The sequence below is a fragment of the Brienomyrus brachyistius genome, chromosome 1 (assembly GCF_023856365.1).
Source record: "Brienomyrus brachyistius isolate T26 chromosome 1, BBRACH_0.4, whole genome shotgun sequence".
NCBI classification, from domain to species: Eukaryota; Metazoa; Chordata; class Actinopteri; order Osteoglossiformes; family Mormyridae; genus Brienomyrus; species Brienomyrus brachyistius.
Window position 1 is genome coordinate 34399860 of NC_064533.1, and position 144179 is coordinate 34544038.

Below are 144179 nucleotides of genomic sequence, written 5' to 3' on the forward strand. Positions count from 1 at the left end.
TAACTTGGACTCCCAAATAACACATTATATGGCATTTACTTTCGAACTCTAGGGTAATGTTTGCACAGGCTTCCCCCCACACTCCAAAGACAAGTGGTTTTGGTAGATTGGTGTCTCTAAAATGTCCAGTGTAAATTTGTGCATATGCGTAGGTTACTCCATTGGTACATAGTATGAACAGTAATGTTATATATTGACAGATATCAACACTTTTGGTAATTCGATATCCAACACAAACGAATCAAATTCCAAATCCATACTGCACATCTTAATCCTAGGTCAGGTCATGAGGTGCCATCGGTTTTCTAGAGCAGTGGTTTCAATTAAACATTTGTATGTTACAATTTGTGGTTAACATGGGACTGTTACCATTGTTTGATATTTCAAACATCACATGAATTCATTCCTTTGATGTAAGAGGTGAATTCTCAGGAGAGGGGGAGACATCGCCAAATAGTGTTAAACAAAAAGGCACTCTTTTTCTACACATCGGTTTAATAAAATTCATGCCATTAACTAACACAAATGGTTATGTTTCTTTGAATGTTTCCTAAGTTCTGTATGCTACACATACATTCATTAACCTGCAGGAGATAGAAAAGATAAAAAAGAAAATCCGTAAGATATATTTTTAAGAAAATGAAAGACTACTTATGTCATGACCTGTGCGTCCAGTCCTCATGTGTGCCACGCCCACCTCATTACTCACGTGTGAATGTACCAGCTGTCTTGCATTTGTTCTGATGTTATGTCCTGTATTTAGTCCGCGTCCAAGTCTACTTCCCCAGGTCTCTCATTAACGCGTGTCCCCTGTTGCTCCCCGTTTCACAAATAAAACCCCGTTTTGCTATTTCCATCTGGTGGATTTGGTCCCTGTTCGCTCGACCGACGTGTGATCATCACAGAATGACAGACCTCACGAACAAAGCACCTGCCGTGACCGAGGAGTGTTACCTCGGTCTCGTTGATGAGGTGCTTCACTGGATTGCTCAGCCCGATGTCCGAGAAGATCCCCAGGCACATGATCTCGGAGATGTGACAGATGGAGGAGGAGCTCGACAGCGGAACTGACGATCTCCTTAGGAGCCGTCTCCCTCTCCAGCATTTCGCTCCCCACAGGGGATTGGAGGGAACCCCTTCCTATCCTGCATCCGGCGGTCTTTTCCCCTTGTCCAACCACCGCCTCTACACAGAAACAGCCTGATGCCCGCTTTGCCGCTCCTTTCCAGCCCTCACCGGCAACCTGCTCCTTCCCTGTAACACACCTGGCCCTTAAAGGGGCCAGGTCAGTTTGGGACATGATCCCACAGGTCCCACGAATCCTTAAAGTCCCTGTTCCTGACCTGCCTGTTCCAGCCCAGCCAGTTCCTGAAATCCCGGACCGGCTTCCACAGGCGCCCACCGTGACGTCCCTAGCTGGGATGTACTTCAACCTCCAGAGTCTCTTCTGGGGGATGATGGAGGACCCGACGGCATGCGAGGCCCCAGAAGCTCCAGGGAGTCTTCGCAGCATTCACTCCAACATCATCTCCATACAAGTTGGACAAGATCGCCATGTCCCTAAGGAAGCTGCTCCTGTTGAGTACAAAGCAGACCCCCTCGACACTAACTCCTGGGGTGCCTGATCCTCCAGTCCCTGCAGCGCCCCCCACAGTTCCCACACTTGAGGTGCCTGATTTGCCTGCCCTGCCGACGCCTGATCTGCTTGATCAGCTTGTCCTGCCTGCGCTCCCTGTACTGCCTGCAGCTTCGCCACCCGTGGTTCCTGAGTCTCCTGTGGCGCCCCCCTGGTGGCCCAGAGTCGGTGTTTCCTGTTCTGCCTGAGGTGCCTTCCATGGCCCTGCCTCCAGTTACTGCTCTGCACCCTGCACCGCCCGAGCTCCCTGCTGCGGCTGCTGCACAGCCCGAGATCCCTGCTACAGTTGCAGCTATGCCCATGCCAGAGGTCACGGTTACACCTGCGGTCCCTGCCACACCTCTGCCCATGGTGCCGCCTCCGCCTGCTACACCTCTGCCTGAGGCACCGCCTCCGCCTGCTACAACTCCACTCAAGGCCCCTCTGCCTCCGCCTGTCCCTGTTCCGCCCAAGGCCCCTCTGCCTCTGTCTGTCCCTGATCTGCCCACTCCTAATGAGCCGGCTCCACCCAAAGAGAATTCGGCTCCAGCTCCAGTCCTCGAAGAGGTCCCAGACTGTCAGATCATCGCTCCTCCTCCCTTGATGGAGGGAGTGGAGGAGCTTGAGTGGGACCCCTCGGGGACCTCCCTAATGGCCCCAAAGGACTCTTTCAGGAGGAGGACTCCTCCGCCTTCGTCCCAGAAGAGTCGATCCCAGCCAGAACCCCGCTTGTCAGTGTCCCGTAAAGGGAGAGGACATAGGTGCAAGGATCAAGTCCCACCCGTCCTCGCCCCCCCGGCTTGCCTGCGTTCCCCCGGGCTCCTGCTCAGCTGTTGCCTGCGGGTCCCCCGCGGTCACCTTGTCGACTGCCTGCAGTCCCGCCTCCGATGCCTCATCGGCTGCCCGGCGGGTTCCCCCACTCTGACTCGTCACTCACCGGTGGGTCCCTCTGCTTCAGCTCGTTGGTGAATGGCGCTTCCGCCTGCTGTGGTTGCTCCATCACCTGATATGGCTTCCCCTCCCTCCTTGCCTTTGCGGTGGTCCCGTTCTGCTCCCTCCTCACCTTCCCTGGTGCCCCCTTCATCTTCCTCCTTGCCCCCTCTGTTGGTTCCTTTGGCTTCCTCCTTGGCCCCTTCGTGGTCCGCTCCAGCTCCTACCATGTGGCTGACAGGTGTCCCTCCCACTTCGGCCTTTTGGTTGCCTGCGGCCCTTCCTGCTGCCGCCCATTGCCCGCTGTGGCTCCCTCGGGCTCCCCTTTGTCCCCCATCCTGTCCTGTTTGGCCTCCTGACTCTGCTCCTCGTCCCTGTCTCCCACCTGTCTCTGCTCCTCGTCCCTTTGTCCCTCCTGTCTTGGCTCCTTGTCCCTCTGTGGTCCCTCCGTTCATTCCTGGCCCTTTCATCCCGCCTGTTGGTGTTCCCCCTCTGTCTCCCTTCCTGGTCTGCCTGTCTGTGTTTCCTGTTTTGTGTCAGGTTTCGTCCTGGCTTCTGCCCTTGTGATTATTCTGTGTTTCAGCTCTGTTCCCTGTTCCCCAGTGATGCTTTCATCTTGTTTTTCAGGTCCTGTTTTCCCGGTCTCCTCCTGTCTGCCGCTCTCCTTGGGGCCCGCCTGGAATGTGTGAATGTGTGAATTCCCAACGTATCAGCTGTCTTGCATTTGTTCTGATGTCATGTCCTGTATTTAGTCCGCGTTGAAGTCTGCTTCCCCAGGTCTCTCATTAATGTGACATCACAATTAATGTGTTGCTCCCCATTTCACAAATAAAACGCCGTTTTGCTATTTCCGTCTGGTGGATTTGCTTCCCTGCTCGCTCGCCCGACACGTGATCATCACAACTTAAAGGAACATACCTACATATTATATCAAGATATTTACACGGATACATTTTAAACATTTAAATGACATATATAATGACATATGGGATGGTCTTGGCTGTGTGTGTGTGTGTGTGTGTGTGTGTGTGTGTGTGTATGTGTGTGTGATCCTACAACACTATTCAATAACCAGAAGTGCAACATTCAGGGACTCTAAAGAGGCATCAGGTTAGTAGTACAATTCATTAAACAGATGAGTTTTAGGCGTTTTTTGAAGTTATAGTGGGAGTTTGATGATTGGATTCCACCATCAGGGAACCACACAAGAGAACCATTGGGAGTGACACTTCTCACATGGTGGAGGGAGCTCCAAATGGCATTGAGTTGCTGACTGAAAGGAGCAAGATGGGACATAAACTCTGTGGAAAAAAAGTATTGGGACTGAAGAGCTCAATGGATTCAAACATGATACTGTCATAGGATGCCACCTATGCAATAAGTCAGTTTGTGAAATTTCCTACCTGCTAGATGTTCCACAAAGTGTCAGACCACATAAATTAACAGAGTGGGGTAGCCAAGTGCTGAGGCACATAGTGCGTATAAGTCACCAACACTCTGTTGACTCAATAACTCCGAACGTCCTCTGTTATTAACCACAGCATGGAAAACTGTATGTGGAGCTTCAATGAATGGGCTTCCATGGCTGAGCAGCTGTATACAAGTCTCACATAACCAAGAGCCACATCATGTGTCAGATGGACTGGTACAAAGCATGCTGCCACTGGAGCAGTGGAAACGTGTACTGTGGAATGATAAATCATGCTCCTCTGTCAGGAAGTCTGACAAATGAGTCTGGGTCATGCTGATGCCAAGAGAATGTTGCCTGCCTGAAAGCATTGTGCCAGCTGTGAAGTTTGGTGGAGGAGGGATAATGGTATGAGATAGTTTTGCTGGAGTGCTAGATGTCTCAGTTCCACTGAAGGAACTCTTAATCCTTCAGTATACCAAGACATCTTCTCATGTTCTATGCTTCCAACTGTGTGGAAACAGTTTGGGGAGGGCCTTTTTCTGTTCCAGCAGCACTGTGCCTCAGTGAACAAAGCAAGGTCCATAAAGACATGAATGGGTGAGTCTGGTCTGGAAAAACTTGACTGGCCAACAGAGAGCCCTGACCTCAGCCAAGTCGAACACCTATGAGATGGAGTAGAATGGAGACTGTGAGCCAGGCCTTCATGTCCAACATAAATGCCTGACTTCAAAAATGATCCTCTGAATGAATGGGCAAAAATTCCAACAGACACTCCAAAATCTTATTGAAAGTCTTCCCAGAAGAGTGGCAGCTGTTGTGGCTGCAAGGGGAGAATCAACTCTATAATGATGCCTATGGATTTAAAATGGGATTTCAAAGTTCCTGCAGGTGTAATGGCCAGGTGTCCCAATACTTTAGTCCATATAGTTTAGGTCTTGAGTAACCTTTTGATGAGTATGGGTGCCTGTCCATTGATGAATCTGTAAGCCAGCATGAAGGACTTGAACTTGATGTGAGCATCAACAGTGAGCCAGTGAAGATAGACAAAGAGTGGTTTCTTGTACTTTGTTGGGTAAGTCATTAAAATGAGTCTGCCAATTAACCATAAACTATACCATAAATGGTTCATTTGAACAAAAAAAAAATCTCTTGCATTGAAACCTTATCTAATGGGATATATAGTTTACTTTTTCATATGTATGAAGGTTTTTATACATGGTTTTTTATTACCATGGAACAAGACTAAGATACTTGTTTTTGTTCATAAAAGCATTTGCACACTATGACAAACTCAGTACATTTCAGTGTGGGAAAACATTCACCTGGGCACCCTAAAGTTCCCTTTACCAAGCTTCGATTCTGACTAAACTCGAAAGCGTGTCAGTGCCAGGGAGCAAACGGCTGCAGCCTGCCAGATCTCACAATGTTTATAGTAAATCATGAAACTCACCACAGTATGCAAAAGAGTCTGGAAGGAAATGGTTAAGCTTGCTGGTTTGAATTTTAAAAATGGCAGCACAGCAGTCATGTTCCAGGAAGACCATTTTGGTGTCTTGTTCTGGTATATAAAACATTCTCTGAACACAAACATCTTTTAATTTGCTTACAGTCTTTTTGGGTAACATTGATAATTGTAATAATTCTGTACTTTTTTAAATAAATGCTGAACATTTCCTGAAGAAAGACAGGTTTGTTATTTTGTACAGCTTTGGGACCCTTCAAGGATATTCAAAGTGTTACGTTGTTTTTACCAGCTTTGTTCTTTAATCATTTCACCATCATTGTATGCTGTTTGGTTACATCGTCTTGTAAGGTTATTACCCAGTAATTAAGGGATAGCCAGAGGATCCAATACGTCCCTTTTTGGGAACGGCCTTAGAACAATCCTGTTACTGTGAAACATAAACAAATACAGTGGTACCTCAGTTATCGAACTGATTAGAACTCGAATTTCTTAAAAGTTGAACCACCCAGTTAAAAAAAAACAAAAAAAAAAAAAACAAAGAAAAACAAAAACAAAATGACCTAGAACGCGATCTGAATCTCAGAAGTCGAACCGTGAACGCCGACCTAAGATAACTTGTACGTGTGGGGAAATGAGTCACGCGGCACATGTATCAGCGGAAACAGAGGGTAACGCTTCAGTCTCAGCCTCGCTTTCGCTGTGATAGCATCGTTTATTGGTGATAGTGCTTTTTTTATTGAAAATTCTGTATCAGATAATACACTGTACTATATATATATATATATATATATATATATATATATATATATATATATATATATATATATATATATAGGCAATATTCCAGTATAACATACCATTCAGCTTATATACAGTATCATGCTTTTGAGAGTGTGTATTGGTTTGTTCCAATCAATACTCTGGAACTGCACATTTCTGCAAGGTCTTTATTTATTTAAATAAATAAAATATTTATATTAAAGCAGGTCTTTATCTCTCTTAATGAAGTAACTATAAGCAGATTTGACTTAATTCAGTCTCCATGGATAGTAGATCCATTTGTTGTCTAACGTTTGCTCAACACGTATGTGTCATGCCCGGCTCGTACGATCCTCGTGTGTGCCACGCTCCCCTGATTATCCACGTGTGCTTCCCTGATCGTACCCAGCTGTGTCCGATTATTTTCAGTCAGTCCTGTCTATTTGAGTCCATGTCTTGCCCTGGTTCCTTGTCTGTCATTGATGTTGGTGAGCGTCGTTTCTAGTGTTCCGTCTTGCCTGTCCTGTTACAGAATAAATCCCCGTTTTTTTTCCCCGGTTCTGCCTGCCTGCTTCCTACGAGCTCGCCTGCAAGCCCGATCGCCCGTTTTATCCGCGATCGTGACAGTATGATTTTTACGTTTTTTAATTTTTTTCAAGGGCTGTACAGGAAAAACAAGGATCACTGTGTGATAGAACTTCCCCTCACAGATGGATCAGTGCGAGCTGTGGTGTTAAGCGTTATCCTATACTTGAGGCAAAAATAAAACTAAAGTTGTTTACATATGAAAAGTCTGTAATTTATTTAGAAAATGTTGACATCAAGTTATTCTATTGGATAGACATCTGTTTATTCATTCATTTATTCGTTTAATATGGATGGCTCTTTACCACCACCTGGTGTATCAACTTGGAATGCAATGGAAATGCATTAGTGCATTGCTGTTTTTACCATAGGAGGTACATCCATAATAAGTACCTAATAAGTTCTATTTCATAGAACCGTTTTTGGTGTTCTGCAGGAACAGAGGCACACAAGCAAGCAAGGGATTGGAGTCTCACCCCAGGAAAGCAACATTTATTAGAATATCACAGTACAGGGTGGAGTGAAAGTGGGAATTGCAGAAGGCTGGCATGGTCTGGCAGGCTTGAGTCGACAGTTGCAATATTGTTGACCGTGGTCATAATCTTCAGTCCCCTGTCTTTCGGTAGCCAGGGTAGAGGTAGTTTTTGGGTTCTGGAGGTCTATCTCATGACACTTTATAGCTTGATCTCCTGATATATGGTATGACTGGTTTAAGTACTTGCTTGCTGTTTAGTCTCTTCATACTGTAAGTACATATTCTTCACATTTTAATTATTGAATACTTTCTGTCCAAGATATATAATTGTTGGATGTTTGTGATCCTTAGTCCGATACATTTATGGAGTCCCATGTGTTTTAAAGAATCTGTCTGAAATCTACCTAATGGAGTCCTTAGAAATTATGAGTTGTGATTGAAATGTGGGGCGGCATGCTGGTGCAGTGGCACTGTTGCCTCTGGGACCCGGGTTCGAGTCTCCGCCTGGGTCACATGTGTGCGGAGTTTGCATGTTCTCCACATGTCGTCGTGGGGTTTCCTCCGGGTACTCCGGTTTCCCCCCACAGTCAAAAAACATGCTGAGGCTAATTGGAGTTGCTAAATTGCCCGTAGGTGTGCATGTGTGAGTGAATGGTGTGTGTGTGCCCTGCGATGGGCTGGCCCCCCATCCTGGGTTGTTCCCTGCCTCGTGCCCATTGCCTCCGGGATAGGCTCCGGACCCCCCGCGACCCAGTAGGATAAGCGGTTTGGAAAATGGATGGATGGATGGATGATTGAAATGTATCTGCCAGTTGATAGGTTGATTCTGAACAAGTGAATTAATATTATTCAGTGACATTTCTCATTAGAGTTCTTTAAATGAATTTCTTTAATGAGCTTATACTATCAACAAGATGCTTACAGTGTAACTGCAAAATTCATGAAAAGTGTATGTTTTCCAAATATTTTCATCATATAATTAACAATTTATATTTTAAAAATACCCCTTGCAACTGGTTACAACTATGTAGGTGTTCAGTCATTAGTCTTACATTATTGTAGTGACAACTAATTTCCATGTGTGGATTGTGACATTAAATCAATAGTGCTGTTTTTACATAAAATTCCAATGTGTCTAAATTAAAATACAATAAAACACCATAGATGATTTGTAAAACATAAATAACATGATTGCTTTAAAGAAATCATGAATTTCATAGATGCCTTGTTCTGTAATGTGTGAAGGTAATGATAACTTAGTGGACAGGTACAAAAAAAGTGAACAGGTATTTCCTCTCTAATTCTCGAGATCTTCTGTGGAGTCCAGGCTGTCAGCATCTGACCCTTCACTGTGGATAGGAATTGATTCCATGCCCACCTTTCCCAGAGCAAAATTTATGAAGACCTAGAGAGAGAATGACATCACCAGAAAAAAAACGAATGAAACCCAATATCTGTGAGGTACTTTCACGCTCATCTATGTTCAGGATAATAAAAAGCAAAATAGTCATTAGTGGCAGCCCTACTCCCTGTGTTGTGACCGATAACAGGAATTCTTTAATATTTTTTAACTTAGACTAATAGCTTCATTTTATTTTATAAATAACATTTATTTTTGTGTAGCACAGACAAAAACTAACAAAATAAAAAATGCAACATACAGTAAAACCTCGGATTGCGAGTAACTTCGTTTGTGAGTGTTTTGCAAGACGAGCAGAAATTTTTAATAAATTTTAACTTGATAAATGAGCGAGGTCTTGCAATACAAGTATTACATATACGCTTTGTCTGCTTAGCGTGACATAATCACAACTGAGCCGATGGTTCTTCTCTCTCTCTCGCTGTGGGATTGTGAGTAATCGTTTCCCATTCTCGGTCTCAGTCGGTGTGCCTCACTCATATAGTCAAAATTTAGCAGAAAAGCACTACCAGAATAAAGGCGTTTAACGAGAATGCGATGTCCAGATTTCCGTGAAATTGAAAAGGAGGCAAAGGCAGCTGTCATTGGATAGGTTCCTTGTTAAAGTCACACAAAAAGAAAAAGATTCCAGTGAGCTAACAGATAGCAGTGATTTCATTAGTTATAGTGAAAATCGTCCTACAAAATAATCCTCTTCTTCTCTCTCTCGTCTCCCTCACACAATACATGATTCTTTTCAAAGGTAAAGTGCAAGTTAATTTGTTTTATGTATTTTTACTTTATATTTTGTATTAGTAATTTTTATATAAATATTTTTGGGTTGTGGAATGAATAATCTGAGTTTCCATTATTTCCAATGGGAAAATTCACTTTGATATATGAGTGCTTTGGATTACGAGCACGTTTCCGGAATGAATTATGCTCGCAGTCCGAGGTATTACTGTATAAACAATTAAATAAGCAAGCCCATGAAGTCCTCTAGCATCATTTTATAATATGTTGGTAATTGAATCTTAATACTAATCTGAGATTAGTTTTATGATGAGATGTACTGTTGACTTTTCTCACCTCATCCAGAGTGGTCTGACTGACAGAGAAGTGCTTGATTTGTAGGGCGATCTTGTTGGACTCCAACTGGTCAAAAATGTAAGCCACACCTCCAGGGGCAACTGGCACATGGTACTCCACCATGGCAGAGTGCTGATCCTTTTTGGGGAGAGCGTAGACACGCGATGGATGATGACACACTCATAGACTACATTGTTAGCTGTATAAGCTCCACAGAATGTACAGACCTTTTTTGGACACACTAAATATTTATATAGCTTGAAATCCTATAATTACTGCTCTAACCTTCAGATATGTGCTGGGGAAATGGAGCTGCATGAAGTTGGTGATGAATTCCACATTGTTGGAGGCCAGTGCCAGGTACATTTTAACTGTGAATCCACTGCCAAATCTGACTCATAAAGAAAAAAAAGACTTTTATTAGCCCTTGATACCTTATTATTTATATTATTGCTTGAAGTAGTTCTGCATAGCGCTTACCTGTGTTTTATGTGCTGCAAGGAGCCCAGGCATCTGAATTGTCCATTAACCATTATTGCCAGTCGTGTGCACAGAGCCTCACACTCCTCCATACTGCAAAGTAAAAATGTGGGTCAGTTTCATGTTATTGGCTTCAGAAATCTAATACCGTATAGATAGAAATACAATCAACACTCAGATGTATCATTCTGTATTCACCAGCCATAGATTCCACCGGCTAACATCTATACAGTAATTAAAAAACTATTGTGTGCGTGTAATGAATACATGCACATATAACACATTTATCTGAAATATATACCCACACATGCAGTAATACACAGTAATCCAAAAATATAAATATCCATTTACAACAATATTTATATTAGGAAATTAAGAATTATACAAGACAATGGCAGCTCACTATTAGTAGCAACAATACAGGGTGAATTTAAACTAGAGCTAGCACGATTAGTCGACGTAGTCGATGATGTCGACTGAAATTGTGCTGGCATGAATATTTTAAATTGATACATTGTTTTTTAATTATTTAAATAACATTACCATTATGATTTCTAAAAGGCTTAAGATTATAAAAGTGATAGAGTTAGGCATCATAGTATGCATCTCATTCATATTTTTGGGCATACTACACATCTGCTTATCGAATTGTGGGTGAAAATAATGTTCATATAGTGCACACAAATGTTTCAAAATTCATGTACATAATATTGTCACAAAAATAGGTGACAAGAAAATAGGGTACCTGTGTGAGGTAAGTACCACGGCACATTTGCCCTTCACCTCCTCCGAGATGACCTTCCAGAGGTGGCGTTTGGAGCGAGGATCCATTCCTGAGCTGGGTTCATCCTGGAGTTGTGGAAAAATGGTAAGTGACAGCAGTCACCCTGAGAGTGACAGCCCTGTACCTACTGTACACAAGACATTTAGCATCATTGTTTTACTGTTTAAATAGATTGCAAGGCTACTGCACAAACTGATTGAAGGTGGTCATCCTCACCAGAAGCAGGATCTGAGGGTGACCAATGAGGGCTATAGCGGTGGACAGCTTCCTACGGGTACCGCAGCTGTAGCTGCCACTGGTCTTTTTCTTGTGGTAGTTAAGCTCCAGCCTTCTCAGTAGGTGGTTCACCTCCTAGAAAGAACAGGAACAGAACTTACATCACATGTATAGAACCAACGGGATCCTGGCATATACAGCACAAGTACACTACAGTGTATTTGACATTTAATTCATTTATCTGACACTTTTATTCAAAGCAACTTGCAGTATGAAGAAAGGTTACAATTATGTGAACTCCTTAGTATTTGTTATTGTAATGCTGTACTTGTTGGGCAACTCAAAAAGACAGTTACAGCTATCAGTAATTTGTTATCCTCAGCACATTTCTTTGTGCTTTACTGTCACAAATCCGTAAGTCCATTACCAAAGCTGAACTGGGGGAAGATCAGAAAAACTAATCATAATATTTACAACATTTTGACAGTTACCATTGACCTGAAATCATTCACTTTAAAAGTTGGACAGCTGGAAACGTGAAACATGGTATACAGATGAGATTTACAATGTGTATTGCAGAGTATAGTCAAATCCCCTCATATATTTCCCCCCCTTGTTCCTAAACAACCTTTTCTACTACAGTATGCCTACTTGCCTGTCAAAAATATGCTCGGTAAAAACAGACGTTAAAGACTTCAGCTGCTCCATGTGAAAGCCACCACTGAACAAGGAACTGTAATTATTCTGCCAGATATGCAAAATGTCTAGGTGTTTTTATGATGGAATTTCATTCACATTACAACCCATCAGCTTCTGCAAATGGTCTGTATGGTGTGCAGTTGTAGGCAATAAAATGTTTAGGAGTTAGTTCCATGTTAAAATGAAAAGGTGAAAGGCTAGCTGGCTATATATCCATACAAAAAAATCCACAGTAAACAAGAACCTACTTGGTCCATCTCCCTCCTGGCGATGCCACGGATGCAGGCATAGAAGTACAAATGCTCCTCAGCTGTCAGTAGGTCATCCAGTGCATCTACTTGAGGACAGTAGCCGATTTGGATTCCTCTTCTGTAGCAGTCTATCATGTCCACCATACTCCTTGAGGTCACATGGGGAAAATAAGATAGATAGGTTGAATAGTTAACGTTTAATATTGTTATACAATTGCCATCCCATGTTTTCTACAAAAACAGAGCGACTTGAATAACAATTCAAAAATAGTATAAAGCGGTAGCTGGCAGAATATTATAAATATATCATCGATCTACCAGTATCTTATATTATGAGGTAGTAACTGAGAGGATAAAACAATAAAATAAAGTACAATAAGATACCAAGAGGCACAAATGTCCACATGTTTCAGTGCCTGCCTAATGGTTTTTATGCATTTACACTATATGATGGAAGGTATTGGGACACCTGGCCATACCTACAGAAACCTTTATGACATCTCATTCTCGGCCCCCCTCTTTGCACCCATAACAGTTGCCACTCTTCTGGGAAGGCTTTCCACAAGATTTCAGAGTGTCTGTGGGATTTTTGCTTAGAGTATTCATCAGAAGAGCACTTACAGTATGAGGTCAGGCACTGATGACGTACGTGAAGGCCTGGCTTACAATTTCCGTTTTACTTCAACCTTAAGATGTTTTATGGGGCTCAGTTCGGGGTTCTGTGTGGGCCAGTCAAGTTCTTTCAGACAAAATGCATCCAACCATGTCTTTATGGACCTTGCTTTTTACACTGAGGCACAATCTTCCTAGAACAGAAAGGGGCCTTCCCCGAACTGTTTCCGCAAAGTTGGAATCATAGAACTGTCCAAAATGTCTTGGCATGCTGAAGCATTAAGAGTTCCTTTCACTGGAACTAAGGGGCCGAGCCCAACCCCTGAAAAACAACCCCATACCATTATCCCTCCTCCACCAAACTTCGCGGTTGGCACAGTGCTGTCAGATAGGTAACATTCTCCTGGCATCCGCCAAACCCAGACTCATTCCTCAGGCTGTCAGACAGAGAAGCGTGAATCATCACTTCACAGACACATTTCAACTTCTCCAAAGTACAGTAACGGCATGCTTTAGACCACTTTATCCAATGCCTGGCAGTGCACTTGGTGATGTGATGCTCACATCCAGCTGCTCTAGAGTGGATCTACATGGAGAGCAAGGGAGGGCAGCTGCCCCCTCTACTGTAGGGTTTGCTCCCCAAGCTGCCCCCCCAATATCTCAGTTAGAAAGCTGATTGGCCTGCTGCAATGCTGCATGTAGAAACCTTATGGATAGGCTGAGTGATCTAATAAGAGTGCTAGATGAAATTTCAGATGATACCAATCCACAGACAGCTGTAGAGGCAAGAGGATTGCAGTCTCAAATTGACTTTTGTAGGGCTCCTTGTAGTGTTCAGAAAGGTGCTCGGTCAAACAAACTTTTTGTCAAACATGCTCCAGTCACCTAAACTTGATCTTACCAAAGCAGCCGACCTTACTGAAACCCTCCGACAGACCATTGAAGAATATCACAAAGAGGACAGCTTTAATGAGCTGCGGAGTACAGTGATGAAATGTGCACTGATTGCCACATTTCTACCACTGTCAAACCAAAGAGAACCAAACACACCTCAAGCAGACCACATGGTAAGTCTTGTCACATGTTAACAGCAAAGATGCCTTCAGAAAAGGAATATTTATTCCCATCACAGAGCCACTTCGTGGCTGAGTTTCTGTTGTTCCTAAACGCTTACACTTTGCAATAATACTACTTCCAGTTGACCGTGAAATATCTTGCATCATATGACAGTCCATCCACATTTGAATTCATTGAGCTCTTCAACATGACCTATTCTTTCACAAACGTTTGTAAACCTGAGTGCAAGGCTAAGGGCTTGATTTTATACATCTGTGGCAATCGGTCACAATAAAACACCTGAATTCAGCGATTAAGTTAAGATGTGTCTCAATACTTTTGTCTATATAGCATATACAGTATAGTCCCGGTGCTTCATATGCATCCAGTAATGTTAATAGCCTCAACCAATTACATTAACATTGGGATTAAGGGCCAAACAGCGATCTAATTACATTGCCAGCCACAGGATGCAAACCTGCACAAGCCACAAGCACACAAGGCCTAACTTTCTGAGCTGCACATCATCCATGGTGGAAGCTTTTTGTATATATGGATATTATGTTAATAAAGCTTGCTTAAAGGGGTAAAATTGCTTTAATTTTACTTAAGATATTCCAAAATATGTATTTATTTCTTCATGTCTTTTTATGATTGCGTAATGGGAGTAGATTGCTTACCCATCCCAGTTACGGATCTGTGCCGTCCCATCTGTTGGGTTGAGGTCACCGGTCAACATCTTAAAGGTGGTCGTCTTCCCTGCTCCATTCACCCCCAGTAGCCCAAAGCACTAAAAACAGTCATGTTTAGCGTTACATTTCTCCTCCTTAGAAGCAAAACCTCACGTACCATGTTTTGCAGGAGAAGCATTCAGAAACATTTAACATATGCAATCTAACAAGAGGATTTAACAGACTGAAGCAGATACCCATTAGCTGCAGTATTCTAAGTCTAGGCTGTTCAGGCATTCTGTCTCAAATTCCTCCCTGATAGATGGTGGAAGAGGATGCCAAACTGACCTCCCCAGCAGGAATGCCCACAGAGAGCCTCTTCACTGCATGCACTTTCTTGCGCATGTGCTGGTAGACCTTGCTCAGGTGGTTTATCTGCAGCAAGTCATTACTTGCTGCTCCACTGGTTACACGTTCAGACTCAGCCACGACATCATCATCCTCATTCAAGCTAGTGTCTGGCACAGACTTCTTAGTAGATATGAGTCCTCTATGGGGGATGAGATTGAGAAGGTTGATATTCTTCTGAACTGCTTAATCTCCTCAAAATCTTCAATGTCATGTTTTAGCATATTGATATAGGGACATAGGAAAAACAGCTATTGTTATTATTATTATTATTGTTAAACTACGTTTGTGCTTACCTAATATGACGTAAGAAAGAAGTATTGAGCAGCAAGCGAAGGGTAAAGAAAATACTGCCTTGCAGGAATAGGGAGATGAAGTTCCAGCCAAGTTTATCCATGCGTAAGGGGCTTTGGTAGGCGTCCACACCAAAGGCACTCAGGATTTGCACCTGCATATCCATCCGTGCCAGATCCATAAGCCCATTACCAAAGCTGAATTGGGGGAAGATGAGGAAGACGTAGCTGAGGATCTGATACACTGCATAGACACTCTGTAGGAGAAAAAACAGTTTGGGGAAAAGGAGTCATGGATTTATAAATCATCCAAATAAAATAATTCGTATTAAATTATTTTTTATGAGAATCGGCAGTCAGAAAATAATATAAACTAAGCTAGCTATTTAAGATTTTTTTTTTTTATTGTAAATGTATGTAGACATATGTACTGTATGAAGTAATAATAATTATAATTGTAATTATTAAAAGGTAATATGTGCAAACCATTATACAGAAGGTACACAATTAAGTAATTCTTAATGACTCTCTCTCACCGGATCGGCTTGGTTGTTCATACTCCACAGGAAATATACTACAGAGGAGGAAATGATGGTATTGATGCTGATAAAGAGGTTGATGCAAATGTAAGTGATGAGAGCCATTTCTGCATCTTTCAATATCCCTGACAGCAGATACATCCAAGGGAAAGTCGCAAAGCTGAAGGATAACGAAGGTGAGAAGGTGAAGGTCATGAAAGAGGCTGTTCTGCATTCATTCATTTTTGGTTTAAAATTGATGAAACAGACTTAAATACCAAGATGGTCTCTAGCAATCCAATTTCTTTGGGTGAACCCTCATTTAAAATACACATAACATGTAATAATGCCCAGAATGTCAATATTAAAGCATAGACATCAAAATTTTGTTTAGAAATATTGACATACAGGCATTCCCCAAATTACAAATGAGATCTGTTCCCTAAGTCTCTCTGTCATTTGTTAAATTTGTAAGTCAGAGAAATAATAATACAATATATAACAATAATAATTATACAATAATAATAAAAGTATGCATGCAATGTTTCCACAAGCATCACAAAGTAATGCATATGTTCGTTATTACGAACTATTATACTGAGGTCAAATTTTTAATATAATAGAGTTTATGTTCATAGGTACGAGTAGTCTGTAAATTGGACAGTCTTAACCCAGTCTTAACCCATTTTACTCACATTTCAAGCTGTTTTTACAATGCTATTGACTGATAGGGTTTGAAATCTATATGCTTTTTGGCCCCATACTAGAACTGAAAATACTTATGATCTAATTCATGTATAAAATTCACATTAGCTATCTCCACTGCGTAAATGAAAAACAGCTGTGATCTGCACCTTATTCAGACTTCAACAGGGTTCCGTAGCAGATGAGAATGAGACCTTACCCAAAGAGAAGCAGTAACAGTGTGACAGCAGCCAGGTTCTGTCCAGCAGTGAATGCAGGAAGCTGGAAGGCAGCAACCATGGCAATGGACAGTACCACAGGGATCAGGTAAAGAGCCTGTGGGAAAAGACCACACCATCCATCTTCTCATCTACATGCAGAATTTCCTCCTACAATGCACCATACCAGTGTAAAAAAGCATTATGCTGGATTAAGAAAAGAAACGGTCTTGGTTTTGTGTTGTTATTAATTATTAGCCTTACAAAGGAGTGACATCATCTCCTGTGTCATATTAAGGAATTATCTACAGTCTCATTTTATTTCCTACTTATTTCTAATTTTTCTATAAAAATCGGGCAAACTGCCATTATACAAATATAAAGAACTACTATATATTTTATGGAAATATTTTTAAGTTAATGCATTTCAATAATGTACCATTATATCACTGAGTGAAGGAGAGATGGATAGGATTTTCAGGGGTGTACTGAGAACTCACCATATCATACAAGAAATTGATAGTCCAGTACATGGGCTCTCCAATGCCAGAGATGTGTTGTAGCCTCTTGGATCCAGTTTGGTGTTCTTGGACCTCATAGATGGCAAAGCTTGCTGTCATGATAGAGTAACCTGTAAGAATACAAAGGACCACCAGGATGCTGACCAGACTCCGTACCCTGGCAGAAAAAAAAATATTATCAGTAATAATCTTCTGAACTGGCACAAGGAATTTTTAGCACAAGAAATCGCTTCAACAGAAAAAGGTGATTCATTTACAAGCCTGCTCAAACAGCAGAACAGTAATTGTATCAACAGAAGTTGATACAAAAAAGAACCGTTTCAGCCCATTAATTCACGTTGTGTCTGGACTTTGCAGAACAGCATAAATAGCTTGCACAAGACAGTTCATTATATTACATATTATTAAAGTGTTAGTTTTTCATCTACTGAAAGTGATCCTTATTAAATGCTGATAAGTATGCCACTGATAGGCAAGCAAATAATGATGAGCATTTGAATTTGGTAATCCTCTCCATAATATGATGAATTGCACTACGGCATTAACCAAAACCCACGTGTCTCTGAATAGTGATAAAAGGCTACTGCATATTACAGAACATTTTTATTACTGGATTCAAAAGGAGCTCTTAAACATTATTTGTAACTAGGGACAGAATCATCTTTAAAGTCCACTTCCTAGAGAAAAAAAAATCTATCTTTCTTTGCTTTTGTAATCTTTGCTGTGAATATTTCAGGGAAATTTCAATTTAAATTATTATTTCCCAACCTCTTCTGATTACCTTTCAATTTCTCAAGCATCTCACATTTTAAAAAAGCTTCCTTTTCAAAGAAAATTTGTGAAGAAATAATTCATGACAAAGACAATAAAATAAACAAAATGTTTGTTTTCCTTACATCACATCTTCATTTAGAACCTGGCCGGGGTAAGGATAGCTGGACACAGATATTTCTGGAAGGAATAAATAAAAATAATCACAAATCAAATTAACACTGCGTCCTTTACACAAAAAGATATTGCAAACCACATTCAAAGCCCTCAATACAGTATGTACAGTATGTACAGTATGTACGTGATGCAAATAGATCACTGAGGTGACTCTTCCATTTTAATCTTTGCTTAGACATAAGACTGTGTAAATTACAGCAACTGGCCGTGTGGATGTTAAAATGTAGTTGTAGCAATATCAATTATAATTTTTAACTATATAAACCCCACTTTACAATTCTGCTTCTCCGTGGAATAAATTAACTTTACTTTAAATGTGGATTTCAACTGAAGGGTATGTGATACTGTTAGGCAAATAAGTCCTAAACTATAAATAAAGACAAATTATGGATCTTTTGCTCACCATATTGCTCTGGGTTCTTATATGATGGGAGATTGGACCTGAGAATGAAGTTGTTGAGGCTGTTGAGGTAAGCTGGCATAGTGTGGTAACCCTCGGGATTGTACCACACCTAAAAAAAGCACAAACACAGATACAGAATATTCAGTACTTTTACATTTGTTATCAGTTTATATATGTACAGGGACAAGGGCAAAAACTATTGTCAGCATGACTTGCCAGTAAATAATTTGTGTGATCACAAAAAGAATCAAAAGATACCTTTGTCAGAGTTCTGTTTTGAGGCACATTATTGATGTCCAGTTTAAGACCAGTGGGAAGTGGCTGGCCGAAGTCCCACCCACCATACCTAGGTAAGGATTTACAACTTAGATTTACCTGTCCACAATGTTAATGCTCTTATCACCCCTTTTAAACGGGCCCTTAAAAAAATCTCTGGATTTGTTTCGGTACTTTCGCCACAATTGAACTTGTATTTTATATGTGGTAGAAAAAATGCATTTTCATGCAGCATGGGGGGCAATGTGAAAATGATTTACCTGTCCCGAACGTATTTGTTAGTGGTAGTCAGCAAGTACTTCTCCGTGTCAATTCCTGTTAAGTTGTAAATAATCTGTGACGAAGGGACTGTTTTACAGGGTGCGTAGTAGGCGAAGGAACAGACCTAAGGAGCAAAGGTAAGCAAATGCACCTCAGATTCACTTTACATCGTAGTCTCCACATATTAGTATATGCTAATTAAGCATTCTGGCAATAACAGCAGGGTTGCAAACTTTGGTCAGCTGGCTAGAGTGAGATTTTAAATTTGAGACCAGTCAGAACACACATGCACACGCATTTACATGTGTATAACAGTTTTATTACCTTATATATAGGCTGTAGGGTTTGCAAACTAGCCCAACACTTTCGATATAACCTATTTAAGATTCATAATGGAATAATATAGATTTGCCATAAGATTTCTTGTGTTAGGGTAAAAGTTTGAAAGCATGAATGTCACACCAGATGTGTGAGAGTGGGCCACCCTGTAACATTATACAACAGGGATGCTACGCCACTCACCACAGTACAATACAGCACATACACATTCAAACGCTAACATACATTCACATAGTTAAACAAAAGGGCTGTGTACCATTCATAATTGATTTGAGAATGACCCTGAAATTCCGATTCAATTTGTGAATTTGACCTGAAAATATATATTAGTTTTGCTAAAATTACATTCTTATATTGTGTGGTTGCGTTGAATTTCTTTGAACTAAAATGAATGAAATTCTTCTTTCTGTCATTCCAATTCAAATTCCACTTCAACATCCTGCAGAGTTTGACCAATTCAATTTAAATTCCAATTCATGAATGGGATAAGTTGCGACACATAAATTCTGAATTTTGCACAACCCTTTACAATAATGGAAATTCAGAGTGACTGATTCAAAACAAACAGCATGCATTTTGGGTATGGAAGTGCCCTTAGGTATTACTACTATTATTGTTATTAAACAGCCCGTCACTCACCTGTCCTGTTGTGGAACATTGGCATGACTGCAAAGCATTTGATGTATTTCCACTTGTAGTCCAGGAATTAGTCCAATATGTATTGGTTTTTAAACATGACCTGAGGAGACATGCACAGAATGAGTGATATTCACTGAAAAAAAATCATTAGACTCATTATAAAAGCAATCACACATGGCATGCCAGTGCTTACTATCTCCCAGTCTTTCATTCAGTAGTGGGTGAAGCTCTGTATAGCTAACTATGTACTAAATGTTATCTGTTAAACTCTGTTAAATAATTTAAAAAGCAAAATGAATGCTCTAATGCCAGTACCATTTTTTGTTGCTCTTTTGGTATTTGATCTTTAGAAGACTTTTGTAAACCATAATTTGTTCATCAGACAGCAAACATCAGAAATATATTAAAAGATCTCCAGGACAACAAAATACATACGGGTCAGCAGGATTGGATAAGCATCTGTTATCAATTCCAGGGAAGGACAACATTGTGTCTACAAGGTAACTTGAGTTAGGATTCTTATTGCTGTTAACAAGAAAACATGTCTCAATCAATAATACAAAAAGGTATAATACATAGTATACTGCAATAAACTTTAATTAGTTTAATTTCCATATTACATGTAAAGAATGTGTGTGTATGTGTGGATTAGGTTTATATTACATTGTGCGGACTAAATTTTCCCCACAATGTGATAAAAACCTGTCATTTTTCAGGTCCCCACAAAGATCTGTGCATCCAATCAATCAAAAAACTAAAAAGCCAAAAGTTTCGTTTTTTGTTTGGTTACTTATGGTTGAGGTCAGGGCTGGGTTGGGGTTAAGGTTGTCATGTTGGTATTACAGTTTTCTCCATAGAAATGACTGGTGAGTCCCCACAAACATATAATTACAAACCTGCGTGTTTGTGCTTGTGTGTGTGTGTATGTATATGTATATATGAATGCTTTTGTAATGGCTGACCTGAAGAAACTGTACTGCTGCTGGCTTGAACTATAGAGGGCAGGTGAGAGCTCTAACTCAGGGAAGTACTGCAGGTTGCTCTTGATGGAGCCCAAGCCCATGGCCGCAATGACAAACACCACAGGCAGCAAAACCTGAGCAAACAAGCCCTTCCAGTCCCGCCGTGAGTGGTGCACTCGTTTCAGCAGCATTGCTGCCACCCGCTGGACAATTAGGGCAACACCTCGGACTATTGGGGAGCCAGTCAGAGCTGAAGGAATGAATTTCAGCAAATTCAGCAGGGTTAATATTGGCTGTGAATTTCCATAATTTACTTACAAAGCTAACTGCTACAGTAACAATCTCCAACGCATTACCTTCTTTTCAGTTAACCCAGCAATATGTTTATTCGATATGAATGAATGAATGACCATAATATTTCTTTAAGAGCTTTTCAAATTCATAAAACCCACCCATCAATCCTTTTAACCGCTTATCCCGAGCATCACAATGCTAACGACTAGGGCATGCCCTGGACAGGATGCCTGGGCACCTGAAGGAAACCCATTCAATATGGAGAGATCATGCTAATTCTGCACATAAACAAGTGGAATCTGAACCCCAAACCCAGGGCTGTGAGCCATCACGTCACCCAATTACTGAATATCATTCCAATAAACTCCCTGCTTATGAAAAACAGCTGACATCATGTATTAATGGGTAGCACGGTGGAGTAGTTAGTGACAGTATCACCTCCCATCAGCAGGGCTGGGGGTTCGAACATGCTGCTCTGTTTGTGGGCTGAATCCTTCCCACACTCTCTATATGTGCATGTTCACTTTGTGTTTTGTTGCTTTTCCCCCGCAGTCTGAAGACATGGTGTTAAGTGAAGGGGCATTCCTAAATCCCCCATAGCATGTTAATGCTGCATGTGTGAGTCCTGAAATGTACTGACATCCCATATAAGGTGTACCCCAGTCTTGGATGGATGGATTATGCAGCTTCGTGTACGTTTTGATTGTTTATACACTAAAGCCAGCAAGTAAAATAAGGGGAACTCACTTTGTCTGTCGTCTAAGTTATAGCTGTTAACTGAGAGCTCTTCAGGCATGCTGTCTTTAATAGTAGACAAGTCCAGCACTGATTCAGATGCAGAATGTAAACTGCCTTCATCATCCTGAGTGTTGTCTTTGGTCAGCTGGAGGAAAACCTATAGAATGAAATTCACTGGTGATTAATCTGTAAGGGGCTAAGGAAGGCCTATGTACATCAGAATGGATGTTTTAAATTGTGTTTGTCATACGTGATTTGTTTAAAATATGTGAATATGTAGCTTGTTCCACACCTCTTCTAGAGTTGTGTCAGAAATACCATAGCATCCAAGCTGCAATGCATCCAGGTTACTGTCCAGGTTGGAAAGTAAAGTACGGTAGGCCAACGCATTTTGGGAACTGAAAGGAGGGAGCATAAACACCATATCGCCAACTTCTCCCTCCTTTAGACGGGCCTCTGGGATATAAGACCGGACAAAGGCTTTCACTCTCTCATTGTCAAACTTTTCCTTTGAGTTAGCCTGCACCTAACAAATCAGAAAAATAGTGGAAAAAATAAGATGAGGGCACAAGAAGTAATAGTGGCAGCTGAAAGGCACTTTAACAAAGAAGACTGTGTCAAAGGTTAGACCATGCATTTCATATGCTCATCAAGAAGTCTTCTGTACCTTCTTGGTGAGGGTGAGATTATATCCCTGTGCAAGCTTGTCTTTGAGGTAGAAGGGTGAACCACAGCACTTAAGACCTCCACGCTCCAGGAAGGCAATGCGATCACTAAGGACCTCTGCCTCATCGAGGTGGTGTGTAGACAGGATGATGGTGCGTTCTGGGTAAATGAACAAAGACTGTCACTTGCTGCTCCCCAATTAAATTTGCAGGAAGCTGACAATGCAATCGCACAAACACAGGAAGCTATAACATGGAGTGAATCACTATTTCTTAATGAAAATGGATAGTGATAAAAAAAAATGCCCATGATGAGTCCACCTACTGTAATCTTACCTTTCTTTTGGTGGATGATGATGTCCCAGATGTTCCGTCTGGAGCAGGGGTCCACTCCAGTGGTTGGCTCGTCCAGGACAACCAGACGAGAACCACCAATGAATGCGATGGAGATGGACAGCTTCCGCTTCATGCCCCCGGAAAGGCTGCCTACCCGCTTGTGCCGATGATTGTACAGCCCAGTCTCCTGCAAGATTCTGAATGAAAAAACATGATAATTCATGCTTCAAAAACTTGAAACATCCCTAAGTTAAATAGCAGTGTTTTCTACAAAGACAGGTTATGTATGTATAGTACCTCACCGACAAATAAAACTCAGAATACTCAGGCTAAATGCAAAACATGTGGCCAATCTGCTTTTTCATGTGAGTATTACAGCTGGGTTCACTTTTGAGAATGGAGTATGGCCAGCATTCACTATTGTCCCCTATCCTAATTATGCTCCTGAATTGCTTTATCTTTGATGAATTGGTAATAGTACTTCATACTCACTTGCGCACTTGCTCTTTAAGTTCCTGACGTGTCCAATGTGGGCCTTTAATTTGCCCATACAATAACAGGTGCTCCTTGGTACTCAAGTGGTCAAAGAGGACGTCATATTGCATACAAACACCCAGCTCTTTACGGACTTCATTGATGCTTCCCTGCATATCTTTGCCATACACCTCGATCGAGCCAGAAGAGGGGCCAAAGAGACCAGTGAGGAGGGACCTGTAAACACAAATATCAATATTTTATTGTAGAGAACATTCTTTAAAACTTAAACAGAGCAGTATGAACATTCAGCCAGGATATACAGAAGACATGCGTATTTTCAATTGCTACTCTAACTTTTATAATCAGCATGAAAATATCATATAAAGCAGGATCATCTTTCTTAGGTCCAGGCCCCAGCCACAAATTTCACTCCAAGTACTGTTTCATTTCTTTAATAATAAATGCTAGTTGGAAAGTTCTAACATGAGTTTAATTGCATCTGATACTTTTTGGACCCGAGAAATGTCTCCAACATTAAAGAAAACCTTCAAATAAAATCGTAAAACTGTATACAAATACAGTTTCAAACACATTTATTTTTTTTTAATTTGAGGTTATGTCTTGCATTTAAATAAAGGCAGAAGAAAATAAATAAAATTTTGGATTTAATGTTTTTATTGTTATTACAGATTGTATTCTGTATTGTAAAGTCTGATCATTTGAAGAAATACTTGCAAAGAGATAAACACATGCAAAAAAATAGAGAAAATAATTTTCTCACATGGTTGTGGTCTTCCCAGCCCCATTGTGGCCAAGTAAAGTGGTGACATGTCCTTCATAGAAGCGTACATTAAGGTTCTGGATAGCAGCTCGGTCTCCATACATCTTTGTCAGGCCATGAAGACTCACTCCAACTGGGAGACCTAAGAACTCTTCCTCTGTCTGGGATGTGAACCCACTTTCTCCTATGAATACAAATAATAGGCAGAAAAAACTCTGTTAAAATGTCCTTGTCACTGTGAAAGAGAATTTCAATTTACAACAATTAAGGAATTAGGCAACAAAATGCAAAAACCTGTAATGCATCTAACGATTACCTTTGTATTTTTCTTCCGGAAAGACCGCTTGGTTATTTTGTGCAATGTTTGCAAAAAGCAACCCACGTCCACCTCTTTTTCTCCCTGAACTACATCCAAATAGGTCCATCCAAAAGGAGGGCATTACTGGAAAGTACCAAGGAACTGCAATGCCATATTTCCCTGAAGGAACGACCACAAAGGTGTTACTTTGACATAGTGGTGAGCTTACCCGTGTCCTTCATGGAGAGAGTCAGAACTCAAAGTTTAGGATTTGATCAAACTTAGTGCAATCACCACAAAAATAAGCATACTCCACTACAAATACTCTCATTATAGACTACAGTGGTGTTTACCTGGGAAGACAAAACGGATGTATATGCCTATAAGGAAGTAGAGCACAGAATCTATTAGGAGCAACCAGCAGAACCAGCCAAAGGACGAGGTGTCGTCATCCATGGGGGAGATGTATGAGTTACTCCACTGGATCCCTGTAGAGACATATGGCTCATATTTTATATTGAATTGCACTATATTGTTCAAACTGAAAATCAAGACTAACAGCGAATGGTGCAAACCAAAGGCAGCATACCTTCTCCCTGGGTCTCATACCGAGTAATGTATTGGCTGGCATAACTGAAGCAGGTGGGTGCAAAGAGACTCTGTTGAACAGAAATATCAAAAGATTTATGGACTGAGGTGTTGAATATTCCTTGTTACTATATGTGCATGATGTATAGGTAGATCATCTAAATATTCCAAAAAAGCTTATTTTTATGTAAACACTAACAGAGTTGAAATATTGCTTATGACTAAGTTTATGTTTACGGATCTCACCAGTGCACTTTTTCCTGAGAAGGAAAACGAAGTCTCCAGGGACATGATGACGATATAGGGGAAGAAGCAGATGATGTAGATGAGGCTGCCGCTGAGTCCAGCAATGTTGGTCCTGTCAAAGAATGTGCTGACAAGATAGCTGATGGCCAGTATAGCGAGGCCATAATCACAGAGATAGAGAAACAATAAAAAGCCATCACTGTTGGGCAGCACCTGCCCACACTTCAGGATGATGGTTAGGATGATGATGGTCACTAGCAAGAAGACTGCGCTCTCCAAAAACCAGGCAAAGAAGTGGCTGATTGGGTTAACGCCCATCATCTTCATGTACTGTAGAGAAGACAAAGGAAAGTGCCTGTCGTAGGGTATATTTTGTTTACTGATTTAGTAACAAATGCTAATTTATTACTTTCATCCAATGTAGGTAAAACTGCATCCAGGTTTGATATACTGTAATTTACGCATACACTCTTTACCCTAATTCTTTACATTATTCAATTTACATACGACATACATCCTTACAAATTTTCTCATGATGAAGTGATGATCAAAAACCAACACTGTAGCTTAAATATAACTGTATTTCCTAAAAAAGGACTAGTACTATATTGTCATCTTATATTTTTACTCCATGGATCGTACACGTTTTTACAGTCTACATTTTTGTATTGTAGGGCAGACAGTAGCTTTAAAGTTTCCGGTACATAGATGAATGTGTTCAATTATACACAGAGAATTTCAAATGTAAAATAAGCAAAATGTATGACTAAAACAAGTAAAATAATGATATCAAATAATTATTGAAAGTGCATGCAATATTCAGCTGAGTACTGAACCTTTAGAAAGAACCTCAAAAACAATCATTGCAGATCAAGGCGTGACTTCAGACAAAGGTAGTAAAATTGTTCATTTTCACTGCAAATTCTAGCTGTACTGATAAGTGTCCAGAACACTTTTGTTTCTGAAATACCTAGCAGACACTATAAATGTGACAGGTTTGTACTTTTCATTAATTATAATCCACGGGTAATATAAGGGTGCTGGTAATGCAAACCATAACTTACAAAAATGATTTTCCATGGGCTATACATGGGTGTGCGATATACTCGTGTGCAATCTATTTACACATGGAAATACAGTCAATAATTAACATGGATAAACTAATAAAAATATGTATGGAGTATATAATATACCTCATGCAGCTGGAGTTCCCTCTCATGAACCAGCCTCTTGACAAAATTGGCGACAAAGAGGACCCAAGCAATCATGAGGACCAGTGGAAAGGCAAAAGCCATGCTGTTGAGGTACCTGAAGAAAGAAAAAAAAAACTGATTAAGAAAATTAACTAAAGCGAAATAGTGGAGAAACTTAAATATGAGGTATACTTTACTTCTAGGTGATTATTTGTTTCACTTGAGTGCATAGTGTATTTTTATTCAAAGGTATGTGTGAGCTGATAAAATTTCATTGCCTTTAGGTAAACATGTGAAAGAAGGAAAGCATGAATGTAATATATCTGTGTTTGTCAGGCACTTTAATGTGATCATGATCACAAATAACAGTTAAATCAAGATTTCAGAAGCAATAAAAAAAAGACGTTTTACATATTGTATTGAAAATGTCGGCACAAAAAAATTAAGAGGTACATATATTATACAGTATGGCCAAAAATGTGGACACCCCTTTTAACTAATTAGACACACTGACTAATTAAGTCATACCTATTGCGAACATAGGTGTGCAAGCTGTCATGCAGTCTCATGCAGCAAACATCAGCAAAAGAATGGGTGGTTGTATGGAATCGGTTAGTGAGTTCCCGCTTGGCACCGTCATAGGACAACATCTTTCTAAGAAATGAATTTACCTAAATTATGTCCTGCTAAAGCTACCCTGGTCAACTGCAAGTGAAGTGATTGTGAAGGAAAAAACATCTGGGAGGACTCTACTCCACACAGACTCTCCATTGGTGTCCCTCAGGTCTCAGTTCCTGGTCCTCTTCTGTTCTCCCTATGTACTAGACCTCTTGGTGAGGTCGTATCCTAACATGGCTTCTCATATCACTGCTACGCACTTAACTTATCCTTTCCTTTCTTCCCTGAGACACTTGAGTCTCCACTCATATCTCTGCATGTCTGGCAGACATCTCATCATAGATGACAGCTCATTAGTTGAAACTCAACCCCAGCAAATCCAAACTGCTATTCATCCACGCTGAACCATGCCCACATCAGGATCCTGTGATCTTCCTGGACAACTCTACGATTTGTCCTTCGATCACTGCTCATAACCTTGGGGAAACCAAGGACAATCACCTGTCCTTTTCCTCTCACGTTGCTAATCATTCCCACTCATGTCAATCTCTCCTCTTCAATATCAGAAGGGTTTATCAATTTCTTTCCATGCAGGCCACTCAGGTACTTGTTCAATCTCTTATCTCGAGACCAGACCACTGTAACTCACTCCTAGCAGGTTTGCAACCTTCCCAAGTTCTCCCACACCACATCAATGTTCCACTCCTCCACTGGCTCCTTTTAGCATCAAATTCAAAACACTGATGCTCACCTACAAAGCCAAAAATGCATCAGCACCCTCCTGCCTAAAAGAACTTATGTCACTCTGCATTGGCCCATGCTTTCTCCAGTCCTCCAGCACTGCTCGAATGGTCCCACCATTTCTCAAGGTGCAAAGAAGATATGCATATAGACTTTTCTCTGTTTTGATACCTATGTGGTGGAATGAACTTCCTCTAGATGTTTCTAGCAGTTCTTTCAGAAATACTTGGATTAGCACTTCCAGGATTATACTCTATAATCTATAAAAATATTGCATTACTTGCCAACAGAGTTTTTTAGCGTGATAGTGCTCTTAGGTGGGTTCTATTTAGCCAGTATTACAATGTATTCACAGATGACACTTCTAAGCACTTACGTAAGTCGCTCTGGCTAAGGGCATCTGCAAAATGCCGTGAATGTAAGTTCAGCTCAGGTCAGCCCAGAGATGGGGACTTGAGTTTGAGACTTGGATCGGAGTCGCACTCCAGTCGCTCTTAAATTTACTTCCGACTTGTGTTTGAAATATATATACATATAAAATGCATAATGATAATACTGACCTTACTCTTTTTTTTTTTACTTGGACTTAACTCTGACTCGTTCATAGCGACAAAGAATAAGAGTTTATAAAGCTCTTGTGAAATTTCTACACATGTGAAGCTTTGAGTGTGCAACACTCCCCAAACCGTAAAGGCGTTAAACACATCAGTTCAAATTGCACATCCTATATGACAAAGTGTGGGATGTTCTGAGTATTATTCTGAGTGTTATTTTACATTAGATTGCACCGCTTAGAAATAGATGTTGCTTACCCTAAATTACAGTATATGTTGCCCACATTGTGTTGTTAAAAAGTGACACAGATCGGCCAAAAATCTGATAAATTAGCAGGCACTTCCCAAAAACATAATTTAGCAGGTATATCCCAAAACATTTCTGACATATCATTCCAAGTCAGGCTGCCTGCACCTCTTCATTGTGACCCATGTGATTTTCATGCAAGCTCATGAAAATAAACCAGATAACCCAGCATGAATATCCCTGAATGACAGCAAATCCCATCAGCAATGTTCCAACAGCTAACGGAAAGCTTTCCCACCCAGAAGAACAGGGGTATTATGACAACAATGGCCCAACCAACTTCATATTAATACCCCTGGCTACAGAATGAGATGTTGGACAAGCTGGTTTCCAGATGCTTTTGGCCATGCAGTGTATTTGTTGTTTGTGTGGCAATGTACATGTCTGCACGTGCAGTACGTGAACAAGACAAGGGTGCCTACTGGTCCTTGATGTAGCAGGGATAGGGGAAGGCCTGTAGCTGCACTGCGGGTTCTTCCACTTGGGTTCCTGTTTGCATCGCAATGATTGCGCGCTCTATGGTCTCCTGAAGGTACACAAAGCCCCTGTTGTAGAGCTGGTTCTGGTTTGGCGAGATGTATGGGCTTTTCACCCAGTAGGTATTGCGGGTACGGTCCGTGCGCATGACATTGTCAATAGGCATTCTTATTGTGTATTTCACTCTGGGGGGAAGGGGATTGCTGGAGGAATCCCGTTTTTTCCGAGAGGGAGAAGCAGTGACATTCGGCAAATTGAATATGATACCTGAGAAAGGGTAAGAAAAGCAAATATATGTTTCATATATGTGACCATTCAAGAGAACATGAGTGACCAGTAAAATTAGTCTTATTATGACTGAGCAGTCATTTGATCAAAGACCGGACAACACATTAGCAAAATTAAGGTGAAGGTCTTTCTCATAGAGCTAAAGATTTCTTTTGAGTGGGCTTACTGGCATAGAGGTCACGGGTTTGAGTCAGATTCCCAGCAAGTGCGTCAAGCTCTTCACTAGAGTTGAAACCTTGAAAGCGGTCAAACCTCACGCAGGAGGAGACATTCAGCATTAATGATGATAAGGTGGAGATCTGCTGAATGATTGCTTTGTTCTGAATTAGAAGAGCTGTGATGTTAGCTGTAAAAAATGGATTTATAAATTATTTTGCTTCATTTGTTAATTTTATGCTTATCTCAAGAATAAAATGAATAAAAATGAAGAAATATGCTGTAAACGCAATCAGGCTAACTGCCATCTAAGAATACCTGCAGCGTATAACTGCATTTGTCTGTGTATGTTAGACTGTATGTCAAATTTGCAGGATTTATTCAGACATATGAGTATATATACAAGCATTCATTGTTAGTTGAAGGCAGCACATATTTTAGATCACATGAATATCCAGCATGTATATATTTGATTATTGTCAGTTAATTCCTTAATTTTGTTGCATTTATGGGACACAAATTTATGATTGCAAGTAACTCCTGGGGTCATAAGAAATCACATAATATAACTTAAAACAATTTCGATGACAAGTATTTGAAATGGAATGGAAGACAACGAGGAACTCACAAAATTTGTTAAATATGTCCTTCATCTGATTGACGTCAATGTTTGTCTCAAACTGAATGAATCTTTGGACAAAAGGATTATTGAGGGAATTCTGTAAATGAAGCATTGATGTGATGAATATTAACAGAATAATATTACAAGTGCATACTTAAGCCATTTGTAGCATGCAGTGTTCAAATTTCATCTTTTATTTCAGGGATAAATTAGGAATTTCTACTAATTAACCTACCTGTAGCACAGGCAGATTTTTTTGAAGAACTTTTGCGGAATTCATGACATAGGAAGAAGAGTCAAGCCACTCTTGAGAAAATAACTTTAAATCTGCAAATTGCTGCAATGTGGTATTTGCCTGGAAGATAAAAATGAAAAAAAGATAATAGAAAAAAGGTTGCAAATTGCTGTTTGAAGAAGGTGATGATAGCTAAATAAGAATGGTATGGAAATAAGGTTTAGAGTTTGTCTGCGGTACATTAACTGTATTTAGACCAGGGGTAGGCAACCCTGATCCTGGACTGCCGGTGTCCAGCAGGTTTTCTATCCTACCTGGTCTCTGATGAGCCACACATGATCTCAGACAGATAGTAATTCATCGGGTAGGAAAGAAAACCTGGTGGATATTGGCACTCCAGGATGAGGGTTGCCTACCCCTGCTCTAGTGTAAGGGAATAAAACTGCTAGTTGTTACTGATGCACACCCACATTTACTGCAGGAAATGATGCTAAACAAAAACAAATAAACAAACAAACAAACAATGAAATAATGAAGGAAAATTCTATATGATGCAACTTAATATTTTTAACATTTTAAATGTTCTATGTTTCATATCTGAAATATATATATGTGTGTGTGTGTGTGTGTGTGTAATATATAGTTGTAAATTTCTCTTTATGATAAGGTTTGTGTTTATTTATTTATGTGTATAAGTACCTCCTGCATGATCTGCCTAGTCAGGGGTATATCAGGGGTGTAGAGGACCTGTCCCAGAAGCATGGGCTTGAGGAAGGCCCAAGCCACAGCCCCCCCTGTGGTGTTCACCATGTCCAGAAATAAGTTCTTGCAAAATGGAGCTGAAACAACAGAGACATTGATATCAACATAAAATCCAAATAATTCTCATTTCCATCTTGACACAATGTTGTTCACATTAAAGGTGCGTATGACTTTTGCCGTACTGGCATCACGTGGGATGTTAAACTTGTTGATGAGCTGCTCAACTTCGGTGTCTCCCTGAGTGGAGGGACCTGAGCCGGAGCTAATGGGCAGGTTGGAGATGCCAAAAAGAGACAATATGCCATTGGTGCACAAGGCATTGGAGAGAGTGGTGAAGGTGGCCTGGCTGGAGATGCTGGCCCGTGTGCCGATGACCAACTGAGGGGACACAGAGTAGGACACACAGAGGCTTATGTCACTGAACAGCACTAAATATAAAAAATGTAAGATAAGAAACCGAGGCGCTTCTTACTCTACTGAATTTTACAGAATTTTAATTAGATGTTTAAGTAAGCATCAAATCAGAGAATAAACAATTATAGGAACCATGATTGAATTCATTGAATAATGTCAAAATTGCAACAGATTTAAAACAGGAGCATTAAACTCTAAAGAAAATGACCAAACTAAACAATGTTAATTGTAGGATATAAAGTGCAGATACTGAACAATAATGTCTAAAACTCTTTCGGTAATCTGTGGCCATAAAGCAAGTATACTCACGTCACGAAATTCAGAGTTAGCCATAAGATTGAGGTTTCGAACAGACAACAGATTCTGTACAAGACTGTCAATAGTAGGCAGCAGCTTGCTCAGCATGTGCATCAAGGAATTCAGTAGTGCTAGTAGAAAGCTTAATGGGCTCTGTAGCATGAACTAGTGTCAGAACAAAGATATCACACAGAGCACAGAGTTAGCATTGTTTAGCAAAGGTAAAACATAAGCATGGTTGAGCTTTATCATTCCTTTAAAAAGTAATATTGAATGAAAAATATGGGTTTCTATTCCACATTACATTTCTGTGATTCTTACCACTTAAAGTTCTGTACTTAGTCACTTTCAGATTTGAAACATTATGGTTTCCACAGTTGGCTTTTCACTACTTTGATTAATGGCAAAAGCTTAAACATGAGTAAAATCACAATGAGTATACTAAATGGTCAAATATAATGCGTACCTCAAACAGAATGTTCTCAAGACTGATGTAGCGGGTTCCCACAACTGCAAAGTTGTACCACTCATGGGGGGTTAACAAACATAACGCGTGGAAAATTGGGAGTTCCTTCTGGTTGAGCGCCAGAACTGATGGGTCTCTGCAGTAGTGCATGTTAGTTAGCCAACTCAGAACCTGTGGAAAAGTTCAAAAATTGAGAAAGAATTGTCACTATGTCTGTTTGGAAATCCAAGAAACAAAACTGAAAGGAAATTACACTTATAGGCACTGCATTGTGAAATTATCATGAATACATGTGCAACAAAAATGATCTAGGAAGGAAAAAGCCTGTTTACAGAGTATTCATTACTTTATTAAGAATCAAGTAATATTGGTATTATTACAAATGTCAGTACAGAATTTTATGAGTCCATCCATTTTCCAAACCGCTTATCCTACTGGGTCGCAGGGGGTCCGGAGCCTATCCCGAAAGTAATGGGCATGAGGCAGGGAACAACCCAGGATGGGTGGCCAGCCCATCGCAGGGCACACTCACACACCATTCACACCTACGGGGAATTTAGCAAGTCCAATTAGCCTCAGCATGTTTTTGGACTGGGGGAAAACCAAAGTACCCGACATGGGGAAAACATGCAAACTCCACACACATGTAACCCAGGCAGAGACTCGAACCCGGGTCCCAGAAATGTGAGGCAACAGTGCTAACCACTGCACCACCATGCCACCCCATTTCATGAGTCACTGATGCCATTCTATTATTATTATTATCATTATTGTTGTTATTATAATAATTATTATTATTATTAATAATTATATTATTATTATACACTTTTGGGTATGGCAACCCTATAAAACAAAAAAAGTAATCCAGTCTAGGACACAAAATCCAGTGTACTAAGTAGATTTCAGTGTAGTAAACAGAGTATGATTTTAGGACAAAAATATATATATATATATATATATATATATATATATATAATTTCTCTATATAAATTCACGTGCCTATGAGTTAAGGACTCTACCTGTAAGCTGTTGTTGGGTACCACTGAGTTCATCATAAGATCTATGATTTCTGGAGAAATACTGGTCAAACTTTGTAGCTCCGTGGAAAAAGCAGTTTTATTTTTGAAGAACGTGGACAGTTTGACTGGAGCTGCAAGAACAACACAAGAAGCAGGATTGCTTGACATCAACTGGCGAGTAGAATCAATCTTTTAATTGTAATGAATATCAAAGCATAATCAGATATGATTTAATTACAGAAGTATAACATCAAGACCCCAAAATGATGGTATACTGGTGATTTTGTATTATTTTTTTTTATTTGTCCCGCTACCTTAAAAAATGAAGCCTTCTTGATGTAGCGGAACCCTGAGAAACAGGGTTTCAGCTGACACTTAATTGTATCACACTGTATTAAAGCTTTTTGGAGGTTCTGATTGTTGGAAGAAACGGATTATACTTTCTGTATATAATCAGTTAAAATTTCTTACGTTTTTAGGAGCGTTTAATTGTTCATTCAGATTCCGCACTACATCTGCGAATGACCTGATACTCCCTTAAAAAACAGGTTCAATAGAAGTAGTGTGTCCCTGTCATGCTAAGCAGTAATACATGTACATGCGCTCTTGTGAGAGTGGGACAGATGGAGATGGGTGCAGAGACAACCAAGATTATTCTGCCTTCATTTTGATGTACTTCAACTGACCGACACTGAAAGAATCATGAAACCCTCTGTTTTGAACCAATACAAAACCAGATTGGTCCCATTTTTTTGTACACGTTGATTCATACATGTACAAGGTTAGGGGTCACCAACAGACCTGAACTACCTCAGCTAATTGACTAGAAATTGGTTTGGAATAATACATCGTAGCTTATGCTGTTGTGTATCAGTTGATTGCATTTTTATCACAAATGCATTCTGAACTTTCAGTCCATGCTACTAATGATATTAACATGTATGCTATATCTGCCGATTAGGCATATTTGCTTGTTTACAGAATTGGTTAAATAAAACAGAAAGGAAGAAAGTAAAAAAGTAAATTAACTTGTTCTTAGACACAATAAGAGTCATACTCATTAACTCATTACCAGTGTAATGTATTAATTTTCTCTCATTTTTAAAATTTGTTTGACTACAGACTGACATTATAGAACTTCAATGTGTAAAATGTCGATTTTGCCTCTGGGTAATCAACTGAGGAGTAAAACAATTGACAATACAAAATAATTGCAGAAATGAAGGTACACCATTTTATACTGTTTGATTGTCTATTTTGCATTACATGCAAAGAAGGTGTATGTCAAGAAAAAATGTGGGTTTGTGTCTTTTTGGTCTTAAACTGCAATGGTAGAGGTGTCACTAAAACAGAGTTACAAACTTCATTTCAATATACCCAATAAGGTAATGTCAATTGCTCTGCACAAACTTCAAACACTGTATTTCATTGTAGCATTTTGTTTTTGTCAAAGAATTGTCATGTCTGTGAGAATGACCAAATACAGGCATAGTAAGCTGCCAGCATGCTTTCATTTTCAAAACAAATGGGTTTTTGTGGATTTCATTTAGGTTCATAATATAAATCAATCCATGCTCCACATTTTTATTGTTGCCAAAATCATTGAGGGTGTTACCCCTTTTCTTGTTTGGTGAATTGATTTGACTACTTTCATTGCTGTGCCTTCTTTTTCAGGTTACATACAGTGGGCCTGATTGCACTGATGAGGAGAGCATTTGTTTATCTCAAAAGCATGTAACGTTTTAAGCAAATTTTTGACTTGCATGCCTGAAGGGAGAACAGACCCCCTACACAGAGGGTAATTAAACAACAACAAAAGACTGCAGGGCCATACAGCTCCATCTTACATCATATACCATGTGAGGCAGATAATTGTTCAGATATCACAAATACTGTACCTTGCGGGGTGACAGTCACATTGTCTAAACTCAGACTGCTCACATCGAAGCCCAGACTTTGAGAGAGATATGATATCCTGAAAAATGGAAGCAGAGTCAGACAAAGGCACACAGTAAGAGTCCTGAGAAGGCAAAAAACTATTACATCATAGATAAAGAAAAATAAAACCCAGCTGAAGACAAGTTATTGTAGAGATCAGGATAGACACAATGGAGAATACTAATAATGCTTGCATACAGAAAGAAAAAAATCCACATGAAAATTCTATTCAGGCATTTTGGACGGCTATGACAGTTCACGACAAAAGTCAGTGCTTCTTACCAGTTACTGCTAATTTGGTATTTGTTAGGATCTCCAATGAATGTCTCAAACATTAAGTCAGAGAAGGAAGCATTATATTCCACCAGGCCCTTCCTGACCATCTGGAGGGCATTGCTAGCAGTGGCACCAATTTTACATAGTATTCCAGGCGTGATCGACAAGTGCTGGAGCAACTTCTGGACTAAGCCCAACTGTTCCAAATCACACACCTGCAAAAAGAAGCAAGAAAAGTTTTAGTTGATTGACCATTTGCAACTAAGCACTGGAGTGAATGTGTCCATAATGGCACCATGATTGATTACAATGACATCTCTTCCATCCATCCATCCATCCATTTTCCAGACCGCTTATCCTACTGGGTCGCAGGGGGGTCCAGAGCCTATCCTGGAAGCAATGGGCACGAGGCAGGGAACAACCCAGGATGGGGGGCCAGCCCATCGCAGGCCACCCTCACACACCAGTCACTCACACATGCAATTTAGCAACTCCAATTAGCCTCAGCATGTTTTTGGACTGTGGGGGGAAACCGGAGAACCCGGAGGAAACCCCACGATGACATGGGGAGAACATGCAAACTCCACACACATGTGACCCAGGTGGGGACTCGAACCCGGGTCCCAGAGGTGTGAGGCAACAGTGCTAACCACTGCACCACCATGCCGCCCCGTGTTACCTTACAATCAATAATTATTTTATTAATTCACCATGAACATATATGAATTTGATTCAGGGCGGAAAGCAGAACATCTACCTTAGCCAGTATGTAGTCTAGTTGAAGAGCAAAATTTTCATTTGTCCAACTGATTCCAGGGATCATCTGTTCCATTTGAAGAATGAGTGTCAGAGCTTCTGTAAAGCAGAATGAGTGAAAAAAAGCAAGCAGATGATAATGTCAGTGTCAGCACAAGTTAATACCATTTACTTAAGTTCTTGGCTAATTTGCTGAAAATTTGTCATAAATAGATTAAAAATCCATCCACTCAACTACAAAGCAAGGCAAATATAAAAAAAGAACGTAGTAAGGCTGCTCATTTATTGTCAGTTGGGCACATGTTGGAAACATGGACATGTTCTGTAATATACCGTAACATAAAAATGAAAAAGAAATAAATGTTTTCCTCTGTAGATAAGATTTGCTTCCTGATTCCCAGGAAATTATGTTCACTGTTATTTACCTCTGAATTCAGTAGATATGGTTTCGAGAACAGGATTTAGCAGGTGGTTTACAATTTGGTCTTCAGTGGAGTTTAAGATATGTAAATTCCTAGAAGACAAATAACACAGGCAAATTCATTTGTAAGTTTATTGTGTTTGAAATTACTTGGAAAATGCAAATGAAAACAAATAAACCAAAATAATACTTTTATTTGATTCAATATTCAATATAATAATAATAATAATAATAATAATAATAATCCTAACAAAAACAATAAGGTTCCATAGCACTTCGTGCTTTGGACCCTTAATAATAATAATAATAATAATAACAACATATGTAAACTCACTCTTCAATCCAGTGTGTGTCATTCAGGCCAAAGGAGCCTTGGTCTAAGGAGAAAAGCTGCAGAATCATCTTAAAAATGTACGCTTGATCACTGAGGTTAATGCCAGGAATTGACGAGACAGGGTACGGTAGTCCAACCAAAAGGGCTTCAACTGAGGGCATTATAGCTGAAAAAAAGCCTTGTTTTCGACCAGCCATGTCAGTATTATTTAAAATGATTGCTTCAGTCTCCAAAACATGTAGAGATTCTGTAATGTATTGACTAGCATGTGGTGGAAGTACAGAGGTCAATGAGGTGGCCATACTGTTTAAAGACTGAAATGCATCATATAGATGGATCAAAGATGAATCTGTCCTTAAGCCATTCCAAAGAGTGCTTGACACCAGTTCAGATATAGCAAACAATGTACTAGCAAGGCCACCATGCAAAGATTCAGGTTTAGCAGGTTGAGTCAGATTCAGTATGGTAAGGAGGGAGGCAGTTACTTCTGTAGAGATGTTGACAAACAAATGCGGAATTTCAGAAGTGTTGGAAATATTATTAAGGGCAGACAACACTACTGGATTTAGATCCAGGATGTACTTCCTCTGGTCCCCTGGAAAAGTTGATACCACCTGATTAAACACCTCGTTTACCAAATGTTCTCTTTCAGACATGCTTCCCAGAGCATAGTTGGAAATGGTAAGATTCTCCAAAATCTGAGTAACAAGAATGCTGTTTAGAATTAACCTATATATATCCTGAGCAGACTGTCCGCTCAAAATATGGGCCTCATTGGGGTAGGTTGGTAGTTGGCTGAAAGAGCCAGAGATTATGCTGGCAGACTGAATAACTTTTTCCACATTTCTGGGATTATAGGCAAGTACTGTTGAGGCTTTAGTTAACTGTGTTGAGAAGTTGAAATACACCAGTTGCTCCGCAGACATGAAGGATGCAAAAGCAGCTACAGTCTGATCCAATAAGACAAGGAAGGTAGTCAGGTTCTTCTGAGGCTCATGCCATGCAGAAGAGACTATTAACCCCTTTATAACTGCTGACATTTCAGAACTGATGTTATCACTATTTTGGGCTATTTCAAAAGATGATTGCAGAGATAATTTCAAAAACATGTCCAGGAGGTTTCCCATATTTTCTTGTTGGGAAATTTGCGTTAACATTTCTGCATAGTTTTCCCAGTTTCCTGGAGCTGTGACGGATGATAGCATGTCAAGGGCCCTGTTGATTGCCGGTTCAAAGCTAGAATCTCCAGTCATCTCTCTGGAAACACCTTTCAAAATAACTGCTAAATCTGAGTTTGTAAAGAACATATGAATAGTTTGCATAATGTCTGAAGTACGGGGAAAGTTAGAAAATACTTTCAGTAAGTTATTGTAGTCTACGTCAGCAAGGCCTAAAATGTCTTCAGGAAACACTGTCTCAACATCACGTTTTGACCTTTTTCTGAAAACTTGAGCATGAGGAAGAAGATCACTCAAGGTCTGTCCACTTGCAAGTTGTCCTTCAAGGTCTTCAAGGAAGGAGATAATATAGGTAAAAGGATGAGATTTGCATGGTCCATGGCAATTTAACTGCTTCATCATGTTGAGGACATTGTCAATTAATTTAACATATATGTCAAAGTAACTTGGCAGAGTGACATTTCTTTCAATTGTGATGGAAAGCTTGACTATGTCAAATATTTTCATTAACGCATCTGACACAAATTCCATTCCAGTGGTTTTTGAGAATCTCCACCAAGCAGTTAAATTCAACATCTTCTCAAAAAGCAGCCTAGATTCCTCTGCAGTCAGATACGGCTTTGTAAGGTTATTTATCATAGGCCAATCCTCAATCATCTGGAGGCAGAGTGAGAGTCTGTCAGCCAAAGAATTATTTTCACTTGTAGCTATATGCAGAAAGGAGATAATGGAATCCTTGGTCCAGTTATTTCCAATCATGAATATTTGAAGAACACCTTTAATTAGATCTGGAGTTACTGTCACATTCATAGATCGGAGAGCATGCTGGAGGGTATAGTTCAATGTCATTTCCAGTGCCAGCAAATACTGTTGCATCCATGGGGCTTCTTCTGCAGCTTGGTCCAAAAGGGGCTTGATAAAACTGGGCATTAGTAGATTGCTGTAATAACATAAAACAAAATTCTGGTAAATGCTAGCCAACATACTGTACAGTACCATCTGCCATATACTAGGAATTGTGTATCAGGAAATTAAATAACATGAGGACATATTTTATACAGAGAACTTCTTCAATCCCAGCTTTGATATTATCTCTTAATTATTAAAAGGTTCATGCAGGCACTTACAGTACAGCAAAATGGAGCATTTTTGTAAGGTAGTTATACTACATAATATAAAAGAGAATTTGGAAAGTATGTTTTTCTCAGAAACAAAAATCACTGACACTTAATTTACTAATTGAAATATAATAATATAAAAAGTAAATCACCTCATATAGAATGGTTCCATGGAAACATTCCCTCCAGTAATGTTTGATACTACAGGCCATGTGGGGGGTTGACTAAGGTTTTCAAGGAGCTGGATGATTATGTCAGAGTGGTTTAGTATGGCGAAGTAAAGAGAATGTAGTTCGGTCAACATATCTGCAGCAGTAATGTTCAGAGAATCCACTGCCATTGTGGCTTTCTGTACAGATAATATGGAATAAGTTACAGTGAGGATCCATTCAGTTAAATACATTTAGTTCCTTAAGAATTTATTTTTTTACATGCAGATTTACAATACATGAAATCTTAAAAAGTAACAAAAAATTGCAGATACTTACTGTGATATTCAGGTGCGCAAACAGTGAACCATTGGACATGTAACTATCAATAAGTGGGACCAGGCTGGTGTTACACCACTTAACTAGATTAGGTTCACTTATCTCTTCTTTCTGTAGGGCCATTTCCCACATCTTCAAGACATCTGCACATTCAACAACCAGACCATCCTTTGCAGCCTATATTCAAGCAGAAGAAAAAAGGGCAATAGACCTTTCAAACACTACGCAGATGATAAATTTGTAGAGAGAGAGAGATTTTACAGTTATGATAATGGTGATGACAAATGTGGACACTGTCTTTTTCTCCCCATGCACTTAAGTCACAGACACGCATAGCTGCACGCTTTTTTCACTGAAGCATATTCTCCCATTAAGTCTAGTGTTTAAGTGTACCTACTGTAGGTTAGTTATACACCTTGGGCTTTGAAACTCCAAAATATGGCTGTGTCACATGTAAATGACCCTTTCACACATTCTGCTGCTGGCTTAAGCACTTCCAAGTGCATTTTTCACTACTTGGTCTAGAAGGCTATATTAAGACACTTGCCTCTACGTGGCCAAATGCAATACTGCAGTGCTCAGAGAGCCGAATATGTAAAAAAACAAACCTTTTTACATTTATTATAAGCTAAGAAGTAAATATTACAACCCAAAATGCATGTAAATATTTAATTTAAAATTAGTTAGAAATGGATTCAGTGGAAGTAGTGTGTCCTCAAAATGCTTAGCCGTAGTGAATGTACTTAAACTCTTGTGAAAGTGGGACAGAGACGTTCTCATCCTGATGTACTTCAACTAACTGACACTAAAAGCACCGCATGTTTCCCGGTTGATCATGAAATGCTCAGTTTTGAATTCTGTTTTATTTTTATATACATGCATATACTTCATTCATTCACTACAATATAGTTACTACTGTACATACACTAGATATGGGGTCCCAGCGATAGTGACGAGCAACTGATTCGGAGTAATACACTGCAGCCTACACTGTAGTGTATAAGCTGGTTTGGACTATTATTATAATAACGATTATAAATGCATTCTAAACTTTCAGTCCAAGTTACTAATGATACTAACATGTATACCATATTTTGGCTAGGCATATTTGTATGTTAACAAAACAGATCTGAATGAAGAAGAAGAAAAGCCTAGTATGATTTGTTTGTAAGCGCAGTATAGGTCATTCTTACAAACTCATTACCGTAACATCATTTTCTGTAATTTAAAAAAAAAATTGTGTCAATTGCAATACAGAACAATTGAAGAAATGAAAGCACATCGTATTATACTCATTGTCTGTTCTGGGACCTTGCAATAGATGTCTAGTTTTGTTTTATTTGATTAAAACTGTGATGGTGGTACTTATTTGGGCAAAATGGTTGAGAGATCATTAAATTAGAGCTATAACTGACATCCATTCATCTTCTGTAACCACATGTCCTTCTCGGGGTTGTGGGGGGTCTGGATCCCATCCCAGAGGCTACAGGCAAAAGGTAGGGAACAACCCAACACAGGCAATTTGTTAACTCCAATTAAGTGAAGCATGTTTTTAGATTTTGGGGAGGAGGGGGGACTGGAGTACTCATGACATGGGAAGAATATGCAAATTCCATACACATGGAGCCTTAGTGAAGACTCGAACCCTGGTTCAAGACATGTGAGGAAACAGTGCTCACCACTGTGCCACCCCTCTGTAAATTACGTCATTTAAACATACATAATAGGTTAAGGTAATGTCAATTGCTCCGTAATAAATTCAAACATTATAAATTTTTTTGCTGAAGGATTTTCATGTTTGTGAGAATGTCCAAATATTAGCATAGTAAGCTATCACCATGGTTGCCCTTCTGTGGATTTCAATTACGTTCACAATGTAAATTAAGTAGGCTACGTTGCATATTTTGCTTGTTGCCAGAATCACCGAGGGCGTAAACCTCTTTTCTTGCTTGATGAATTAATTATGCACGGCTGTGCTTTCTTTTTGGATTAACTGCTGTGGGCATGTCTGCACAGATGAGGAGAGAATGTGCTTAACTGAAACGTGCGTAACTTTTTACACATTTTTTTTTACTTAAGTGTTTGATGGGAGATTATGCCTCAATATCACTATATTTCCCATATGTGTATAAAAATGATCACCAAAATACAATGACGGATGAAATATGTGAAAAAGTTTTCCCGAGTGCCATTATTATGGTCTTTATTTTTACAGCATGCTCAGGAAAACCAGAGCACCTTGCATCCATCATTTTCCATTACCACTTTTACAATGCAGAGAGCATGAAGCAAAGAATACCCTGACCTGCAATAACAAAAAGTCTAATACAGGGTACATAGAATCACAAGCATACACTATAGACAATGTTACTAATATGTTGAAAACCATGTCCCTTGATCCTGAGTCTACCCCAGGCTGTTACCCTATGCTGTCTGAAACAGGCTCCATGCCCCTTGTTACCATGACTGGAGTAAGTAGATGGATTGATACATACATATCACACAAATATTAGTGCTATTGAATCTCAAAGTGGAATTTTATTTTTACCTGTTGTACCAGTTCAACTGTACTCAGGACAGCCTCAAAGATACTTGAGTTTGTTGTATGGACAGACGTCAAATTAGCCAACAGTTCACCAAGCCTGTAGACAAGGTCTGAAAACATATATTAGTTAGAATACAAGATGTATTATCATACACCTGTCCATCAATTCCTGACTAAGTTTGGAAGGTGAATATCTATAAATCATATCTATTTTCATTATATCTTACAGAAAAAATTACTACCTATTTCAGACCGGCACTCATGAATAAATTGTGACATATCCATAACCATCTCAAATGTTGTTGGGTACTTTGTTAAGAGCATCGTTCTCATAAAGTAGCTAACAAGAGAAGTATAAAAACTAAACAAGTGGCTTATCTTTTCATAATAGGTGACAGATTTTTCAGTGTAATTATATATTGTACTCATAAAAGTATGACAAACATTTAAAAAGTATTACCTACATTTTAATAAAAAACAGGCAAACAACCAAACAATTCACTTAGTAGAAGGAAAGCAGAAGTCATACGAAGATGAGGTGACAGAAGACGAATCAGTTCATAGCAGTAATGAATGGTGACAAGGAATAAAAGAGAGGTTTAAGATACTTAAAAGGGAGCGGAAAATGTTTCACCACTTTTGGATAACCAAGAATAACATTTATAAATAGGAAAGTTGAGTCGTACTTATTGGGTTAATGCAAATAATAGAACATTTGGATGTTTTGATGTAGTGGAACTTAAATACTGTGACAGTAACATTGTGAGAATACTGGGCTGTACTGAATAATTCCCATTACCTGTCTCTGTTCTGATGTCATGAGCAATAGCTACGACAAGTTCCCTTAGAATTAGACCATTTGATGTTGTATTCTCCAAAGCTGAAAACTCACTGCTGAAAAGGGCTTCCAACATCTTCTCAACCCTGATAAACAATTATAATGAACAAAACATCCTTTCTGCAATACAGTTCCTGCTGATCTCTGCCCATGGTACTCAGATAGGCACAAACAGCATGCAAAAAAAAAATCATTAATCAGTAATTACAATTTAAGAACCCTATTATATTCATGCAAACATGGAGAATTTCCCTGTGAACAATTAGGTAAGATCACAACTTCATGATTCCAAAGAATCACACAAGTTATTAAGTACTAATGATATTTAATTTTTATTATTCTTTCTTTCTGATTAATACTCCTACCATTCCCAAGTAGAGTTGTCTGCCTGTCCAATTATGATCTGCAGTAGGGCTGGCATGGACTCTGACAGGGCCAAAACCTGTCTACCAGGGAATAGGACAGCCCCAATTTCCTGAACCTATTACACAAATAAGAGAAGCACAAGGTTACATGTTATGTTGCTTAATAATCTAGCCATTTATTTTCATGAACTACTGAATGAATGAATGAATGAATGAATGAATGAATATGAAGTTATATTTTAAAAAATGACTGGTACATATTAAATATAAATTATATGGACAACAGTTTTGGGACACACCACTTATGCATTGAATTCCGGTGTTTCATTCTGACCCACTGCCACTATCACTCAAACTATCAATCAAGTACCTAGTCATGCAATCAGGTTTACAAACATTTGCGAAAGAATGGGTCGTTCTGAAGAGTTCTATGAATTCAAGTGTGGTACGGTCACAGGATGCCAGTTTTGCAATACGTCCTGCTGGAGCAGGAGGTGGTGACTGGGGAGAGAGGTCTGGGCATCCTTGCTTAGACTGCTGCCCCCACAATGCGACCCCGGATAAGTTGTAGATGATGAATAGATGGATTGATGGATGGATGGATGGATGGATGGATGGATGGATGATTCAAGTCATCTCACCTTGTAATATATTTCAGAAAGGTTATTCATATCGACGGCTTGCAGAATTTCATCTAAGGAACCTAGTCACAAGAAAAACAAAACACAAAAACATATTCATTTTATATTTACACTACGGGACCGTTGAATGCTTGAATCTGATTGGCTGACGAACGTTCTGAGGTGTGCAATTATTTTCAGATAACCGCACGGCGAACGTAGTTCCAGGTAGCTCTCTTGACCGCATTACAGTTTCATATCACTTCGCATAGTTAACTGTAATAACGGAAATTAGCATACAGTACCTATACAGCACACAGGACTAACAAAAACAACAACATGACAGACGATTTTCCGAAAGTAAATTTTAATATTTACGGTGAATATGAAACTTTCAACAACTGGGCTGCAGCAGTATTAGTTAGCCTAGTGTACCAACTTAAAGGCTACACATGACATTTCTCACTAGCGAGGTAATAACAGCGCTGCATCTTAAAGCAGACTTACAGTTTAGAGACGGTGCTTCAGAACACTGTTGAGGGACACACAGAGGTAGCCTAATTCATACAAGCTCTCTCTCTCTCTCTCTGTTTCTCTTTCTCTGTGTCTCTGTCTCTCTCGCTCTCTTTCTAATAACTTCATTATTAACTGCATTAGTCTGCTATCAACGGCTCAAGCCTCCATTGCCAGCTTTAAAATGACGTTTTGGAACTAGCAAAAGAGTTGTTGGATGAGATGCGGAAGAAATAATCCTACTCACAATAGCGATTTAAGTAGAAAAACCGGACGAATCCCTTGAAATATATCATCTGATCGATGTCTTGAGGTGTGGCAACCGTAGTATAAGCGGAATAATTGACTCCGGACCGTTGAATTATTAGAAAATAATGCACACCCGAGGTGTAACGGCCACTCCGCTTCGCGTCGTGGCCGCATTACCACCTCGGGTGTGCATTATTTTCTAATAATTCAACGGCCCGTCGTCAATTATTCCTTACATAATATACAGATGCTCCTCTACTTATGAATGAGAAACACTCTGAACGGCCGTTCGTAACTTGAAATGTCCGTAAGTCGTTATTCAACATAATTTTAAGGGTATACGCAAGTACAAAGAACTAGGATGCTGGGAGTACGCACGCTACACTGCTGCGCAGCGGGAGTAACGACCAGAAGTCGTACTCGACGGAATTGAAAAAAAATGATGTTGTGGACAGGAAACGGGAGCCCGATGAACACAATTTGTACTTAAACTTAAAATTTGGACTGAAAGTTCGTAAGTTGAAAGTTCGTAAGTAGAGGAGCGTCTGTATATGTTTGATAGATAGATGAAACACAATGCATTGCAATGTATCAACTACAGTACATCTTGAATAAGAGTATGTTTTCATGAACCAAAATGTTGATTCAAGTGATAGATCACTTTAAGATACAATGATGTTTTAGGAAATTTTATTAAAACATACCCATAAAACAAAGTAAGTGACCAACCTTGACTGGGGTCTAGGATTCCCCTGATGATCTCTGTCATATCACCAGAGGTGGTATTCAGAGGTAAGAATTGTTGCAGTTGATCAGTGATGCTAAGAAAAACAGTAACACAAATATGAAAATTACAAAATAGTCATCCAAAGAAAGAAAAACTTTCTTTACATTTATTTAATAAAAATCCAGAACAGGATAATCAGTTGGAAGATGGGGGGTTTGAAGGATAAAGAAAGCAAATTTTTTGAGAGAGAACACTAGAAAACATGAAACTTCAAACTCACAGACCTAGAGTGGAAATGAAACCCCCAATGTGAGGATACAGTGATAACTTACTTTTATGAAATTTAGGTTTTATACAAATTGTTAAATATATAAATAAATATATAGATATGTATATTATAGCCCCAACAAGTAATACAAAATTATGACAATGGTAATAAAATATACATAAAAAACAGCTTTAAAAATTAGCTGATTTTTTCTTCACTGCAAAAAATATTTTAAAGGAAAACCCTGTTCAGGATAAGCAGATAAAAGATGGGTGGTTGGAAAGATGGATGGATGGATGGAGATTAAAAATGATATCACATAACTAGATTGGATTAACAATGTACATCCTAAGACTCTTCCGCTGTTATGAGCCTGACCCTGTGGCAAACATACTTCAGGTAAGACTCATCCATCGTTCATAACCGATTATCCAGTACAGGGTGATGATGTGCCAGGAAGCACAGGAACCAAACCAATTTGAAAGCACCAACTAACCAAACTGCATGTCTTAGCCTTGAGAGAGGAAGCTAGAGAAAATTCCACTTGAAACACACAGAGCCAGTGTGGAAATCAAACCACTAGCACTGGAAATGCGAGGATACAGCAATAATCACTTACTTCTACGAAAATTAGGTTTTATACAAATTGTTCAGCAATTAAACAAGTGCTAATTTTTATGCATCACATTTATTAAAAAACTTATAAATACTTACATCTGATTCCAATTGTCTTGTCCACCAAGCTGAATGATGGTCTCCATGTAGGTGATAAGGGCCTGTGTCATCGGCAGGAGTATTGGCAGGGACTCATTGGGGGCAATCACCTTGATCAGGCTTTCCCCCTTCAAAAGGATGTCCAAGGTGAGGTTCAGTTTCTCTGTATAGCTCATGTTAGGATGCAACACAAGTTGCAGGGCCTCATATATAACATCTATGGCATCACTGGTCACGATGTCTGGGAGAGGCCATTGGTCTGTGCTCAGGTTCCCTATGACAATGCTAAATGCCTCCATTAAGGCTCTAGTGAAGTTCACATTCTGGACCCCATCTTCTTGAGTAGCTATTAAAAGTACATGTTTAAGGGCCTGGGATACTTGTCCAACTATTGAAAGATAATGAAATTGGGATTCTGGTAAAAGATGTGCTATGTCATAAAGCCAAATACTGTCCATGTTCATAAGGTCAGGAGAGCTTGCATTCTGTTGGAGGATTTCAGCCATAATGGATATCAGGTGGGGATCCTTCAGAAAATCCTCTGTGATATGAAGATACTTCTCTATCTGGGTCTCAAACATCTGTAAATTGACATCTGATGTATTATATCCCATGGCCAAGGAGAAATTCATGTGCAGTTCAGCCACATATTTTGTTACCTTTAGCTCTTCATAGAGAACAGAAATGACATAATTCTCAATGTCTCGTAAGTCTGACTCGCTTAAGGGAATATGTATGGACTGGGTCAAATTTACGGCTCCATGCACAATAGATGTCATGAACTGTGATTCTGCAAGGGAGGTAGCCAACTGCATTTCCGTCATTCTGAATAAGGGGTAAAGAAGGCCAGAAACATCTCCGGTATAAGTAATATTCTCAAGCTTCCTCAGGTACCACAATGCAATGTCCATATACACTTCTGGAACATACTCTGGCTGGTTAGGAAGAGTAGAGTTGATGGAGGGGAAAGGATGTGTCCCATTAAAAAATGACTGGATGATATTTTTAAGAACATGGATAGCAGTTGTGACTTCGTTCCAGGACTCCAAGCTATAATTCTGCAAATTCTCATGGATCTTGTCCAGAATAACTGACAGGTCACTGGAAGAAGACATAAGGTGATCATAATAGGTAAAATGGGTCATATTACAGCTTCCTCCATGCTGTTTTTGCCAAAATTGTGTAAGGTTATTCATTTCCATACATAGCCTCTTCATGTCCTCATTAAGGGGTATGCCTTGAAAAAAACATGTTGCCTCCTTAATCAGCTTGAACAAACAATGGGGCTCAGTCGAGTTCACTAGCTGCAATGTTGAATTATTTAGGCTGAAACAACCCTGAGCATCAATTGCACTACTTAGATTTGTTAACACCATCTGAGCAGTAGAGGATCCTGCTAACTTTGCAACAAAGACTAGGTCGTCCAGGCTTAAATTGGACATCTGAAGACCATACTGCAGGGAGGACAGACTGATGTTGAGTGTGGGTGGAATTTCATTGAGGAAGTACAGGACCCTCTGTATAGCTTCTGAAGTCAAGGACACATTGGTGCTATTGATCAATGGAGAAAGGAGTGCAAGAAGGTCCACAACTAGAGGGAAAGTTAGGTTTCTTCCAAATGTAAGGTTGGTATTGACAGTCATCAGTCCATTGGTGATGTTATTACTTTGTTGCAGCATTTCAGCAGCCTGCTCCAAGAACAGGAAAACTTTGCTGACATCAGCTGCACAGTCTTGGCTGCTGGTTTTGCATAATGTTAGTCCTCTGAGTAGGCTATGGGTACGATTTATCAGTTCTTCGTTGCTGTAGCGAAACTCTTCTGGTAATAATGCTATCACTTGCCAGAGAACAGCATCCAGGATACTGACGTTTCCAATTTGATGTAGATCCTGAAGGAATGCCAAGGAATTTAACTGACAGATCTCCAGGGCAGCTGGATGAAGGTCTAACATTTGTGAAATGTTCTTTAGCACATCAAGCATGAAAAATGACTCATTGCCGTTTACCTGCAGAGAAGAGGCTAAGAAATTCTGAACCTGCCACAGGTATGCCAGTATCAAGGATGAAGCATTATGTGAGGTCTCAGTTGCCTGATTCAGCACCTCTGTGGCTTTGATAACAAGCTCGAGTACATCCCTTTCATTATCATTGTTTAAATGCTCGAGAATGTGTTGTAGGTAGGATATATGAGAAGCATTCAGTAAAGCAGAGTGGTTAAGAAGAGCGTTGCTAATACTAAAGGACAAGGGACGAGAAAGATTACCATCTACATTTAACCACTGAACAATCAGATTATCTAGTTCCATAAAAGATGCACTGGTCTGATTCAGATTTTGAAAAAATGGGGAAAACATGTAGCTGTTGTTCATAAAAGCCTGTACAACATTGTTCATGAAGAAGGAGGTATTGTCAAAACTTTGTGTCCAAATTAAACTGAGGGGCTTCAAACACAAGGTATCCAGAACCTTCTCTAGGATGGACAGGGATGGTTGGCTGTCCAGTTGCTCTATAGAGAGGATGTCTAATAATATTGTCTTGTTCCGCTCCAGTGACGTGACAAGAGTTTGCAGGAGGCTCTCAGGAGACATATTATAAGGAAGTTGTCCCATGGACTGCATAGCAAAAGCTGCATAGATTGCGTCAAGGAATGCCACAGAACCTTGGACAAATCTGTTGGAATGAACAAAAGTATACTGTTGAATAAGGCAAATAAATCAAAAAAGGCCATATCTCCCAGCAGTATATAAATATATAGATATGTACATTATAGCCCCAACAAGTAATTCAAAATTATGTCAATGGTAATAAAATATACATAAAAAACAGCCATATTATGACTTCCCAAAAATTTGCAAATTTTTTGTTCACTGCAAAAAATATTTAAAATGAAAACACTGTTCAGGATAAGCAGATAAAAGATGTGTGGTTGGAAAGATGGATGGATGGATGGAGATTAAAAATTATATCACCTAACTAGATTAGATTAATAATGTGCATCCAAAGACTCTTCTGCTGTTATGAGCCTGACCCTGTGGCAAACATACTTCAGGTAAGACTCATCCATCGTTCATACAGTAACTGATTATCCAGTACAGGGTGATGATGTGCAGGAAACACAGGAACAAACCAATTTGAAAGCACCAACTAACCAAACTGCGTGTCTTAGCCTTGAGAGGGGAAGCTAGAGAAAATGCCACTTGAAACACACAGAGCCAGTGTGGAAATCAAACCACTAGCACTGGAAATGCGAGGATACAGCGATAATCACTTACTTTTATGAAAATTAGGTTTTATACAAATTGTTCAGCAATTAAACAAGCGCTAATTTTTATGCATCACTTTTATTAAAAAATGTATAAATACTTACATCTGATTCCAATTGTCTTGTCCACCAAGCTGAATGATGGTCTCCATGTAGTTGATAAGGGCCTGTGTCATCGGCAGGAGTATTGGCAAGGACTCATTGGGGGCAATCACCTTGATCAGGCTTTCCCCCTTCAAAAGGATGTCCAAGGTGAGGTTCAGTTTCTCTGTATAGCTCATGTTAGGATGCAACACAAGTTGCAGGGCCTCATATATAACATCTATGGCATCACTGGTCACGATGTCTGGGAGAGGCCATTGGTCTGTGCTCAGGTTCCCTATGACAATGCTAAATGCCTCCATTAAGGCTGTAGTGAAGTTCACATTCTGGACCCCATCTTCTTGAGTAGCTATTAAAAGTGCATGTTTAAGGGCCTGGGATACTTGTCCAACTATTGAAAGATAATGAAATTGGGATTCTGGTAAAAGATGTGCTATGTCATAAAGCCAAATACTGTCCATGTTCATAAGGTCAGGAGAGCTTGCATTCTGTTGGAGGATTTCAGCCATAATGGATATCAGGTGGGGATCCTTCAGAAAATCCTCTGTGATATGAAGATACTTCTCTATCTGGGTCTCAAACATCTGTAAATTGACATCTGATGTATTATATCCCATGGCCAAGGAGAAATTCATGTGCAGTTCAGCCACATATTTTGTTACCTTTAGCTCTTCATAGAGAACAGAAATGACATAATTCTTAATGTCTCGTAAGTCTGACTCGCTTAAGGGAATATGTATGGACTGGGTCAAATTTACGGCTCCATGCACAATAGATGTCATGAACTGTGATTCTGCAAGGGAGGTAGCCAACTGCATTTCCGTCATTCTGAATAAGGGGTAAAGAAGGCCAGAAACATCTCCGGTATAAGTAATATTCTCAAGCTTCCTCAGGTACCACAATGCAATGTCCATATACACTTCTGGAACATACTCTGGCTGGTTAGGAAGAGTAGAGTTGATGGAGGGGAAAGGATGTGTCCCATTAACAAATGACTGGATGATATTTTTAAGAACATGGATAGCAGTTGTGACTTCGTTCCAGGACTCCAAGCTATAATTCTGCAAATTCTCATGGATCTTGTCCAGAATAACTGACAGGTCACTGGAAGAAGACATAAGGTGATCATAATAGGTAAAATGGGTCATATTACAGCTTCCTCCATGCTGTTTTTGCCAAAATTGTGTAAGGTTATTCATTTCCATACATAGCCTCTTCATGTCCTCATTAAGGGGTATGTCTTGAAAAAAACATGTTGCCTCCTTAATCAGCTTGAACAAACAATGGGGCTCAGTCGAGTTCACTAGCTGCAATGTTGAATTATTTAGGCTGAAACAACCCTGAGCATCAATTGCACTACTTAGATTTGTTAACACCATCTGAGCAGTAGAGGATCCTGCTAACTTTGCAACAAAGACTAGGTCGTCCAGGCTTAAATTGGACATCTGAAGACCATACTGCAGGGAGGACAGACTGATGTTGAGTGTGGGTGGAATTTCATTGAGGAAGTACAGGACCCTCTGTATAGCTTCTGAAGTCAAGGACACATTGGTGCTATTGATCAATGGAGAAAGGAGTGCAAGAAGGTCCACAACTAGAGGGAAAGTTAGGTTTCTTCCAAATGTAAGGTTGGTATTGACAGTCATCAGTCCATTGGTGATGTTATTACTTTGTTGCAGCATTTCAGCAGCCTGCTCCAAGAACAGGAAAACTTTGCTGACATCAGCTGCACAGTCTTGGCTGCTGGTTTTGCATAATGTTAGTCCTCTGAGTAGGCTATGGGTACGATTTATCAGTTCTCCGTTGCTGTAGCGAAACTCTTCTGGTAATAATGCCATCACTTGCCAGAGAACGGCATCCAGGATACTGACGTTTCCAATTTGGTGTAGATCCTGAAGGAATGCTGTGGAATTTAACTGACAGATCTCCAGGGCAGCTGGATGAAGGTCTAACATTTGTGAAATGTTCTTTAGCACATCAAGCATGAAAAATGACTCATTGCCGTTTACCTGCAGAGAAGAGGCTAAGAAATTCTGAACCTGCCACAGGTATGCCAGTATCAAGGATGAAGCATTATGTGAGGTCTCAGTTGCCTGATTCAGCACCTCTGTGGCTTTGATAACAAGCTCAAGTACATCCCTTTCATTATCATTGTTTAAATGCTTGAGAATCTGTTGTAGGTAGGATATATGAGAAGCATTCAGTAAAGCAGAGTGGTTAAGAAGAGCGTTGCTAATACTAAAGGACAAGGGACGAGAAAGATTACCATCTACATTTAACCACTGAACAATCAGATTATCTAGTTCCATAAAAGATGCACTGACCTGATTCAGATTTTGAAAAAATGGGGAAAACATGTAGCTGTTGTTCATAAAAGCCTGTACAACATTGTTCATGAAGAAGGAGGTATTGTCAAAACTTTGTGTCCAAATTAAACTGAGGGGCTTCAAACACAAGGTATCCAGAACCTTCTCTAGGATGGACAGGGATGGTTGGCTGTCCAGTTGCTTTATAGAGGGGATGTCTGATAATATTTTCAAGTAGAGATCAAGTAACTTGATCAGACTTTGCAGGGGGCTTTCAGGAGACATATTGCTAGAAAGTTGTTCCAAGGACTGCATAGCAAAATCTCCATAGACTGCATCAAGGAATGCCACAGAACCCTGCACAAATCTGTTGGAGGAAAAGAAAGATAATGTCGAGTAAACTAAATTTGTCAAGTTCAAAAAGGCATAAAATCACCCATATAATGCACATGATTAAGATAACAGAATCAAAATTAGGATAATTTTTGGTAATATATTTCATACATAGATTTATGAGAATGACCGAAAGTTGCAAATTCTTTTCACAAACTATTCACCTCAAAAGTGCTTCAGGGTTACTGTAGAGCTCCATCAGAGACGAAGTTAGTGGAAGAACCTCCTCCCAAGTAAAATTGCTTTGGCAGACGGGGACACCAGTAGTTCTCTCAACAGTGCCTATAAAAAAATGGCAAAACTATTAAATAAAGGAAGGCAAAAATGGGCACAGTAATGAAATAACCAGTAATGAACCATGCATGAAATGTATTCTTGCCCGTATATATTTATTTACATCCAAGCAGTGAATTCAAGTGAAAGCAAAACAACTGAGTGCATCAATGTATTCATGAATGTACTCACAATTTGGAGGTGCAGTAATATTGGGTTGGAAAGTCATAATCCAATGGACAATGTAGACGTATGTCTCCACTGACCATGTGGGGTTTTTCTGCAACTCAGATCCCACCATCTCAAAAGTATTGGTGCTCCTAGAGAACAGAGGTATTTTTCACAGAATCAGCAAAGAATGACTTGTATTGAAGATTGAGATACATTTTTGATATCCATGTAAAACATCCATCCATCCATCCATCCATTTTCCAAACCGCTTATCCTACTGGGTCGCGGGGGGTCTGGAGCCTATCCCGGAAGCAATGGGTACGAGGCAGGGAATAACCCAGGATGGTGGGCCAGCCCATCGCAGGGCACCCACGTAAAACAGAGCTACTTTATTTAAAGAGAAAATGGGTAGTTTCCACAAATCCTATCTTGCTATTCATGAGAGACACAGATACATACTGTATGTACAGTATTTTTGGGGTTAGAGCACGGAGTCAGACAGGATTAGCAGAGGTTAAGAATCATGTTCACTGATGCCGATGCCTTTACTTTGCTGGCCATAAACCTTCCGCACACAGGCATGGAACCCAAACATACTGAGCAGGGTGGTCCTTAAAAATCAACTTCTGAAATTTCTTGCTCTCACCCCATAGTTTTGTTCTTTGACATCAGAAAATGTTTTTAAAAAAATTTATTTTATAATAAAATAACTTTTTTTAAAAAAAGGAAGGTTAAAAACATTGGTGGCATGGCAGTACTTTTTGTAGTTTAAAGTCCAACATGCAACAGACTGGTGTATACTAAAAATTCTCTGAAAACTTGTGCCAACTAAAACTGGAAATATTACAAACATATTTCATCATTGCCATCCATTAGAACATCTAAAATTGCTGAAATAGGTTGAGTAGAAGATAGCATTGAAATGTTATTGATGAAGACTTTGAATATATAAGCCAAATAACTATAAAACAGTGGTTATTAAAACTGACCACAAAAATATTGCTTTGCTATTTTTCGTGAATTTGATTTTCTCTGATTTGACTCATAGATATGGAGGAAAAGAGAATCACAGCTGAGAAGAAATGTTCTGCACAGCATACACAAGATTCTGTGTCATCATTCCAGCATGCTGTCATTATTTTGCTTTTTCTCGAATGCATATTACAAACAAAACATTTTTTGATTTTTTTATTACTTGTAAAACAGACCTTAAGAACATTGTCAGCCAGTTTACTGTGTTGTTCCCTTGAATCCAGGATGCCCAGTTGTGCTCATTCATTGCATCGTACAGTTGATTCAAAGATGCAGAAAATTGCTCATAGCTGCTGTTGAGATTTTTCCAGTCTGACAGGATGGTTGTGACATTGATGACATTCTCCTCAGGGGTCTGGAACAATTCCAAAAACCTGGTTCCCTAGTTTTAATATCCAAAGAGATATGTGCTTCGCTTAGCATAAATTTGATAACAGAAAATATACTTTTTTAAAAGAAAAGAAAAACTATGAAAAATATAATTAATACAAACTCATTTCCAAAAAGCTGAGATACTGTGTAAAATGTAAACAACAGAATGCAATGGTTGACAAATCATATAAATCCATATTTATAAAAAAACAACATATCACATGTTGAAACTGAGAAATGTTATTGTTTAATGACAACTGTGTGCTCAATTTGAATCTGATGCTAGCAACACATTTCAAGTTGGGATGGGGCATGTTTACCACTGTTTTGCATCACTTTTAACAAAACCCTGTAAACATTTGGGAACTGAAGAGACCAGTTGCTGGAGTTTTGAAGGCAAAATGTTGTTAATTGGCAACAGGTCAGTAAGATGATTAGGGATAAAAACACCCCCCCCCCCCCCCCACAGAGTATGCGTATCTGTGCAGTGAAGATGAGGAGAGGTTCACTACTCTATCAAAGAACAATTTAAGAATAATGCTCCTCAACGTAATACTGCAAGGAATTTATGAATTTCATCATCTATAGGACATGCAATAATATCATTAAAAGATTCAGAGAATCCGAAGAAATCTCTATATACAAGGGACAAGGTTGAAAACCAGTATTGGACAGCTGTGAGCTTCAGGTCCTCAGGTGGCACCGCATGAAAAACAAGCATTATTCTATTGTGGAAATCACTGCATGGGCTCAGGAACACTTCTGAAAAGCACTGTTTGTGAACACTGCTCATTGCTGCACCCACAACTGCAAGATGAAACTCTACCAGGCAAAGAAACCATATCTACACATGATCCAGAAATGCCATTGACTTCTTTGGGCCCAAGCTCATTTAAGGTGGACTGAGGCAAAGTGGAAAACTGTCCTGTGGTCTAACGAATCAAAATTTCAGATTCTTTTTGGAAATCATGGACATCGTGTCCTCTTGGCCAAAGAAGAGAGAAACCCTCCAGATTGCTTTCAGCGGACATTTCAAAAGCCATCATCTGTGATGTTATGGGGGTGCATTAGTGCCCATGGCTTGGCTAACTTGCACATCTGGGAGGGCACCATCAATGTTGAATAAATACAGGTTTTAGAGCAACATATGCTGATATCCAGATGGCCATGTGTATTTCAGCAAGACAACGCCGAACCACATTCTGCTAATATTACAAAAGCATGGCTCTGTAATAGAAGAGTCCGGGTGTTAGAGTGGCCTGCCTGCAGTCCAGATCTGCCACCCACCGAAAACATTTGGTGCATCATGAAACAAAAAAATACAGCAAAGGAGACCCTAAACCGTTGTGCAGTTGAAATACGATATCAGGCAAGAATGGGACAACATCTCACTTTCAAAACTCCAGCAACTGGTCTTTTCAGTTTCCAATCATTTACAAAGTGTTGTTAAAAGAAGAGGTGATGCAGTACACTGGTAAACACTGTTCCAACTTTTTTTAAACGTGTTGCTGGCATGAAATCGAGCACATAATTGTCATAAAACAATAAAATCTCTCAGTTTCAGCATCTGATATGGTCTTTGTTCGATTTTCAATTAAATATGGGTTTATATGAATTCTAAATCATTGCATTTTGTTTTTATTTACATTTTATACATTGTCACAACTTTGTTTTCATTGGAGTATAGAATTTGTTGAGGCTGCAACCACAACTTTTAGAATATAATTATGGCAGTATCAGTGTAAAGGAATCATGAAAGCATGGCAGGAGTATGTAGTGAAAAGTAATACAAAGAAACTATCAGGACTTGCCATGTGGGTGAACCATCAATAAGCAGTGCCAATGCACACAGAACCAAGACCAATTTTAATTTAATTCAGATAATTTAGAAGGATATGTTTCATCTGAGGACAACAATCTATAAAACTTTCTGTAACAATGTTGTCTAGTGTATTTCCCTTACTTACTTTCTCCACCACTGGCATCCACTGGGCAAGCAGAGTATTTGGCAGGTAGGACCTGTTGCAAAAGACTAACTCCCACATGAGGGGATCCCCTGAAGGCAGACTGGACTGTGAGGACCACTGATTGATGAGATCACTACAATTTAGGGATCCCTGTGACAAAGCCATTTAGAAACAGTTAGAGTAAAACAGGTCATCTTAAGAGGCTACTGTAATGCTCTGTACAAAACACAAATTGAATAGATATTTAGATACAAACTTGTGATAAAAACATTTTCACTACCTTCTCAATGGTCTTCACTATGGCCTTTGGGAGTCCCGACAGCCAAGTATTTCCCTGGAACTCATTCGGCAGGACAGGCCCAAACACCTGCTGAATGCCACGGGCCTCACTCACCAGGAAATCCATTTGCTCTGGTTGGTAAAAATGATCATTCCACATAGCACTCAGTCAAGTATTCATTTACTTAATATGTTCATTCCTTCCAGTTGGCAGGTAAAAGCTGACCAATCTTATATGAAAGACATGCATATATCGATATTTGAATCACTGTGGTGGTTATAGATGCCACAATCCAAATCATGCTCAATATACACGTGATAGTTTTGCAATTAGGCATCCATTTGATTATGTATTTTCCTGAAAGCCTGAAATTTTCTTCAAAACTGAAAGAGTTCACACTTAATACAAATATTAGCAATCAGACATCATAACACAAAAAGATGTGACTGTAGTTAGGATCAGCAATTTATTTTTTATCATTTAAAAAAGCTTCTCCATCATGAAAGTGTACTCATTAAGCCAATATATGTGAAACTTACAGAAATATTTTTAAAAATACAAGACAAGTGGTCTGACTTGCCTCTCAGGGTGTCCAAAATTTGTATGGCCAAATCCATAGAGATGTGACTGCCTGTGAGGAAGGTGTTCAAAGACGACAAGCCTGGGAGCCCCTCCAGCATTTTCAGTGTTGATATCAAGCCAAGAAGCCTTAAAGAAGACACACTAACTGTTGTTATCCATCATAATGTCCCTCACTTCTTAAGTCATGAACATCTACGGGTATTTGTTGTTCATTCAGCCAAACTTCGTTAAGTTAAACTGGGTTACAGATATATTTAAAATTATACATAAAGAACACTAAAAAGGTTGCAGAATATTTTATAGAAATATGTAAATGCGTATGTATGTTTAAATGGGCTAAACTACTTGGTAACTCTTTGTACGATGTAACCCAAACTTGGTTTTTCAGCTACTATTTACAAAATGGAAAAGAGCTGAAGTCATGCATATTATTGTTAAAATGACTGTTTCTTTGTACAATGTATTTCCTTAATTTACAGCTTGTTTACTTGTATTGCACACATAAAGGACATTTTTAATACACTCCTCTCTTTCTTATAGCACAATAGCAGCAAAATTGGTCATCTGAGTCCTTATTAATCCCTTTAGTCATGGGTTAGATCAGAAGTATAAAACATCATGTTTGATCGCTTGTGAAAGGTAACTGTTGGGCTGGCATATAATTGCATACTTTTTCTCCTCCTGGCCCCCATAAAGCTGACTGCTGCTCTCTGGATTTACGGTGGAATTCTGAACACTCCAGCTGTAGATCTGCAGCAGGTTGTTTAACAGCTCTGTGGTAAATGTTATGTCAGTAGAAGCTGCTTCACTGTTCCACGGATGCAGCAGCTGCAGAGAGATATGAAACGTGAAACAGACCCACATTCGTACAAAGGTCACACACAAAGTTATAGGTCACGTTTAGCAGAGCCACAATTCTGTTGTATAGACAACAAGGAGGTAAGGTGACAAAGATTTTATTCTACAAATGTACAAGTCAGTTTTCATGTAGTGGCTACTAGAGAAATAGGTAAAGCACCTGCGGCTGATAGCATCAAGAAACAGGAGTAATACCTTCCTGTCAATCTTAAACAAGAGTAATACCCTGTTGTCAACAGTGATGGCTCAAAAGAGAGATTATGGAAGAGAAAGGGTACAGAAAGCTTGGGGTGGGTGACATTGTGAAAAAGGAGAAAAGAGCAAGACAATAATACGCAACTTGGGGTATTCTGCATTGTAAAACATTTTTGACAGAATTAAAAATAAATATGAAAAAAATATGAAAAATATGAAAATCATACAATTACAGATCTCTTTAATGGTATTTTGAGTCAAGACAAAATTGTCAAGACAGGGCAAATACAGTACGACTGGTAAGCATTCACTCACAGAACAATGTGCCAAATCAGGTTTTACCAAATGCCTTTGTGTGACCTTTTAAAGATATTTTTGTCTTTACTTTGGCAATTCACTCATAGAATAAATATAGCAATGCTAAGTAGTTCCATAACAAAATGTACTACAGAAATGGCTACAATTTATTATTTGTTTATTTAATACTGTATATTATTACTTATATACATTTTACTTTTCACTTTGCAATAGGTCTGTTGGAATATAGCATGTCTCTGGACATTACACCATGGAGAAAACCATCACTATTTTTATCCAGGTCCTATATTTGTTTATATATACAGACGCTCCTTTACTTACGAACGTTCAACTTACGAGCTTTCAGACATACAAACGAAGAGGACTGTAAGTCCAAATTGTGTTCACTGGGCTCCTGTTTCCTGTCCGCAACATCTTTTGTTTTTTTTTCTGCGCTCTAGTTCCGCCTAGTACGGCTTCTGTCTGCTACTCCCGCTGCACAGCAGTGTAATGTGCGTACTCCCGGCATCCAAGTTCTTAGCACTTGCGTTTGCCCTTAAAATGATGTTGAATAATGACTTACGAACATTTCAAGTTATGAATGGCCGTTTGGAATGTACTGTATCTCATTTGTGAGTAGAGGAGCGTCTATATATATATATATATATATATATACTGAACAAAAATATAAACGCAACACTCTTGTTTCTGCTCCCATTTTTCATGAGATGGACTTAAAGACCTACAATTCATTCCAGATACACAATATTACCATTTCTCTCAAACATTTCTCACAAATCAGTCTAAATGTGTGATAGTGAGCACTTCTGCTTTGCTGAGATAATCCATCCCACCTCACAGGTGTGCCACATCAAGATGCTGATCTGACATCATGGGTAGTGCACAGGTGTACCTTATACTGCCCACAATAAAAGGCCACCCTGGAATGTGCAGTTTTTTGCTTTATTGGGGGTCTGGGGACTCAGAACCGGTCAGTATCTGGTGTGACCACCATTTGCCTCATGCAATGCAACACATCTTCTTCGCATAGAGTTTATCAGATTGTCAATTGTGGCCTGTGGAATGTTGGTCCACTCCTCTTCAATGGCTGTGCGAAGTTGTTGGATATTAGTGGGAACTGGTACACGCTGTCGTATACGCCGGTCAAGCACATCCCAAACATGCTCAACGGGTGACATGTCCGGTGAGTATGCTGGCCATGCAAGAACTGGGACATTTTCAGCTTCCAAGAACTGTGTACAGATCCTTGCAACATGGGGCCGTGCATTATCTGTCTGAGTGGCTGGTCTCAGACGATCTTGGAGGTGAACCTGCTGGATGTGGAGGTCCTGGGCTGGTGTGGTTACACGTGGTCTGCGGTTGTGAGGCCGGTTGGATGTACTGCCATATTCTCTGAAATGCCTTTGGAGACGGCTTATGGTTGAGAAATGAACATTCAATGCACGAGCAACAGATCTGGTTGACATTCCTGCTGTCCGCATGCCAATTGCACGCTCCCTCAATGCTTGTGGCATCTGTGGCATTTTGCTGTGAGACAAAACTGCACATTCCAGGGTGGCCTTTTATTGTGGGCAGTATAAGGTACACCTGTGCACTACCCATGATGTCAGATCAGCATCTTGATGTGGCACACCTGTGAGGTGGGATGGATTATCTCAGCAAAGCAGAAGTGCTCACTATCACACATTTAGACTGATTTGTGAGAAATGTTTGAGAGAAATGGTAATATTGTGTATCTGGAATGAATTGTAGATCTTTAAGTCCATCTCATGAAAAATGGGAGCAAAAACAAAAGTGTTGCGTTTATATTTTTGTTCAGTGTATATATATATATATATATATACACACACACTGCATATTTGTTGGTACATAAAAGGCATATATCTAAGAAATTAATTATTTCAGTATTCTGTAACTACATAATTTTTGAATGTGACCCCCAGTGCTGCTGATAGAAATGCAGAACAGAAAGGAAGGAAGAAAATTTTTTGTGCAAAAAAAACATTTCTTGTATTCTACCTTGAAAATGTGTGATAAAATAATCAGATATTTAATTCTGTGCAAACGTCTTAAATGTTTAAGGCTATGTATCTAGGTAGTAAGTTTATATTCACTCAGAAAAAAACACTATTTAGCAGAAGACATGCAAATTAACAATAACACAATAAGAAATAAAAATTTATTCCAGTTTCAGATGAACACCGCTTCAGTTCCCAATCCACTTTTCGGGGCATGTCAAGAATTCCATGTGTTTGTTAATTAATCAAAAAAAAAAATCAGTCAACTGATTGATTGATTAATTAACTCAATGAGATATTGATTATTCAAACATGGTAAAGTGGCTTAGTCAAAAAAATACACGATGGTTACTGCGACAGTCTGAGACATTTTGAAATTGCAGTAGCTGACCCTCTTTGACAGGCAGCAAGTTTTACACCAACACAAAAATCATTTAAAGATTATTGCCTAAGACTTTTGCAGAGAACTGTATGTTCACAATAAGTATATGAGTGATCTGTAGTTTATGCTTATATTATCAATTAACAAATATTTAAACAGGGGGCGGCATGGTGGTGCAGTGGTTAGCACTGTTGCCTCACACCCGGGTTCGAGTCCCCGCCTGGGTTACATGTGTGTGGAGTTTGCATGTTCTCCCCATGTCATCGTGGGGTTTCCTCCGGGTACTCCGATTTCCCCCCACAGTCCAAAGACATACTGAGGCTAATTGGAGTTGCTAAATTGCCCGTAGGTGTGCATGTGTGAGTGACTGGTGTGTGAGTGAATGGTGTGTGAGTGTGCCCTGTGATGGGCTGGCCCTCCATCCTGGGTTGTTCCCTGCCTCGTGCCCATTGCTTCCAGAATAGGCTCCGGACCCCCCGCGACCCAGTAGGATAAGCGTTTTGGAAAATGGATGGATGAAAATATTTAAACATATTTAGAAACATGTTGTAGTAGGAGAGAATACCTTTTGGATTAGAGCACTTTCCGTATTGACCATGCTGAAGCCATCACTAAGGGGTACATCAGCACCTGCATAAGAAAAATACAAAAAAGGTTTCTTCACATTAGATGGAATCAAATGGAAAGAGGAAGAAGAGGACACCAGTAACTATAGACATATATTCTGACTACCATACAATGTTAAAGAGACAGTTCACTACAAAACTAGGTTGTTATTCCAGCCCATCTAAAACATATTTTTTCATTGGATAGAGCACGGGCACCCTGGCAAGATCTTCTGCGCAGTGTTAGGATTGGTGTGTAGAGTTTGACAGATAAGAACAGTTCTTGCATTATACTGCTCACTACAAAGTCTGTGGATTATCTTGAGTGACCGGGTCATGATTTCTGGTAAGAGACACTGCTGGGTCTTTCAGTCCCATTATATTCTAGAGAAGACCAACATTTCTATGACCAACAGCTCCAAAGCTAGGCAACTTCCAGCAGAACAATATTATACCTAACAGCAGAGGTGGAAATTTTCCGTCCAGAAAGTACAAATCCAGACCAAGATTTTGTTCCAACCAACCAGTTGAGTACTCGTTATGCTCAACTGGGTGATTGGAACAAAATCTTGGTCTGGATTTGTACCTTCTGGTACCTACAGCCATCTCAAAGTCTTTGCATCTCACTTCGCTTGCCAAGAGAATCAAATTTCCTGATTGCCAGGGGTCTGCACTCCTACACTCCTACAAAATTATAGTTCGACTATAATTTTTTCGGCAGATTTTTCCCCTAACCAGCACTATTGCATATTTATCTTCTCAAAGATTTTTTACTTTTTAATCATGACAACATATCTCATTCGGTAACCAGTGAAGTAGCTGTTCATCGTAACAGTGGTGGCTTACACAGACAGCAGTCTGAAATGGTTTTGAATTTTGGGGAACAGTATTCAAGCGTGACAGGTATTGTTTTCGGCTGCCACAATGTCTACACAGCCGAAACACTGTACCTACACTGTACATACCATACCTTTGCTAGACCAATTCTGGATGTACTGTAAGATGTTGGTAACAGCATCTATGGACATGTTCATCATGGAAACAGGAATGTTAATTTGGGGGATGTTTCCTTGGATGGTGTTTGCAGTCCTAAAGTTGCAAAAACAAAGGCAAACAATGGGTTTTAATGGGTTCAGAAACACAGGTTATGCATTTCCATGCACAATCACACATACTAATTTATTGCCATAGAAACAAGGCTTGAGACACAGCGTTACTTTGATATTTATATATGTATTTAAGCTTGCATGTCAACACAAACCGGCATATACAGAAATACACACCAACCTACTGTGAAAAGGACTCTTAACACCCTTGACAAACTGGTCCTGCAACATTTACTAGCAGGTGCAATGTCAAAATCGTGCTAAATGAGAAGAGGCTTTGCGGGCACCACGCCTGCTTTTTAAGCCTGACATAAAAGCTTGCATTCTTATTCATACTTCACAAGGAAACACTTCCATAATAAAGTAAATGGCAAACTTTTAAAGAATCTAAAGTGAATGAAAGAATCAACAGTTATCGACACAGTACAAAAACACATTTACAAACTATAATGGCAGAACATGTGCCCTCTCTCATGACCTACCTCTTAATGCTGCTCAGCAGCATGGTCACCTCCTGCAGTTTGTCTTCTGCACTGGAAGGAATGAAAAGCTCAGGCAGGCCCAGAAGGGCATCCCAGATTAAACTGTCTGACTGGATTTGTTCAAATGCCAGTACTCCCCCACCAATGGCCTCCAGCAGCAACATAGGTTTGGTGAGGAGCAGATTGGCTGCCACCTTAAATTACAGAATACAGAGAATCAAAAAACAAACAAGTCATGCAAAATGTAATAATTATTCTTTTTTAATCATTACATTTCACTGTGACCATTTTCTAGGTAAGTGTATGAGTTGTTGGAAAGATGGATGACTCACATCTAACAAAACAACTAAGATATGATTCCATAAAGAATTTTGTGTTTATCTATTTGTATGAGAAACATTAATGTAAAGCAATATAAGTATTCAACCTATACAGAATCCATTAATTTTCTATACCCCCATATCCTATGGAGGGTCATAGAGGTCCAAAGCCTATCTCAGAAGTTACAAACTCAAGGCAGGGATTCTGGGGCACCTGAATCTATGTGGGGACTCTCCAATTAATTTCTAAGGGGAAAACTGTAATTGCGACATGACGACCTTAAACCCTACCCAGCCCTAACCTTAACCATAACTAACCAAACAAAATTTGAGTCTTTTGGTATTTTTACTTTTTTAATTGCAGTCACAGATCTTTGGGGGGACCTGAAAAATGCCCCCTTCCCCACAATGTCAAAATAATAGGTTTTTATTACATTGTTGGGGACGTTTGATGATATAAACCTAATACACACACCCAGATTAGGTATCTATCTTTGTGGGGACTCTCCATTCATTTTAATTGGCATACCCCTAATCCCAACTACACTGCCAGAAAAAAGAGTACCAATTTGTACCTTTGCTTGTCACTGGGGCTGTACACCTATTGTATGGTCTGCCAATTGTACCCTAGCTGTAGGTTAATGTACAATTGGCCGACCCATGAGGGCGCAGGCCCAGTGACAAGCAAAGGTACAAATTAGTTAAAGAAATTCTGATAGTGTATGAAAATCAAAACCACTACCCAATGCAACCAAACAAGATACAAGATGCTTATTTTTTATTTTTTGATTGCATTCACAAATAAAAAAAAAAAAGATTTCCATTGTGGGAACTGAAAAACGTTCCCCACAAGGTCAAAATAAGTGGTTTTTAATAACACTGTGGGAACATTTATTACAAAGTAATAAATACTTACATACACACATAAACACACACACACACACACACACATACAGATAGTCTGGCTACTCCAATTCAAACTCCATACAGTGATGCCAGGGCAAACACTTGAACCCATGTGAAACAAGAGTGCTAACCACTGCATCACTGTGCCTCTCCCCTCTGGACCAGAATGTAGCAGAAAAATATACTCAAGATATTCCTACTTTACCTGGTTCAGAGTTTGCAGGAATGCTTCCAGAAGTGTGTCACTGGAATTACAGAAGGATATCAAAGCAAAGGAGAAGGGATCCGAAGAACTTTGGTATGATGAATTGAGGGTAGACAGGACTACAGTACAAAGAGATTTCTTTAGGATGTTGACAGAGTCCTTCATTAGCACCTCCTTCGGGAAAAGAAACACACAATTTTGTGAAAAAGCATTATTTTTCCCATTTTGCATGAATTAGTTAATGCTTTAATTCATTTAATTTATTATACATAGCTTAGAATATCGATAATAGCTTATGTCACAGGCCAAGAACCAGTTTTGGTAACCGACAATCGGTCTGTCAGGTAGTGAGCTGACAGGAGGGCAAACCCATGTTATCCCTTCGGGCTATACCCAGCCAGTCCCCATGGGGAGAGACCTGGCCACCAAACCCTCACCTTCGTGCTCCCGCCCCAGGCCTGGCTACAGCGTGAGGCCTTGGTCTCCCCAATCCGGGCAGGGTAACAAATTTCTTATTTTTAATCATCACAGGAATCAAACTGAACTGCACTTAGTGATGCAGCACCATGACCAACTTACCTTGGGAGACCCTACCAGGGGTAACTGCCCCCAAAAATATGGCTCCCAGAATTACAGAAGTACCCAAACCCCTCCACCATCATAAGATGGCGATTCACCTTACTTTATTTTTCATTATGGAAATATGCAAGAATTCACCAAGGTGTTTGACAGCATTGTGAAAATTATACACACACACAGTGAATTTCTGGAACTTGAAAGCCTCTTAACCCGATTTGGACCTCAAACGGTTTGGTTGAGAAAAAGCTAGCCACAACTCGACTCAGAACTTGTCTTTGTATGTGTGGTTTTTCACATGTGTATTACTTTTATTTTGATTGTAAATGGGTTGATATGTTTAAATAGGCAATCATTTGGGGGTCTGGAATGGATTAAATTCATTGGGATTATTTATTATGGGGAAATACAACTTGGACCTCGACCAAATCGCAACTCGACCAGCCTTCTCGAATGAATTAAATTCTTGTTACAAGGTACCATTGTGTGGGTATACAAACACACACACACACACACAGACACACATATATTGTATATGGGATGGCTTACTGACACAGCAAGTGATCATAAAAAAGAGGTAACTATCCAGATGACCCACCTGATTTGTCAAAACGGTGTTGTTAATGACATTCATGATTGTCCACGTGAAATTTAATGGATCTTCCTGGCTGGAATCTTAAAAACACAACATTTATTTGAAAGTCAAAATCAGTGTTTCACTTTAAAAATTGAATACATCATATTTATACTTTTCTCTGAAATTAATGGGTCAGTTTGGTTAATCCATAACTTATCATCAAGTAACTTAGAGCTACAACTTTTGGATGGATGAAGTAAGCAGAACTAAACTGAGTATATGACTTAGGGATAGGCATCTCCATAACTTAGGCCGCTGCAATACAAGAATCCAATACAAAGATACATATGAAGGAACTACTAATGCAATATGATATGATTCACCCCTATTGCGATACAGTGCATTTTGATACAATTTGATTCAACATAATGTGATTCAACACAATACGATGCTATTCAAAAGAATATGATGCTATGCAATTCAATGTGGTACAGACAATTTGAAAGCAGTGGGGAACTAGAGATGAGAGAGCACGCTTGAGAAACAGGGGAATCAATCTAAATCTAAAATTACTGGTTACATTTCTGAATAATAAAGGCATAGGGCCTCTGCTACAAATGATATAGTAAAAAATCTGATTTTAACGATGCAAAGGTGTGAGAAACAATGCATCCCGAGTTCATCCCAAATTGTATCTGGCGCACACTTTTTAAGTGGGGGAATCACACCATAAATTTTAAGCTGGTGCACCGACTGAGTGGGTGAATCTTACCATCCTTAATGTGACTGAAAGCAATGTTGCTTGAAAACTAGCACTGTTATGTTACCTCACATCTTTAGAGTTCAGGGTACAAATCTTGTCTCTGTTATCTGTATGGAGCTCTTGTTGGGTTTCCTCTGAATGACCCAGTTTCCTCGTTCATTTCAAAAACATGCTAAGTGTTGTTTGTAGTGTGTCAGCATGTGCAGGTATGTGCCCTGGGATGGACTGACATCCTATACCTCGTGCCCTATACTGCCTAGGATAAAATCCACCCCCTCCCCCACAGGATTGTTCAGGACAAAAAGTTGATTTGGGGACTTTAAAAGATGACATATACAAAGTACATATAATATGTAGTTGAATTAATTTCTATGCAGTCTTTTTGTGCAAAGTTTACAAATTCAGAGACTGAAGACATACTTATGATGTTATCCCATATGTTCACAATCTGTGACTTGTCAGAGAATTCTTTCAGGGCAGAACGAACTAGACCTCCTTTCTGAGAACTGTCCAGGTGCAGGGACCTGAATGGCAGAAGTGAATCCCTAGAAAAGACAAACAAAGAGATCTGGTGTGTAATTAGCTTACATAAATCTCCCACCTTGTACGCGTCTTACAGTTCGGCGTCTGACTACCCTGTGTGTTTCATGCCTAATGTAGACTAATAAAGAGCGTGTTTTCTCCGGCAATGCCTCGGTCCACCTGACGCCACAATATTATATGTTATATATTGTTATATATTAGGTCTCATCATTGCGTTATATACTGTTATATATTAATTTTCCTTCAAAATAGGATTTGAAGACATACAAAGGCATTTTATGTAGCTTAAAGTGATACTGCCTAGGTTTTGTTGTGACTAACAAAACTAAGAAGAGCATACATTTCTGTTAAATTGAAGAAGCCAGACTATTTCCACATACACTTTGATGTCTGACTTCCCATCTTTAACATGTACTCATTCTGATGGCACTAGCTCAGTCACAAAAAAGAGTGTAGATAACAAGCATTCCACTGGAGTCATCAACCTCTGATCTCGCGTGAGAGAAACAGGTTTGCAGGGAGCGCTGGTTTGTGTTTGGAAAATAAATATGACTAACAAGCTGACCTTTATCATTTTTAATGTCATTTATAGTATAAAAATCCAGCTTTGTTGTCTTTTTTCCATTTCTATTGGTCAGTGGCGGAACAACTGCACACTGTTCACTGGACACTGAGGCAAAAATGAACCACACCTCCTCTTTCCAAATTCTCACTTAGGGCCTGCCATTGCCAGTTGCAGTAGTTGCATTTAAGTAGCCTTGAAATATCGTACCCATCACGTACTCCAGTAGTTAGCAAATTCCAAAAATACACGCCTGGACAACATAGTTTGACTACAAAACATTACAAACTATTACATTACAAAACTGTGTTGTACGAAATATTTTTTGTGTTACGACACCCACTGTAATTCTACACATAAAAATTATATACGTAAAAGATTACATGAGAGTAGCATGCCAAAAGCCTATGTAATATGCATGATATCAGTGCCTTATTACTCATGAATGCTTTGCATACATGTGAGATATGCACACCTACCAGTCCGCGCCTACTAGTAGTGCATAGTTCAATAGATCAATGTTACTAGGTATGACCAGTTACACAACAGTCACATGAACATGCCAAACAATGAAATTACTAATATTTTGTTCTGTAAGGAGGAATACAATGGCATTTCCTTTTAACAACAAATACTACTCTGTGGCCTTTGCTACTCATTTATTAAAAAACACCCACGTCCACCAGCAGATGAATAGTGCAATTATTTTTAACATGGTAGAGTGAAGACCAAAATTCAGTCTTTGCTTTAATCTGATAACTTAGCTGGCATTCATTCAGCAGTTGTAATGCGAACCACTGTTTTTTTTGCTGCCCCGTTTATCTGGGAGCTTTTTTTGTTTTTGTTAAAACTATATCTGAAATCCACTTTCATAAATAATTAGCCTTAAATGTAACCCACATCATTTAATTAGCCAGAGTATTCAGAGCTTCTTCATCTATCAGTTATATAGTTCAGCTACGTCACACATACTTTCAAAAACATTAACAAATGTATTCCGGGGTCCACTATTGCTACCAGCTTTGTTTATAATTTATGTCTGTTATTATCTCCTTAATTGTTTTCATTTACTCAGAATTTCTTTTTATACTATTAACTCAAATTAATATTTGCATAAATATTGATTTTTTAAAATCTTTCGTTATCTATGTGGAAAACTTCTATAAAGTGGTAATCAAGCTTAATTACTGCTGCATGTACACAGATCAGAGATATGTAAAAGCTGCCTTATTGAATCATCTTTAATTTAGTCATAATCCAGAAATGACAGCATATAACAATGGGTTGAGATACAGAAGTTCCTAGTAGATCCTCTCCTCTGCAGCAGTTAAATAAAATTACAGGTCAGATTTTAAACCAACTGACCATTTTTAACTTCTTTTAATGTGCAATAAAACGTTTTAGTCTTGTACCATCAATAGTCATAAATATTTAAATATTTATATACATAAGTAAATGTGAAAAAATGCAACTGCAATCTTTAAAGGATTACACGGGAAAGCCTACCTCAAAGAAGCCTCAGAATTTCCAAACATGCGGTTCATCGGACTCACTGGTTCATAGGATTTGTTGGCGCACACACTATCGGTGCTGCACAGCAGAGTCTGCAGAAAGGGGAAGAATCCCGCACTGGGAAGGTTCCGGGGGGCCACATAGCCTGCAGGTGGACAAAATCATCTATTGTCATATTAAGAAATCACCATCAAATGGAGTTTACCAAAAAATACAGAACAGCTATTACCCAAGTATATTCTCATTTTATAATTCATTTTTTCCTCCAAATGTTACATGTATCGTTCTTAATCTATATTTTGGTCTGTGGAGTTACCATTCTTGGTGTACAGCCCTGGGCTTCAGACATAAATGCACCTATTTATAAAATTTGCATATTGGGTTTGCTTATTTAAGTTTGTAAATTTTGAGTTCAGAGGTTAAACATCAAATTTGCAAGTGTGTCCTTTCCTATAAGTCATTTAAAGTGTAACTTGTTTTGAGGCTTACTCATTGATTGCCATTACTCTGACCATTTACTAATAAAATCATGAATTAATGCTGAATATCATACCAATATCATTGTACCATGTTTTCAAATAAACCACTAGTGATGAACATTAGTGGTCAGAATCTTTCCCTGTAAGCTGTTGCCATGGGCAAAAAAACACCCAAACCAAGCCAGTAGTAATGAAGTCTGAATATTTACTTTAAAATATCTCCACATTCAGTCCATCACATTATAAAGCTACAAATAATAAGCTACAGTAAACACAATTAACAGAAAGACAGTTGAACTGTATGTTTATTGGCAACCGAATACTGCAGAAATAATTTTTAAAATCCACAATCTTCAGTCACTTCACACAAACAAAAAAGCTTCCTTTTGTACTCACATGCGTTTTTCAATACTGGAGGGAATTTGGATCGGGTTATGGCCAAGATAATGAAGATTATAAGGGGCCATATTATCAAAGCCAGAGACCAGACCTGAAAAAATATATAATACTGAATGAAAAAATACTGTTACTGCATTTCTTCTTCGTAAAGTTCTTGTATCATTTTTCAACCAACTTCTAACCACTTATCCTAGATAGCGTCACAGGGGAGCTTGGACCATATCTTAAGCAACAAGATTGGATACACCCTGTGTAGGATCCCAATCCATTACGGGGCTCATACACAAGGAGCAACATAGAAAACCAAATGAAACACTGACAATACAAGATGAACTTCATTTACTCCAGGCACTCAGAGCAGCAGTGGGAGCCAAACCCCAGTCCATGGAGGTGTGAGCCTAGAGTGCTACTTAGAGTTCTGTGTGGGCCTGAAGTTAAAGCCCGCGCGAGGCCGACCTTGACACTGAACCCAACACAGCCAAAACAGTAACTAGCAAATCTAAAACCCGAAACCGTAATTGTGGAAATATTATTCATATACATAAACGGAGACCGTCTATAGAATGCTGTCGGCGTATAAACCGTGAGACAGAACACGTCTCTTCATTTTTTACCCTCTAAACACAACACTTCTATACCTCTCCATGTGGCATTTTTTACCCTCTAGACATGATAAAATTCAAGTGTTTAGGCTATGGAACTCCAAAAGAGTCATTAATGCCTTAACTTACAAGTTGTCTTAAGACTACATGCAAATATAGAAGGTCATTAGGGCCAAAATGTCTTAAACTTATGGAACATCAAACAGGTCAAAAACAAGTGAATTTTAACACATAGAATATGTGCAGCATACACGTTAACTATGTGTTGTTAACATGTAGTCTACATGCATTCTAATTAAAATTAACGCGTAGAATATGCATAGAATATAGGTTAACCTGTTAACTACGTGTTGTTAATGTATGGAACGCCAAATAGGTCAAAAACATGTAACATGTAAACATACGCATAGAATACACGTTAATAACACGTAGTTAACGTGTTTGTTAACGTGTATTCTGCATGCAGTAACGTATAGTTAGCGTGGATTCTACGCGTGAAAAATTAGAATTGCGAAGAATAAAAATAGTGACCAGCTACTATGGATCAAAAAGCTTATTCTTGTACAAATACTGTTTAAATATTTCGCTTATAGTAATGAAGAAGTCCGCTTACAGTATTCATTTTGGGGGTTTAATACATGACAACATACGGAACAAAATAGAATTACAGTGCTTATTTATTTTTAACGTTACTTTGATAAGCCTACTTTAATGCCTTTCAGTAACCCGTGTGCTTCTGACTAGCTACCCAAGGCTAATGCTAGAAAACATGACGGGAAAAAGAAAGTCATTTTCACTCAGTATTAAACGAACTTTCCAGCGCTCTAACACCTATATCTCACGGTTTATATCCCGATGGCATTCCATATATTTATTCCATTGCTAGCTGGATACTTGCTATGTAGCTGGTAAACGGGGGAGAAAGGGTGTTAAGTGGCGGCATGCAAAATGCGAACAAGCTAATGTTCCACTTACCGAACGCAAATAATGGTTTGCATATTTTAATAAATGAAGCCGATCGTGCCTGAAGTTAAAGAATAAAAAAACTTGACCCGAACCTGGTATGAAACCCAATACGAATTAGGTCGCAGACCTCTACATACACCTACTGAGCCACTATGCCACACAACAGGGGAAGCTGTTAATTGTGTCTCAACCGACAAAAGGTCTAAAAAAGTAGATGAAGGAAACCTAGGATTTCATAACAAAAAAAGTATTTGAATTATTGAATAATAACGATGTTTATAAAACGTTAATTATTTCAGCACATTAACATGGTTAAAAATAACATAGACATAATTAAAACAACAATAATCTAATATTTTTTAACTGATTTCAGTTAATATAGAAGGCAGATAGAAAGACAGAATGATGGGACATTTACTTACAGGCTGCCTATAAACGCTCAAGGCGTTTTTCCAAAGCAGAAGTCGCAGTTGCTGAAAAAATCTGGCCATTTGAGGACGGGCAGCTACAAACACACAGAGAAACGTCCGTTACCTTTAACCATAAATTGTAATGTTAATCAATATCAGTTCATTATCAATAGTTATATTGTCAGCAAAAAACGGTACAACCCAGGTACAATTTTGTTCCCTAAGGTACAAATAAGATCAATGTACCCTCGATGGTACACAAATGTTCATCAGAGTCTGAACTTAAAAGGCTCCTTTACCTACTGCTGTGGTACAACTTGAGGGTACAGCCCTAGTCACAAGTATTTGTACCCTCAGAGTACAAAGTGTATGACTGAATTCAAATAGACCTAATATGATTTCACAAATAAAATTACAAATGAGTGGCCAGTGTTATTACAAATTTAAATTAATTTACTAGTATTGTACAGGAAGACCATCACACGAAAGATCAACAAATACTTTTAAATAAATTTTTAAAAAGTTTTATATCTTAAACCAAATTCCATTTTGTTCATATATATAACATGTATTCATACCGGTACTTTTTAGTATAAGGTCACGTTTCACATGATTCACTCTGGACCGCATGCAGAGGGGCACAGGTGGCATATACCCCGAAATCTTAAATATTTACTGTGCCAACCCCCCACCCCCGGAATGATAGCTCTGGAATTAGAGTTCAGGTAACTTCATGTCAATTATAACTTACAATGTTAACATCACCTTTAAATGAAATTCGCATGCTTGTTTCGATTTTGTAAAATCGACAAAATCAACAGCAATCACATTAATTATTAATTAAAACCATAGTAAGTTCTCGGTTCTCTGTAAATGAAAAGGCATAGTGTGCATGTTATCTTATTCTATTAATATAGGCGACCTTAAAGAAAATGAGATATGATTTACCGAGTTTACTTCCTTGAGAGAAATGGTCAGCGACACCCAACGAGGTCTGTTGAGTCCGACGACTGCATGTCTTGACGTATCACGAAGTAGAATTTTCTTTTAATAAAGTTTCCAAAACGAAAGAAAAACAGAAATATAATGAACGCCACACAGCTCTCAAGAAATATTGCAAAATGTGTTATAGCGACAGTACTGCCGCCTCTGTTATGCTAGTTAGAAGGGGTGTGGGTATCTGTGTGTTTGAGCGTTTGTCTGTAGGCTGTCTTTTCCGCATAACTATATCATACTCAATACTGCCACGAACTCCAAATGCTCATATTATACAACAGCAGGATGCGATAACTCACCATCCTTTAAAAGTTACCGAAAAACGAAGGATCGGGGCTATATGAGTGACTTAGGACCTAAGGAAAAAAAAAACCTTAACACATTCGTCTGCATCGCTATACAACGGACTATAAACAGGAATTAATCATTTTTATATTACACTGAGCGTATGCTGTTTTTGAGGTTAGGTGGGTAGTACAGTTTTATTTTTTTATTCTGCCTCCTCTGTATACTTGCGGAGTTTGCAGACTCTACCCATGTCAGGACTCATTGGTCTGACATTCAGTTTAGTTAACTGGACCATGGAAAAAATTGATTGATTGATTATGGAGAAAATGGGGGAAATTATTAATTAATCAATTAATCAGTCAATCAATGAATCAAGTACAATTTTCTGTTTCACTCATTTGTCAATTTATTGGTGTGTGTCTCTATATAATAAATTATATAATTTTATATATGATTAAGTGTGTGTGTGTGCGTATATGTGTATATGTGTATATATATATATATATATATATATATATATATATATTTTTATCTATTTATTTATTTATTTTATTTATTTTTTTTAAACAAATGGGGGTTTAGGTTACATTCAATAATTGTAGGAATCAGTGAAAGGAAGTGAAACAGGAATGGCAGGATATCATGACTCAGACTCAGAGTTCACAGACCTTCATAGACGTAATCTGTAATATAAAGCATCCCAACCTGGGCCATGCGTCCTCAAAAAATGTTGCCTGTCTAGTGGTCCCTGAAGACCGGGTTGGAAAACACTGACCTAAAGGAAAGCCATGTGACACAGGGGGAATATGTAAATCTCACACATACAGAGGAGAGGTGGGATCTGCAACCCCCAACCCTGAAGGTGCAAAGCAGCACTGCTACAAGCTATTGGACCATAACAGTAAATCGTGAGACAGAAGTGTTAGAGCCGCTGGAAAGGGTCACCCCACAGAATACTGAAGCAGATAGCTATGCATAACCAAAATAAGCAATTTATTAAATTTAATGTACAGTATCTATTAAAAGCATTAGGGATACTGTTCAGTACTTTCCAATAAAGATTTAAAATGCACGAGGCTACTGATTGTCTGGCGATAAGCATTTTCCTGTCTGTGTAAGAATGGTGCTTGATAGAATCATAAAGCATTTTTGAAATAGTAGGTGTGGCATTGTTGTCTTTCCATGGTGAACGTCAGCATAAAAGTAGCTAAGCCCAGTCAATGAACTGTGAAACTTTTGTGAAAATAATGTACCTTCTATTGTTTGTATCCTTTGGTTTAGTTGCAAAAGCAGCCATTCATATAACAGTCATTCTTTGATTTGTCTTCCTTTGTTAATTGCTAATGGAGAGCAGGGAGAGAACATGCTTTGTATGTATGGGATCCTGGTTTCAACCACCAGTTTTTCCATCCTGATCTCTTGGGGAACCAGTGCGCAGCTCTGCAGGTTTGAGTGCTGTGCCAAAGCGTTACAGATTAGTTAACAATCTTCATCTGAATATGTTTATTTGATTGTAGTATTGTCTTACACTGCTCATAATTTCCACATACAAACGGGTTGGATAGAATAAATAAATAAATCATAAATTCAATATTGTATTCTGGTAGAATACTCAGATCATGTACCTTATTCAGAATACTTATTCAGAAGGAATGGGTAATTTTACATTCAGCAAAACATTATGACCACCCCCATATTACATGAATAACATTGACAATCTTGTTACAAACAACATATGTGAAGGTCTGGGATATATTATACAGTAAGCCAGCATTTCATACTTGTAATCAACATGTTAACTGCAAAACAAATGGGCATGAGTAAAGGTCGGAGTGACTAGATGAGAGTCAAATCATCACAGCCAGACAACTGAGCCAGTACTACAATGTACTCCCCACTGGAGTACAGTCTGGGGGCTGTTTTTTTTTTATTCTCCTCCTCTCTCCTCATGTTATTCTGTTTCTTTTCTTCTCTCTGTTTGCCCCTGTCTCCCGACCTGTCTACCCCCTACTGTGATGTTTGTGTATATGTATGGTCGGGTTGATGGCCAGTTTTTTCGCTGGTACTTGTGACTAGTGACATGGTGTATTGCAACAGCAATAAAGGGTTCTCATCTCATCTCAGAGCATCTCTGAAATGACAAGACTTGGGGGTCTTCATGGTCGGCTGTGGTTAGTACCTACTAAGAGTGGGAGGAGGGAAAAACCACAAACTGCCAACAGAGTGTTAGGAAGTCAAGACTTGTCCATGTAAGATGTGATCAAAGGCTATCATGTCTGGTACATACCAACAAAAGGACTACTACTAATAATGCTCATAGGAGTGATGTGTCACAACACACAGGGCATTGACCTCAGCTCCACACAGGCCTGTGTAGCTGAGGATTGGGCTTGTCAGTCCAACTCACCCCACAGATGTTTGACATGATGCAACAGAAAATGGTATTCATTGGACCAGGTGACCTTTTTCTATTTCCCCAAGCTCCGGTTCAGATGCTTTTGTTAGCATTGTAGGTGTTTTTAACAGTGGACAGGGATTTCATGAACTATCTGAATACGTAAAGCCAGTACTTCGACCTCACCCGACACATAAAACAGCTTTCAGACAATGACATTAATCCTCATATTCAAAACCATACTTGTTTACCTTTTAAATACTACTGCATTCTTTACTTGGTATTTCACCTCCTACACACTTTCGGTAGGCAGTCTTTGTCATTACTATGAACTGTGATACTAAGTTGTACTATTACTTGTGTAGTCAATTTTTGGATCTATGGAGGCCTAAAATCTTCGGAACAAATAACAGCATGACTAATTAGAATGCTTCCTCTTTCACGTCAGTGTCTGATTACAAATAAAAGGAAGAGGACAAAATACCCACTTAACATATGGAAGTAATTTTAAATATAAAATTTTACACTTATGAATATGGACCATAAAGTGAAAAAGACACCTGCAACATAGGCATTTGAAACATCTATTTTCCAAATCGCTTGCATTTGAAACATTTTTAACATAAAAAGCATGTCAACTTGCAAAGCAATCTGTCTTTTGCTTCACACAACCATTGGCTGTTGCGATCGCCCGGTGGGCAGGAAGGCAGCGAAGCCATGGAGTCAGGAATAGGGGTTTTGTTCCTCAAAAAGACAGGGCAGGGTACAGCACGATAAACAACATTAAGGACAGACCTGGGGAAACAGACTTGAACGCGGACTGAAATACACAAGACAAGCCGAAATAACAGGAAACAGGTGATCGCAATCAGGGCAGCACACGTGGTTAATGAGGGGGCGTGACACACACGAGGGCTGGACGTGCAGGTCATGACATGGCTTTTTAATAGCAGAGCTATTAATTTTGTAATTATCTTCAGCTCCTTGTTGGCTTCAAATTCAAGATAATATAAATAAATTCAAATAAAGCATACATTTGTCATAAAATAATAAAAAAATTCTCAGTCTCAACATTTCATATGTTGTCTTTGTTTTATTTTTAATTAAATATGGATTTATATGAATAACAAATTGGGCGTGGCACAGTGGTGCAGTGATGCTGTTGACCCACATCTCTGGAATGTGGGTTGAAGTCCCTGCCAGGCTTCCATGTGTGTACTTTACATGTTCTCCCCATGTCCTCATGGGGTGTTCTCCAGATACTCTGGTTTCCCCTCCCCACACTCCAAAATCATGCTGAGGCTAATTGGGGTTGTCAGATCGTGAATGGTGTGTGTAGGTATGCCCTGTGATCCTGGGCCAGGATAGGCTCCGGACCCCCCATGACCCTGAAGAGGATAAGCAGTTTCAGAAAATGGCTGGATGATTTACAAATCATTATGTTCTGCTTTTATTAATTTTTTATTTATATTTCCAAACTTTTTTGGAAATTGGGTTGTAGATTCCCATATATTACGTTAAAACTGAAAAGAAGGAGAAATACAACCTGTTACATGATTAAAGTTTACTGGAGTTCATTGTACAGAGGTGAACTTTCTCATACTTCACTCGACTATGGAAGTCTACGGTACTCTTTGGAGATTACAGCATGACACATGTCACAACCACTGGAATGTGATACAACTTGAAAGGTTTGTGAGCTCACAAACATTCGTCAGTGTTCAGTAGATGCTTATTGTTCTTGTATGTTTTATTCCAGGAACTGTTGTCAAAGTTTCATACAGCACCTCAATACAAGAAAACAGGTCTTTAATACATAAAAACCTCAATACATACATTACCTCAATATAGAAAAAAATGTATAAAAATATGTATAAATTTTCCTGTTTCAGTCATTTTTATTCCCTAATCACCACAGAAGAAACGCCAAGTGAAGATTTAGAAGTATAGGGAACTACATAAATTCTCATATTATTTAAATTATGGTTTCAAAACAGATTTAACCAATCAAAAAATATCAAGGCTCAAAATTCAATTTGATTACTTTAAAATCCTCTTCATCTATAGATTATTTTACTATAGGACATGAGACAACAATTCTTTGATCAATATAGCTATTCATCTCTCAGTCTTTAATCTTAGAGTCACATGGAGAATCTGTCAGGCAGCGCCGGTCACAAGGCAGGGTTACACCTCAGATGAGGCAGCAAATTAGTTTCCACAAATTTGTTTCCTGCTACATTAAATCAAGTATTTAATTTTTTCAAACAAAACTGCATATTCTTGGTCTTGCAATGTTGTTATTGACCATTTGTATTCTACCATTATGAAGTATTCGGCCCATCACAACCTTCAAAAAGTGTCTTCTGAGATCCATTTCTTCTGAGGACACCTCAGCTAACATCTTACCATTGACCCTCACAAGTTCACTATCTTTGCTGACTTTTCCTTTGAAAAAGAGTCAAGCTTCACTTGACTCTACTGCATGATCTATTCTCATATTTGTCAATTAGATTTAATTCCCACTTTAGTGTCATGGTGTCATTTATTTGTATAGTTAATCTGTTGTTAGGGTCAAAGCTATCTTCTGCTTCTTAATTGGAAGCTTACCATAGCCAGGGCTGGATGTATCTTTTCAGTGGCATTTCTTAAGGGTTCTCTCTTCTCGGCAGATTTTGCTGACAAAAGAGAGGGGGGTCCCCCTTGGCAGATTTCACTGACTGCGGCGAGGCGGTCAGCAGATTTCGAGGACTGGGGACTTTTTCTGGGCACTAGGCAGCTGCCTACAGTAGTTTGCCTATGCTTAGATCTGGCCCTGAGCATCGCAGCACTTATAACTTTTTTCCTTGACATCTATATTCTTGAAATGAATAACCTTTCTGAACTATACAGTATGTCACTCTGGACAAATGGACAGAATATGTGGAATTTAGATATTGTCATGCCTCATTTGTTGATCTTCTAGACAAATTAGACACATCTACTAGGTGTCAGGATCTGCCACTGCCAGTCCTGTCATGTTCCCATTTGGCTAAAAGATGTTGCTGGCCATCCCAGCTGTTCCTAAACATTCCCAGGCTAGTATTTCAATTACTCACACCTGTAACCAATCTGTGGTTCTTTACCTGAGTACATATGTTTCTGCCCCTGCCCTGTTATGCCGTTGCTCATTGTTGTGGCTGTGTGTTCATTTCCACTCATGATTTATTGGTGTTAGTGTTCTTTGTTACTGTTAAGGACATAAGAACGTAAGAAATTTACAAACGAGAGGAGGCCATTTGGCCCATCAAGTTTGTTTGGGGAGAATTTAACTAATAGCTCAGAGTTGTTAAAATTTTCTGTAGCTCTTATTTGAAGTAACCCAGGGTTTTATCTTGCGCTACACTAGCAGGAAGACTATTCCATACTCTAACTACACGCTGTGTAAAGAAGTACTTCCTCAAATTCATTTTAAAATGTTCTCCCTCTAATTTCCACTTATGGCCACAAGTTCTAGTATTTAAACTAATATTGAAATAGACATTTGGCTGAACAGCATCCGGACCTGTTAGAATCTTATGTACCTGGATCATGTCCCCTCTTAGTCTCCTTTGCTCGAGGCTAAACAGATTCAGCTCAGCTAACCTCTCCTCATAAGACATTCCTCTAAGACCAGGAATCATTCTTGTAGCCCTACGTTGCACCCTTTCCAAGGCAGCAATGTCCTTTTTAAGATATGGTGACCAAACCTGCACACAATATTGTAGGTGGGGTCTTACCAATGAATTATATAGTCGTAGCATCACCTCCCTTGACTTAAACTCCACACACCTAGAGATGTAACCCAACATCAGTATCCTCACACTGGGGGACATGGAAGCATCAACATACACATGTCTTTCTCATAATTAGCTACCCTTAATTCGTTGGAACCCATAAAATATCTGTACTTTATATTTCTGCTCCCTGCATGGATTACCTTACATTTATCTATGTTAAATTTCATCTGCCAGGTATCAGCCCAGTCGCTAATTAAATCAAGATCCCATTGTAGCCTCTGTGCTGCTAGATCAGTATCTGCTACACCACCCACCTTAGTGTCGTCTACAAATTTAACCAGTTTACTGTATGTATGGGTGTCAAGATCATTAATGTAAATTATAAACAATATCATCCATCCATCCATTATCTTCCGCTTATCCGAGGTCGGGTCATGGGGGCAGCAGTCTCAGCACGGAAATCACCACTTCATCCAGCTCCTCCGGGGGAATCCCAAGGTGTTCCCAGGCCAGCCAAGAGACATAGTCCCTCCAGCATGTCCTGGGTCTTCCCCGGGGCCTCCTACCAGTGGGACATGCCAGGAACACCTCACCAAGGAGGCATCCAGGAGGCATCCTAAGTAGATGCCCAAGCGACCTCATCTGGCTCCTCGCAATGCGGAGGAGCAGCGGCTCTATTCTGAGTCTCTCCCGGATGACCAAGCTCCTCACCCTATCTCTAAGGGAAAGCCCAGCCACCCTGCGGAGGAAACTCATTTTGGCCCCTTGTACTCGTTCTTTCGGTCACTACCCACAGTTCGTGACCATAGGTGAGGGTAGGAACGTAGATCGACTGGTAAATCGAGAGCTTTGCCTTTTGGCTCAGTTCCTTCTTCACCATGCAGTCCCCACATTACTGCTGACACCGCACCAATTCGCCTGTCAATCTTCTGTTCTATCCTTCCCTCACTCATGAACAAGACCCCGAGATTCTTAACCTCCTCCACTAGGGGAAGGACTCCCTCCCCGACCCAGAGAGAGCACTCCACCCTTTTCCGACTGAGGACCATGGTCTCGGATTTGGAGGTGCTGATTTCCATCCCAGCCGCTTCACACTCGGCTGTGAACTGTCCCAGTGAGAGCTGAAGGTCACGGTCCGATGAGGCCAACAGAACCATATCATCTGCAAAAAGCAGAGACCTAATCCTGAGGTCACCAAACCGGACAACCTCAATGCTCTGGCTGTGCCTAGAAACTGTCCATAAAAGTTATGAACAGAATCGGTGACAAAGGGCATCCCTGGCAAAATTCAACCCTCACCAGAAATGAGTCCGACTTACTGCCGACAATGCAGACCAAGCTCTGACACCTGTTGTACAGGGACCGAACAGTCCTTATAAGGAAGCCCGGCACCCCATACTCCTGGAGCACTCCCCAAAGGACTCCCCACAGGACTCCCCACAGGACTCGGTCGAATGCCTTCTCCAGGTCTACAAAACACATGTACAATGATTTGGCAAACTCCCACGCATCCTGCAGGACCCTGTCGAGAGTATAGAGTTTTTGCCTCAGTGACCGCCGAAGCTGCGTTCTGCTTGGTCCACCGGTATTCATCAGCTGACTCTGGAGTCCCACAGGCCAAAAAGGCCCAATAGGTCTCCTTCTTCAGCTTGACGGCATCCCTCACCACCGGTGTCCACCAGTGGGTTCGGGAATTGCTGCCGCGACATACACCGATCACCCTATGGCCACAGCTTCGGTCAGCCACCTCCACAATGGAGGCGTGGAACATGGCCCATTCGGACTCAATGTCCCCCATCTCCCCCGAGACATGGGCGAAGTTCTACCGGAGGTAGGAGTTGAAGCTCCTTCTGACAGGGGATTCCGCCAGACATTCCCAGCAGACCCTCACTATACGCTTGGGTCTGCCAGGTCTGACCGGCTTCCTCCCCCATCAGTGGAGCCAACCCAGCACCAGGTTGTGATCGGTTGACAGCTCGGCCCCTCTCCTCACCCGAGTGTCCAATATATGTGTCTGCAAGTCCGATGAGATGACCACAAAGTCGATCATTGAACTGTGGCCTAGGGTGTCCTGGTGCCAGGTGCACATGGGGTCCCTAGCCCAAAACAATTTGCAACACTTATCAACAATGTATTTTCGTTTGTCTATTTTAGAGGACCTACATTCTTTGATCCTCTGCCTACAAGGGCCCCTGACCCTATAGGGAGGGCATTTGGCTGCCAAGGGCCCTTGAATTGTGGTGGTTGTGGTGGTAGTGCTGGTGGTGGTGGTGGGGGGGCTTGCAAACGTTTTGCCCAGGGGCCCACACAACCCATAATCCGTCCCTGCCCTGCGGTACTCCACTATGAATGCAGCCGCACTGTGACATTGTGCCTCTAAGAACTACTCTCTGCTTCCTGTCTGTTAACACGTTTTCGATACAAGCTGCTACAGTTCCTAAAATCCCTGCAGCGTTGAGCTTAAGCAGGAGCCATTTGTGGGGGACAACATCAAAGGTCTCTTGGATTATAGCTTCCATTACTTTTCCAGTTATGCAAGTTAAACTGATTGGGCTATAGTTTGCTGGATTACGTCTATCCCCTTTTTTGAATATGGCATTATATGAGCATGCTTCCAATCAGAAGGTACCCCACCATCAGATATGGATTTCTGGAATAGCAAAGGTTGGCTAATAATATTCCTCATCTCTTTTATAACTATAAATAAGATGCTATCAGGGCCCTGCGATTTATTTATTTTGAGATTAGCTAGGCTGTGTACCACATTAGCCACAGTTATACATATATTGGTCATAGATGACGCTGTATTTGTAGTAAATGGCGGTAAGTAATCATTAAACTCATATACTATATCAATTTCATTTTCAATTATAAGGCCCTTACTATCCTGCGGATTAGTGATTTCAGCTTTTAGAGCTCTTTTGGAGTTAAGATAGTGGAAGAAGCTTTTAATGTCATCCTTATACTCAAATGCAATCTTCCTTTGTACATTCCTCGTGGCGAGTCTATAATGTTACTTTTTTAACTCAACCTGTAGACTTAGATACTCCTGCTTTATTAGTTATTTTCCATTTGTGGAACAGAGCACGTTTCCTCCTGACTTTATTCTTAATTTCTGTAGTAAACCACCTTGGCTGCAGTTTCCTAGATTTAGTTTTTCTTGAAACAGGTATGAAGTCCTCTTGCACTTGCAACAATGTGCTTTTAAAAAATTCCCATGCCTCTTCAACAGTTTTGCTTTTTAACTCCATCCAGTTTACAGTTTCTAGTTTCAGTCACATATCATTAAAATTAGCCTTCCTAACATTGTATACCTTTGTTTTGGACTTAGCTCTTCGGACACTAAAATTAACCTCGAATTTCACCATGTTATGATGACTACTGTCCAGTGGTTCTAAAACCTATAATTTTCCAATCCTGTCCTGGTTATTAGAGAAAAAAAGACCAAGAAGGGCTTCTCCCTTGGTAGAGGTATTAAACTCAGTAAAAAAAAAGAAAGTGAAGAGAATAGAGAAAGCTATGATAAAGCAAAAAAAGGCACTGGAGGAGAATGCATAGGAATGAACTTCACAACACTGCTTTGGGTCACTGCTTTAGTAGTAGGTGCCAGCAAAATAGCACAATTGCATATAATTGGATACTGTTGCTGAAAATGTCCATTTACAGTTTGCAATCAATAGGATGGAATCTTTGGTCTGACTCAGTGTTTTGACATTTTCTGAACCTAGAATACATTTTTACCATGTTTCAGAGTGTATTTTCTTGTGATTCTTGTGTCTGCACTCCCCCGTGTGTGTGCCCTCTAAAGAACTGACAAACTGTCCAGTGTGTTCCCCTGCTGTCACACACATCTCTTCTTGCCTATAAACCCAGTTGCAGAGTTAAAGTGCGCACTCATTACAAGAAGACATGATAGGTCACATTTAATAAACCTCGCCAGCTGCACACCGATAACCAATGGCAGGCAAAGCTGATGAAGAGCTGACCCAAGCACCATCTAAATAGGGAATCTAATTAGACAAAGGTATAAGCAGTTCTGGGTCTTTCGACCACACTATAAGCAGTTGAACTGGAATCAGTGAGTCTGATGTTGTCCCCCACCTCCCTCTGGTGGCCCGGTTGAGACATGACACCTGCATTCTTCCTGGAGCTTCCTGGGATTAGCTCCAGACTCAGTGCTCCCTAGTACTAGACAACTGATGGATGCATGTAACTCACAGCAGCAGGGCATGGTGCAGACAGAAATGAGGGTGACAATCCACTTGTGGGTCAAAGACAAACAAGGGTTTTTTTTAATTAAAATAAATACACTAGAGAAAGGCACAAATTAAAGTGACCATGAGGAGTCAAAACAACTAAGAAAAATAAGAACCAAATACAGAAACTATAAAATAACACCAGGGAACAGAACAACAAAAAAAAATAATTCCTAACACACAGTAACATGGGCACAATGACTGAAGAGCAAGACAAAGGCAAGGACTTAAATTCACTGAACTTAATACCTAACAAGGGCCAGGTGTGGCTATACAGAACTATGGCATGATCCTGGATCTGTCGGTTTTTCGAAACTCTTGCTGGATGTTGTCATAGCAGCACATTCAAATCCTCAAACCTGCTCGGAGCGGCTTTGTTTTACGTAAACAAGGATTATTTTACCCGCGACCCAGTAGGATAAGCGATTTGGAAAATGGATGAATGGATTATCTTACACACTTAATCAGTCTCCGTGCATGGAAATCCGTTCAGTCATGGCCTCGTCATTCATGGATGAACGACCAATTGCAAACGGTGCACAGATAATAAGAATGGAATTTCAAATTGAGAGGGTTTTGCGCGATCGGCAAGATCATTTATTCAATATAATTCATGCAGCGACCCATCGGGTCGGGTCGAGGTTCAAAGGGTTCGTCCCCGCTGTCCCCACCGTAGCAAACTACCCCTTCCAAGCGTGTGTTAATACACGTTTCCATACAGTAAATCCCGCACCACACACATCCTTATCAGGGCACGGCACACCAATAGCACTGCAATGCACAGTAATCCTCACACTTCGGGCATAGGCAAGCGTTATGGGACCAGTACCTCCTCTATAGTCCCACCCCGACCCCTAGCGGCTAGGCTGCTTACTTAAAACACGTAGAACACACATACAATAAGGACACGATTAAAATATAGCGTCCCCACCCCCCTCCGAAGATCAAGGGAAAGTTCACGCAGATCCATAATCTAGAGCGCAACACGGAAAGGGAATTCCCCCCCGCCGAGCCGTCACTATGAGGGGGCCACTGCTCACGTATATCAAACACCTGGGACTAAGCAGTGGTCATGCATTCCTACCCCCACCGTCCTGACTGTCATCGCCCTACCACACCGGAACCTGTCCCTACAGCCCGCTATCTGGCTTCATCGCCGGCAGCCCTAAACTGCATTGGAGCGGTACCTTCCTCCCGGACCCAACGAGTACTGCACCTAACAGAACGGTTCTCCCAAGCGCGGCTCTCACTCCTTCTCTTAATCCCAGGTCCCTCACAACCCAGGTGTAGCCACTTAATTAACTACTACCTTTCACGCCCATCCCTCACCCTCCACACGCACACACATCATTACAGTACGTATTAAATATTTGAATTCATCATACCCCTTTATAATCTACTACACAGCTGCATTTGAAAAACCGACTTATCCCGTATGAGTTTCACCGGCATTAACTCATCCAGGATGAGGCATCTGATCTCGGATGATTTAAGCGACATACGAAAAATACCCCCCTCGAACTCATCGCTTCAGGGTTACAGCCTCTGTGTTATACATTCAACCCACTGAGCTATGGCGCAGTTCGAGGGGCAGGTTGAACACACTAGGGGGTTAGACACACTTGGGCTGAAAGGCAAGAGACAGGAAGGTTTAGTTGGACAGACAACTAAACTGAACAAATGCTAAACTTCTTAGTCAACCAATTAGCCAAATTGTCATTTTATGAAGTTACAATCATCATAAAATCATAAAAATGACAATTTGGCAAATTGCTTGACTAAAAAGTTTAGCGTTTGCTCAGTTTAGTTGTCTGTCCAACATAGTTGTTTTATCAATGACAGTTACTGTACATGGTGTTGACATAACTTCAATTAATATTACATACTCTTGTTGGCTATATTAGTTTATTTTTCGGAGTACCACAGTATAGCATTCCTTCAGATTTACGTGTGATATTACAATTAGTCATTAAAAGTCTGGGCAAATTCAAAAGTGTTTGTAATCAGATAATAATTTTTAATTGGAAGGAGGACATTTTTTTTACAGTGTGGGAGTGTTTTAATTTAATATTTTGTAAATCATTTCGGAAAAGGATGACCACTCCTGGGTGTCATTTTTACGAAGGTACAATGTTATAAGGAAGTAAACATGTTTTAAGGAAATTGTTTTTTTTTTTACACGAGAATGTTTTTTTTCCAGATCTAATTTACATTATAATAATACATTGACCTATGCAAATACAACAGCTTTAATCTTCGGGAAAATAATAATAAAAAAAGTGCCGCAGTACGCAGTAAAATGTCATTGATATCATTCTTAATTTAAAAGTAAAGCATATGAAAACTTCTGAAGTAATTTCCTGATCGCTAAAGCAGTCCTATCGATCTTTTCAACATTGTGAATCTTGTTAATATTGGCTTATAATTTGTTACACATACCTCCAATGGGCAGCACTGCTAATATGTATTTAACTGTATAGGAAGAGTTTGGTTTTAGCTGACAAACCACAAGGAATAACAAGCAGGTAGCAATTTCGCAATTTCGTTACTGTAGTTAATGATAAAGACGGACGGGGACGCTGTTGCACACTGAAAGTTTCGGTCCATATAAAGTACCTCTGCCAAATAGTGAGTTTGAAAGAAACTAACAAAGTAGTTCAAGTAATGTGGGCGTGACTTTGTTACGCGGTAGAAGTTCGAGGAATCACCGCTTTGAAAGATTGAAGGCGGTGTTGGGGTTCAGTCTCTCTCTTCTCAGTGAGAAGTGAGACAAGCTTTGCACAAGTTTTATTTCAACCGACGGACACGCGCAAAGAGGACGCGCGCGCGGCTGTCTTTTAACTTTCGTCGTACTGTAGGATGGCATCCTCCCTTTTTTAGTCTGGACTGAAGAGAAGATAACGCTTAAATTAACAGGCAAGGCTTTATTCAAAATCTTAATACTTAACGCTGCGTTTGTTGTAATCACTTTTGAATATTATTTTGTACTGAAACAGCGTTCTAGACTATGACCTAATCGGCGCTGTTAGCCAGACGCTTCACTAAATGAAGCACTAAACTGTGATGCGGTCAATGTATTAGCTAGGTAAATTGTTAGGAACTTGGACAGTGTTCTGTGTATATTAACATCCATCAGTTCACTCTTCGTGACCTAATGGCGTATTGGAATATAAAAATATAATTTAAATTTGCGTGCTGCATATTATTCAATATTTTTCCGGCTAAATGTATTGTTGAAACTGAAAAGCTTGTCTTGTTTTCAAGTTAGTTTGCCATCCAGTTTTATTTAGCGAAACGAATACATCCTGCAACGTATTTTAGGCAGAAAAAGGCACAAGGCTGGGTTACATCATGGGATACGTTTCCCAAAAGCATAGTTACTAAAAACGTCAGCAGCATATAATGGAATCATGCAACTAAACGGTTCCAACTATGTAACCTGTTAACTAGAATTTTTAGAAAACTTACAATTGGATGGGACGCCTGTGCATAGTTTTATTGCGGGAATACTACCTATTTCACGGTAGCAAATATTTTTTGCTCTAATCTATGTAAAAAAGGCATGTCTTCCATATGTCTCCACACGACAGTTCAACAAATTTTATGTTGGAAAATAGCGGCAGTGATTATTCAGATCTTGGGAATTGGAATAGGGGACATTATTATGCATGATCACAAAGATACAGATTCAGTGATATACATGCATTTGTGGTGATAGTATAGCTTTTTAGAAACGTTGTATGGACTTGCAGCAGGTTTAGCAGAATAAGCTGGAATGAGAGCTATAATGCCATAATGACAGTGTCTATAGAGGGAGGGGGGGGGGGGGGTTCAGCGATGATTTAATCCTGACCAGTGTTGAAACCTACGCCCTAGCTCAGATGTGTTATCAGATTGTAGTTATTACAATGTGCAATATTTATATGAAGATGAATTAGAGCAAATACATTTACTACCGTAAAACAGACGCACTGGATAACTGTGCGGATGTCTTGATCATGGTGGTTTGCCAAGATATTCAAAAAATAACTGACATTTGACATGTTATACTGAAGGGCATAGCTAAAAATTCTGGGCCATCTGACACCATGTCACCCACCCACACCCCCTTTTTGGGTTGGCACTTTCAACTTTAGGAAGGATTTGCCCTGTAAAGTGCTGGGCCCCCTGAATCTGCCAGGGTATCCTTACTCCCCTAACACCCCTGTATCGTAAGAGCCAGTTTTATATCACGGTAGGAATGTAAAACCAGTACCAATTTTGTTTTTATTTTTTATCCATTCCTAACATAGTATAGTGTCTACTATACAATTCAGAAGCAGTGGTTATTGAAATACACATTATTCTGTGAATTTTGCTACACTTACGGTGGTACCTTTAAATTAGGAACTTACTGATATAAATCTCACAACATTTATAATAACCATTAATTTTCCAAAACCTCTTATCCATGGCACAATTTCAAAGACTCTGGAGCAGATACCGGCATAGGGTTGAGGCAGGGAACACCCTGATTGTCAGTTAATCCACATATTCTCACATATGGGCAGATGAGAGGAAGCAGTTCACCAGACTAAGGGAGGAAATGCAAACTCCACATACACAACATAAAAACCTGTGGGGGAATTAAGCCCTCAACCTTGAATGTGCGTGGCCATAGTGCTGTAAATGAGGCTTCACAGAAGTCCAGATAAAGTAGGCTTACCAAAAGTTGTGCATGATATAGTGTATCATTCTGTGTGAAAGCTGAAACTAATTCCATCCTGTTCTTATATTCAGTAGTGAATGTGCATATTTGTATACAAACTGTATGTACATATACATACAAACACACATATTTTCCAACTGCTTATCCAGTAATGAGTCTCTGAAATGGGTATATGGTTTAATTGAAATCGTGTCACAATCTCCCTTTAGTTAAACTTTAGTGCTGCATGTTAGACTATAAAGATGACTCATTTGGCTCACAAAAGAAGCAGAGTCTGATTTCTTTATAGCCTTAACATTGTCATTTAGATAACATGCATTTGTTTCTGCCGCACCTTTATAATGTTATAGAATGTTAAAAATATCAGTACTTTATGGCATTTAGTAGTGAACTACTGTAGCATGTTTTATGGTTTATATCTGACAAGGAACAAGAAATCCCATTGTTAATGCTATCAGAGAAGCAAAGTTCATAGGGTTCAATGGTAACATTTAATATTTGTTTATCAGCAATCCACATGTCAAAGTTTCTTGCTGTCAGTGGACTGGGTTGGTAAGTATAATACAGTATATACAGAATTCTCATAAGAACATAAGAAATTTACAAATGACAGGAGGCCATTCGAACCATCAAACTCGTTTGGGGAGAACTTAACTAATAGCTCAGAGCTGTTAAAATCTTATCTAGTTCTGATTTAAAGGAACCTGGGGCTTTAGCTTGTGCTACACTAGCAGGAAGACTATTCCTTACTCTAACTACACACTGTGTAAAGAAGTGCTTCCTCAAATTCATTTTAAAATGTTCTCCCGCTAATTTCCACTTATGGCCACGAGTTCTAATATTTAAACTAATATTGAAATAGACATTTGGCTGAACAGCATCCAGACCTGTTAGAATCTTATGTACCTGGATCATGTCCCCCTTTAGTCTCCTTTGCTCGAGGCTAAACAGATTGAGCTCAGCTAACCTCTCGTCATAATACATTCCTTTAAGACCAGGAATCATTCTCGTAGCCATACGTTGCACCTTTTCCAAGGCAGCAATGTACTTTTTAGAGTATGGTGACTAAACCTGCACACATTATTCTAGGTGGGGTCTTACTGAGGAATTATATAATTGTAGCATCACCTTCCCTTGACTTAAAACTCATTGAGTTTGAATGTTTACAGTAGCTAGAATGTTTGGAAAAACCTACTGGCACTGCAGGGAGCCCTGAAAATCCATAGCAGTGATGTTTCAGTGTGAATTAAATCCAATAAATATTCAAAGTGAACAGAAACCTACTGTTACATTGTGAATCAGATTTTGCAAGTTTGAAACTTATGAGGATAGTGTATGAAAATAGTGAGAAAACAGGGCCTATACACTTTGAAAGTCAGTGTTTATGTTGCAGTTATATGTCATTTCTGGCTCAGCAAAGTCCCTTTCCTGCTGTTGTATTTCAAAGCAGAAAGTGAACAACGGAGGATTAGCTTATGGCCTCATCCAGGAGATCACTTTGTCACAGCATACTGTAGTTATAAGCATTGAGGTTCAGAGACCTGAATATGCCCCAGGCCTTCTGTTGTTTCACCGATATGTAGCACTAGGCTTAGCACCCAAAGGCTGAACTGGAGAAAAATGACCGAAGCTAGCAGTCTTTGTCACCATTGTTTATGTAACACATAGATTATGTGTAATAAAACTGCTCAGGTCCATAATATAGTCTTATAATGTGCCAATCAATTGCTTAAATATCAACTTGAACCAGTGGTCTAATACTCTATGCTCAGTTTATTTTCATTTCCGCTATCTGTTTGATCGGGGACTCAACTTGAGATCTTTTCTCTGAAAATGCTGATTTAATGATTAGGTAGGGTATATAGACTATAACATGGTGTATCAGAAGTGTTTGGATTGTGTAACATGCAGCATTTCTTTATTTTGCAGAGGGGAAACATGACCAAGATGGAAGTGAAAACGTCACTTCTTGACAATATGATAGGAGTGGGGGATATGGTCCTCCTAGAGCCTCTGAACGAAGACTCCTTTATTCAAAACCTGAAGAATCGCTTTGACCGCGATGAGATCTATGTGAGTTTTTTTGTTTGAGTTTTTATACAGATAATAGATTATCAGTAGCTTGCCAAAACTTTCCTGTTGAATTTACAAAAATTATTTTAAATATTTGTTTTCAATTCTTTTTCCACTGCTTAAGTTTTATGCATAAAACCCTTATTTATGCTCAACTGTAGTTTTGGTTTGCTCTTTACCTAATTGATGCATTAATTTTAGTACAGTTTGTAAAAGTGAATGTGAATTTATTTGGCCTTTAGAAAACAGATTTTTAAAAAAAAGCTTTATACATGCAGACAAGAATATGTATTCAGTTGATCTTTTACATGTATGCCAAAATATTGCTATGACAAATCACTGTCAGACATTTCTTGTAGTTGGTCACCAGGTTTGCCCACAGCTCAGCAGGAATTTTCATCCACTCCTCTTTGTAGATCTCCTCCAAATCTTTAAGGTTTTTAGGCTGTCACTTGGTTATTTGTTACTTTGGCCGTATGCTTAGGGTCATTGTCTTGCTGGAAGACCCACCCGCAATGCATTTTCAGTTCCCTGGCTAAAGGATGGAGGTTCTCATCCAAGATATTACGGTACATGGCCTCATCCAACCTTCTTTTGATGCGGTCCTGTACCCTTGGCAGAAAAACACCCCGAAGCATAATGGTTCCACCTCTGTGTTTGACGTAGGGATGGTGTTCCTGGGGTTATAGTCAGCTTTCTTTTCCATCCAAACACGGCCAGTAGAGTTGATATCAAACAGCTCAATTTTGGTCTCATCTGACCACATCACATTCTTCCAAGCCTCATTGGAATTATTCAGGCAGTGTTTCCCCTACCATTATATTGGGGGGGGGGGGGGGCGCCCTGCCCCCCCAACGGCACCTCCCGCCCCCCCCTTGAAGGTCAAGTTAATTTTATTTTATTTTATATATAGTGCCAGATCACAACAGAAGATCACCTTTCCTATAGAACAGGTCTGTACATTGTCCTTTTATTAAACAAACTAAATAGTCTTATGTTATTTATCTTATTTACCTAACAGCTTGTCATTTTTGTCTCTACACGGTCGCACGTTTAAATTCGCCTCTGATCTCTGCTCCGATACACACGCACAGATACGTGTCTGCGCACACAGGTGAGCACACTCCCACCAGCGGACGGAGAGTGCGCATCGGAAAATATGTCACGTTAACCACCTGAAAAGCAGACAGAAATTAACAGGGTAATAAATATATTTTACAATGGGATTTTCTACTTTAAACTATCACTATTTTAAGATTTCAGATATCATTTTTAAAGCTTAGCAGTTAATGTATTTGCAGGTCAAGACAAACATCTGCAATAGGCTGCAAGGAGACCATCTTGCAGCCTGCATACATATGTCAATAAATAGGCCAGACGTTTCTGATTTCCCATATCAAGAGGGTCTAGAATGGTTCTTCCAGAAGCCCAGAAAGATACACTGCAGTGACAAAAGCTGCACACTTTGTGGATAATTGTCATAAAAAGAAATGTTTTGATGTTTAGTTCAGTTATATTGACTGCTGTCATTAAAAGAAACACATGAACACCATGAATCCTGTTGGTATCTATCTGCCCCCCCCCCCCCCACCCCCCCAAAACTGTAAACCTAGGTATACAGGGAAACACTGATTCAGGTGTTCATAGGTATATTTCAGAAGGGCCTGAACATGGGCCCTCTTGAGCAGGGGTACTTAGCGAGCACTGCAGGATTTCAAACCACAGCTGCATATTATCTTACCAGTGGTTTTCTTGGGTGCCGTGGTGGTGCTGTGGTTTGCGCTGCTGCCTCACAGCAAGAAGGTCCTGGGTTCGGGTTTCTGTGAAGAGTCTGCAAGCTCTCCCCGTGCTCATGTAGATTTTCGCCGGGGGTTCCGGGTTCCTCCCACGGTCCAAAAGCGTGCATGATAGGTTGATTGGTGTGTTTAAATTGGCCCTGTAGTTGTATGCGTGTGTGTGCCCTGCGGTGTGTTGGTGACTGCCCAGGGTTGGTTCCTGTGTTGGTGCACATGTGCTTGACCTAATGTCTTGCTGGCTTGTAGGGGATCAAATAATTATATCCCTAGATAAATGATAAATTCACTTGTGTTTGTCACATGATGAGTTTTTCTTGTCTGTTTTATTGAAAATCTGTCTTCTGGTGTTAAAATAAACCTACAATTTGAAATTATAGACTTCTCTTTTGTATATAAATGGGTCTAGTTTGGAATTCAGCTGGGGGTCAAATAATTATTTCCCTTCCTGTATGTGTTTCCATACAGTAAGTTGTTACGTAGGCTGCCCATTGGCTCCCTTCCACTAGCAGTTCATGGTTGAGGAGTTGCTATATATTTTGGGACATACAGCTGAGAAATATTGTCAAACATGATTGTTAAGATATTTCCATTGATTTCCTCATCAATTGTTCCATATTAATAGTTACAATGAGGATATTGCTCATGTTACTATCCCTTCTGGGCCTCAGCTCTGTTGCATGTTTTTCTGATGAATATCCAAGGCTGTTATTAAAGCTTTGTTACATTGTGCCGACTAACACATACGGGACGGGGTGATGTCACTGTTTAAATACTCGCTGACCTGCGGTATCACAGGGCTCTGGGCTCAGCCCATTGTTTAGCTCCAGAATTTTCACCTCATGTAATAATATGTGTTCTGCCTTCAGGCAATTGATTCACTCCTGAGCTGAATTGAAATTCACCTTTTATTTTTTACCTAAATCATTTAGCCTAAGGTGATTAATTCCGAGTATGGGCATATTTTGTATTCATAATTATTACATACCATTTGTTCCATTTCAGTAATAGGTATAAATGAAACTTACTATGACAACTATAATCTCCAATGTGTTACGTATTGACAATGCATTGAGAGAAGTAATTTGTGTCATATGATATCCTGATATTTTAATTCTGGCAAGTTGGTATCACAGTAAGAAAACCACATATCCACAAATCCTTATCTGAAGGTGTGGTACCTTCTGATTGGAAGCACGCCTTCATAACGCCTATTTTCAAAAAAGGGGATAGAAGTAATTTGTCTAACTATAGGCCAATCAGTCTAACTTGTATAACTGGTAAAGTTATGGAGGCTATAATCAAAGAGAAAATGATAGATTACCTGGACTCCAATAACATTTTTCGGGATAGCCAGCATGGATTTAGAAGAGGTAGATCCTGTTTAACAAATCTGTTGGAGTTTTTTGAGGAAGCTACTCAGGAAGTTGATGATAAGAAGGCCTATGATGTCATCTACTTAGATTTCCAAAAGGCTTTTGATGTTGTCCCCCACAAGAGGCTCCTACTTAAACTCAAAGCGACTGGTATTTTAGGTACCGTAGCGACCTGGATTGATAACTGGTTAACAGATAGGAAACAGCGAGTAGTTATAAGAGGCACAATGTCACAGTGGGCTTGCGTTCATAGTCGAGTACCGCAGGGTTCGATTTTAGGACCACTATTGTTCCTAATTTACATAAATGATATGGATACCAATATATACAGTAAACTGGTGAAATTTGCAGATGACACCAAGGTGGGTGGTGTAGCAGATACTGAATTAGTGGCTCAGCAGCTACAGCGGGATCTTGATTTAATTAGTGACTGGGCCGATACCTGGCAGATGAAATTTAACGTCGATAAATGTAAGGTACTCCATCTAGGGAGCAGAAATATAAAGTACAGGTATTTCATGGGTGTCACTGAAATAAAGGTAGCTGATCATGAGAAAGACCTTGGTGTGTATGTTGATGCTTCCATGTCCCATTCTCGCCAGTGTGGGGAAGCAATAAAAAAGGCCAATAGGATGTTGGGGTATATCTCCAGGTGTGTGGAGTTTAAGTCAAAGGAGGTAATGCTAAGATTATATAATTCCTTGGTGAGACCTCACCTAGAATATTGTGTGCAGGTTTGGTCACCATATCTTAAAAAGGACATTGTGGCCTTAGAAAAGGTGCAGCGTAGGGCCACAAAAATGATTCCTGGTCTTAGAGGAATGTCATACGAGGAACGGTTACTTGAGCTAAATCTGTTCAGTCTCAAGCAAAGGAGATTGAGGGGGGACATGATCCAGGTATATAAGATTCTAACAGGTTTGGATGCTGTTCAACCAAATAGTTACTTCAGCATTAGTTTAAATACACGAACTCGTGGCCATAGGTGGAAATTAGCGGGAGAACATTTCAAGCTGGATTTAAGGAAGCACTTCTTTACGCAGCGTGTAGTCAGAGTATGGAATAGCCTTCCTGATAATGTAGTGCAAGCTGAATCCTTGGGTTCCTTTAAATCAGAGCTAGATAAGATTTTAACGACTCTGAGCTATTAGTTTAGTTCTCCCCAAGCGAGCTTGATGGGCCGAATGGCCTCCTCTCGTTTGTATAGTTCTTATGTTCTTATGTTCTATATACAGTATGTCCAGCTGCCTTTTCAGAAAGCTAAACTATTTGTCAGTGTGTTGGCAAAAGTATTTCTAGATATATGGTTGCCTCATAACTGATACCATTTCAACAAATTTCAGTTTGTATCCACATTTTACTCCCTTAAAACATTCGCCCTCCATTCTGAGATTTTCCAGGTTAACACTGATAACGTGTTTGAACTTGCTGTATAACAGTAAGATCATGGAGCTTTAGCTGAGAGATAATGATGCTTGCTGATAAGTAGTCATAAGCATTTTTGTCTGGTAAATAGGGGCTGTGCCCTAACAATGTGCTTTTTCTGAATTGTTTGATTTCTGTGTTGTGCAGTAAGAGGTTAAGTCAAACCCAAGCATTGATTATCACGATTATCATTAACTATGACAATTTAAATATTTGTATAACAATATAAAGCCGTATCTTAAATATGGCAAAGTACTGCAGACATGCAGGCCAGGACTTGCTGCTGTCGTGGAGGTTGGGAGAGTCATAAGGCATTTTTCAGGTTCTAGCATGTAATGCTGACTGCTGGAATGGGCTTCTGTTAAAACAAGCTTCAGCTGCCACTGCTTTAAAAATATTAAGGCCATCCTGTATGTTACCTATAATACCAGTTGATATTTTGAATCGGTCAGTTTCATAAGTATACAGGTTATATACCTCCACTGCGATATTACAATATCTGCGCCAACTGCATCAGTTATTTACTTACAACAATCATTAAAGGTGTGTGTGTGTGTGTGTATGTATGCATATATATTAGACGTGTAACGTATATAAAAATCACAGTCAGGTATGTACCTCAGTTTAGAAGTCACAGTTCATGAAATTTTGGTACAGCTGAGGTAAATAAACAAAACATGAATTGCTTCTTTTTTCTGTATTAAACAGTGGTTTACTGAACTTAACTAAAAAGTTTCTGTCGGTTCGGGTTGGGCCATTAATAGAAAATTAATCAAAACCGACATTCAGAACCTCTAATTCAGGGGTAGGGAACCTGATCCATGGAGAGCCGGTGTGGGTGCGGGTTTTTGGGATGGCCTCTCAATCAGCCAATAATAAAGCAGCGATTCTCAACTCCAGTCCTTGGAATCCACTGTTATTGGCTGATTGAGAGGTCATCCCAAAAACCCGCACCCACACCGGCTCTCCATGGATCAGGTTCCCCACCCCTGCTCTAATTGGTGTAATGTTGCCGATGTCAGTTACTTAGTTTTTTTTTTTTAATTCTGTTAATACTTAAAAATTCTGTTAATACTTTCCCCAGTCTGTGTTCATGTACTGTCCATCCAGTCATCAAAACCAAAACCATCCAGTCTGCGTGATGGAAGCAATAAGGAGAACTCAAACACTGAGCTGGCTAAGCAACTCGAGCAGTCCGTACTAAAGAAAAATGCCGTTTCTGTCTTTTGGTCACATTGTGGCTTTAGTGAGGACGGCACCAAACAAAAAGAGAAATTAAATGTAAACACTATAAAAAACCACAAATACTACCACCAATTCGTTTCAACACTAGCCATATTTCAAATAGAGTAGAAATTGCTTATAGTGATCACGGTTATAGTGATCAACCGCTTATGTGGATCAAAAAGCTTGGCACAGAGATTCCTATACAAATACTAAATTATTTGTTTATACTAATAAAGTAGTCAGCGTACAGTGTTCATTTTGGGTCTTTTTATACACAACATATGGAAAAAATTAAACAACACTAATTATTTTTTTTTATTGCCTACTTTGCCTTGCAGTAACCCATTGGCTTCTGTCTAGGTATCTGAGGCTAATGCTGCATGCACAGAAAACCTGACGGGAAAAAGAAAGTAATTTTCTCTCAATGACTAATATAGACTCGTCAAAGTTTGCAGCAAACCATCCTGGTTAATTTTCGCGTTTTGACTTCATGTCAACTGTTGCACACCCCTTGGTTTTCCTGATTTCTTTACGGGCAATTTTGAATTAATTTTACAATGTTTGCATGTATCCATATAATGCACAATGGGACAATACATGATTGGGTTAATAACTATAAAACTAGACAATACAGGCACATCTAGTGAAGTGTGCTTGGATTTATGGACTCCAGGGAACAATGCACACTCCTTGGATTTTCAACTTATTTTTGTCTGTACTTCTTATTGATTATTGTATTGTTTCCATGCATGTATGTTAATGCATAATGGGGCAATAGTGTTAATTGATCCAAAACTAAATGAGATAGCCACACCTAGTAAAGTGTGCATTGAACAGTGGACTCTAAGGAACAATGCACACTCTCTGGATTTTCAGATTATTTTTGCCTATAATAGTTAATAATTATTACATTGTATCCATATTATATATCATTGGGGCAATACCCGAACGGGTTAATAGCTCTAAAACCAAATTAGACAGGCATGTAAAGTATACATTCATCAGTGGACTCTCAGGGACAATGCACATCCCTTAGTTTTTGAACTTTCTCTGTGATATTTATTATTTATTATGCTGTGTCGAGGGAGGTGTGATGGTGCGATGGTTAGCGCTGTTGCCAAAATGGTCCGAGGTTTACTGCTCGGGTCGGACGTAGGACCTTTCTGTGTGGAGTTTGCATTCTTTTCCCGTGTTCGTGTTGGTTTCTGCCAGGGGTTCTGGTTTCCTCCCACAGTCCAAAAGTGTGTGTGGTAGGTTAATTGGTGACTCTAAGCTGGCCCTGAAATGGTGCCTGTGTGCACCCTGTGCTGTGGTGGCAACCATCCAGGGTTGGTACCAGCCTGTGCCTTTTGTTCCTGGGATAGACTCTGGTTCCCCCTGTGATTCTGGTTGGGATTAAGTGGTTACAGTGATGGATGGGTGTTGTATCTATATTATATGCAATGGGGCAATATATGAAGGGGTTAATAGCTCTAAAACCAAATAACACAGTCATGTCCTATAAAGTATGCATTGATCAGTAGCCTCTGAAGGACAATGCATGCCCCTTGGAACTTTCCCTATAGTAGTTATTAAGAATTACTTTGTATCCATATTATATGTCACTTGGCAGTACATGAACAGGTTAATAGCTCTAAAAGCATCATTTCAGTTGCTCGAAATATTAAATGAATAACCATAAATGGTTAATCCGTGTGTTTCCTTGAATTATTATTAAAATCATAAAGATATGCAGTCTTTCATTAAAGAAAATATGCCAGCTTTAATAGTTGAGTATATGTACAGTATAAACCTTGTCGATGCTCAGTGCTACTGTCAACACTGCTGCAGCCTACTCATAAACAACTAAAATTTTCTTAAAAGTATATATATATATATTATAAAAAAAAGTATCAAATATGCCAGGATACTGCTGCTTCCCTTTTTTTTTAAGATATCGATAATGAGATGGTAACATATTCAAGAACAATTAGTGTTGTAGTCTCCTGCTGCCAGAGCCCATACATGGTCATATGACTTTATTTTCTGAACCCTTTCTGATTTTACACATTCAGTTCACAGGATTGTTAGTAAACTGACATCCAGTACAATTAGTGAGCTTTGCTGAGAATTAAGTATTTTATCCTATTATAAGTAAGTGGATATGGTTGATTTTTTTTTCATTCTATTTATTATCAACCTACATGTATTATGTATAATTATCTTTTTCATCAGGCCTATGTGGTTGTACTTTTTTGTTTTGACTGGGTTTGTAGTAGAAATTCTGTTTTAATGTATGTTGCTGTCTTCTGGGAGAGATCTTGTCTCTAGGTCCTTGAGTGATGTTCTTTATTCATTTCTCTCTGCAGACTTACATTGGCAGTGTGGTCATCTCCATAAATCCTTATAGGTCACTGCCAATCTACACAGCAGACAAGGTGGAGGAATACCGCAACAGAAACTTCTATGAGCTCAGCCCACACGTGTAAGTGTCCGTGACAAGATACACAAACACAAGTACATAGTACTCTGAGCAAGGTTTATTTTCAGCATTGGTAGGGATCAATCAGCTCCGAACCCCCACCCCCCTAAACACACTGTACTCCCACAACCCTACCATTCATACTCAAATACCCTTGACTCATATAACATTTACATATTGCATATATAATACAATATATGTCACTATAATAATTTTCTTGAGTAAAATCATAAAAAGTTCCTTCACTCAAAAACATGTGGATAATTTACGACTAATGAATAACTGCTAGGGGTTACTTTGATTAATCAAAGATATGACATTTTCTTGCTAATAAAAGTACTCAAACATACTGTAAATTTATGTGTTAGCCAAGAATAATGAGTTGATTTTTAGTAAATGTTAAGTGAGTAACGTGCACATGTAGAATATCTTAGTGTGTGCAAAAACATTTTACTGGTAGTGTATATACGTAGGTGAAATCAAGTTTTTGGGTCAGTGTGCAGGGTCAGCCAGTGTTTACCCCTTGAATCCTTGAACTACACACCACACTGTTGTTTAGATTAACATTAACTCAAATAATTCCACTCTTCCAAAAGCTTTGTCCAGTTTTCATTTATACACATTGTAGACCTTGGTCAGACAGTCAGTGTTCAGTTTCCCTGGAGTCACCCTCTGTTGGATTCAATTTGTTAAACCTAAGGTCTTGATTCAGACTTGAATAAGGTGGACTCTAACACACTAGTGGGATTAGGGAAAAAAATATTCCAGTGGCCCATATGTGTAAGGGGCAGGCATACCCTTCAAACTACTCTTCAGGTGATACAAGAATGATTTAAAAAAGTAAAAATGCTGTAGTTTTAATGTTAGTTATTGACATCTAAGTTGAAACGATTAATCGCCTTAGTCGCTTAAAATTGATTCCCAAATTAGTTGGCAACTAATTCAATACTTGGTGAAGTCATCACTTGATTAGTTAGATTCCATGGTGAAGTCATCACTTGTGTTTCTTTTGTTAAATTGAAATGTTTTGATATTACCGCTCACTAGAAAGGAGTTAACCAAAGCACGATGGTAGCTTCAAAAACAAAAAACCCGAAAGCGTGGGAGCATTTCACACTAAACTTCGAAAATGTCAGTTGGATAATTTGTAAAACTGACCATAATTATCATGGGAATACATCCTCTATGCTCGAGAATCTGAAGAGGAAGCACCTCAGCTCACTGATTTAAGAGGACTCATCTCAGTAAGTTAGTTATGCTAGCTAGCTAGTTACCTAATGTTAATTTTAAAAGCCATTCTACTTCATGTTATGAGCTGTAAGATTTTCTATTTTCAAATGCATATTCTTTTGAATTGTTAAAGAAGTTGGATAATGCCGGCATTACACCTAATGACTTTTCAAGCAATTTCACTGCCGCAGAAAAATTTCCATTGTCGGACAAAATCATGAGCATTTTGTTGCAGTTGTAGCACGCTTCCATCATCTCAGTCGTTAGGTGTAAGGTGGTCTAAATAGCTGTCTTATGTTAGCCTAGCTGGGCGGCATGGTGGTGCAGTGGTTAGCACTGTTGCCTACCACCTCTGGGACTCGCGTTCGAGTCTCTGCCTGGGTCACATGTGTGTGGAGTTTGCATGTTCTCCCCATGCCGTCCTGGGGTTTCCTCCAGGTACTCTGGTTTCCCCCCACAGTCCAAAGACATGCTGAGGCTAATTGGACTTGCTAAATTACCCATAGTAGTGCTTGTGTGTGTGAATGGCGTTTCCTGCGATGGGCTGGCCCCCAATCCTGGGTTGTTCCCTGCTTCGTGCCCATTGCTTCCAGGATAGGCTGTGGACCCCCCACAACCCAGTAGGATAAACAGCTTGGAAATATGGATGGATGTTTGGTTTACTTGATTTAGGGGAAACTGATATAGTTTTGGCATATTTAATTGCTGCTCATTGCTTATCCTTGGTTTTAAATTTTAACAGTACAAATGGATTTTTAAAAATCTTTTGTATTAACAGGAACACTCATTGTTAGCAAATGTATGAAACAACCTCAAGCTAAATTTAAAAGCTGGTAGCTGATACCAAATAAGAGTTATTTGGTAATTGGGTGATTCATCCGACTAATCGATTATCAAAATAGTTGTTTGTTGCAGCGCTACAAACAACCCAAGAAATTCAAAACCACTTTTTTCTTCTCTGCATCTCATCATCCACTGTGTTCCATGTTGCTATTTATACAGAATGCTATCAAGTTATTTTGTATGTTTAGTTGAATTTTGTGCAGTAATTAAATAACCAGCAATGTTCTTTTTTTACAGTATCCAGTAGATGCTGTATAAGTAGATCTTTTTTTAAAATAGTCAATCAAAGGTTCCTAATGGGAGGAAATGTCCCAGTTAAAAATTGTCACATATAATGTTGGAGAGCCATAAACCAGGCTAACAAATAAGTGATTTATTTTCATTTGCATAACATGATGTTGTTTGGGTCATTAGAGGACCACCTCGGTGAAACACTTTGATGATCCATTAAAATAGATGGAAGTAATGACAATTTCACAGGCAATTTGCCATTTTACTACAGGGGGAGTATATTAGAAGTTCATGGGCAATCTAATCCAAATCTTCAAGCTATTTGGCACATCCACACTTCAAGATTGCTTCAAGACAAAATATTGTTTCATACTTGATTAATCCTTTATATGACAATTTAGTTTGGCTTTTTTGTATTTATAGGTTTTGTTTTTATCTATACATTGTAAGAAACTAGGTGCTAAATATTGTGAATGTTATGAAGCTGGTGGCCTGCAGGAAAGAAGTAATCAACTAAAATACAAGAGTTTTGGCAGTTTAACTTTTTCATTTACTCGCAAGCAGCAATTCAAAATTACTTTAGCCACTACTATTTTTTTAATTTCTCAGATTTTTGCTCCAAGCAGTCTGTTAAATGCTTTCTACAACATTTTATGCTTGCTGTGGCAAGTAGAATTCAGTTTGGCAACAGCTCTGGGGAAGAAGCTCTTTCTGAGGCTGATTGATTGAGCATGTATAGTCCAGATGGCAAGAAAGTGAGCAGAACATTGCTGGGTTGAGTTAGGTTTGTGAAGATGCTGAGGACAGCAGTCATTGTTGATGTCCTCAGTTTTGCCTTTTGTGAGGCAGTGATCTCTTTTGATGATTGTTTTGTTGCAGGGCTCTTCAGTCTCAGGTAGAGCAACTGATGTACGATGCTGTTTAGTAGTAGGTCAGGATATTCATATTAGTACGTTGGTAGAAATTTACAAGGAGTTGTTAAGGCAGGTATGCTCCTTTTTACCTCTTTAGGAAATACAGTGTCCAAACACTGTTTTACCTTTTTGATCACAGTTTATATGATTGTCCTTAGGGATATGAACAGAACAGAAGTTGAAGCTGGAGACTCACACTATTACAGCTCCATTGACCCGGAGAGGGAATTGATTGCCAAATCTGGATTTTCTGAAAACTGTTATCAGTTTTTGTACTTCTTGGCATTGAGGTGTTAATCAAATACCACCCAGGTACTTTGTCTACCTCCTCATTAAACATTTACTTGTTGTTGCTGGAGATCAGCCCTATGACAGTCATGTTACAGACATACTGCAGTCATTGGTGAACATTGCATGGAACATTTAGCCCTGTGCCATTGGAGTGGAGAGGGAATGGGTGCACAACCTGACAGTTTTCCGCCTGGTGATCCAGGATCTAGTTACAAAGTGGTGTGTTCTTCTGATTTGTTCAAACCGCTCCATCATGATACCTAAGGCAGTTACTCAGTCCCCACTGTGCAGAATTGGTTGCAGTATTCCAGAGGTACTGGAAAAATTGATGATTGACTTATATTTTTTATGTTATTATATGTTTATATATATATTTTTTATGTTCAAAAGAATTACAGGGGATTTAATCACCTACTGCCTTCATAGTTCAATATTGGTTCTTTTTGGTCATTTTCTTTTGTATTGTTGCCTTTATTGTTTAAAGGGTTACCCTAGCAGATGTTCGCACTTAACTTTAAATGTCCTCTCTGGGTGTGTCTACATACTGCTGGCAGTATATAGGAAACCATGGAAGTTCCTGGTCCTACAGCTCAAGTTGAAACATTAGGGTGATAACTTACAATGTGACAATATTTTGAGCTATGAACAGAAAGTAATATGTGTGTGTTTTGTCCCCTTGAGAGCAGTTTGTGGGATTCTTCTTGTGGTAATATCTGCATCTGAACTTTGGCTATCCAAACCGTTTATTGCACAGCCCGAGGATAAAGTTATTCTTTGGGTAGCTAGGGAATTGGCACCAAATTTGAGTCACACCAACACAAGCACACATGCACGCAAAGCAAACCAAAATTCTCTGTTAGCCCTTTGCCCTGTGCTGTTCTACTGTAGGATGGTTTCCAGGCTTCACACAACCTTTTTTTTGAATGGGCAGTTGGAAGTTGGTTGTAATTAGTTTTAGTACTTTAGTTTGATCTGCGATAGTGTTGTACAATTGCTAGATACAAACCAACACAATAAATGTTGCATTCAGATGTTGCATATCTTGTCAATAGGGGCCACTAATGTTTTGGAAGTGTAAGGGAATAAAAGCACTTTTATCAAAACACCCAAGACAGTCTTTTTAATTGTATCAAGCAGTGTGGCCTGAATTTTGGAGCAGCTAGTGGGAGTGTGTTTTTCTTCCTTTTCTGTTTTAGCTATGCCCTGGCTGATGAGGCCTACCGGTCACTGAGGGACCAGGATAGAGACCAGTGTATCCTCATCACGGGGGAGAGTGGAGCAGGGAAGACAGGTACTGTTTTGTATTACATATTTGCTTATTGCTCCCCTCATTGTAGCCATGCTTATCATAGTAGGGTCTCCTAAAACACCCACCTGTATTTGAAAACCTTTTTTTGCTCATTTGTGTAGCTCTGTGGGTTAGGACTCAGAATTGAAAGATCATCATTTCAAATCCTACAGCTGGTAGAGTGATGCCACCACTGGGCCCTTGAGTAAGGCCCTAAACCACAATTGTCTGTAGTTCGTATGAAAAGCATGATAGGCTTTTTAATACACAATTTCCCGACAATGATTAATAAAGTACCTCAATTCAATATGTATTGGTATTCACAACATAGCGAGGCAAATTTAAATTAGCCTCACACATGATTTTCAGCTTTTGAAGTTCAATTTATATTTTAATCCAATTAGTTGATTTTGTCTATGTTCAAAATAGTAAAGGATGTGACTTTCTCAGCCAGATATGTAGTATTGCTAAAACATTATAAACAGTAAGATGAATAGCTCTCTGGGTTGGCACCACATTATGGGTTATTCCCTGCCTTGCTTCAGGATAGGCTCTAGACTCCTTTGACCCAGCATGAATGGATGAATTTATGAATGAATGAACAAACAATTTCATTGTATTCTCTTGATTTCAGTATGGATTTGTTTGCAACCTCTTGGCTTTGCTTCCCTAAGAAGTGCTTATATTTGGGTAATACAGGCTATTTTGCAGATCGTTCTACTGCTCTTTCCACTCCTTGTGTGTTTTCCCTTACTTTGTCTTTATCCCTTCCAGCATAATATCTTTGTTGAATTTTTCTTTTTTTTCATTCTGCATGCTTTCATAGTGACGAATTATATCCATATTTTTCACTCTTTTGGGTCAAGTCTAGGCACTAACACTGGCATAATATTAGCGAGGCTAAATTAGCCTCGTCCTTTAGCGAGGCCCTTAACTCCCAGCTCCCTGGGTGCCGCTACAGGTGGCAGCCCTTTGCAGACAACTTACTCTATGAAAAAGAGCAAGTTGTGGGAGGCGTAAAGACAATGCAAGACGATCAATAAAGTATCGATTATTATTATTATTATTATAATTGCATGTTTCATGTCAGTCGTCTTGCATTTGTTTTGAAACACGGTGTATGCACCTTTGTTATTGCAATTGTAATGTAACTGTTACTATCAGTCAATCAATCAGATTGTCATATTTACTATCGCCTCATGGTTAAGGTTTTTGTACTGCCTAGTCTGTAGCATCAGTAGCGATATCATGTCTCTAGACTCTATAGTCTATAATGATGAACATGCACACAAAACAACATGCAAATACCTGTGTAATAATCATCTAAAAGTTTTCTTTTGTTAGAACACATAAGCTAGCCCATACTCCATTGTCAAGCATGGTGGTATAAGTGCTGAGATTTGGTGGTTCTTTATAACATATTCAGTGCTGACCTTCCTTTTTTGGCAACTTGTTCCAGAGGCCAGCAAGCTGGTGATGTCATATGTGGCAGCTGTGTGTGGGAAAGGTGCTGAGGTCAACAAGGTGAAGGAGCAGCTGCTTCAGTCCAATCCTGTGCTGGAGGGTGAGGACATATGACAGATGAATAAAGGGAGAAGACTGAGCAGCCAGTTTTGCCCTCAATATGCATCACAAACTGTGTACAGAAATGCCGCACATTTATTTGATGGTTAATTGGCATGTCCTGTTTTTATTTTAGGTCTTTATTGTTACCTGCTGGGTCTCAGGGGGAAGGGGGGATGGTAGGAAGGCAGCATTGGCTACCAGGCTAAGGTACATGCTGCAAGGGATGCCAGTACATGAAAGAAATTTAAAGTCACTTAATCTTTGGGTTATTGGCAGAACCCACAGTATGTGACAGATCCCCCCAGGACAGGGAGAACATGCAAACTCCACGCTAGGGCAGGATTTGAACCCCCAACCCTGGAAGAATTAGATGACATTGCTACCTACTGGCAAATTTCATCATTTATATTGCTTTGCATTTGATATAAATCTGAATCTTTATGCCTTGTTTTTTTTCAGAAAGATGACAAAAATGTAAATACAGACGCCCCTCTACTTACAAATGTTCAACTTATAAACTTTCAGACTTACGAACAAAGAGGACTGTAAGTCCAAATTGTATTCACTGGGCTCCCATTTCCTCTCCGCAACATCAATTTTTATTTCCGCACTCTAGTTCCACCTAATACGACTTCTGGCTGCTACTCCCGCCGTGCAGCAGCGCAGCGTGTGAACTCCCAGCATCCTAGTTTGTATACCCTTAAAATGATGTTGACTTACGAACATTTCAAGTTATGAACGGCCGTTCGGAACATATCTCGTTCGTGAGTAGAGGAGCATCTGTAATTTGCACATGGGTTCAGTTCAATACAGACTTTTTACATTTGGTATAATAATTTTGGTGAAATATTTTTTAGCTAATTTTCTTTAGCAATGTATTATGGATCATTGAGGAAATGTCTTGATGCTGAAGAGGTTGCAGGTTCCATTAAAATTCTCAATCATTTTCCAACAAACCAGATATGAAAAAGTTTATCTGCTGGCTGCACTGACCCCTAAAGCAGAGACAAATCACATTTCCTACTCTGCCCTGGGAACGGCAGCCTTGGTCTTTCCCTTGGGCCCTCATTAGTCCCATCGTTACCATTTCAATGAGCTCTTTCACTGCTAATACTTATGATGTGAGGCACTCTGTGTGTTACATATGTTGCTGCAGATGAAGAACTTAGCATGATCCTAAAAAGGACACAACCTTTGAACCCTGATTCATGCAAACATTTCTTATATTATTCATAGTATTACATCAAGCTCAGTTATTAAGTCTCACATTGAATACCAAATACACTGATTCTAAAAATTTCTTTTAGCATCTACTTACTGATATGCTTCTAGGATGGGCTAGTAAAGATCAAGGTCATTTGCCATAGGGGAATTATATAGTCTGTGTTTTTTTTTTTTTTTTGCGAATGTCATTTCTCAGTCCACATACACTGCTCTGTTATAACTTTTATTAATACTGGGTACTAACACTGTTTTCTTTTTTCAGCTTTTGGGAATGCAAAAACTGTAAGAAATGACAACTCTTCTCGATTTGTGAGTATTCAGTTATGTAGAGGTTTTTTTTTTCAGAAATAGAAGATATAATGATTTAACCCACTTTAAGCCACAACTTTCCTTACTCACTAGTAAATTACCTACTAAAATATTGTAGGTATTTGTTAAATATGTTGACTATGAAGGATTCAAAGAAATGCACAAATATCTTGAAACTATTTGCATAAACTGCTATAGCAGTTTTCTGTTATCGAGACTATGCATCTTTTTTTTTTTTTTTTTTAATTTAATAAAAAATTATACTAATTTATTTATGCCTGTTAGATTATGGTGGGAGCAACATTTCAAACATATGATTGATTGATTTTAACAGCGTTCTGTTTGTGTTCCATAGTGAAATAAATACTGAAAGTAAAATCTAAACTGATTAATCACAATATTTGATGTCCACAGTGCTTTTTTAAATTTTGAGTTTGTTCTGTATTTCTCCAGACATATCAGAATGGTATTTCAGGATCAGCTGTCAAAAGATGAGAATTTCCCCTTTTAGGAAAGGGGTCATGTAGTAAGAATTTGAACATGTTGGTCAATTATTTCCTATCATTAAGAGAGCTGTTATATAACTGATTATGGCATTTTCCTCTAACAAGTGGAATTTCACTTCAGGAAGCCATCAGTCATTAGTATTGATTAAATACATAATGAAGCTTATTGGTAGTTTACAAACTTAGCACTGGTATTTGAAAAGGGATTTTCTTCATTATGATCTGCAAAGGACCTGCAAAGGGGGATGCAGACCCCCCAAATATTTAGGTGGAATAAGTTGCAGTCCCAGTCTCAGTACTACTCACATATTTCTTAAAAGCAGATAGAGTTGTAGAATATTAGTATAATATTACTGCTACTACTCCTATGAATAGCATTGTCACTAATGTTTAATGGTGCTTTATTTTTAACAGGGAAAGTACATGGATATTGAATTTGACTTTAAAGGTGACCCTTTGGGTGGAGTAATTAGCAACTGTAAGTATGGAATTGCTATGTAATACAGACTGTGGACTGATGTAAGTTGATAGTATTATATTGCCATATGTTGATATGGATACTCAGATTTCCTCCCACAGTCCAAAAGTATGCAGGATAAACTGATTGGTGTGTCTAAATTGGCCTTGTAGTTGTGTGAGTGTGCGTGTGGCTGGGTGAGTGTGTGCGCCCTGCTGTGTGCTGGCGCCTGCCCAGGGTTGGTTCCCGCCTGCGCCCATTGTTCCTGGGATAGGCCCCCGCGACCGCAGTGGGGATTAAGTGGTCACGATACTGGATCGATGGATGGATAGATGTTGATATGTATGACATGCAGGACTAATAGATTGTATGTATGCTGCTCAGTACAGAGGTCTCAGTTTCCGTGCAGTCACAATGATCATGAAATCAATGAAAACCACTATAAAAACTAACTGCATCCAATAATCATCATGATTCTTTGCCAAAGGCAGTAATATAGACTTAGATTGCAATAACTGAGATGATTACTTTTGAATTATCTAAGCAATTGTCTCTACTCGTCCCTTTAGAAAAGCAATTAAACAAAGGACATTTACTGAAGTACTACATTTTACTTTCCCGTAGAGAAAATACGCACGGCAGTGCATGTTTACTTCCTGGAGATAGCAAACCTTATGTTATTCTATTAGGAGTATCAGCAGAAGGTGCACAACCTCCTTGAAATATAAGTGTAGATGAATACTGGCATGTGTTAAACATTTTAGAAGAACTTCCTGTATTGTGTCCTTCTGCGTATCCACTTACTATTCATCAGTCTTCAGTTTCCCAAACGTTCATGATGCTATAATAATTTGAGTATTCTTAATAATTGGAAAATGGTCACTGACACGAGACTTACAGTACAATTACTCAGAATCCACATTTTCACAACACAAAATTAGCACTACTCCAGGTATACTTCTCTCCCAGGAAATGCACAGTAAGAAACATTTGAAATTGTAGCAGTAAGGTTGTATCTCGTGTATTGATAGGCAAATATTTTACTTTTTATAATTGTGTCTTCGGGGCAAGCACAGGGCAATCTATACACTGGTACTGATTTTGAAGTGCTATGAACCCATGCTTATCAGGTTCTACACAAATAAATCTCTCTATCCTGAATATAAGTGCTTATACTAGTATCATACAGGTTAGCTAAATAAACTTCAGTACCTCAGAAATTGATAAAAAAAAATATAGAGGATAAAATGTGGGATAAGAACCATAAATCACTAGCAATGCAACCTTTAGTCACAGATCGTATATCATTTACTATATGCCCTTTGATCAATACCAAGAGAGGAACTTCATGTGCCTTCGTTCTTGCAGATCTGGGAAGGGTCAAGGACAGTTACACATATGTGTTATCACCTTGGTGTAGGGTCACCCAGAATATAATGAGCACCTGCTTCACTAGGCAGGCATCACAACTTGATATTGGTGAATAATAAATGCCATTTTAATTTATTCAGGAATTGGTGAGCTGGCTCACCAATTCACATCTGGTTTCACATCTTTGTGTTTGCATGGGCTTCCTCAAAGTACGGTTTTTCAGAGTTCAGACACACAGTTTATATTAAATTTGTCTTTGTGTGTGCTTCTTCTGTACTGTGGACTTAGGAGTTTCTGGGAGAATGAGTGAGCATGCATGTGTTTATCATGTTTGTCTGTGAGTGATGTTTTGGAATTCTTGATACTTAAGACAACATTTCGGTCACTAATTCAATCTCATTACTGGAAAACAAAAGTAATGGAAGTACAGTAGTGGAATGGTGTCACTGTAAGACCAGTACTGATGTATATCTATGCTTTGAAACCTCCCTTAGATCTTCTGGAGAAGTCTCGGGTTGTCAGGCAGCCCAGAGGAGAGAGGAACTTCCACATATTTTACCAGCTCCTCTCTGGAGCATCAGATGACTTACTGAGTGAGTAATCTCTGATGGACCCTTCTGAAAATCTATTGTGTACTTTGACACAAGTTCATATTTCCGTATTTGTACTGTCAAATACATTGCATTATATTTATTATACCTCTTATTATCCTTTATGGTCTAATATGTTTGATATAGCAAAAGAAATGACATTGCAGTTGCAGAATAATGTGATGGATGTCTGATTTTCTTCTGTCCTACCCATAAATCCAAGATCCATGTGAATTTATTTGAAAGTATTTTGATATGTGTGGTGTATCAGCTTCAATGAGGGTGCTATTCAAAAATAATCTTCAGTCAGACAAAAGCTCGATGAAATCTAAATGTGCCAATATGTTGATAATGATAATCTAGTGTACTTGGACTCTCTACAAAGCTATAGTATCTGTTTTTGAATGTCTTTGTCTGTGTTCTTCTTACACTCAGAAAAACTAATGCTGGAAAGAAACTTTTTCAAATACAACTACCTGAGTCTTGATTGTGCTGTGGTCAATGGGCTGGATGACGCTGCCAACTTTCGGAGTGTCAGGGTAGGTTTCGAGGCATGAGGAGACTCTCCGTAACTCCATCGTTCTTGTCTGCCTGTCAGTTACCTGTCAGAAAATACCTCTTTGGACTCACAGATCAACATCACTTTGACATAATTTATTTTTTGTGTTCGTTACTTGCATACTTTGCAGACAAGCTTTTCTGAAGGCAGAACCAAAGCTTTTGAATATATGTGCATTGCTTTTACACTGTATTCACACTTCTTTATTTAGCAGACACTTTTGTCCAAAGCATATAAGCAAGGCACGTTGTACACATCTCAAACAGTTTTAATTTGCAAACAGAAAGAACGAAATATAATTAAATGTTTATGCTTAAATATTGCATATGTTTGTGTTTAAGCAGTAAAAATGGGAAGTGGAAGATGGTGAAATATAATAATGCTGGAAGCATAATGAAAAATATAAAAACGAAATAATATGTGGGGGAAAGCACTTAATTCCTTCCAGATAGTCATACATAATCACATATAATCATGATAATCATATCTCACTTCCATGAAGAATTTCAGCATGTAGAAATGTAGTACATACTATATATCACCATGTTTTTCTATCATTTCCTCAGTGTCAAGTGTGTTAAATAACATCTGTGTCACACCCTTCCCACACCCCCGCACCAGTTCCCGGTAATAGCTTTACAATTCCTCAGTCTTTCCTGTCTGAGCAGCCGTTGCACAGCTGTTGGTTCAGACAAATAAACATAACAAGCACTACTGTGCAGTGGACAATAGGCTCCAGTCCTATGAAACAATCAGCCATCTGTTGGTGCCAAACCCCACAGGTGTTTCATTCATCACTTATGTCACTTCTCTTTCCTTCCCTTTCAAATGTCTCTCTACCAAGTCCTTTTGTCTTACGGTTACTGTACAGTGAGGGAAATAATTATTCGACTCCCTGCTGAATTCTTAAGTTGCCCCATTAGTATAGAAATGAGAAGTCTATCATTTCACTGGTAAGTCTATTTTAACAAGCAAAAGATTATCAACAAAACAAGCAAAAAAAAAAAACATTATGTAACAGTTACAAACCAATTCGTCATTTATCGAGGGAAATAAGTATTTGATCTCTTGGAACATGTGCTTTAGTTCGGGGTGGAGTAACCATTGTCGGCAAGCACAGCTGTCAGACATTTCTTGTAGTTGGTCACCAGGTTTGCCCACAGCTCAGCAGGAATTTTCATCCACTCCTCTTTGTAGATCTCCTCCAAATCTTTAAGGTTTTTAGGCTGTCACTTGGATATATGAAGCTTGAGATCCCTCCATAGGTTTTCTACAGGATTAAGGTCCAGAGACTGGCTAGGGCACTCCATGACCTTAATGTGCTTCTTCTCGAACCACTGCTTTGCATAATGCTTCCACCTCTGGGGTTATAGTCAGCTTTCTTTTCCCTCCAAACACGGCCAGTAGAGTTGATATCAAACAGCTCAATTTTGGTCTAATCTGACCACATCACATTCTTCGAAGCCTCATTGGAATTATTCAGGTGCTCATTGGCATATTTCAGACTGGGCCTTCTTGAGCAGGGGCCCTTTGCGAGCACTGCAGGATTTCGTCTTTCTCCCATTTGTGAAAAATTGCAACAACAGTTGTCACTTTCTCATCAAGCTGCTTGCTGATGGTCTTGTAGCCCATTCCACCTTTGTGAAGGTCAACAATCTTGTCTCTGATGCCCTTAGGCAGCTCTTAGGTATTTCCCATGGTGATAAGATTGAAGATATAGACAGGGTAGTGACCCAAGAATACTATTTAACAAAGTAATGCCATCAAATGTGAATGCTGGCTTGTTATCTGTTAATTTGATTTGATGATTTGATGAAACCCTTTATTGCTATTGCAATATACCATGTCACTAGTCACGAGTACCAGCGAAAAAACTGGCCATCAACCCGACCATACATATACACAAACATCACAGTAGGGGGTAGACCGGTCGGGAGACAGGGGAAGGGAGAAGAAAAGAAACAGAATAACATGAGGAGAGAGGAGGAGAATAAAAAAACAGCCCCCAGACTGTACTCCAGTGGGGAGGACATTGTGGGAACCGAAAAAAACACCTCAGCAACATAAGCACATGATGGCACTACACCTTACAACATAAAAATGACACGACTTGCAACGGGGGAGGGAAAAGGGGTGTTAATACTTAATTAAGTACTACTTTTGTTGTTAGTGCACATGCACATTGTTTCTTGCTGGTTTGTAGGGAATCAAATAATTATTTCTGTAGATCACTGACAAATTGATTTGTACCTGTTACATAATGATTTTTTTCTTGTTTGTTTTGTTGAAAATCTATCTTCTGATGTTAAAATAAACCTACCAGTGAAATTATAGACTGCTCATTTTTAAAAAATGGTCAAGTTAGAAATTCAACAGAGGGTCAAATAATTATTTCCCTCACTGAATGTGACAATTACTGGCAGTTTTTTTTTCTTTTTAAAGCAAGGAAGTTGTGGCTAAAACACACTTCCCAAGCTCAAGTGATGCACAGCAACCATTTTCAAAAAAAATATTCCTGTCAAGTTGTCTCCCTGAGCAAGTGCCTTCTTTGGATCAATTAAATGGAAAATACAATCTGCTTCATTGAGAGTGTATTCTGTCACGATCGCCGGGTGAGCGGGTAATGCGTACGGGCAGGCAGGCGAGCAGGAAGCAGGCAAGGAGCCGCAAGTCAGGGGAAACGGGGGGTTTATTAAGGACCAGGACAAAAGGAGCAAAACACAGGCACTGACATTGACCAACATCAATGACGGACAAAGAACTAAGGCACGACATGGACTGAAATAGGCAAGACAACAGGGTACAGCTGGGTACAATCAGGGAAGCACACGTGGATAATCAGGGGGCGTGGCACACACGAGGATCGTATGAGCTGGGCGTGACAGTATTCAGTCTTAGACTAAGTTGTAGTTACATACTATCATGTTAATACATCATTAATGAATTATGATGCATGATTGATCTCAATTACTATACTTGCTATTATATCTGGTAATTTTGTAATCCTTTGTGAACTACGGAAGGAACTATTGAAGGAACAAGTAATGAATAACACAAGATAAATACTGATTTCATATTTGTTCATCATTAATGAATCATGATGTATCTTTCATCTCAAGCAGTTACTGTATTTGTTACTATATCTGTTAATTCTGTAAACCTTTGTGAACTACTGAATGAACTACTAAGGAACTGTTGAAGGAACAAATAATGGATAACAAAAGAGAAATGTCATGTTTGTTCATCATTAATGAATTGATACATCCTTTATATCAAGTGGCAACTGTAACTCTTCATGATTTGTTCGTAATTGGTACATCAGCAGTAACTGACTTATTACAAAGTATTTGTACCCCATGAAGTAAAGCGCTACACTGTACCTTGAAATCTCTCTTGAACCGTCAGTTTTTAAAATAAGTTTATGTCAATAAATGGCATTATCTTTCTCATCTTTTTTTTATTATGAATGCTGCATTCCAGCTGCATATCCAGCCTTGTTCTTAATGGTCCCATTTCCTCCTTTTCCCCAGAATGCTATGCAGATTGTTGGCTTCATGGAGAGTGAGGTACATTCTGTGCTGGAGTTGGTGGCTGCTGTGCTAAAGCTGGGCAATATTGAGTTTAAGTCAGAATCACGTGTCGATGGTTTTGATGAGAGCAGGGTGAAGGACAAGAATGGTGAGACCACTTTGCGTACTGCTGTGATATTTGGCTGGTATTAATTAATTTTCTTTACTTCATATATCAAGATCCCTACACTGCTTGTGGTGTTCTACAGATAATTCTCCTTAAACCAAAAACAGCTGTACGTTTTGAGAAGAATGATAACCTGCATAGGCTTGTTGAGGATCACTCCTTTGAAGAAGGAAGTTTTTCTTATTACTTCTTAATTGTGGTGCATATGGCAGCGTCCACCACTAGGAAAAACTGTCAGCAGAAGTGTAATATATGCTTTAGAAAGTATATTCTTTGAAATGTGAGCTTTTCCAGACTAACACTCACTAAGTTCATGTTTTTTGAGAGGACCTGTGTGGTAAAAGTACTGTTCAGAATGTAATTATGGAGCTAGCTAACACACAGTCACACAATTATATGTACATGTGTGTATGTATATATATATATCCATCCATCCATTTTCCAAACCGTTTATCCTACTGGGTCATGGGGGGTCCGGAGCCTATCCCGGAAGCAATGGGCACTAGGCAGGGAACAACCCAGGATGGAGGGCCAACCCATTGCAGTATATATATATATATATATATATATATATATATATATATATACACACACACACACACACACAACTTCAGAGCCAATTTAGACACGGCAATCGGTTTACCGACACGCTTGGACATGCTTTTTGAAGAAACCGTAGCACATATACAGTACTGTGCAAAAGTCTTAGGCAGGCAAAAAAAATTATGTTTAGATTATCCTTGTGTTGGTGTAAAACTATGATATTATACCTGTCGAGGTGTGTCAACTTAAGCATTTCAGAACCTCTGCTAAAATCATCCTAGTATTTGCAGAGACAGTCCAGTGCAGCCATGTATTTTTTGACTTGGGCGCTAGCACACCTCATACAGCTAGTCAATTCAGTCACTGACGTTTTAAACCAATATATTTAATTATTATTATTTAATTATTTAATTAAGCTATTAGTGAAACTGAATAAAATCATGGAACGGCTGAGGTGCCCCTGAGGAGAAGTTTGGGAACTGAAGCGGTATTCATCTAGCCATCCAACTAGATATCAGTAACTTTTTAGAAAACAGAAGAAATAATTACTAGTTTTTATTGTGTTACTGTTAATTTGCACATGCTCTAATGTTAAATTGTGTTTTTTGTTCTAAGCCAAAGTACACTTGCTACCCAAACAGTTTTAAACATTTCTTTAGATTGCCTAAGACTTTTGCACAATACTGTGTGTGTGTGTGTGTATATATATTCTTACTGCTACCTACAAACATGAAATGTTATGCAAATATCAACACAAGTGACTATATAACTGGTAATGGCCACATAATTAATCATTTTTCATATTCACTTTTATATCATACTATTTTTTATAATTCTCTTTTGAAATACAGAACATTTAGTTTAATTTACCCTGTAGTTCTCAATTGTTTGATTTTATTTAAATTATACTACTACTTTATTAAGTTATTTAACTTTAAAAAAAGCATTTTAATGATATAAATATTCTTCTTAACAGACCTGAAGGAAATGTGTGAGTTACTGGGGATTGACCAGTTGCTACTGGAAAGGGCCTTCAGTGTCCGGACTGTGGAAGCCAAACAGGAGAAGGTGTCCACCACCCTCAATGTGGCCCAGGTAAGACTTTTAGGCTGTGATTCATGTGGTCATTAAAGATGCAGGAAAGATGGTGGCTGGCACCATAATGGGACTTTTTCAGTCATCAGAACTGTGCAGTCCAGCAGCAAATGTTGCTGCAGTGAGGTATGAATCCTGTGCTTAGAAGAACCCTACAGAGGAGGGAAAGGACAAGCAAGATTGCATTTGCACTTTGTGTGGATGGTTACTGGAAGACGACTATAACCTCTTCTGACTCCCTTTTGTATAGTTTTCCCTCAAGGAATTTTGACTATTGAGGAGCATTTGTCTGCATCCTGGTCTCCCACGTCTTGCCTGCCACATTAGCATAGGTGAAATGGAGATGCTGCTTCTCACCCCAGGTCGGAGAAGGTACCTAGATAGCTGGTTGCTGTATTAGTGCAGAGGTCTCTAAGATAGGATCAAGAGATCTTTGCTAGCTCGTCTGTGCCAGTCACCATGCTTAATGCCAGACAGAATGAAGCTGCCAGCTTCTCTGTACCAGTCACCAAGCTTAATGTCAGACACAATGAGTCTGCTAGCTTCTCTGTGCCATTCACCATGCTTAATGCCAGACAGAATGAAGCTGCCAGCTTCTCTGTACCAGTCACCAAGCTTAATGTCAGACACAATGAGTCTGCTAGCTTCTCTGTGCCATTCACCATGCTTAATGCCAGGCAGAATGAAGCTGCTAGCTTCTCTGTACATGTCATCTTGCTTAATGCCAGACAGAATGAAGCTGCCTACCTCTCTGTGCCCGTCACCTTGCTTAATGCCGGACAGAATGAAGCTGCCTACCTCTCTGTGCCAGTCACCTTGCTTAATGCCAGACAGAATGAAGCTGACAGCTTCTCTGTACCAGTCACCATGCTTAATGCCAGACAGAATGAAGCTGCCTACCTCTCTGTGCCAGTCACCATGCTTAATGGCAGACAGAATGAAGCTGCCAGCCTCTCTGTGCCAGTCACCTTGCTTAATGCCGGACAGAATGAAGCTGACAGCTTCTCTGTACCAGTCACCATGCTTAATGCCAGACAGAATGAAGCTGCCTGCCTCTCTGTGCCAGTCATCTTGCTTATTGCCAGACAGAAAGAAGCTGCCTACCTCTCTGTGCCAGTCACCATGCTTAATGGCAGACAGAATGAAGCTGCCTACCTCTCTGTGCCAGTCACCTTGCTTAATGCCGGACAGAATGAAGCTGACAGCCTCTCTGTGCCAGTCACCTTGCTTAATGCCGGACAGAATGAAGCTGACAGCTTCTCTGTACCAGTCACCATGCTTAATGCCTGACAGAATGAAGCTGACAGCTTCTCTGTACCAGTCACCATGCTTAATGCCAGACAGAATGAAGCTGCCTACCTCTCTGTGCCAATCTTTGCCAGACAGGGTGAATCTACTAGTCCGTCTGTGCCAGTTTCTGGTAAACCTCACCCTCAGTCTGTATTGGTCAGTAGTATATAAGTTTTCTAGATTTCGGGGAAAAGCAAGATACAAGATTCCTTTATTTTCATAAATATTTCATAATCTTCTCAGATTAACGAATAAAAGATTTTTGTTTTATTTTGTCATACTGTATTTTGCTGTATTTCTCAGGTCTGAAAAGCAGCTTTAAGTACTTTTTTTAAATGTCAGCTGCATTTCAAAACGAAGTGGTATCTTTACCTTATTAATCGTAATAAAAATGGCGAGGAACTTCCTCCCATAAATACAATAATGTCCAATGCACTGCGACAGCAGCTCCAGCAATTAGTATTTCTTAATTGTGAAAAATTCTTGTGCCATTAACATTGCGATGTGCAAAAAACAGTTCATATGCTCAATATTCAAAACATTTGAATGACGAATCCTAGAACACTGGACAAATACTAAAAGCAAATATTATTTATTGGTGCAGTGCTATGGTATGAACATCAGTAACATTTTCACAGTTGTTTTTTTGTTTATGCTGAAACATACAACTGAAGTGTTTTTCTAATTATTTTGCAATAAAGTGATCTTACAATAGAGTAGAATAGCCACATTTATTGTCATTCAGAAATACACCAGTTAGTGCACATCAGAACGATATTTCGTTGCATTTTTTGCTCACCATTGACCTAGCAGAGTGTGTAAACAAAAAAATTATAAATAGAAAATAGAATATAAGTGGAACTAACATACAAATATATTAAACCGCAGTATAGCAGCAAAGAAAAAAAAGACAGTGTACATTACTGTATCGGTTATAGTACAAGACTTATAGTGCATAAAGTTCTTGAAAGTTCTTGATAAAGTGTTGTTGGAGGTGAAGGAATTTTTACTATTTTTCAACCGTGCAATTTTTGTCATCCTTTTGTCATCCTTGGTTACTGGAGTACCAGAGGTAGAATAATTTTGAAATGGGTTATATTTTTATTTGTTTAGCCTTTGTCTTTGGAAAGACTAGTATCAAAGTGCAGAATCAGCCAGCATCCCTGGAGCAGTTAAGGTTCATTCATGCTTTGTTTAAGAGCCCAGCCATGATATGATTACTCTTCTGGTCAGATGATTTGAATTCACCTTCCACAGGCACAGATCCTTAACAGATCCTTTGTAGCCCAGTAACACAACCTCTTCTCCATGGTTTTATTTGTCCTCTGTATTCTACAGGCCTACTATGCCCGAGATGCTCTTGCCAAAAATCTCTATAATCGACTGTTCAGTTGGTTGGTGACCAGGATAAATGAAAGCATCAAGGTATCTTTCTTCTTTCCTTTTAACAACGTTTCTATAGATGCCAGTTTGTCTCCCATCAGATTAGAACCTTTAGTGCCGGTTTAATAGATTCTTGATGATTATGGATTCTTTCTACCACGGCATTTTTGCACAAAAAACCCTTGCTGCTAGCATGCAGTAACTCAAATACTGTATTCAGGCTGTCAATATTGTTAATTTGCATTGTATCTTGTCTGTCTTGTCTTGTCAAATTGTATTGTTGCGCTTGTGTCCTGTCTGCACTTGTGATGTTGTTCTGTTTTGTTCTGCTCTGTGTTGCACCATGGTCCTGAAGGCACGTTATCTCATTTCTCTATATACTGTGTGTATGGTTGAAATGACAATAAAGCCTACTTGACTTGACTTGACTTTTAAAATCTACTAATACATATTGTCATGTTGTTGTTATATGTTGTTTTTTGTCCATCAGGCTCAAACCAAAGAACGAAAGAAAGTGATGGGGGTCTTAGATATTTATGGCTTTGAAATTTTTGAGGTAAGGATCATGTTTTAATTTTATGCATTGTTTTTTTTTTACATGATTTACAATTGTGCCACTACAGTTCAAATAGATTCAATTTTATTGTCACTCTAAACAGTGTAAAATTACATTAAAAGCTTTTATACTACATATATTAGAAATGGCAATTCAGAATACATTTACAGCAAAAAAAACTGCAGGCAGAGTGACAAGGTACAGCATAATAGGTACAACAATAGATAGTGCAGCGTGTAGTATAATAGCACAGAATAATTAGAAAGTAGTGCAAGTCACTTTTTGGTATGAGGTAAATGGGCAGGAATTCTTGTACTGAAAAAGGTGCACTGATGTACAAAGTGAGCGGTGCAGCTGAAATGCTCAGCTGGTAGTGCAGAGGACTGGAGATGTGTAAGGAGGGACATCGTTAGGTCGCTGGTTCAGTGCGGCCTCGAAGGAACATGGGTTTTAATGTGCTATTATTTCACTTTTATGTCTCCTTGGCCAAAAGTGTCTGGTAAATAAGGTGAAGGAGTGTCAGTTTGACAGAATATGAGTGACAGTGTTCCTCTCAGGTGAAAGACCAAAAGCTGACAATGGGCTTTATTTATAGACATTAACTGTTACCATTCCTGAGATGTGTCATATAGTGACATATTGTTGAGGCACGGGCGAACAGCTCTAAGAGGATAGCATTTGTTTTTGCCAAAGAATGCATTTTTTCAGACCCTAGTAAGACAGATGTGGTTCACCTCACCAAAACTCATTATTTTGTCATTTTACTTGTTGTACATGATTTCACAACCCATGTAACTGGTCATGTTCTAATTCACAATAAAGCATGATATTCTTTCAATTTTGCATGAATTGTGTCTCACCCCATCTCTTTGTCTCATTTCCTCTGTGTATGGCATCAGAATGGAGTAAGTATAGAGGCTTTAGAGTGACATGTGTTCGTATGTTCTAGTCTAACCATAAGTCCATCTGTGAAACTGAACAACCCAAGATGATCCATATTGCCTCTGTAATGCATATCAATCTAAGCACTGCTGTGCTGATTTCTACAGTACAGTAAGTTAGTCAGTTATCATCAGGCATTTCATTTGCTCCATCACAAACAATAAATGGTAATAAAAAAATCTGTAGAAATCTTAACAGATAGGAGGGTTGGTCATTTTCAACAAAATGTCTGTTTCCCTTTGCATATGGCTATTAAAGTTCACCCATAGCCATGCAGCTTAGCAATATTACTGCTGGCTGTGGATTTTTTTGATGAATGAAGTTGCACCTGTTTTTTCCTATGACGGTGAGAGAGTAACTCAACCAAACTATCATGCTGAATTCTGCAGATAATCAAGTTTGACACAAATAAGGATTGTATTATACTAAGCACACCTCCTTGGTGCAAGTGCTATGTGTTGTTACGAACACAAAACTGATGTGAAATTTGTGAATTCTCTTCAGACCATATCCTCCTCTTAGTCATTCTCCTAGTTGATCCCTCTCACCTGATTTTAGAAAGCCCTGCAACTTCATCTGCATGCTATTTTAATAAAAGCATTATATTAACCTTCCTTCCACAACCGAGTGTGTGTCACCAAGCCAGAAACGCATTCGAATTTGCAGATAATGCATTTAGAATTTCATTGACATGTACAAACTACTGGGCGTTTCGATATTATCGTTTACATTGATATTTTGAATATTATTTTGGTTATTATTTTGAATAATATATTGAAAATCATTTTTTAGATATCCCTCAGCCCTTTTTGGCAAATTGCCATTACTTATAACATGCTACAACCAGATGCCTTTACTTGTTTAATATTTCAAAATTAAAAAAAAAACTACCAAAAACCCTCATTGTGTAAATTTATATTATTGTCACAAAACTTCTAGAAGTAGTTCACTCTTTTGGTAGAAGTATTGATTAAATGAGTAAAAGGCTAGAGGACTGAGCACGTCAAGAACAGGACTGAACAAGCACCCGAATGACAAGTCAGCATGATGTGAGAGGTGTTCAAGGCATTCAAGTTCTAATGGGACTGTTAATGGGGGGAATTCAGCATTTTTTTTCAAGGGTCATTCACTGGAGGTTAAAAAACATGCAAAGCATATGGGATCACTAACATTACATTTTCAAATTCCCATTTATAGGACAACAGCTTTGAGCAATTCATCATCAACTACTGCAATGAGAAGCTTCAGCAAATCTTTATTGAGCTGACTTTGCGGGAGGAACAAGAGGAGTATGTTAGAGAGGTGAGGAAATGCAATGGCAAATTTATCGTCCAGTATCTTCTCTGCATATTGTGTTGTGCTTCAATGCAAGCATTGATGTTACACTGCAGTAAGCTGATCCTAAGGTGTGCATTGTTCTATTTTGGACAGCACTTTTGATAGAACTGGAAGTGTAGTGCAGTATACTGTATTGCAGAGTTGTTGCAAACCTTCCTGAGTCCATCCAAGTCCACGGCATATGTTTACAGCTTGTATGCACCTTTAGCCACGAGGGGGAATGGATTTTAATGCTTTCAAATGTTTTAATGTGTCAATTTTCTTCACTCTTATGTTGCTTTGGTTGAAGGTGTTTGCTGAATAATTTTGAATTTAGTTTCATAGTCTAAAATTGAATTTGTGTTTTTTCTGGACTCAGAAATTGACTTGTACTCGACTACACAGCTCCAGTAATGGACTCAGTCTCGTCTCACATTAACCCCCTTTTAGACTCGGCCTTATCTCAGACTTGATTTGTTAAGCATATGGTCTAGATTTGGGCTCGACTAAGGGGGACTCAAACACAATACTGGTATACAATACAGTTTAAATGTCTTATGTAATCAAAGAAAATGTTTAAATGATTATCATTTTGTTGTAAAAATATGATATTATGTCTGTCAAACTATGTTAGCTAAGCAATTTCAAAACTGCTCCTAAAATCACCCTAGTATTTGCAGCACCCATCCAATACACACACATGTACTTTTTGACTTGATCACTAACATACCTTACATGATTTATCAATACCTTATAGACTTTTATATACCTTTTACCTTATACACCTTATAGCAGCCATCATGTGGCGCAGTGGGCTAAGCCTGTGTGCCTATAATCAGCAGGTCATCAGTGCAAATCTAGCCCCAGCACATCTGTGGGTCCTCAAGCAAGGCCCTTAGCTCCCAGCAGTGCACCTCACACCTGCACTTAATGTTTCCCATTCATTTCATGTCATCCTTCGATTCATGAGAAACTGTCGGATAAGTTAACAGTAATTTCTGGCATTACAATGTTACTTCCGCCTTTTACCTGGCTGGTTTCTGATAGGAGAGTGACGCAATTCCATTTTATAACCAGCCCCATAAATGAAGATTATATTTTAGAACTTGAACAAAGTGTTCACATTTCCTTTTTTTATAGGAATATGCATGAATACTCCATTCATCTGTAATAAAAGTTTTTTACTGAATTGTAGCATAGTTACCAAACAATAGTTACTGAACAATACAGTGTTTCACCACCTGAGTCTCTCAGCTTGGGATAAATCTTTACAAGCTTTTCTTTGAAAACTCACCTTGTTAGTTTCCTGTGAATTTGAATATTGAAAGCTAATCATTTAAGATTACTTTGACCCTCTTTTTGCAGGGGATTGAATGGACAAACATTGAATACTTCAACAATGCAATGATCTGTGACCTCATTGAAAATGTGAGTTTTGTTCTCTTGAAAAGGCTTTCTGTTTTGTTTCTCCTGAAAAGACAGAAAAGTTTACATTTGCACATGCATTACATCATAAAAAACTGATTTTGTCTGTGTCCATTAAAACTTGCAAAGTATATACGAATTGCTTATTAATTTATTATAAAATTTTCAAAACAGGTGTACTTATATTCTAATAATATTTCAATATGAATTATTAAGCCTCTTACTGTAAAAGCTGAGCCTAAACAAACAAATTGTTCATTTAGTTGTGAATGTGGTCACTTCAGAATAAACATTAAATTGTTAGTTATTTGTGTGCTCCCAAAAATGACTTACAGCACAGGTTGTCAACAGGGTTCCCACTCCTCCCTCTTGTTAAGTGCTCTTCATTATTCTCAGAAATGCCAATATTCATTTAAAAGATAACAGTTCATGTAAATAAATAATTTATGCTTCATTTTCAGGGTATTTTTAAAATTTCGATTTCATACTAACTGTAATTTAACCACACTGTCATTCACTAGAACTTTAAATAACATGTAATATGTTGGAATTTGTTTCATTCAGTGAACAATTTCATCACTCAAAAGGATCAGGCCTTACACCTTAGTTACACTTTAGTTAAGACATGCTATTATTTTATTTTTGTTGTGTTTTCATTTCACTTAAATACATTTATGTATGTTATTTGGATTTCCCCTCTTAAGTAGCAGATACAATATATTGCCATGCCTTCACTTAGAACAAGAATGGGATCCTAGCCATGCTTGATGAGGAGTGTCTGCGTCCTGGAAATGTGTCAGACGAAACCTTCCTAGACAAACTCAACACAGTCTGCGCTAAGCACCAATGCTTTGAGAGCTGTCACAGCAAGAACTCAAAGTTCCTCACTGACCGCAGCTTGCCTCGCAACTGTTTCCGCATTCAGCATTATGCTGGCAAGGTACAGAGATTTCCTGGTCTGTAGAGGTTCCATTTGAGCCAAATTCCCAGCATTCCCTAATTTAACGATAGTCAGAATACCCAACTTTTCATATTCAAAATAGTGTCACCTATGGTTTTTGATATGTGATGATGGACAGTAGTTGTAATCATTTTAATCTTGAATAGATTGGCCATTTCAGAAAAAAAGAAACGGTATCCACTGTCTTGGATACTTAATCTGTCATTCTTCATTGTCCAGCAGTTTAATATAATTTAATATTTAATATAATTAGTATAATAATAAGAGATTTAATGTTCATAATATTCTCTTCTTAGGTGTTGTACCGCGTGGAAGGATTTGTAGACAAGAATAACAACTCGCTTTACCGTGACCTTTCCCAAGCAATGTACAAGGCTAACCACAGTCTGATAAAGCTGCTCTTCCCTGAGGGTGACCCTAGTAAAGTCAACTTGAAAAGGCCACCTACTGCCGGCTTCCAGTTCAAAGCCTCAGTAGGCACATTGATGAGGAATCTGCAAACCAAAAACCCCAACTACATTCGGTGTGGCTTTTATTTAGTTTTATTCTGTTCTGTTTTTGATTTAATATATATTTTTGGGAAAATGTAAAGATGATTTCCTGTGTTTTTTAGATGCATAAAGCCTAATGACAAAAAGGCAGCCCGCCTTTTCACAGAGGTGTTGGTGCGCCATCAGGTGCGTTACTTAGGCCTCATGGAGAATGTTCGTGTGCGTCGTGCTGGCTATGCCTTTCGCCAGCCCTATCAACCTTGCCTGGAGCGATACAAGATGCTTTGCAAACAAACTTGGCCTCAGTGGAGGGGTCCAGCCAGGTAACACTGACAAATCTGCAGTCTTCTACTGTTGTTTTACATTATGAATTGGGTCAGCTTTTCTCTGCTTGTCTGTCAGTCACTGCCTAATGTGTGGATTACACGAAATGCATGTTCTAGAGAGGTAAAACTACAGTGAAACCTTGAATTGCGAGTAACTTGGTTTGCAATTGTTTTGCAACACGAGCAAAAATTTAAAATAAATTTTAACTTGATAGATGAACAAGGTCTTGCAATAAGATACATATAAATTAGATAAATTACATATACGCTTTTGGCACAATGGCACAAAAAGCAAAAGATTCCAGTGAGCCAACAGATAGCAGTTATTCTGTTAGTTATAGTGAAAGTCGTCCTGCAAAATAACCCTCCTCTTTTCCACTTCATCTCCCTCACACCATCCACGACTCTATTCAAAGGTAAAGTGCAGGTTAATTTGTTTTATGTATTTTACTTTATATTTTGTATTAATCATTTTTACATTAAATTTTTTGGGTTGTAGAACCAATCATCTGAGTTTCCATCATTTCTAATGGGAAAATTCACTTTGATATACGAGTGCTTTGAATTACAACCACGTTTCCGGAATGAATTGTGCTCGCAATCCAAGGTTTTACTGTACATAGTTACGAAGTCTCCTATAGCTTCCATTTCACTCAAACATCACGTCCTGCATGTTAAACATTGTTTCTTAGCCTTGGGTTAATAGTATGGCATGAAGGTGCTTGTACTTAAGGTTTATTTGGTTCACAGCTAAAAGCATGAAAAAACAATATAGAGAAAATCTGCTAAACAGCCAGTACTAAAACTTGACCGGGTGGGTTGCTTATTAGCTCTTTTTGATTGGGGGCCAGTTTTAATTATGATTCAAAAACGTCATGAACCATCTAAAGTAGTGGTTCACACAGATAACATAAGTAAGCCGTAGCCATACTGTACACCACCGTTTTAAGTGAATTTTACATATACTGATACGCTTACACCCCCACAAAGACGATGATTGCTGGTTAGTCACTCTCAGATATTGAAACTGGGTCACATGTCTGATGTTGTTGATTACCAGCAATCATCATATCACCCAGACCTATTTCCCACCCAAGTGAAATTTGTTTTCATGTTATGATAATGATGTACAGTGTAGGGCATATCATTCATAATTATTTAAATCTCAAAATCCCATAGCTGATCTAATTTATTATGAACTGCTGAGGGTGGTGTTCTTACAGGGAAGGAGTGAAGGTGCTTTTAACCAGCTTGCAGATCCAAAAGGAGGAGTTCTCATATGGACATACTAAGATCTTCATCAGGAACCCCAGAACGGTAACAGTTCTGCAAACACCATTAGAAGAACTGGCATTTTCCTTCAGGCAAAAGTAGAACCTCAGTCTATGATTGGCTTATATTTACCTGCTTAAAGCACAGACCGCAAGTTACGATGTGACATACAGCATATATGCCTTGTGCCAAAATAACATTGTGTACTCCATAACCTATAACCTGGTACAAAATTAAGTCATTCAACTTCATTTAATTAAGCAAAAAGAAAAAAATTAAATAACCAAACCATAAAGGTGTCATTTTCCAGTTTGTATTTTATATTTCATAATACCTAGTGCTCGGAAGCTTGCTTGCAAAACTGATTAATTATTACTGTAACATTGCTTCTCAACAGTGCCATTGTGTCCTATTAATACAGACTGAAGTAGTCCAATGAAAAGATGATGAAGACAATTAGTGAAACTATGTCAGCCAAAACCAAACAGCTGTCAAGCTTAATTCTTAATTCATGATGTATCTTTTGTTTTCAGCATGACCTGTAGTTCTTTATATCATCCTATAATATATCATTTAAGATGGCACAGTGAGGCCAGAGGTTGTTGTGCTGCTTGCTTTCCAGCTCTTCAAACTGGAACTGAAGAGGAAGCAGTGTCTGGAGGATCTGGCCACCCTGATTCAGAAGACCTACCGTGGCTGGAAGAGTCGTACATTCTTCCTGCTCATGAAGAAGAGCCAGATCATTGTGGCAGCCTGGTATCGCAGATATGCAGTAAGCCACTTCCAGCCCTCCTCATATCACATATTACACTAATGACAATTAAATATCTTTGGTTATATGAATTAAGTAGTTTAGATTTGATAAGGTAAAAAGTGAAAAGTAAAAATGCCCTGTAATATGAGTGTTAGTTTTTGAAAGTTGACCAGCTGACCATAACTTTTATCTACAATAGTTCACGTTATGTCCAATGATTTGCCCAAAGTAAATAGAGGGCATATACTTTTGTAAACAATGCTTAAAGATGGCAGAAAAGATAATGAATTGATAAATGGCTAAGGTTATACCATTTACATTTGATTGACTTACTTTTTCACCATTATGAACTATTTTACAGCAACAAAAGAAATACCAGCAGATCAAGATCTCAACTGTTGTGGTACAGTCTTACATCAGAGGATGGAAGGTGGGTTAAGCACTGGTAACCCAGTGCTGTTTTTGCATGACTTATGTATTAAGAACTGTAACACTGTTGCTGCACACCTCTGGGACCCGGGTTCGAGTCTCCGCCTGGGTCACATGTGTGCGGAGTTTGCATGTTCTCCCCATGTCGTCATGGGGTTTCCTCCAGGTACTCCAGTTTCCCCCCACAGTCCAAAGACACGCTGATTGTCCTAATTGGAGTTACTAAATTGCCCGTGTGACTGGTGTGTGAGTGTGCCCTGCGATGGACTGGGCCCCCCATCCTGGGCTGTGCCCATGGCTTTCGGGACGGGCTCCGGACTCCCTGTGACCCAGAAGGATAAGCGGTTTGGAAAATGGATGGATGGATGTATCAACAGTGTGAAATTTGGCTTGAATAAATGTGCCTAGATGCAAAAGAATCTGGGTTAGTAGTGTCTGTTTGGAGTTGATTAAATCTGTTCATTATCATCGACCACCGTTCTTTATGTAGGCTCGGAAGACACTTCGTGAGCTAAAATACCAGAAAAGATGCATTGAAGCAGTGACTACTATTTCAGCATATTGGCACGGGAAACAGGTAAGCCACTCATGATAATTAGTATACTGTAAATATCTATCCATCCATCCATTAACCTCCACTTCTCCAAGGTCGGGTAGAGGGAGCAGCAGTCTCAGCAGAGAAACCCAGACTTCCCTCTCCCCGGCCACGTTATCCAGCTCCTCCGGGGGAATCCCGAGGCATTCCCAGGCCAGCCGAGAGACATAGTCCCAGTCTCCTCCCAGTGGAACATGCCCGGAACACTTCACCAGGGAGGTGTCCGGGAGGCATCCTAAGTAGATGCCCGAGCCACCTCATCTGACTCCTCTCAATGCGGAGGAGCAACGGCTCTACTCCCTCCCGAATGACCGAACTCCTCACCCTTTCTCTAAGGGAGAGCCCAGCCACCCTGCAGAGGAAACTCATTTCAGCCATTTGTATTCGCGATCTCGTTCTTTCGGTCACTACCCATAGCTCATGACCATAGGTGAAGGTAGGAGCGTAGATCGACTGGTAAATCGAAAGCATCACTGCTGATGCCGCACCGATCCGCCTGTCGATCTCTCGTTCCATCCTTCCCTCACTCGTGAAGAAGACCCCAACATACTTAAACTCCTCCTCCACGGTCTGATGAAGCCAACAGAACCACATCATCTGAAAAAAAGCAGAGACCTAATCCTAAGGTCACCAAACCAGACACCCTCAACACCCTGGCTGTGCCTATAAATTCTGTCCATAAAAGCTATAAACAGAATCGGTGACAAAGTCCAACTTATTGCCCCATACTCCCAGAGCACTCCCCACAGGACTCCCCAAGGGACACGGTTGAATGCCTTCTCCAGGTCCACAAAACACATGTAGACATGTTGGGCAAACTCCCATGAGCCCTCCAAGACCCTGCTGAGAGTATAGAGCTGGTCCACTGTCCCATGGCCAGGGCGAAAACCACACTGCTCCTCCTGAATCCGAGGTTTGACAATCCGACAGACCCTCCTCTCCAGAACCCCTGAGTAGACCTTACCAGGGAGGCTGAGAAGTGTGATCCCCGTATAGTTGGAGCTAACCCTCCAGTCCCCTTTCTTAAAGAGGGAGACCACCACTCCGGTCTGTCAGTCCAGAGGCATTGCCCTCGATGTCCACGCGATGCTGAAGATGCATATCAACCAGGACAGCCCCACAGCATCCAGAGCCTTAAGGACCTCCGGGCAGATCTCATCCATCCCCGGGGCCCGGCCACTGAGGAGCTTTTTAACCATTTCAGCGACCTCCGCCCCAGACATAAGGAAGTCTACCCCCCAAGTCCCCAGACTCTGCTTCCTCATTGGAAGGCGTGTTGAGGGATTGAGGAGGTCTTCGAAGTATTCCCTCCACCAACCCAAAACGTCCCGAGTTGAGGTCAGCAGCACCCCATCCCCACCATAAACAGTGTTGATGTCGTACCGCTTTTTCGCCCTGAGACGCCGGATGGTGGACCAGAATCTCCTCAAAGCCGTCCGGAAGTCGTTTTCCATGGCCTCGCCAAATTCCTCCCACACCCAAGTTTTTGACTCGGCGACCACCAAAGCCGCATTCTGCTTGGCTTGTCAGTACCTGTCAGCTGTCTCTGGAGTGCCACAGGCTAAAATGGCCCAATAGGACTCCTTCTTCAGCTTGACGGCATCCCTCAACACCGGTGTCCACCAGCGGGTTCAGGGATTGCCACTACGACAGGCACCGACCACCTTATAGCCACAGCTCTGGTCAGCCGCCTCCACAATGGAAGCACGTAAACAAAACCCATTCAGACTCAATGTCCCCCGCCTCCCCCCAGGACATGGGAGAAGCTCTGTCGGAAGTGGAACTTGAAGCTCCTCCTGACAGGAGATTCTGCCAGACTCTCACTATACGCTTGGGCCTGCCAGGCCTGGCCGGCTTCCTCCCCCACCAGCAGAGCCAACCCACTACCATGTAGTGATCAGCTGACAGCTCCGCCCCTCTCTTCACCCGAGTGTCCAAGATATGCGACTGCAAGTCGGATAACACGACTACAAACTCGATCGTCAAACTACTGCCTAGTGTGTCCTGGTGCGAAGTGCACATATTAGTGCACCCTTATGCTTGAACATGGTGTTCATTATGGGCAATCCACAAAAGTTCAATAACAAAACATCGCTCAGGCTCAGAATGGGGGGGGGCATTCCTCTCACTCACACCCCTCCAGGTCTCACTGTCATTGCCCACGTGAGCATTGAAGTCCCCCAGTAGAACAAGAGGGTTCCCAGGAGGAGTGCTCTCCAACACCCCTTCCAAGGACTCTAAAAAGGGTAGGTATTCTGAACATAAACGCAGTCAGGACCCATCCCCCCACCTGAAGGCGAAGGGAGGCTACCCTCTAGTCCACTGCGGTAAACCCCAATGTACAGGCACCCAGCCAGGGAACAATAAGTATGTCCACCCTTGCCTGGCGCCTCTCCCCATGAGCAACTCCAGAATGGAAGAGTGTCCAACCCCCCTCGAGGAGACTGGTTCCAGAGCCCAAGCCGTGCGTCGAGGTGAGCCTGACTACATCTAGTCGGAACCTCACAGCCTCGCACACCAGCTCAGGCTCCTTCCCCGTCAGAGAGGTGACATTCCATGTCCCTAGAGCTAACTTCTACAGCCGAGGATCAGACCGCCAAAGTCCCCGCCTTCGCCTACTGCCCAACTCACACTGCACCCGACCCCTTTGGCCCCTCCTACAGCTGGTAAGCCCATTGGAGGGGGGACCCACGTACCTTCTTCAGGCTGTACCCGAACAGGCCCCATTGGTGCAGGCCTCGCCATCAGGCGATCGCCATCGAGCCTCACCCCCAGGCCTGACTCCGGAGGGTACCCCGGTGACCCGTGTCCGGGCAAGGGAAATCATGGATCCATCATTTTTTTCATCATAAGGCGTCTTGTGAGCCGCACTTCGTCTGGTTCCTTACCCAGGACCTGTTTGCCTTGGGTGACCCTGCCAGGTGGATAAAGCCCCGGGCAACTAAGTTCCTGGGATCACTGGAACACACAAACCCCTCCACCACTCCAGGAGGGGTAGTATAAATATATGTTTAAGTATATAGACAAATATCTATTAAATATACAGTATGTCTTTAAAGAAGACATTCAGGTTTGAAGGACTAACCCAATAATAAGAAGTTAGCCGTAGATATGTCCCATTTAGCCTCTCGAAATAACCTACTGTATCCTTCCTTTGTCATTACTTTCACTTAATTTATTTTGCTTATTGTGATTCCTGTATTTCCTCCGGGAACTCCGGTTTCCCCCCACAGTCCAAAAACATGGCCAATTGGAGTTACTAAATTGCCGTAGGTGTGCCTGTGTGAGTGAATGGTGTGTGAATGTGCCCTGCGCTGGGCTGGCGCCCCATCCTGGGTTGTTCCCTGCCTCGTGCCCATTGCTTCCGGGATAGGCTCCGGACCCCCCGCAACCCAGTAGGATAAGCGGTTTGAAAAATGGATGGATGCATGATTCCTGTATGTCGCTGCTCAAAGGTAACCTTGTCACTTAGCCATGTCATTTTACATTATATGATACATAATAAGAATAACATAATACAAGCCTAACAGTAGAATGACAAACTGAGTAGTGCTGTCACCACACTGCCGCTTGCGTTCGTGGAGCTGGCAAGTTCACCATGTGTGTTGGTGCCTTTTTGGTAGATCTGCCAATTTCCTTATACCTGTGGTTCTCAACCTTTTCTGCACCATGACCCAATTTTTACCTTGCCAGCTCATTTGCAACCTTGTATCAAGTATAGGTTTAAATTAGCACTATGATGATTGATGAAGCTCGCAGTGCACTCTGCAATTTATGCCAATCAATGCCTGTTGCACAAATCTGACTGGATGTGCCAGTGAATTTTAAATTAAGCATCTGTGATTTGGCTTCTGGGAGTAGTTGAGTGTTCATTAGTTTTGCACTAAGCAATTGCAGACCAAAGAGCTATTTATATACGTTAATTCTAGGACTGGGGCTGAGAAATCTGATCGTGGATCAGTATTGGAGCTTCTTGGTTTTAAAATGCCTCCGTTTTCAACTCTGCCTCCTGACCCATTCACAAGTTGCCATGACCCAAATTTGGGTTGCAACCCATGGGTTGAGAATCGCTGTGTTATACTGCCCCAAAACATTAAACTTAAATTAACTGAGTGTGCACCCTGTAACATGTGGTTGGTTCCTGCCTTGCACCAATTTCAATGTTTATATTATATTATATTACATTATATTACTGTATATATATGAACAATTACTCGATGAATCATCAGATTAATCTGTAGATTACTCGATTATTAATATAATCGATAGTGACAGCCCTATTATAAATATAAATATGAAAGTTATGTAAATGGCACAGTGAAGGGATAAATTATACTCATTCGAAAAGAAACTACCGCCATTTCCAATCTCAGTTTGAGGTCAATGGGCCTCTGTGCCTGTGATCAGAAGGTCGCCAGTTCATGCCCAGCCTCAGCATGTCCACAGGTCCTTGAGCCAGAACATTAACCCCCAGCTCCCTGGGTGCTGCAAGAGATGGCTGCCCTTCACGTCCATCTTGCTCTTACCTACAGAGAGCAAGTTGGGGGAGGCGTAAAGAAAATTTCCCCACGGGGATCAATAAAGTATCAATTAATTACTTAATTTTGTACTTCAGGTGCTGATTTACATGTTTGTTTTGAAGGTCCGTCGGCAATACAGAAAGTTCTTTAAATCCAATGCAGGAAAGAAGATATACAACTTCATCATTCAGAGAACTGTAAGTTTATGAATCCGTCAATGAATTCTCTTGGGAAGCTAGTATCTTTGATTCAATGCAATGTTGATACTGCCAACTATCTTAACGATTTTTAAAAGTACATTGAAAGAAGCATATGCAGAAAACTGAAATGCATCAGCCAAATGGTGTTCTTTAGAAAAAAAACAGTATGACATGATTTTTTAAAGAAAAGACAGTAAAGTAAATTTATCTCTTACAGAATAGGGTGTGATGTGTAGTATGTCCTTCTCTCAGATGCAAAAGTACTTTCTGGAGTTGAAGAAGACAATGCCTTCTATGTCACCCACTGACAAGTCCTGGTCTCCCCACCCCTGTCGGTTCATGGCGGGAGCAGACAAAGAGATTAGGAGAATATTCCATCTCTGGAAGGTCAGCTTATAATACCAGCTACCCTTAATGTGCTGAATTTCTTATAGTGTTCACTTTACTTTGCATTCTCAGTGAGTTACAAGGAAATTTTAAGGATGTTGAGGGGTATTCTTAAGTTACAAATATGTTATGTGGTAGTTGATTGGTATATATTTTTTGTTCAGACTAGAGATCAAAGACCTTGTACTATAGACAATGATTTAAGCTGGTACAGTATGTCTTGTCTGGTATTCCATTTAACAGTAACATCAAAAAATCACGAATAGCTGTAAGCAGTAAAATTATAGAATTGTATTTATAATTTGAGAAGGCAAACTATTTGACAAATTTATTGCATTGTGTTTTACTTAGCAATTTTGAGCATAGTAGCATTTTGCAAGAGGTCATTTTGAAATGGTCAACAACAGTATGTTATATTCCAAAATGGGATAAAGCATTATAGTTTATAGTTATTACTGAATAAATTAATGAACGATACATTTATATAGTGCTTCTCAAGACACCCAAAATGCTTTTTTTTACCCAACTCACTGTGAGAAAGTACATGTTCTACAATATTTAAAACCATTTGCTTTTTGATAAATATTGTTTTATCAATGTTTGCCTTACATTGCCAGTGCAAGAAATACAGGGACCAATTCACAGAACAAAGAAAGGCCATCTATGAGGAAAAGCTGGCAGCCAGTGAGATCTTTAAGGACAAGAAGGCCCTGTACCCTAGCAGGTAAATCCATGGGTTGAAAGAGTTGGGATTCTCTAATTGTAGGATATGAACTGTAGCCTCTCACTCAGTTTTACCTGTAGAGTTCCTTCCTTGCAACTATGTATGAGTGATGTTTGTATGTTCTTATGTCCGTGTGGGTTTCTTCTAGCTGTTTCATGTTCTTATCACAATTTAAAGAGAGTAATTTTAGGTGGATTAGTATTTAGATTGCTTGTAATATGTGACTTTTTGCCCTGTGCCTATTATTTTGATAAGTAGTTATGGAAAATTAATGTAATCACAGCCATTGAATGTTTTCATTTTACAACCGGCCATTTATTCATGTATTGGTTTCTTTCAGTGTCAGCCAGCCATTTAAAGGGGACTATTTAGAAGTCAACCAAAGCCCCAAGTATCAAAAACTCAAAAGCATGTTGGAGGAAAAAGTCATTCTATCAGATGTGGTCAACAAAATCAACAGGGCCAATGGCAAGGCAAGCTCAGTAACTTGTCATAATAGTTATTAATAGTATTTCATATGCTGCTACTGGGTGATTTGAATTAAATATGTTGTACTTTGACTTTGATTGTGCATTCCATCATGATCCTGATCAGTGTAAACAGTTGGACAATAAATGGATGGATCCCAAAATTGCCACTAGTCAACTGGCAGTCAACTTTGTTCTTAAGCCCACAGCTAAATGCATCATGACTTTCAATGCCCAAAATAGGTTTTTTTTCCTTCTGTGTTATTTCATGTTCCAGAATTTTTCTAGCATTCTCAAAACGTAAGCAAATGAGATACAAATTTTGACTTTCTCATGTACATTCCTTACTTTTACTGTGATTTCAAAATGTATATATTGATTCTGTAAACAGTATTAAAAACCATCTAGCAAGCTATTTCATCTTTATGTTGATTAGTAAAAACACAGATTCATGTCAGTCAGAGACATTAACATGATCAAAGCATGATCAAAGTAACTGTGTCCATGAACTTGATGTTGGGGGGATTTTTGTTTATCGCTAGTTGACAACGTGGCTAACATACAGAATTATGTTGCAACTTTTTGAAGGAAAAGCTATACCTTTATGTCATATTTAAGAAATAAACTGTAGTCTTAATCAGAGGTGGAAATTTCAGGCCCGAAAATGCAAATCCAGACCAAGATTTTGTTTCAACTAACCACATGAGTACTTTGTGACTGTGACTCTTTATGCTCAACTGGTTGGTTGAACTGAAATTGCCACCTCTGGTCTTAATTGTTTATCCTAACTTAATTAATATCCGTTTGTCATTCCTAGGAAGTGGCACGAATATTTCTGCTGACCAAAAACAGCTTCATCTTGGCTGATCATAAAACTGGCCATTTTAAGGCCAGGGTTCCTCTGGTAGATCTCCGCAGTATGTCTGTCAGCAGGCTAACTGATGGCTTCTTCGCTCTGCAGTTTAAGGAGGTGAGGTACATGCCTTGCCTCTTCCTCCCCATTTGTAATCTGTCATTTGCAGATTTGCCATGTCAAGCCAAGGTGTAATGGGCTTAGCTGCATTACAGGGTTGAACCAGCTAGATACAACACACAATCTGTTAAATTACAAACTTAAGGTACATCATAATTGTCTTTATAAGTCAGGTATTTGGAGTAAGAGCAGCATAGGAAAAATGTTTTAGTACCTGACATTAGTTTTAACAAGCTACATGCATTGTGAAGGAATAAATAATGACTGGTAAATATTATATGTATTTATTTGTATATTATTGCATATTTGCATGTATTCAACTATAATTAAAATACCTTATTACATACATTGCTTGATTGTATATTAGGAATTATGAAAATTGTCTCTTGTCAAAATATTCTGCAGGAAAGGGAAATTGAATTGCAACAACTAAGAACATAACGTTTCGTAAAATATGTTATTTCCTAGTTTACCTCCTGATGTGTACATTATAGGAATGTTGATTTAGTGTAGCAGTAATAGCTTTAATGTATTGACATAGTTGTGAAATTTTGTTTTTCTTTATTTTCCCACAGGGCTCTGCTTCAGCAGCCAAAGGGGACTTCTTGTTGAGCAGTGAACGACTGATTGAGATTATAACCAAGCTGCACTGCATCACAGGCTCAGCTGCAGAGAGGAACCAGATCAACATTTTAGATGAGTACGAGCCTATTTGATTTTCTTTTTCTGTATGTTTAATTTAATTAATTTTGTATTCATGTTCTTTCCTTATTGTTTGTTATAAATGCTTCATCATCACCAATTCCTTGGGAATATGCAATAAGAATCTTTCATCTTTGGAGAACACATAGTTTCTCCCACAGTATAAATAATACTGCATATAAAACATGATTATAAATAAAAACGGTGGTCAGTTGTTATCATTGCAGCAAGTCCAGTTTTGGCCTGTGGACTGTGTGCTGTCTTCAGACTATTCAAACTGTCTCTCTTTTCATCAGGTTTGTAGTTCATTTCAAACAGGAAAAGGTGTGTGTGAAGTTCATCCAGGGTGAGCTCAAGAATGGCAGCAGTGCCGCATGCAAGCGCAGAAACAACCGCCTTCTGGAAGTGTCTGTGCCTTCTCTGTAGGGATAATTTAACAAATGAGTACCTCTTCTGGAGTCATTTCCTCATAGGTTACTGTACTGTACTTATCAACTGAAATAAATATGAAATTATGATGGTAATGCTTCCAGAAGACCAGTGTACCACAGAGGGGAAACACACTCAGAAAACCTCCCGAAATTGACATTTTCAATAATATTAAAACTGGAAATCATCTTTTCTCGTCCTTGTCACCTTTAATAGGAAAAGAATCAATAGAAAAATTATTAAATCCAGGCCAGGTTAACCAGATGTAAATAAAAATAATACATAAACAAAAGGTGTTCTCCTTGTCTAGAAATACTATACTTGGCCAAATTTTCATTTGTATCTAAAACAAAATTATTATGTACATTATTTACAGTATGCTTCATGTTGAAATTTATTGTGGCATAAATATAATTTGAAAATGCTGTGTTGTATTTCATATTACAGACTACATGTTTTTTATTATTTACATCTTAATTCATCTAGCTATTCATTTGACAGGTATGATGTTCAGGAATAAATGACCCAAAAGTTCCACAAAGCATTAAGAATGTTCTTGTGACAGCACATAGTCTGGTTTCTGTAAAATGCCTCTTTAGACAACCCATACCTGCTATACTCAAAACAGAACAGTCACAAGGTATGGAACTTCCAAAAAATTGTACAGTTTTTGCAAAAATTGTCAAGCAGCAGCAGTAGTATTGGGATGCTCTGTTTCACTTGCTGTAACATGTGATACCTGTACAAGACAACTATATTTAGAAGAAGTTGGCCAGTGACACCATACTTGTAATATTCCTTGTGAAGTTACTGTTGCTAAGGTAATGAATAACCTATGGGTATGGGAAGCTATGCGTGGGCTTTCTGTTTTGAAATTATGCAAACTTTTCTAAATACAGCTCACAGCTTTGCACTTTGCAATATCTGCAAAAAAAAGTCTAATAAATGTGTATATCTTTCTCCAGTCAAATCATGTCTACATAAAAGTGCTCTACATTAAAGTTTATGATCTTCCATTTCTTGGGATTATACTGGATATAATTACATTAAAACAATTAGTCAATTTCCATTATGAAAATATACTGCACCAATGATAATCTCTGTACTCTACACTAAAGCACTAAATCAACTGCAAAAGCTTGTTAAATTTAGAGTAGCTTCCATTATGTACTGTAAATGTACTGGAGCATTAAGCGAATCTCTTCCTCATTTGTTCAAAACATCTGGGAAGTGTTCATGCAGTATGCATATCTTTGTTTTAATTTTTCTAAAGAAAAAAGTAACCATATTGTGCCTAATTTATGTTTCTAACTGCAATTCATTTAAATAAAATCAACGGAAAATAAAACTTGGGCAAATGCACATCATCACAGTGACAGGAAAATTTGTCTCTTTTTGTGCAAATACGCACCAGTCAAACTGTGTATCGTGCTGTTATCTGCATACATGTCAACAACAGGGACAGCACCATTGAGAGCACTGTCAGAAGTTTCCGTTTCGGGGGGCTGAAAATTCTGGAATAGTGTGTATGAAAAGCAAAAGTTTGTGTTTTTAAACGAAACTGTAGTGTGCTGCTCTGCAGACCCAGGCTACAGAGCAGCAAGCAAAAAATGAGCCAACATGTTGCACACAACCGGGCTTTTTTTGTTAGCAGCCATGGAAAGGACTCTTGACACAAGCAACAGCATACCTCACAGTTCACCAAATAACCACCTCCAACATCCCTCTACCACACATAACAAGGAAATATGGGGAGGTCTCATTACACACAGTGGATTCCACACACAGTAATTACAAACTGGCTAAAGATACATGAAGATCAGTCAGGAATCACACATTGCTGTAAGAGGCTGATTAGGGTGAAATACTCCAAAACGCATACTACTTTTTTACACTCACATACTACAGGCTTATTTATACTTGTTTACATGCACATACTACTTGCTTATACACTATATGGACAAAATCATTAAGACACATCTCATAATCATTGAATTCAGGCATTTCATTCAGACCCATTGCCTCTGGTGTATAAAATTAAACAGCTAGTCATGCAGTTTATTGCAAAGTGGCAGCATTTAGGAACAACCAAAACTCCACATAAAGTAACGTAGCATCATAAAAGTTCTGTGTAGTACAGATGCGCCTGGAAATAATTTCATTGTAAACAGAAAGGGCTTAAAGTGCAGCACAGTTCCAAAGGTCAATTAAACATGAACAAATGTACTAATACATTTTGATTAGCGGTTTCACAGTTTATCAGCCATTATGCATTACTGGCAACAATGATATTTTAAATTGAATATTTTGGTAGCTTAATGGATAGGGAAGTGCACTTGTAATTGAAAGATAGCCCCCCAATCAGCAAGGCACCACTGAGGTACCCTAAGCAAGGTACTGTCCTCAAGCACCGCTCCCCGGGTGCTGAATTAGCTGCCCCCTGCTTTGTCACGACGTCACATGTGGGTTAAATGCAGAGGACATATTTTGTTGTTGTGCATTGTGTGCTGTGGTGCGTCAACAATGACCACTGATCACTCAATTCTAAAACTCCTTGCTTCCATATATTGCTAGGGTGGTCGCGATAGACGATAAATCAATTAATTGCACAATAATTGAAATGAGGTCGATAATTTTTCCGGTTGCGATAATTTTTATTTGCATGCTTGTTTGTTTTCCTCGTGTCTCTCTCTACCAAATGGGAATATCGGCTCTTTTTAGCAAACCGGCTCATTTGGCTCAGCTCACCAAGAAGAGCCGGTTCTTTCGGCTCCTAAACAGCTCTTTTTAAGAAACCCGCCCCTCTCTTCGTTTAACCTGATGCTGATTAGCGTGACCTGATTTGAGCTTGTTAAAAATAAGACGCCCTCTCGTGACCGGGCTTTTTCGGAAGACAATGTGTTCCGGTCACTGTCGTCCTTAATGTTTAGGCAGCTCAAAAACCCAGACAATTCTATAAACATTAATAAAACAGCTGTTGAACAGGAGTCGGCTCCCATCGTTCACTAAAAAGAGTCGCCTGAAAGAGACACATCACTAGTAGTGAGGCGTGAACTCTCGTAGCAGTGGGTTCTTTGCACGTCAGCTTCCGCGTGCTCATTTCCGGTCTGAAGGATGACATGCCGTTTACAGGACTTGCCCAAACTTATGATCAACGACGTACATCTTTTATGTAAATCCTTCTCCAAAGTACCAACGAGTAAATTAGAGAAGGGCTTTAAGATGTTTGCCTTGTCTTACATCCACGGATACGAAGGGGAGTCTTATTCGTTCAACTTTGTGGCTGGCGTTAGACTGAGACACGAAGAACAAAAAATTGGTTATGATGATCATCCGATTATAATTATCAATTTTCGACCCAGGCAGACGTGTTCACTATAAGTGGTAAATTGTGGCAATAAATTATATGAATATGATTATATGCAATAAATTATATTTCTCGCTCGGAATTTTCCAGACTAAAGTAGCTACGGATTTGCACACGGCTTGTATACTATTATTCATATGAAGTGTTTTGTTGTTAGCATTTTTGTTTACAAAGGTCCTAACTGGCAGTTTTGCCTGTTTTCCCTGTCTGAGCCTAATGTTTTATATTTAAGGGCGATTTTGTTTACAGAGACTTCATAATACATTCATCCATCCATCCATTTTCCAAACCGCTTATCCTACTGGGTTGCGGGGGGTCCGGAGCCTATCCCGGAAGCAATGGGCATGAGGCAGGGAACAACCCAGAATGGGAGGCCAGCCCATTGCATTGACACATTCACACACCATTCACTCACACATGCACTCCTATGGGCAATTTAGTAACTCCAATTATCCTCAGCATGTTTTTGGACTGTGGGGGGAAACTGGAAACCCCACGATGACATGGGGAGAACATGCATACTCCGCACACATGTGACCCAGGCAGAGACTCGAACCCGGGTCCCAAAGGTGTGAGGCAACGGTGCCACTGCATCACCATGCTGCCCCCACTTCATAATCCATTTTTTTTTATTGTTTTTGGTTGTGTTGGGTTTTTCTTGAACTGCATTTTTTGTTAACAGCGAATGAGTGTCCATTTTATTTATTGTTTTTGGTTGTTTTGTTTATTTATTTTGCATATTAAAAATGTCTTCCAGTCTCCAGATCGTTGAAAGTGTATTTGCATTAATATGCCATTATTATTACATAAGTTGAAAATGGTCTCACGACGGCAATATTATCGTTTATCACAATAATTCTTGGGACAATTAATCATCCAGCAAAATTTGTTATCGTGACAGGCCTACATATTGCATTGTGTTGAATACAGAGCTGTCAGGATTACTCGATTAAATTTGATTATTAAAAAACCAACTACAGTTCTTTTCTCAATTACTCGGTAACATGGTGGAAATAAGACGACACAGTGTCCAAATTCAGATGTTACAGACGGGCTGGTGAAGGTTGGAGGACCCACATTGTGGCTTACAAGGACGGGACTCTATTGTATTCAACAAAAACACAAGAAACTAAAGGACCATAAGGGGTTGAAACAAAGTAGGTGAAAGACAAAAATGGGGCAACACAGGGACAACCGCAGTAGAACAGCAGCAAACACAGGGCATCAACAGCTACAAACATACAATGACCAACTCAAGTGCAAGGACAGGCACATATGTACAGGTAACTAGGGTAAGACAAGGGACAGCTGGGGGCTAATTACAATCAAACACTAGGACTGGGAACAAGACAACATAGGAAAGGGTCATACTGACACAGGACTCAAACACTGAGGGGTGACCAGCAGCTTTTTACATATCTCAGTGTGCTTGTGAGCCATGTAAATAGCCCCTGTATGTATTTGCTATTGTAAGTACTTGTGTGCTCCTGCTTGTTGCGTGTGCCCTTGCTGTGTTCATATGTGAACCCAGTCTGATCCTTGGGTGTCTTTAGCCACTGTATAAATTACCCATGGTGTGTGTGTCAGATCTCCCTGCATTTCCGCGTTATGTGTTGTCGGAGCTGTGGTTGTCATTTTTGTGTAGTCCTTTTAAGGACCATTATTAAAGAGCACATTCTTTTTTTAAACTGTAGTGTTGTTCCTCTTGTTCCTGACACTGCAATGCCTGGGTCTGTCAGATATTACATTGTTGCCAGAAGTAGGACGCCAGTAGTGACCCCACTTGGGCGGGTCCTCCTGGACATTGCTCTGGCTCCCGCTCTAGGCTGACAGACCCGCAGACAACTGTGGAGCAAGAGAAACAGCAGTGACTTTGTGGCGAGGCCAGCACAGGAATGCAGGTGTAGCAAAAGGAAGCTCATCTGCTGGTGATGTGGGGAGAAAGGGCACTGGTCACACTGCTGCTCAGCCGCCCACACCAGACCTGCGCTCACGGAACGGTGCCTCCTGTCCTTCCAAAGCGTGGGCAGACACTTCGTAGAATTTGAACACTACACAAAAACCATTTGGTCCATCTGTAATGTCATTCATTGAGGAGAAATATCTGAAATGATAGAATGCAGTGCTGTAATGTAAGTCCTTATATCAGTACCAGCAATTGTGACTGGTCAGCCCTTTCCTAGTGTTTGAGTCCTTCGTGATTACGACCCTGAACTGTGTCTTGCTGTTCCTAGCCCTGCAGCATCTGGTTGATTGTAAATCGGCCACACCTGTCCTACCCTCATTATCAGTGTACATACAGCTCTGGAAAAAAATAGGAGACCACTCTATATCCATCCATTTTCCAAACTGCTTATCCTACTGGGTCGCGGGGGGTCCGGAGCCTATCCCGGAAGCAATGGGGCAGGGAGGCAGGGAACAACCCAGGATGGGGGGCCAGCCCATCGCAGGGCACACTCACACACTATTCACTCACACATGCGAGGCCACCCTATAGTTATTTAAAAATCTACCTTTTTAAATCCTGGCTTAATCCTGGCTCTGTTGGTAGAAGGCTCAAAGTTTCTAAGACAGCATTACACAAGAACAACGTGAAGCGTTGCATCTTCTATGCAAGCAGTAACCAAAAAAACCAGCCCGGTAGACGGCAGAAGCAACTTACTAATGCCAGAAGTGACCTTCAAAAACAATGGGACACATTAATTGGTGTGAAGGACACTGCTAGAGCTATTCCTAACAGGTGCCTAGCAGCAGGACTGTATAGGGAATAGGGAAGAGCCTGACTGGAGTTTGCAACAAAAAAAAACTATATTTTACTGAAGTGTATACCCATAAATTGAGAAATGAGTGAAACTGAACATTTTGCGGTGGTCTCAGTTTTTCCAGAGTTGTACGTGCATGTCCTTGCCTTTGTTCCTCAACTTGCCATTGTGTTTGTAGCTGTTGTTGTCCTGTGTTTGCTGCTGTTCTACTGTGGTTGTTCCTTTGTTGCTCCCTGCCTTAGTTTTTGTCTTTACCTACTTTGTTTTTGACCCCTCATGATCCTTCTCTTTCTTTTTTTATGTTGGAGCATAATAAAGTCCCATCCTTGTAAGCTGCAACGTGAAACAGAATGACCAACTCAACTTGGCGATCTCAAGAGTCAAGACTCGACCATGAGCTGTCTCATGCTGGAATTTGCATCCCTTGCACCCTCACCTGACCGAGCAGCACATCGGCCAGAGCACTACACATAGGTGGAGTTTCAGAATTGTTGCTGCACACTGGATAAATTCATAGTGTGTCCGTGTTACAGCTCAACTTCCTCTGAGAGGAGACTATTTCTCCAGCATCAAACAAGCACTAGAGAGAACCAGGCAACTAGAAGCATATTTATACAACCCAGCTGGCACCATGGCTGCCTGGAAATCTTACTCCTACATTGTGCAAATTGTCACTGAACATCCCTCTGCCTGTCTGCGTAGCATGCTAGGGACTTTTTAGCAGTGTAGGTGTGATATTTAGCCCTAAAAGAGTATGCCTTGATTCAAAGAATTTTGAAAACCAACTTCTGCTGCGTTTAAATAGAACATTCCGTAAGGCATTTTATAGATGGGTTTGTAACACTGGAGAACATGTTTTTGAGAATTGCTATTGTTTTATTTGCAGAGTTGGTGCAGAGGTTCATGAATACCAAATAAGACAGTTCTAAATTAATATTCATTAACAATTCCCAGTTAGGCAGCTTTTAACTTTTAATTCGACCATAAGTAAATATAACAATGTACGTGCAGCCTACCTTTATATTTCAGCTTGAGTAAATCTTACTGAATTACTGGAGTGAAGTGGATATTTGCACGTTAAGTAAAGAATATGTGTAAGCCTCGTTCTCTGCCACCTGTGTTAATAATGACATTAAATAATGACATAATAATGCCGTAGCCTGTGTCGTTGGAAATGCGAAGCAATTCTAAACAATTTCTAATTATCCTGCCACGAATTAACTTGTCTTCGGTGTATTATTTTTGGGCAAAGAAGCTACACGAACTATCGGTGTTTTTAATTCATTTTTTAAAATCAATGCTATGATTCGACAGACAATACAAACCGAACAGAGAACGTAACATTGAGTTTTTAAAAAGCCGGGTTTCCCGCGAGATCACTAGATATTTTTTTACTGTTACCTGTCACCGTTAATGATAGCGAGGTCGCTAGCCAGGGAGGTAGAGCATAGTGGGTTCTCCTGCTTTTTGAGCGCCTAGAAAGAAGTCTTGTGTGAAAAAGCATTTTTTTGCCCTTAAAGTTTATCATTTGTGTCAAATAACACTTTTCTTTAAGATCCACTGGCCAGGGTTAACAATTCTTACGCATCTGGCGTGACACGCTTTGAGACTCTCACGTTCACGCAAGAAATCTTACGGTAAACCTGTATTATTCTATGTTAAAATTGGCTACATCAGAAGTGTTGGGGTAGTTTGCAAACCCTACAAACTATTTACAAGGTAATAAAACTGTTACATACATGTAAATACGTATGCAAGTGTGCAGACTTGTCTCACTCCAACCAGCTGACAAAAGTTGGCCGTTGGCTTATGGTGAATAAATAACAATTATTAATATCCGTAAAGATTTATAGTAATTTACAATATGTAGGCCTATGTTTTTAACTTAAAAATCAGTTTTCGTGTACTTAGTCTAATTACTATATCCACACTATCATAAATCTCAATCGTGCGTATTCTGCTGATTAAATTCCGTTTATTTTAAATACATTTTATATCTATATACAATTTCTATACAATTTCGTCAC

General features: G+C 39.5%; 2 protein-coding genes across 3 annotated transcripts; one reads left to right on the plus strand and one right to left on the minus strand.

Moving 5' to 3' along the window:
• Nucleotides 1–7222: 7222 nt before the first annotated feature.
• On the minus strand, nt 7223–73612 carry abca12 (ATP-binding cassette, sub-family A (ABC1), member 12). 2 transcript variants are annotated; one of them, XM_049005986.1, is made up of 71 exons: nt 73360–73612; nt 72424–72506; nt 70431–70524; nt 69550–69700; nt 67359–67483; nt 66197–66273; nt 65023–65196; nt 63592–63785; nt 62974–63092; nt 61964–62028; nt 58298–58455; nt 57626–57753; nt 57046–57176; nt 56766–56915; nt 54603–54808; nt 53416–53543; nt 53115–53232; nt 50255–52924; nt 46888–49557; nt 45908–45999; nt 44438–44499; nt 43797–43912; nt 43393–43517; nt 42597–42703; nt 40049–40225; nt 39713–39909; nt 37265–39382; nt 36935–37023; nt 36511–36608; nt 35760–35968; nt 35438–35514; nt 33540–33670; nt 32521–32691; nt 32067–32219; nt 31526–31721; nt 31281–31420; nt 30582–30701; nt 30353–30443; nt 29735–29914; nt 29226–29547; nt 26584–26698; nt 25391–25720; nt 25146–25215; nt 24910–25044; nt 24575–24736; nt 24259–24442; nt 23493–23711; nt 23001–23197; nt 22667–22824; nt 22292–22525; nt 22009–22156; nt 20968–21217; nt 20441–20530; nt 20006–20105; nt 19027–19151; nt 18749–18836; nt 18491–18599; nt 18036–18090; nt 17119–17296; nt 16621–16736; nt 15735–15897; nt 15202–15455; nt 14846–15047; nt 14507–14616; nt 12156–12306; nt 11209–11343; nt 10954–11057; nt 10209–10301; nt 10014–10119; nt 9729–9866; nt 7223–8645 (listed from the first exon to the last, which is right to left on the minus strand). In XM_049005986.1, the coding sequence occupies exons 2-71, from the start codon at nt 72490–72492 to the stop codon at nt 8538–8540; spliced, it is 17025 nt and encodes a 5674-aa protein (XP_048861943.1). In that variant the 5' UTR covers nt 72493–72506; nt 73360–73612; the 3' UTR covers nt 7223–8537. The 2 variants fall into 2 exon arrangements, with proteins under 2 accessions (XP_048861943.1, XP_048861944.1); XM_049005987.1 differs by lacking the exon at nt 46888–49557 and having other exon boundaries at nt 73360–73611.
• Nucleotides 73613–86830: 13218 nt separating this feature from the next.
• Nucleotides 86831–137390, plus strand: LOC125742724 (unconventional myosin-Ib-like). Its single transcript, XM_049014988.1, has 29 exons — nt 86831–87020; nt 90742–90885; nt 99055–99170; nt 103873–103967; nt 105424–105528; nt 107017–107063; nt 107984–108047; nt 109892–109990; nt 110423–110526; nt 114077–114224; nt 115762–115880; nt 118509–118595; nt 119044–119109; nt 121249–121353; nt 122734–122796; nt 123533–123733; nt 124051–124277; nt 124368–124568; nt 125795–125888; nt 126466–126615; nt 126959–127027; nt 127517–127603; nt 132264–132338; nt 132594–132728; nt 133346–133452; nt 133793–133925; nt 134737–134889; nt 135468–135592; nt 135891–137390. Exons 2-29 carry the CDS (start codon nt 90751–90753, stop codon nt 136018–136020), a joined length of 3240 nt encoding a protein of 1079 aa, XP_048870945.1. The 5' UTR covers nt 86831–87020; nt 90742–90750; the 3' UTR covers nt 136021–137390.
• The last annotated feature ends 6789 nt before the right edge of the window (nt 137391–144179 follow it).

Coding starts and splice junctions, on each gene's coding strand:
- abca12 (XM_049005986.1), bottom strand. CDS start 72,492: ATGGCCAGATTTTTTCAGCAACTGCGACTTCTGCTTTGGAAAAACGCC. Junction 39,910..40,048: donor TTGCGCACCTGAATATCACA/GTAAGTATCTGC, acceptor TTATCTGTACAG/AAAGCCACAATGGCAGTGGA. Junction 30,444..30,581: donor AAAATCTGCCTGTGCTACAG/GTAGGTTAATTA, acceptor CTTCATTTACAG/AATTCCCTCAATAATCCTTT.
- LOC125742724 (XM_049014988.1), top strand. CDS start 90,751: ATGACCAAGATGGAAGTGAAAACGTCACTTCTTGACAATATGATAGGA. Junction 99,171..103,872: donor TATGAGCTCAGCCCACACGT/GTAAGTGTCCGT, acceptor TTTCTGTTTTAG/CTATGCCCTGGCTGATGAGG. Junction 126,616..126,958: donor CCTGGTATCGCAGATATGCA/GTAAGCCACTTC, acceptor ACTATTTTACAG/CAACAAAAGAAATACCAGCA.